This window comes from Gossypium arboreum, chromosome 5, assembly GCF_025698485.1.
Source record: "Gossypium arboreum isolate Shixiya-1 chromosome 5, ASM2569848v2, whole genome shotgun sequence".
NCBI classification, from domain to species: Eukaryota; Viridiplantae; Streptophyta; class Magnoliopsida; order Malvales; family Malvaceae; genus Gossypium; species Gossypium arboreum.
In genome coordinates this window covers 4959757-5103349 of record NC_069074.1, presented here as the reverse complement: position 1 = coordinate 5103349, position 143593 = coordinate 4959757, and the positions used below count along the sequence as shown (strand labels likewise).

The window sequence follows — 143593 nt, the reverse complement described above, 5'->3', positions numbered from 1 at the left end:
AATTCAACGAGATAAATATGGAAAAATAACAAGGAAATGGAAATCATGGTATTGACGAGCTCATCAATCATAATATATATTATTGGTACATGGAAATTATTGTACTAACTTGAATGTTGAGTTTGTACATATTAGGGTAATAATGCATTGAATGGATATATGGATGTTTATTGTATTGTATTGAAAATATTAGGTAAGTATAATTCTTGTTACATGAGCTTACTAAGCACAAAGTGCTTACCCCATTTCCTTTTTCCCTGTTTTGGTGTTCAGAGCTCGGAGGTCGGATTTGGTCGGAGACACATCACACTGTCAACCTCAGGATTTCGGTATATAAAGAAACTTTATTTTGGAAATCAATGGCATGTATAAGCTAACAAAGTAAATGTTAACGTGAAATGAATGTAAAGTTAGCCATTAGTATGGTTAACAAACTTGGTTATAGATATGTGATGACGTTATCTTATATAAATGCATGAATCTATCATAAAAATATGTTGAATTGATTTGGTTGATGTGGATTGGTCTCGATTTAATATTGTAGGGAAGGTTAGATATTTATAAAGGGGCTATATTGAATAAAAAAAAATATTTAATTTGTAAACTCCGGTAATGCCTCGTACCCTATACGGGTAGGGGTATTACAATGTGCCCTAAATTTTCCCAAAATGAGAATCTATACAAATTTGATGTGGTTGTGGTTGTAGGGTTGGATTTTTTACTTGGCCGAACCAGAATGCAACCTATCAACTTCCTTCTTGCTCTCTCTTTCTGACTCGTATGCAGTCAACTATGTTAAAATTTCTTAATGTATATAACATAAATACAGAAAACAACTTTACCCTAACCCATACCCCTCCCAATTAACACAAATATGTTTGCAGCAGCAGTAGCAGTAGAAGTTTTTTTAGGTGATTTCGTAGGCATTTTTCAGTTATACTTGGTGTGAGACATGTATATGCCAACTTTTCATCACACTTGCACTACCAACATTAAATTAATTCTTAGAAAATTCATCATCAACTCACATATTTTCCACTTAAGCAAAGGGTTATCTTTAATTTGTCTACTCTCCTTTGGGTATCCCAAATTTTAATTACAATGCTCTTAGAATAAATAACTCACATGACTTTGTTCATAAATAATAACTCAAAACTTGTGTAAGTTAAAAGCCCAATTAGAAGAAGTCGGTGGATCTGTTTGAAAGCCCATACTCTGTAATAAAAGTGCGGCAGAAATGAGAAACTTAAATGAAAGAGAGAAGCAGTAGAGCTGACCAAAGAATGGTTAATTGGTTTGTTTCTCTCTTCACCTAACTGTACAACCCAATCTACTTGAATTTTTCAAAAAAAAAAAAATTGAAGGGAGCAAGCATGAGTGAGGAATTTTTCCCATTTGCTAGTCCACCATCCATTTAATAAATTTCATTCTGAAATTTTGATGTTGGAGTTGTTGAATTTAACGAGTAATAAACGTGAAAATGAAACAAAAATAAATTATTCTTCCGAAAAGAGTATTCATGGTGCCGGCATTACTCAACCCTGCCTTGTCGCTGAATGCCGAAATTATGTCTCACTCGCTTTTTAAATATTTGGATCCAAATTCAAAAAAATAATTTGGAGCTTATGTTGTTTGTTTTCCCATTCTTAAATATTTGGGCTAAAACAAATAAATTCGTTGTTGCTGCCTTTTTTCTCTTCCATTTCAATCATGGATTTATCTTATTTTTCAACATTTTGGCATGGCACTATGGAGACATTTCTTCTTTTAATGTCTTCCCAAATATCATTCATGAAACCATCCTTCAACCAGTCAAGTATTTGACATTCTTTTGTTATATATTATGAAATCACCTTTTTTTATATTGAAATTTACATATTTAAGTTAATGATTTTTCATTTTTAATATTTGAATTTATTTTAATTAAATAATTTTCCAATATTTATTTTTTATATGTATTTTATTAATCATAATAAATTTTATTTAATTCAATTTAAAAATTGAATAAAATAAATAGGTAACTTGGCAAATAGAAAAAAATTGTAAAATTAAAATTTAATGAGTTAATAACAACCTTAAAAATATCTTTTTTCTTTTTATACGTGTGCTTGATAGAAAATATAAAAATGAAAGAAAAACATTATTGTCTTTTGCTGTTCCAATATGAAATGATTTGTTTTATGTGTTACAACAAGGAATGGTTATCTTTTCTATTTTCTCTCCTTCTACTTTTCTTTCTTACCAAACAATTTATTTTTCTTTCATTTTTCCATTTTCTCCTTCTATCTTTCCACTTTTCTACTTAACCGAACGCATTATTAGGTTTTACTTGGTAAAGTGAAAAAAATTAAAATGATGGAAAATATAAATTTTCTTTTCATAGGTGTGTTTGGTAAGAAATATGAAAATTTTAAATTAAAAAATATTTTTCTTTTTATCTATTGCTTAATAGAGTTGAAGAATGAGAAGAAATAAAATGAAACTTTCAAAAAATGCATACTTCTGAACTAAAATACAACTTTTTTATATAGGATGACAAAACTCGCATTGCTCAATAGATTCTGAACCGATCCACTCTAAATAGAGTAGATTTAAAAAAAAAAGTGGATGTGAAGCGGGGTAGGGTTGAATTTTTTTTTCTTTTGCATAGTAGATATGGAGCAATTATGATAATTGTTTGCACCTCTATTTAAAATTACCATTTTATCTTTGTATACATGTAACTATTAAAAGAGTAGGAATGTAACAGTGTATTATAGAAAAAATCCATATATTTTATATTTAAATATTTTTTTCTGAAAAACTATGTTTAAATATTTACTTAACTTTAAAAATATTAAAGATGCGTAGCAAAAATTAAATCGAAGTAAAATAGGGTGGGACGAGGATGGATGCATTCAACATTCATGAAGGTAGTAGTGAATTTCAAGATTATACATTTATATTGGAGCAGGAGTGGTGGAGTAGAGTATGTCAAGCGTGGAGTGGTGGCAAATTTAACAACATCCACTTCTAACCCGCTCCTTTGTCATCCATACTTTCAGATTTTCTCTCATGTTATTATTATAATTTTGAAGGATTGGTTTTTATGCAATAAGATGAAAATTTCTTCCCTATCAATCACATTCAATATTTATTTTCTTTCCACTTTTTACTCCATTCTATCATTCCACTTTTCCACTCGGACCAAGTATACCCTTAGGCTAGGCTCAGCCTCCAAAATAGAAAATTGACTTAACCCAAAGTGTTTAGATTGTTTATGGAATACAAGTTTAAAAATCACGATTACTTGAAACCGAACAAAATTCTATTTTTATTTAATATACAATGATTTTTAATTATTTATTATATAAAAATATTTCATATTTAAAAAGTGGAATTGATTTATGAAAAAATTTAAATTGTCAAATTATATTGAAAAGCCATGAAATAAAATTTATTTTGTCAAAATAAGTCTAAAAATATAAAAAAAAATTAATATGGAAACACAAAAAATCAAACAACGTCGAACTAAATTATGATTGTCGGTTTAAAAAATCCAAAAATCTCGATTTAACTAAACAAATATCATCCCTACCGTTTATTGTTCGGTAGAGTGGAAAGAAAATTAAAAATATGGGAAATTGAAGGGTTGAAAAAATAGAAATATAGGAAATGAGAGGAAAGAAAATGAAACTTTTAAAAATATATAATTTTCAATTATATATCATCTTCTCTCATTTTCTCTTCTTATTATTTTAATTTGAAAAGATTAATTTTTGTGGATTATAAAACACACTCTTTAAATTGAAAATATCAAGTTGATTTTATTTTTAAAAATACATTATTTACTTTTATTAAAAAATGAAATAATCAAATTATAATTTTTATTTTTATTTAAAATTAATATTAATAAGATTGAAATTATGAAATAAGTAATTAAAAATAAAATATATTATAATAAAACAATATAATTATAGTTGATATTTAATTTTTAATTATACAAAAACAGAAATTTTTTTAATTTAATTTTAACCTAGAGGAAAAGGGAATAGAGTGGGATATGTCAAAGCAAATAGCTAAGAGGAAGGGGGCGAAGTGGGACCTCCATTTTCCAAAGTGGAGCAAATTTAGTCATAGGAAGTGGAAGCTGTATTGTCAAGCAAAGCAATCCTTCTCCCAAAATCACTATCATCCACCCACCCCATAAAAAAGGGCATTTAATTATTCTTTTATTTTGCTTGGAATTGATTTTAAAAAGAAACTTTTTATTCTTTAATTATTATACATATAAGAAAAAACTGTAGAAGCGTATGCATGAAAAAAAACAAGCATAAGTAACATCATCGTCTTCATCAACAGCAATTTTTGATTTTCTCATCTTCCCTGTTGATTTCCACCTACTACCATACCCACCCTACTCAATCTCTTCTCCTCACTGCTCTTCTCTCTTACCTTTTCTCCTATCCTATGCTTCTCCTGGAATTCACGTCTTCCTTTGCTAAAATTCCTCACCAACCATTCAACCTAACATGATATACAACCACAAACTGTAGCTTCCAATGCCCTGCTCTTAATCAGGTTCATCTCTCAAGTTCATTTTTTTTTTCTTTTCATTTTCATCTCTGAATTTTCTTTCTGCTCTCCAGGCTTTTTTTTTTCACTTCAATCATGCATTTTTTGTTCTTCTAAACCTTCTAAAGAATTTCAAGTTCAAAGGGAATATAGAGTTTAGGTTGTATTAAGTTTTCATCTAATGCATCGTTTTTGACCCTTTTTTTTTTCTCTGCATCAACCTCTGTTTTGGTTCTGTGGTTTCTTAATTGCCGGATCTTTGCTGGCAATCAGATTGAAATTGTAAAGAGCAAATCCTATTTCGAGTCATGGATTCTTTCAGAACATCATCTGGTTTCCGTTTTAACCCGAATTCAAATACCATAGATGATGCAGACCGAGATTCCGAGTTCTCGGGCATTCTTGAGATCTATGTTCACCATGCTAGGAATATTCATAACATATGTATCTACGACAACCAAGATGTTTATGCCAAGTTCTCGCTCACCTATAACCCTGATGATACCCACTCTACTAGAATCATCAATGGAGGTGGAAAGAATCCTGAATTCAACGAGAACTTGATGATGAAAGTCACTCAGATAGATGCTGTCCTCAAATGTGAGATTTGGATGCTTAGTAGGGCCAGAAACTACATGGAAGACCAGCTTTTGGGCTTTGCTTTAGTTCCAATTTCACAAGTTATTGGCAAAGGTAAAATCACTCAAGATTATAGCCTCTCTTCCACTGATCTTTTTCATTCTCCTGCCGGAACTGTCAAATTGAGTCTATCTTTGAACACTTCAATGGCTCTCAATCCTCAGACCAGTCCCTTCCCTGAAACCACAAAAACCAATTCTTCGATATCAGCAGAAGTGGTATTGCTTGACCGGAAAATCTCCGAATCCCAAGTTATTCTAGACCCTGTTGAGTATTCCAGGATAGAATTTCCTGATATCAATGTTGTTAGGGAGAATCAACAAATGGTTTCGGAGTACTTCGACGGTTTGAATCCGAGGCCAGGAATTGCTTCCTTCCTTCAACTGGGTGCCTCTCATCAGCATCTTCAAGATTACGAAATGACAGCAAATTCACCGGAAGAAACCCATGGAGGATCCGTTTCTCCCAATGGGAGCATTCAGAATTCTGGGTTTTTGAGTTCTACAACTACAAGCCTAAGCGATGATCGCAACTCGGCTGACTCTTCAGAGAAGAAGAGTCGTGTGGGTGGGGAGCCATCGAATACATCGGTCACCACCGAGACTAATCCAAGCCAAGGCGGTTGTCCCGATACCCCAACTTCAAAGAAAGGCAGCGAAGCTCGAGAGGAGAAAGAGTCGAAATATTCGAGCAAACAAGTGTTTTCAGCTCCATTGGGGAACATGAATTTGGAGGCAGAACAGTCGGCAATGCAACAACAAATAGTAGACATGTACATGAGGAGCATGCAACAGTTTACAGAGTCATTGGCTAAGATGAAACTCCCAATGGATCTTGACAAACCCGAACACGAAGATCGTGGTGATCTGATTCAAAACAATAGCAAGAAAATAGAACACGAGAAAAAGAAGGATGGGTCCAGGGTTTTTTATGGTAGCCGGGCTTTCTTTTGAAGTTTGTGGTGGAGCAGGGATGGCTGCAAATGTTATCTGAAATTGAGGGAGTTGACAAGTAGTGCTTTTGACATTGATTTTACTACTCTTTTGTCTTAACAACAATAGCTTTCGCCTTGTTTTCTCTGCAATTCAGTTGTTAAAATCCTTTATATTGACTTAAATGTTGAGATTGCAATTTATAATTTGTAACATCCCCATCTTAATAACTCATCCATTTCTCAGCTGTTTATCCTTGTATTTTCAATTTGGAGAGAGACAAAATGAAATGATTTTTATGGATTTTGAGCTTCATCTCCAATCATTCGGACGAAAATTTTCCAGATATTGTAGAATTAACACGAAAACACAAATCGAATATTTTTATAAAACAAAAAAACAAAGGGGTCACAATCCTTCTTATCCACTCTCCAACATTCGCTTTTTGCAGTAGTAAATTTATTAAAAAAATTATGTCCAAAATGTAAATAAAATAATGATAGAAGCAAGCAATCTCTTCTGCAGAAGGTGATGATTTTGTTTTGCTTTTATTCGGTAGAAACAATGATTACATTTGATTTTAGTGGCATTTTTGTTTATTGCTTTTGGGTTAGGATAAAATTAAACTGGTGAGGAGCACCGACATTCCTTTTCCTTACATGTATTCATTTTCCTTGATCTGCCAAAATAACAAACTAAGGACTTCCAATTCTGTAAATTTTCTGAATAACTTTTTTTTTTATTATTGTTGGGTGGGAAGAATGCTCGACTACTCAATTTATTTAAATTAAACCAATTTTACTATTCCTCTTCTCTTGTTTCCATCTATATAATTTTTTTTTGTCTTTTATGTTATTTTCGGGGAAAAACTAAAATGAGAAGATAATTTTTCCAATAATAGAGTGAAAATTATGTTAAAATAAAAAATTTATGCATGCAAATAAAATATCTTGATATTTGTGAAAAATGTTCCCTAAGTCATGATCAAAATGTTGAAAATCGCAGTCCAAAAATATATTTGTTGAACCCCACTAAAATCCTTCTGCTGCACTGACCATATGTGGTGGTTGTGGGACACTGGAATTCAGCCAGTGTTTTAACTCTCACTGATGCAACCATCTTTGAATATATAAAATTATTCATAAATAGATTCCCTGATTTTGATGTAATTGAATAAATAAAAATTAATGTTTTAATACATATTTTGTTTTAGCTTTATCACATTTAATATAAATGATCAGATCTAAGGATAACACCCCTCTTCCTACACATTTCACTTTGTTTTATTTCTTTATTTAAAGAAATTGGAATCCAATGCAGCACTTGAAAACATCAAGTGTTTATTGCCAATGATGTTTTAACACTTCATTCTCTTTTTACTTTTAAATTGATGAGGTGACGAGAAAATCGTTCATACATACCAACTATGGTGGGGGGCAGCTTATGCTTACAATTTTGTTGCCAGTTTATTGGCTGACACTGTATGTTGGCAGGTTTTTTTTGACACACCCATTTATTCTGCCTACCAAACTTCATCTTCAATCTTCAACCATTATGCTTTCCCCTTTTACTATTTTTTTCACTACTCAAATACGATATGATATTTTTTTCACTATTTTTTAATAACCAGATTTGAAATTTAACCATTTATATTTATAATGAAAAAGGAAAAAAGAAAAGAAAACCTTGGACAAGTTTTGGGAAGGCATTAGAACTTTCCTTTTATATATAAAGTAGAATAGATTGTTATTATTATAGAACAACATTTAATAGATTGTCGGTCCATAAATCTTATATGTTATTACTGAGTAATAACATGATGTTTTATTATTAAATTAAACAAAATATATGAAAGATCTAAAATAAATATTAATAAATTTATTTAAATATAATTAAATATTATTTGTAATTGTTATAAATAAATACTAATAACGATCTTATTTAACATCTTAGGTTCGAGTTTTAAAATCTTATTTAATAGCATTTATTTATAATAATTTATTATTTAATTAGGTCCAAATAAAATTATTACAATTTCCTTCAATATATATTAATTGATTTAATGATGAAGTATAATATTATTATTTATTGATGGTATATAAAATTTATGCACCGACAATCTATCAAATATTCTTCCTATTGTTATTATTATTTTTGAAAGTGATAGTATTAGTATTATTATTATCATTACCATTATTATATAAAAGGAAGGTTTTGGTCCTTTATTGACTTGTGAGCACTCATGTTTTTTTTTTTTTACAAGTCAGTAAAAATGGTTAAATTTTAGTTTTAATCTATCTATTATATCTAAAATTAATATTTAATTTTAACATAATTTAGTTTTAATATTTTTATAATATTGTTAATTAGTCTAAATAGTTAGTATTGTTAACTTTTCGTTTACAAAATTGTGGTTATATATAATTTGATTACCCTACGAGTCATAAAGACTGTCATGTGGGTTTATATCTCTTTTAAGTTTGCATTGTTTTTTTTTTTCTTGATATTATAAGATAATAGTTAAATTCTAATTTTGGACCTTAGACTATACTAAAACTTGAGCTTAATTCTTTTTAATTTTTAACATAACTTGGTCTCTCTACTTTTATGATGTCATTGTTGACATCAAATTTTCTTAAGCAACTATTTCAATAGAAATTTTTAATCATGACGAGTTCAAATTAGTGGTTTTAAGAAAAATTTCTTAATCAATATTTTTAATGTCATCTTCTTGTTACATTACCAAGCGGGTTATTATTATTATTTCAAATTGTCTCACCAAATAATTGAATGGTGGTAACAATTGAACTTAGATTTTAAATCCGAAAAATAAAAAGACTAAATTCTTAAAAGTAAAAATATAATAAATAAATTCTAAAATTTATATGTACTTAGAACCTATTTTAACATTCAATTTTTATTATATAATTTAACACAAACAAATAATTTGACCTTATTATTATTAGGTAGATTGAAAGGTAAGGGTTTGAAAGTCGGACTTAAATGCTAGTTTTGAATAATAACTTATGGATGGTATTAAAACTTTTAGTAGTAAATCTCCTTAAAAGAAAAGCTTTTACTAATAAATAAAAAGTAGAATTATGTTTGAATGAGCCCTGTCCCTTGTCCATTTTGTAAAATCACAGCTAGGTCCAACCTTTCTTCAAATCTAAAGCTCAAAGATACTATTGGGTTTAATATTTCAGGCTAAAGCCCAGGTTTTTTTCAGTGACTACTGTAGTTAATCTCAAAAAAAAATTTATCACAGAGCTAAATATTATAATTAAATTAAAAATTCCCCATGTACTAAAAATGTAAATAAAAGACAATTTTAAAAAAAAAATTTAACCTACTGCCAATGAGGTGTTATTAATAGTAAGGTTAGTGTCTGAATTTTTATGATAGCAGATTCCAATATCATTTTATATGTATAAAATATGTTGATTTTCAATTTATATTTATTTTTATAATTTAATGTTGGTAACTATTATTTACAATTTTCTAGCAACAAATAATAATTATAGTAAAGTTTCAACAGAATTAGTGTTTTAAGAATTGAGAAGTAAAATTTCGACATAAATTGTCTTACAAAAGAAGCCAGAGGTAAAATAGAGTAGTTGATTATTCATGAGGAACCATCGGCGAATATGAGGAGTTTATTAAACAACGATAACTATTGCACTTTATATCTTTTGTTTGAGGGTGTATAGTTCTAATGTAATCCTAGTTTAATGCTTTTTCTTTTTCGCAAATATATTTATTTATTTTAGTTTATGTCTCACTATATGTCAACATTGTATAAAATTATATTGGTATAAGTTTGATAACCAATTTGATTTTCCTTTATAATTATAATTATAACTGTGTATAATTTGGAAAAAACGCTTACTTATACTAATTGAAATATATATTAATTTAACAATATGATTATTTTAGCATATAATATAATCTATATTTTATTTTAATAATAAATAAAACATTATTATTTTTAATAAAAACTATGGAATAAAAAGATTCATAGTAAAAATATATTAATTTATTTCCTAAAATATTCCAAATTTGAGGTTTTGAATAAATTTTTTCATAATTAAAGTATCTGCCGTTAATAATACTGATTAATCTGAGTGGTGGACTGACTATACAATATGTTGTATTAGTATGAATAATGATCAAAACCTTAATATAATTACGAGGCGTAACTTGTTAGTTGTTCCGTCGAAGCAACCAAATACGCAAAGCTTTTGACTACTCAGTAACATTTGGGATTTTGATTAACAAGATTCTCCTTTGGTGCCAAAAAAGAACAATAAAAATCTGTCACCCTAGCCAACGTATAGGCCCCTACCCTAGCTGCCACTTCCTCCGAAGCTAGATCCCAATCTAGCATTAGCTTCTGGAATAGCTACTTGCTTTTCACGCTTTCTCTGATCTTCAACTCATTAATTCTTTCTTCTGTAAGGTAAGGTAAAACGTATCCCACAAAACAAATACCCACCCACAGCAATTCTCTGCTTGACATAAGCTCACTCAACCCATCAACATATAGATTATATATATTATTATTATTCCAGTTCCCAATGAAAGAGTTATGAATTTCTAACACTGCATGCATGCTCCCCTTTCACATTGGCAAACTAGTTAAGCTCCCTAGCCTTTAACATACCTTTGGAATTTAAAGCCACTCGGGACTCTCTACCTACCTACCTGCAGGGCTTCCCATATGCTTTGTTCAACAAAGTCTTTTGGAGTGACCAATGGGAAGCCTAAGTTCCATGTTACCCACATATTCAACTACTTCTACCCTTTGAAGCACCAAGTATGAGCATTGAGCAACACCCACTCCTTTCTCTGTTTTACTTTCCCCTCAAAACCAAAAATAACCAAAGTCAAAGCAGCTTTTACTTTTTACTGTTAGATTAGATTGGTCGTGAAAATGACACGTTGGGATAAAACCCAACATTGTTTCTGACCTCGCGTGCCTCTTCTTCCTCAACTCTCTACTCACTGCAGTGACGTCCATCACCTTAAACAGGACCCACTCCCATCCCATCCCATTCCACACTCCTGCTCCTTTTCACCCCCTCTTATTCTCATTATTTTCACGAGGCACATAAAGTTACCCCCCCTCTCTCCCTCATTTGATATTGACTGAATTTTGTTCTCTTCTTCTCTTGTGATTGAAAATGAAAGATTATCTTCATCCAGTTCCATGTCCATCATTGACAGCGGGGAACTAGGGGACAAGTATCATGCACTATTTGTATACAAGCAACAGCTAAAAGCCAAGCAAAACCCATGCGCTGTTTCTTACAGTAACTTAGAATTTCACTCATGTATAAACACTACATATTCATATGTATGATCATAAATCTAATTATGTATATAGCTATATATAATATATGAATCGATATTTTACTATTTTACACAGTATTATTCGATATCTTTATCATATTATTAATATATCTGGATGCATATTGCTTTGCATTGCATATTAATGTAATAAAAGAAGGTACCTAAATTCTGTTATTAGCTTACAAGATGAAAACCTAACAATACGAACTTAAAAATTAAATATATATTATTTATTTGATTCATTGATAGTGCATGGATAATTAATAATAAATTATTAATTTATAATTTAAATATATGTTCCATATCCTTTATCCAGTTTACATTGGATTTATATGTACTTGTGATTAATCGTAACATTATTAAGCAAGGAATTGAGGGACAAGAAGGTTGACAATAAAAAAAAGAACAAAATTTAAGACAACTCATACAGTATTTGGTCAAGAGTTAAGTAAAATGAAAATAAATATGATATAAACACAAAAGCACCTTGATCAATGCCTGTATGAGGGGACAAGAAATAAAAGACAGAGCTCAGTAACGAGTTGAAAGTTACCCAGAAACTGGTTAAAAAAAAAAGTTACCCAAAAACAGTATAGAAGAGTCAAGTTGCTCAAGTACACTGTATGTAAGCCTGTGTATGTCACTCTGGCTTATTCTCTGAGGCCTTCTTTCTTGAGATGTCAAAAGAAATGGGTCCTTCCCCAGGGAAAGAGGTTGGGCTTAGAGACCCTAGCTTTCAACCCTTAACAAGTGACATTTCAGTTGTTCTGTAGCAACACTAAACTATGGGAACTACTACCCCGAAAGACACGTCGCATGTCATACTTGTCTTCTTTTTTTGATTATTTATTTACGACATGTGAAAAGTAGATAGCCTTTTTCTTGTGAATTATGATCCGTAAATACAATTTTTAAAACTGTAGACAGTGATAGAAGGAACACAAGTTCCAAAATGATCAAGATAAGAGAACGATGGTAGTGATTTTTATATGGTTTAACAATTAACAGGTATGAAGGTAATTATATTATAAAGTGCATATATATATATATATATAAAGCTAGTTATCATTCAAATTATATCAAGGAAAGATAAATAAATACAAGCTCAAAACCCCCAGAATAGTTCTCATACTCAGCTTGAGATGATGTTAAAACTAAAATCTGACTAATGTATATATGTAGAGAATATCACAAGTCCTTCATTTACTCAAAAGGGACGTGAGGGTGGACCCCAAGGCATAACATCGGGCGAGATCTGGCAATTAAGTGGAGTGGGACATGGTGCACTGTAAACAGCCGTGGACATGCCAGTTGAAGAGCATGACTCGGTTGCACCAGAAGCTCCACCACCAACGTTACCGTGAATACAATGCTTGGTTTCCTGATGAGTACCTTCATTATCACCTTTACAAGGCAGCCTATGAAACGCAGGATTTACAAAAGTAGCAGCCACCACAATCACCTGCGTTGCTGCTATTACTTTCCCTCCTATCATCCCTCCAAACACTTGCCCTTGTGCACCTGCAAGAGTTATACCAAAAGAGCAAGACAGATTGGAAGACAAGGAACTAGGCGAGGGTGAGCTTGATGGCTGAGAAGATTGGGACGTTTCAGTAGAAGAAGATAGGGTAGTAGATGCAATGTATGAGCCAGACAAAGAGAGCAACCCGAAGGGTCCATGAAGAGAGAGTGCCGGCGCTTGAGAAACAGGATGGCGGAGGGTGACGTTTGATACAGAGCCAATAACATTGATAATACAAATACCAACATGGTTAGAACGGGCAAAGGTGATAATAGCATCAATAATATCAGAACCAGCGGAGATGTCAAGAATGACAGGCTTCATAGCAGAGTCAGTGTCTCTAGTTATAACAATGGGGGGTTTAGGCTTGTTTTTGGATCCAGGAGGCCTACCTCTAGGCTTCCTCTGGTGATGGTGATGATCAAGGGTGACAATCATGTTGGTAGGAGTTTTAGACTTGGAAGAAAATGCAGGGGAAGTTGGGACACACCTAGGGCTGTGCTCCGATGAGTCATCGTCGGAGACTTGCGCTTGAGAAAGTGAGATAGCTCCGCTATAATCCGCCATTATGCGCAGAGCCGTGGGACTAAAAAGCGAGAAAAGTTAATAAAAAAAAATAGCAATTTACGCTTTTTTAGGGTTTTTATAGGCATCGTTTATATTAAGTACAATAAGTGGGACCTCCCGTTGAAAGTTTGGTAGGGTCCTATCCAATGATGGGTTACGATTTTTTTTTCCAAAAAGTTTTGGGCTAATCCATATTAATTCTAATTTTATGGGTTTTTTTACTCTAATTAAATAATTATTATTTTCAAGATATTCATATGAGTGAGTTAGATAATTAATTAATTTTTTACATTGGATAGGTTAATTAAAAATGTAGATTTAGTCACGAGTTTTAAAATTATTCTATATTCAACTCAAGATAAAAATTGAAATTCTAATAGTAAAAAAAATATATCATCTCACTTAACAATTATGATCAGCAAATACAATTATCTTTTGTCTTATTAAATCTGTTTAGATAAATTAAAAATCTTATACATATTTATGATTTTGAAATTTATGTTTATTTTTGACCTTTCAAATATATAATCACGTGTAAATTTAAATAGTTTATATATAAAATATGCATTTCATGTAAAACCGAAATATAAAAATTTGAATTCTTATACTGCAAATAAGAATCCAACATAGGTTTGGACTCATCCTGAAGTAAGCCTAAAAAATCATGGGCTTATGACGCTTCTTCTTCTTGTTATACCTACTCTAACTTCTATTTCAAGCCATCCCAGCCTGGTTCAAAGTAGTATTCATTAATGTTTTTGTTTTTATTTTTATTTTTATTTAAATTTAATTATATAATAGTAACATATATTTTCTTTATCACAATGATAGGAGCTTTTGTTTTGGATTTAGTAAAATTAAAAGAAAATTTCTAAATGTTAATAATTCATTAATTAATCACTGAGATAGCGTGGTATTTGTATTTGGTATGATAAGAAGTGATCATTTTTTTAGAAATTTAATAAGTTGGAAAATGGTTCTAACATTTGGTAGTTACTTTCCTACGAATATGACAATGTGATTCCCATAATAATTTAAAAAAAATAAGAAAACTACTTTTCAATGTAGATTGGAAAATTTAAAAAATATTAAGACAAAACCTCATATGATGGTTTGATGGTCAGGTTGTTTACCCTCCTAGGTTTGGTCTGGGTTCAAGTCACGCCAGTCGTGTTTGTTGTTCAGGGTTTACCTTGTTATTGTAATTCATCAAAAAAATATTAAGACAAAATTTTTCGCATGTAAATTTTTTCTCTAATTTTATTTTTATATGCATATTTAATCATCTATATGGTATATCGTTTACATGTTATCTTTATTTTCTATTGTTTTCTCTCTTTTCTTTTCGATGTATTAATTGAAATTCAATTTTATTATAGTTTTTATGAATATTTATGACCAAAAGGAAAAAAAATTAAGATTAGGTTTAGCTCTCTTATTTAATCATAACCTTTTGCATGATTGAGCTTTAAATTATTTATAATTTTTTTAGAGTAATACCTAAAATGAACTTTTTTACATTACTATGGGTTAGCCTTTAGCTAAAATGAAACATGATTTTAATTTTTAAAAATTTATTCCAAAACAAACTTATATATACTTAATTTTATATATGCAATATTATATTTAAAAATATATGTGTAAGACAAATTTGAAACATATTTATTTTTAATTAAAATTAAAAATAAAAAAGTTCAAAACTATCGATTAAAATTTATTATTAATTATTTAACCCAAATATTTGTTAAGAATAAATTTTATTATAAAAATTAAATACTTGAATATTATCTTTCATTTAATAAGGATAAATTCTTAAATTATCGTTATATTTTTAGGAAAGTACTTAGTGAACCAAACGTTACAATGTAATTGTCCTGAAATTTTAATCAATACATTTTGATGTATACTAAACGTTGTAAAACAATATTCCCGATCATTATATTCCCAACAATCACGTTTCATTGGAATCTTAACATAAAAAACACCAAATACTACCTAAAATAAATACCAATTTATAATTTATTATTATAAGTCATTAATTGAATAGTGGAACTGTGAAAATGTGGAATAAAATAACATCACATTTTTATTTTGAAAGTAAATGCACTTGACGAGAAATAACAAAAGGAGGTTTTCCTTTAATTAATTCCTACCTTTAAATGCATTAATTAAATTAGAGAAAACATCAAATACTACTTAAGACTAAGTTTCAATTGAAATTTGTTATTTATTATTGTAGGTAATTAATTGAGTAGTTGAATTATGAAAATGTCAAATAAAGTAACATCAAAATTTTATTTTAATACTAAATGCACTTGACGAAAAGTATAAAAAAGTTTATATTTATTTAACTTATTATCTTTAAATGTTTTAATTAAGTTTATGATATTTAAATTGACATATAATTTTGGATTCAAGTCACTCTTTCTCTCGTCACTTACGAAAATATAATTTTTTTTTTTTTTAGAATTGGAGGAGGAGAATGTGGTTGTTTGAGATTGAACTTAAACTCTAGTACTTACAATAAAATGTTATTGTCGCTAGACTAAGAGATCACTAATTAAAATTAATTAAAATAACATGGCGAAAAATCAAAATTAAAATACTCTAAAGATATTCTCTAATATGCTAACTTCACTATCTTTTAATTATAAAGTGTGTGATTAGGGTCGTTATTATAACTTAATGGTTAATAGTATGAAAAAAAAAAACTAGATAAAAATGAACCCAAAAATAAATAAAATTATAAAAACTAAAAGGAGATATTCATGTATTCAATGCATTGTCTTAATTAAAGTTATCCGAATTTTTTTTCTTAAATCAGCTCAAATTTAAAAAAAAAAAATCATTTACTCTTGGCATGAAATAGAAAAACCTGCAATGCGCAAAAATAGAAGAAAAAAGATCCTATTGAGAAAAGGTTATTGCACTTGTAAATAGAGTGAGAAAGAGGCAGAGAAGTATTGCAGATTCAAGAAGCTAAATAAGCAACACCTGGCACAACGTACATCAAACATCAAGCTTTTTCAGCTTACCAACACAAATTATACAGATGAAAGAAGAAGAAAAAAAGAAGACTAGGATAAGCCTTCAACATTGCTACAAAGAAAAGTAGTAGTAATAAGAAGCAGGGGTTTAATTAATTTCAAGAAGGTTTGGTGGTTGTAGAAGGGTTGTTTTGAGGAGACTGCAGGGAATGGTCTCCGGAAGAGTAATGTTGAAGAATGGTTGTGGATGGATTTGAAGAGGTGTCTGTGGATGTAGCTTTAGAGCCGTAGGGAGTGGCAGTGGCAATTGATTGGACGGAGGAGTGGGTGGATTTGGGTGGCTGCTCGTCTCCTTCCCATGTTAGACTTAGGTCCGGTGGGAGCACTCGAGAGGCTTGGCGTCTGTGCCGAGACATTGCTCTTTCTGTTTTTGCGTCTGTGCGTTGTGCAGCTGTTTGGTGAGCATTATATATAGGACTATAGGAGTTTGTGGTGTAAGTTTTGCTGAGCATTAAGTTTTTACTCAAAACAATCAAAGATATTTGCTATTGAAACTATGGATATTAAATCTAATATTTAAAAATATTATTATTAAGATAAAAGTGTGTTTGAGCTTAGTATATTTATTGGAGTTATTTAAATGGATTTTAAAATTGACAGTTTACTTAATTATTCAGATATTAAATATGGTATAAATGTAAGTATCGAGTATAGTTGTAATTTTTTTTAAAAAAGGATAGACAAATATTTAGAGTGAAGTGTGAGGGGAAAGATATTTGGGAGGTTAGTGGGTGGTGGAGCTTGAATCATTGATTGCCTGCTCAATCCACGACAACCCTCCCACAAATTTGATTGAAATGTCACCATCCATCTCCAACCAATAATTCCTGCCATAACAGTTCCTTTTTATCCTTAATTATTTCTACTTTTATTTATTTTATCATCAATATTCAATGATGCAATGAGAGTATAACTAATAACTTCTTTCTGCTGTTTTTTTTTTTTTTTTTTGGTTCCATCAACCCTGGTATTTTCACATCTATAATCTGTAACTAAAATTAAGTAAATACATGAATTCATTGTGGATGTTGGAGTTTGAGGTTTTGACCAATCACTTTATTTTTCTTTTATTATTACCCGAAAGTGAGAGGAGGGATGAAGAAGAAAAATTAGGAGAATGGGAAGAAAAGAATATTTAACTATTAGGTGATTAAAATAATTTTTTAAAAAATTAGTGATAAATTTGTAAATATTTTACTTTAGATCATATGCCTTGAAAATTAGGTAACTAACTAAATAGTTTATCTTTATAAAAATTAAAGAAAAGAGGCTAGAAAACCTGTGCTTTAAGTAAGTTGAAAATAATATAAAACACAATTAAAGAGTATTAATACATATATTTAATTAATTTATTATTTTGGTATTGAAGATCATATACTTAAAAGAAATATAATATGTTTTACACAAAAAAAAAAAAAAAAAGAGCGAAAATGTTGAACTCTTTTAATTAACTTTTGTTCCATTGATCTTTAATTGTGATGTACTTGGCAATTAAGGATTTTTGGTAAAAATAAAGATGTTGAATTTTTAAGAAATTAGAATTAACATCTATCGTACACAATTACATGTAAATGGCATTAGGTTTTAGTTTGAGTAGTAATGTTCTAATTTCTTATATGTTTAGACAATAATAATTTTGTAGTTGTGGAATATATATATATATATCTGTATATATTAATTGTAATACAACGTAAAGTAACACTTTATAAAGAGTCATGAAGAAAGATGCAAAAGATAAAGGCAAAGGTAGATGCATGCATTTTAACTGAAGACAAAACATGGTATGCATTTATGAAAACGTGAAAAAGAACTACTACTTGTTACTGAAACATTAAGTTTGGAGGTCAGCACCAATTAGCATGCCTCCCATCCCTTTTCTCATTATTAACAAAATAAGATAAAAAGAAAACAATAATTGGTATAGATTTATCGTATTAAATTATTAAAAATTTGTATTGTTTTTTTACGTGGATCTTGTTTTTCTTATAATTGATTATTATTTTAAAAGTAATAAATTTAGAGATTTATTGTGTGTGAATGATCACATAATAGTGTAACTTTGTCTTTAAAAAATAATTAAGTGTCATAATTTTATTAGTATTTAAAAATTTTAATTATTAGAATCATCGACTTACAAACTTATAAATTCAATCTATCAAGTTTTGATGTTTAATTTTGTTTTGAAGGCTCATGTTTAATTTTTATGCAAAGAAGCATAATGATTTCAAATGCGAACGAGTTCTTTGACTTAACCAATTCAAGGAATCTAGGTTTGGGGTTAGCATTAGTAGCAGCAATGATGAGAGATTGTCATGGCATTTGATTTGATGGAGTCGAGAGGAACATTGAAAAATGTAACGTTGAGCAAGTTAAATTTTGGATAATATATGATGGCCTCATATTGGATTGGAATGCAAAGAGGAAGAAGATTATAGTTGAAACGGATTGTGCTCTAGTTGTTGGGGTCATTTTGGATATGTCTAGTGTAGTTTTATATAAAGATTTAACCCTACGAATTCAAAATCTGTGTAGACAATATTAGCAGGTGGTCATCCAACAGATTTCAAGGGAGGCTAATGTGGTCAAGCATGAATTGACTACTTTGATGAGGAATCTTCTTTATGATTCTATAGTGTTCTAGAAGACTATCTATTGGTGGAAAAGTTACATATAGATGCTCAATATACTATTTGTAGTATTACAATAGTTAATTTACTTGTTATCTTGGTTTGATTATTTAGTGAATTAATATAAAGAAAAAATGACTTGTTACCTAAATATTATAAAATGATCATAATATAAATAATAACTAGTAAAAAGAAAGAGTAATACTGTAATAAAAAGAAGTAAAATTTATTTGGGAAGGAAAAAAATGATGTGAATGAGTAAAAGTTATCCAAAGGTGGTAAAAGGAGAGCTGAGAGGGGATGTGAACCAAACAACAAAATGCCTCAGTCATAATAAAACAAAAAAGTTGGTTTCCCTTGATTGATAATATGTAACATCAAACATTTATTCGTAATATATTATATGTGGCACCAAATATTTATTGCATGTGATATGGAACCAATCTTTGCTTTTAAAAAATTAACGATTGAAATTAAATAGAATGCAAGGTGGGGTCAATGCGCATGTGCAGAATCACGTGGCAATCTTGTTAGAAATGAGAAACAACCATGTGCAGGCAACTGCCAAACGCACTCCTTTTTAGTTATGACTTATGAGCCTTGTCTCATTGGAACAACGTACGACCTCATTTCTTCATTTCAACCATTTTAATTATTGATATTTACAACACCACATAAATATCTTTATACATAAAACAACACTCAAAATCTATTTAAATAAATTAATATTGTATGAAAAGGTAAATTTGTATTTGGTTTTGAATGGTAGTAGCTGTTGGAATGAAATTCTGATTTTACATTAGCTTTGAAGAGTAGATTTATTTATTTATTTTTATATTAGGTGAGTATTTGAATTGGTGGAGGCAAATAATTTAATAGCCACGAATTCATGAGTTGAATAGTAGCGCACATTCTTTGATGAATTGACGTGAACATAATATATATATAGTATGTGGATTGGTTATCATCTTATTACTCCAACGTGGATGGAACTCCAAATCTGATTGTCAGATTTGGATTTTCTTTTTCTATTGGAGCTTGAAGATAAATGGATATTTACACATGTATCTGGATTTTTTATTTAAAATTGATTTTGTTTATTACTTTAGTCTCATCCCTCTCAATCCTAAAAAGCAAAATTCCTCATCCATATCCTGTCTCTGTGCTTTATATTTATATTTACAAATTGAAACCATATAAGGTTTTATAAAAATTATAACGTGTAAAGAAAAATATTTTTGTGAATATTTTGAAGCAACATGGATTTGCCTCAAATCATGCAAGTTTTAATATAATTGAAAATTTAGTTGAAATAAATCTTGCCCAAATTATTCTTTTTCTGTTCTAAAGAAATGGCTCTGTCCTAGTCCTTGGAGGCTTAGTTGTTTGTATTTGATTTTAAAGGATCAAGATTGGAGAGCTGATACTTCAAAATGAAGAAAAAGAAAATGGTCCTATGAGGAGAGGTACTAATTATGATGTTAGGGCACCAAAAGTAAAAGTGACTACATTTACTAATTGTTGGGCTTGTAATGGAATTACGGAAAATTGAACTATACTGTTCAACTAGAGTCATTTCCTGAGAGTACCACTGGCGACTGTAAGGGTTAGGAAAAGAAATTCTGATACGAGAACCTCTGCTAGGTTACAAGACTTCATTTCTACCAAAATGAAAAACCCTATTGTCATTAAACAGTGACACCACAGGCTTGTTGAAGTTGAAAGATGTTTGTACTTTTATGTTCCTAACAATAAATACAGTAGAAAAACATACTTTATGATCCACATTAAATAATTAGTGCAAAATCTATTTGAGTTTGAAATTGGCAGCAACTCAGTAGTATTACAGTAACCAAACAAGCAGAAACAAATAAATTATCCAAAGCATTCATTAATTTATTTATGTATTTCATAATAGAGGTAGTTTCGACTGATCCCCCAATTTCAACAAATCACTAAAATCTATAACAAAATGAAGTCTTTATTCAATACTCACCACCATATATGGAGAGATGTTAGAAGTACACATTCCGAGTATTTCCAATCCCTCCCACCGTTCATTCATTGATACGTTGCTCTTATACCTCTCAACTAGAGTTCTCAAAGCAGTATCGGCAGAGAATTGGGCCACCATATCATTTATATCTTATCATCTGCTGCTTGCAGAATTTTATAAGCAGCAATCTATAGGCAGACATTTGGAAAGTTATATAGCATACTAAACCAAGTTTATTTCACCAAAACTCCTCAAGATAGATAGCCTCAAAAATCAACAGATCATCTTTATTTAGGCCTTCTATCTCCATCCCAAAGTGACTGGTTAAGGCATTTACTCCCTTGCAAATTCCGCATCTCATAAGATTGATTGATTTCCTCAATCTTCCTCTACAAATCTGGCTAAATCTGCAAAATTAACAATACGCCCCACTTTGGTTGAGATAAACAGGAAACTATATATTCATGACAAGAGTGGATGAAATACAGAGTGGCTTCCATTAGCTAGAGTTACTAGGAAATGATCTACAATAAGATAACCAAGTGCATACAAACAAGCACACAGAGAAAGTAATCATGAAATGAATAAGGAAAATAATAGTGCATATACTCACTTGTCTAGCAGCAAGTGCCTGCTGGAAGCCAATGCTTCCCATGCTCCATCAAAAACTCAACACTGACAGTGCCTCAAAGTTGGACTTGAACTTGGCAGGCAAATGGAAGCAATACATTCACAGTAACCATTCTCAAGAACCTTGAGAACAAAAACAAATCTAGATGAACAGGTTATGTGAAAAGGAGTTTAGAAAGCATTACAATCAAATTACAAAACCAAGAGGTGGAAAATGAGTGAAGTTCCTACTCACCAGCTACACTTGCATATTGATTTCACACAAAATAAGGACCTGTCCAGGCTGATTGTCCTGGATACTGCCCAGGCAGTAAGCTAAACTGCTGGTTCCCATTCACAAGTTGCTGTTGATGCAATTTCTGTTCATGATGATGCTCAAAAGTATTGTAGTCCTGCCAGCCTTTATCCTTTTCCATATGAAACTGCACTGCAGGAGCTTGCTTTCCAGGGAAAGGAAAGCTTACCGTTCCAGTGAAGCCATTGCTTCTGTTATTTACATGTTGGGGATCAGCATGAGATACATAATAGAGAGAACTCTCACGCGTAGAGCCTTCTAATGATGATGCCAACTGATGTCCATCCAACCAACTATAATCATCCATCAGAGGGTTCCTCAATTCTACAGCAGAAACAGATTCATTCAGCGCCTTTAGAGGAACAGGGCTAAAACCTGGTGGCGGACCAAGATGCCTGACCGGGCGGCTAATAGGATTCTTCTGCATTCCAACTAGTGAAGATGAGGTAGTTCTAGCAGCCAAATCATCACCAGTAACTTCAGATGACACAATAGCATTAATTCTGGATGGCATCACAGTTTCTGAAATTTTTGTCCGACTGCAGTACATACCACTAGCATGAACATTGATGGGCTGTTGGATAGCAACTGAATGAGCAGCAGGATGAGAAAAGCCTAAATTATCTTCCATCTGACTCTTAGTTAAATGCCCATTCTCCAATATTTTCAAACTTTTTAAGCTATTAGCCAGAGAAGTAGCTTCTTCTACTGACCACCTAGATCCATGCATCTGAACAGGCTGCAGATGCTGAGGGAGAAAATTACCAACAGATGCAGGCAGTGGATGACTAGCATCAAATGTGTCATGCTGGTGAAGACTATCATAAGGAGCAGGCATAGTGCTGCCATAAAATTTGAGATCACCAGCAGAACTACTTTGATCAAGCTTCAAAATATCAGAGGGGGGATGATTGTGATCCATCACCTCAGTTCTCTTCTCACTCATAGCCGGCTGGAAAACAATCACTTCATCATCATCGTCATCTTCTTCACCAACCGTTCTAGGTTGTGGGATTGGCTGAACATTTCCAATATTAGTTATATTCTCAGAGGGGGTTTCATGCACCTCACTATTCGTTACCACAGGGGTAGCGGCGCTCACTGTGACATCTGCAAATGGCTCAACACCAATAAGAAATTTCTTAGCTTTTGAATCAAAACAAACAGTTTTCTGATCAACCCTTATGACATTAGCTAGAGCCTTCCCAGCGGCCAAAATTCTCTTGACACGGGCTTTCCTTTCCTTATTGCCATCGCTTACAAAGGAACATTTCCTTGAGAAGTCCAAAATGGAGTGTGCAGGAGCAAGAGGCAAGAACCCTCGCAACTCAAAGTCCTCCCACAATGCAAGACGGTTTTCAGTCTCTCCTTCATACCTACTCATATTGAAAAAGCAGGCCTCCTCTTCATCATCATCCATGCACCTTGGCCTAATTGACAAAATCTTATTCAGCAATGACACACAATGTTTCCAGAAAAGAGATCTAGTAATTGACTGTTTCTCATCAACATCACTACCAGCAGCTGCAATATCAGGGCAACAAGCTAGCCATTCTAAAAAAACCAAAATAGAAGGTAAAGTGTAGCTTGAAGAAACATCCCGGAGCTGTGAACATCTCTCTACTACAAGTCCTATCAACTCAAAAACAGCAGCGAATGCATTCTGAAGCAGGGCAGCACGCTGTACAATTTCAGCATATGTTTGACCTTCACTCTCCCTCTTCAGATTGTGAACTGTAAATATGAGAATGGCAACCAGCCTAACAAGGAGAAGTGCATTCTCAGCAGCACCTGTGCCAAAATTCAGTTCCTCTTCTGGCCCAGAAGAGAGAAGTTCACATAAATCACGGCTAACCCGAGTAAGAACATCTGCAAAAGTCTCCAGGCTGCACAAAGTAAGCACTGATAAGGACACAACCCCCCAAAAAGACTAGGTCAATAACAAAAGTGAGAGGCCTACTGAAAAAATATACCTTGTGCGTGTAAAAAGAATGCCATTAAGACGCACAAATCGAATGCAAAAGGACTTAAAAATATCCCGGAAACCAGATACTTTCTCCTTAGAAGGGTTTGGTTCCATGTTGGCATCTTTAGATGCAAGCTTCGCTTCCAATTTCCCCCTGCCTTTTCCCGATAGCCGCACAGCAGGCTCCTTGAAGGGGGTCTTAACATCCCCATGGAGCTGCGAGTAATTATGGCGATTCTGCAAACGCTAATGCATATATTTAATACAATTTCCTAATCATATGCATGTTTCAATACTAGCATATAAATAATAAACCCACTTGGAATCAGCTTTCAAGTCAGTAAAATTTAATATTAAATAATTACACTCTCTTAACAATTATATAAAACTGGAAAACCCTAAAAGTTGAACTGCCATGTTAGCAGCATGCTCAAAGAAAAAAAGATAAAAACTGTCATTGAACACAATTAAGAATTCTCACAGAACTCCATAATGGAAAGAATAAGATAACAGTTTATCATTATGACAAGTTGTAGCTTCTGCTAATCTATGGATATCAATGGGTAACACAATATCTTCTACTACAGGCAACATTTTGTGTCAGCAACCTACAAAACCCCATTTCTAATCTTCATAAGAAACGTAATTAACTACAAAAGGAGGGATAAATAATTTCTTCCCATTAGACTGAAAGGTCTAGGCATCTATTCTACAAAGAATCAGCACCTTCGCGGAATACCACCCAAGACATGGTTAAAGTTTACTTTACAATTATCCTCATTTTTCAAAAAAACCACAAGTACATATGAAAATGCACATAACAAAATGTTCATGCAAATCAACGTAGTCTAGATGTAACAAAAGCACAAATTAAATGTCATCCATAATACATCCAAAAGGCCACCATGTCATTAATGTCCAAAACCCTAAGCCCGAATAGAAACTAAACTTTGCACTCATACCTTCTCAAATGCTACAATCAAGTTATCCCTTGCAGTTGAAAAAGGGTTATCAACAGCTAAACTCCGGAAATACCAATAAATGGCCACCAGCTCATCTCCTGAATATGAAGCTAATATAGCAAGCTGAAATAAGGAGATAATTGACCATGTAAAAAATCAGAATCTTGTTGAACAGAAGAAATACAAAACAAGTGCAAAAAGATTATAAGGGCATAAAAGTTAAGAATACTCTATTAACCAGGAAAAGGTAAAAACCTGATGATGCGGATTCCCACTTGATGGCCAAATTGATGCAGCTTGCAAGTAGTAACTCGAAGCAGCTGCATACTCACGTGATTTAGAATCTCCATCTCCATATAGTCCTTTGTACCGCGCTAAGTCTCCCAAGTATATCAAACAACGGTGACAAGACACTAAACCCTTTTTTATATCGGCAGATTTCTTCCCATCTTTGCCCATAATAATTTGGCTTTCTGAATCATCAGAAAAATACCCAAATGGGAGTCCATACTTTGCTCTGATTTTCAAAATCAGATCATGGTAAAATCCTGTTGCTTCCGAAAGGAAAGTCTTAAACTGCAGTCTTATTTTTGTAAGCCTGTCAGGTCGAGGAGGAACTTGCACACCCTGAGATGTGTTCGATCCTGAAGATGCTAAAGCAGCACTATGATGTGCCCTTAATTCCTCAATCCGCTTGTAATGTAACTGCCATAAAGCATATTCAATATTGTGCTGCTCAGAAAAAGCACGGTCCTCAAGAATTATTGCCTCATAGTTCTCACGCATCTGCTGCCAGGCACTGGGATCTGAAGGTACCCGTGCCTGAGCTGATCTCCTACGATTAGCTTCCAACTCTACATTCTGCAGAAAGTACCAAATATTACTTCATAAGTTCAGAACCTCCAAAGGAACCTTATTTCCTAAAGGAAAAAAAAAAAAGAATACCCTTTCATAAAGACGCTGTGCATGCTCCCTGGATGGAGCAGACATTTTATCAATCTGCACTATCATCATCCATCTAAAATACTTGTCAAAATGAAATAAACCTACAGAACTTACACACCATTAGCAACAAAAAATAAGCCATGTATCATTTGCTAAAGTGAATTCAAACAATTACAACGAAGCTGTAAGAAATAATGGAGGGAATACTCTGATCATCCCAAAAGTGAGTCTCTATGTTAATCAAACTGCAAAGAACTCCAATTAATAGAACCCCTAGAGTCAGATAACTAGATGCTTGTAGTTAAAAATTCTAACACTCGAGATATAAATAAGAAAACAATCACAGTGCCAATCTAAATGTAAAAAATATCTATACAACCATTAAGTGAAAACATATTACCAAGATAGCCCAAAATAATCAGAGACGCTGGAGTCAACTCTGGCTAAATGCAAAAATGCTCTAAAAAGTACAATTATAAACTCTAATCCAGTATGACTTCCCTCATATTTCAGCTCTCAAATGGAAGTTTCATTCAGTCCCAAAACATACGAAAAGTTAAAATCCTTCCCAAACCATGTCTTAGATATCCTCACCTAATTATTTGAACAATAATAGAAAATTGTTGTAGAATCGCTGGAAAAGATAATTTCAGAGCTGATCAATCCACCCTTACCTTAACATCCTAAAACTAATATTTATCTCATACTCGTATAGCAACAAACAAACAAACAAACACATACATTGTTTCTGTTCTTGCAAATAGTTAGCAGACCCAAAAAAATTTAAAATTAATATCTGCAGATTTTTAATTACATTAAATAAAACAAAAATTTAAAGAAGAGACTCAAAAAGCGAAGAGAAAGCGAATGAAAATCAACCCCTCTCTTATTAGCCCATCAACTTCTTACGGATAATATAGTGAAAATCAAACAAAAGAAAGGAAAAAGAAAAAACAAAGCTTTATTTTGTGTTACATTTACACCATCAGGTTTTTTCCCCCTTTTTTTCCTTTCAATTCTTCCCAAGAAAAAAAAAAAGAAAAATTAGATTAATTACACATAATTTTTTTATTTCATACCCCAAAAAGAAAACCATCGGACCAGAAGATAATAAGGAGATGAATGCAATAATATCAACCAATGCCCCCCAAGCCACCACAAAAGTATATCAAATCAGGAAAAAAAATTAAAACTGAAATTTAAAAGGAAAAAAAAAAGAACTGACCTGATGTGGAACAGATCTGAAGAGAAGCCTCGGATTAAAGCAACCGGAAAAGAATTTTGAGATGAATAAATAGGAATGGATTAGGGTTTGGTCGTTGGGAGAGAGAGAGAGAGAGAGGTGGTTTGTTTTGGGTCTAATTGGGGGATGAGATGAGCTTAGAATTTCAATATTTCCATGTGTTTTTCTTTTCTCTTCTTTTCCCTTTAATATTTTTCATTTATTTATTTATTTATCCTTTCTAATTACATAGCTTAAAGGCGAAGACTAAAGTCACCTGTCCAAAACGGCACCTTTTTACTAGCTACTGCTTATTTCTCAAAGCCAAATTAAGCCCATAGAATATGTTTTAACAATTTCATCTAATTAAATAATATGAAAATGAATTTATGATAATTTCTTATTTGCATATTGTACTAGAAGATATGTTCAAAAATATAAATTAATGCTATTAAAATGAAATCTTTATTATGTAGTTTTTCATTCATGAATGTGTGATAATTTAATATAATTAAACAGTTTAAATTATATTAGTATTATCTTTAAAAAACATATTTTTAGGCATCCATTAATACATAAATGCCCCATCCTGTACTTTTAAAATATCATACATCTTTTTATCACAATATTAATTCTCCTTAATTAAATTTTAAACTTAATTATTTTAAATTGTGTATTAAACAATTAAGTAAAAAATTATCTGTCAAATGATTTTTTAATTTTTGAGTTAGGTTATAAATTTAAGGTTCAAACTTTAAGATCAAAATTTAACATTTATGATTAAGAATTAGAGTTTTAGGTTCATGATTTAGGATAGAAGTTTAAGGTTAAAGTTAAATTTTAAATTTAAATATCTTTTATTTTTAATTATTTTTATTTTAAGATAAATTAATTAGAATTAGAAAAAAAAGTAGAAATTGAATAGGATTGGATGAGTGCAGGATAACAACTACAGTTTATGGTCTTAAAAAATTATTATTCATTTCTAACGACTTAAAAGCAATTTTTAGTTTCGCATTACCTTAATATAAGTTAATCTCACAATTAAAATAAAAACTATATTAAAATTTATCATTAAAAATTAGAACAAATACGGTAAAAGTAATAAATTATTTTTAGTGAAAAGTTAAATCTTAATCAACAACTTTAATTTAATTTGGTTTATACACAAATTAATCAGACACCAATTAAATTAAAAATAATTAAAAAACAATCTATTTAAAAAGTAATAAATATCATTATGGGATATTTTTATTTTTTTGTTTTATATAAAATTCATAAAAATAATTTAAACTCAATAATAAATCATCAAATAATGAGATTTGACTCTAAAATACAAATATCTTTAACGTCTCAAATTTATTATTTCAATTAAAATCTCGCTTATTCTTTTCATAAGATTTTAAATATACTTTTACATTTTTTCACCCACGAATATGCTATAATGAATTGTGAGAGAAATTTGTTACCCTGAATTGAGATTTTTTTTAACTTATTTGTCTATTTATTCTTGTTCCTCTATTGTAAAATGTGAAAATTTAACTACTTTTTATATATGAACCAAACAAGATTCCTTTATAATAAAAATGTAAAAGACTACTAATTTTATATTTCTATTATTAGTATTTTTTATTTATTAATCAAATTTGATATTTGATTCACTTTAAGGCACCAATGTTACATAGAATAAATTATTAAAAATGTGTATAAATATTATCTTTAAAAAGTACAAGAAAATACTATATACAAGAGTTATTAGTTAAAAATATAATAAAAATATGTAATAATTTAATAATTTTAGGTGAACTGAATTTATTTTTTTATGTTAAATGAGTGGTCATTCGATTAATTTCACTTTATACTTGATTAGATGTCGGTAAATAATCAAATTTTTACTTTAAGATATGTATTATAAGAAAATTCATATTAATATCTTAAGATATTACGAGGAATATGTCTTAAGATCTTTAGAGTAAAAGTAACCACTTCAAATATTTTTAAGTACAAATCTTTAGATTTATCACTGTTCGGAGGTAAGCAATGGATACAAAGAGAAAGCAATTGGATGCGCTTTGTTTGCAATTTATTGGCTACAAAAGATAGACTAGACAGTGTTTTGTGGTGCAATTGATGATGCAACCAAGTGCAGATGTATCCAAATACATCACTTGCACTAGTGATCATGCAGCTTGCCATTACTTATTAAAATTACCAAATGTGTGACACACTTTTAAAGATTTGTATGATGAATATAAAGTTAAAAATATTATTTTTAAAGATCAAAATAGGTTAAATTATAATTTTATTATTGTATCCACGTAAAAAATTATAAACGATCAAAAATAGGTTTTAAGTTTTAAAGGATTTTAAAAAATAATCATTAGATTAATTTGAGATTTTATAAATTTGGAATGGAAAACAATTTCTCATTTTGGGGTCAAGGCTACTATTTGTTCTCTCTAGTGCTGCCTCTGAAAACTTAAGTCTTACCACCTCTCCTACTCTGTTGAAGAAAATAAGAAGTAATATAACTTAGGAAAATTATAATAAAAATGTAGAAAACTTGGAAAGGTAACACATATTCGTTTCGGGTGTTAAACTTATCAAAGTACAATTTTATTTTTATTAACTTAAAATTTTTAAAAATTTAAAAGATTAAAGGTTGGTGCCAGCCCCTTAAATCTACTTCTGCAAGTGATAAAATTGAATTGAAGTTATTAAAATAATAATTTATCATATATTAGTTAGTAAGAAGCTAAGTTTAACTGTATTTCTGGTTTTCGTTAGTAACATACTTGCATTCTTAAATTGCTTATGGATGATAATACTGCAAAGACGTATACCCCCCTTCAATTATTTTTCTGGTCGGAACATTGCTATTTTAGAAAATTGGAGGATGAAATTTATAGTTAACTGCTGCTACATCTTCTCACCTATTTTTTAACCCTAAATCGTTCTCAAACATCACAACTTACATCTTAATTCTGATTTTTGCTTAACAACTTGCAATTTGTTAGCAATAATTTTGCATTTCATATAGATTGGTGCCTTTTGTTTTTACTTATGTCACACTATCTTCAGAGGCAAACATGATTTAGATTAGAATATTTATGGAAAAAAAAAAAAGGAAAAAGGAAATTTTCTAAGTTTCACTGATAGGATCGGCAAAATTAATGATAATTGCTACTTAAAAAAAATAATTAGGGAAGCAAGTCATTTTTATTGATATTTAGGAAAAAACTGAAAATCATTTTATACTAAGCACGTTTGTGCTTTTCACTCCTTTAACTTAAGTTCGAGTTTTCTCTCATGTTTGTTTTATTTTATTTCTAAAGTATGCTGTTTTAAGTTTTTTTTTAATTTTTAATTAATAGTTTTTATTATAAATAAACATGTTATTCTCATGTTTTTAACTAACAGACATGTTTTCAAATTTTTATTTTTTATTTTAAATTAATAACTTTTTTGTTTAGAAACAAAATAATAAATATGTAATTATATATTATTATGTTAAATATATTTTGTTTTTAAAAATAATATATTTATTTTCTTTATAAACATTTAAAAGTGCTTAAGATTGACTATTAAATCCTAATTGATTGGCATTGACATCCTTATTGATTTTGCAGAAGCAACGTCAAAATGTAAGGGGATAAAAGAAAAACACAAGGGATGTGTGGTAATGGTTACTATAGTGAAGGGTGTAATTGAGACAGAGCATTTTATCACGTTATCTCTTGGCATTGCTTTCTCTACCTCATGATTCCCCATCTCACTTTCACCCCTTTTCCTTGCTTCGTTTCGGTCCTTCAATTTTTGCTACGTTTCTCACACTCCCACTCTCATTTTCCATTTTTCTTAGCTACGCCCTCCTTTTCCTTCCATTTCTGGTTTTCAGATTTAGGATAATCATCTCATATACAAATATGTTTTATGTAAATACCTTCACTTTTTGATAGAAAAAAAAAAAAAAAAGAGAGAAAAGAACAAATATATTGATATTCGTTTTTCGTCTTTTGTTGGTATGTTCTCTAAACTGAATTATAATTATCAAAAGAGACTCATCATTTTAATTTCCAAATTTAATTATTTTGATAAAATTACTTGTACTTATAGTAATATTTATAAGAGTAGAAGATGATATGTATAACTATAAAAATAAATCAGATAAATTAATTGACCAAATTGAAATGATAAAACTATTGATATGTGTAAAAATGCATAAGATTAAGCTTTTGTGGGGTGGGAAGAAAATTGCCCCGAAAATAGAGGACCGTATATACAAAAAGAGTAAATAAAAAAAATAAAAGAGACAATTGTGTGGAAACGGAAGGCAAGAGGTGGATGCATTCCAAGTCAGTAAGATAGACAGGCGCAAGATTCCAAGTACCTTCTCTCTTATCTGCCACTTAGGAGCCACGCCTACGTTGAGTGCTTCTCCCGCTCTCTTATAAAACTCCAAATATATTTTCTAAGGCAATCAGCAGCCTGCAACTCTTCTCTTCATCCTTTTTCATTGGAAGCTTCTCTTCCAAAGGTATGGCTATGGTTTTTATTATTAGTTTCAGTTCTCGTTTTTGCTCACATATCATGACGATTACGTTTCAGTTAAGTTTTGGAAGCAATAAATTTATGAGCAAAGATCTCTTCATAAAAGGGTTGGTGTTTCTATACTTAGAAATCGAGAAAGTTATGGGAAATATTATCACCGTTTGTTTACCAATCAACTACTCAACTTTGCTTTTTTATATTATCTATTTGATTGAAACAGAAATAATCAGTTCTCGAAGGAAGTCGTTTCCTTTAATCAGGTCTCGAAGGAATAAGTGTATAGGAATTTTGATTCTATTATAACTTGTAAATCGTACTAAACTAAGAATATATCTACAATGCAATTTAAGTCCCTGTAAGCCTTAAAATTTAAAATAATGGTAAAAGATATAATAAGGGGCCCGTCTTTTTGGTATCCTAATAGATGTTTAGTTATTTGGTTTTTCCCTTCCCACGTATTTCCTTAATAGCCAGAGTAATGAAATCGAGAGTGGTAGAGTGCTGTTAGTAACCAATAATGTACATTACAGTCTAATGTATTTATAGGGTTTGAAGCTTAGAGAGTATGGAATTGCAGAGTAATTTATTATTTGTGATTTTGTTTTTAATGTTGCAAGCTTATTAGAGTGATCAGTGATATTTGTTGGACGGAGAAAAGATGGACTATGTGTACGGACCAGGAAAGAACCATCTCTTTGTTCCAGGGCCGGTTAACATCCCGGAACCAGTTCTTCGAGCCATGAACAGGAACAATGAGGATTACCGTTCCCCTGCCATTCCTGCCATGACAAAAACTCTTCTTGAAGATGTCAAGAAAATTTTCAAGACTACTACTGGAACTCCCTTTTTGATTCCAACTACAGGTGATCCATGTTTTAACAAGTTTTCATTTATCCATCTCAGGTTAAGATTAGCCGACCTGAAAACTAAAACATATGAAAAGTGTTGTTTGCCAATGATGTCCTTTTTGAATCATATCATTAATCACAAGTAGTATCTTACTTGTTTGGTATTGGTTTATGAATATAATGTTGCTGTTTGAAGTCAGGAACTGGTGCATGGGAGAGTGCACTCACTAATACCCTGTCCCCTGGAGATCGAACTGTAACTTTTCTAATTGGACAATTCAGTCTGCTGTGGATTGATCAACAACAACGCCTCAACTTCAACGTCGACGTTGTTGAAAGTGAGTGGGGTCAAGGTGCTAACCTTGACATTCTGGCAGAAAAACTTGCAGCTGATCACTCCCACACAATCAAGGCCATTTGCATTGTTCACAATGAGACTGCAACCGGAATCACCAACAACCTGGCTACTGTGAGAAAATTACTTGGTAAGCGGTGGATGTGTATTCAACTGGTGTTGGAGCTGTTGTCTTTTATTGTAGTGAAAGCTGATACAAAGCTCAAATGAATGAAAAAAAAAATGATTGTCAAATACTTATGATCGAAGCTATGTGTATTCAACTTCTAAACATAGTTATTGTTTCTTCTCAGATCATTATAGGCACCCAGCATTACTTCTTGTTGATGGAGTTTCCTCTATTTGTGCCCTTGATTTTCGTATGGATGAGTGGGGAGTAGACGTCGCACTAACCGGTTCTCAGAAGGCACTTTCGCTTCCCACAGGACTGGGTATTGTTTGTGCTAGCCCCAAAGCTTTGGAGGCATCCAAAAGTGCAAAATCAGTTAGAGTTTTCTTCGACTGGAATGACTACCTCAAGTTCTACAAACTGGGAACATTTTGGCCATACACCCCTTCAATCCAGCTATTGTATGGGCTAAGAGCCGCTCTTGATCTTATATTCGAGGAAGGACTCGACAGTGTGATTGCAAGGCATAACCGTATGGGCAAAGCAACAAGGTGAGCCATTCTTTTCTTTCCTCTATGTTTCAAGTGCACGAGGTCATAGCCATAACCGACGTTGATTTTTTTTGGGTGCACATTATAAAAAACAGGCTTGCTGTGGAGGCATGGGGCTTGAAGAACTGCACACAAAAGGAGGAATGGTACAGTGACACTGTGACTGCTGTCCTTGTTCCCCCTTATATTGATAGTGCAGAAATAGTAAAAAGGGCATGGAAGAGATACAATATGAGCTTAGGTCTGGGCCTCAACAAAGTGGCCGGAAAGGTATTCAGAATTGGACATCTTGGAAACCTAAATGAGGTAATTCCTGAATCAAGTAGTGGTCCTTTCCTTTTAATCTCTTGATTACCATATATTTTGACTTGATAAAATTAAATAGCAACTTGTTAGAAGCAATTACTAAAGCAAATGTTCCGTATTTTTTTGCTTTGATCTATTTCAGTTGCAATTGTTGGGTTGTCTAGCTGGTGTGGAGATGATACTCAAAGATGTCGGATATCCGGTTAAGCTGGGCAGTGGAGTTGCTGCCGCCTGCGCTTACCTGCAGAACAACATCCCTATGATCCCTTCCCGGATCTAATCAATCTGTTATGCATGTAATTATGTTTCTTCTACCTCCTGCTTCAAGGTACTCTGTAAAAGAAAAATGCTTCCTTTCTATTGAAGCTTTCCAAATCCAGTACTTGACATGTTACTTATTGTAGTATGCTATATTTCATATATGTTTAGTTTTGGTACATCAAATTTGCTTTCGGATTCATTGTATGGTAAAAGTAGAAAATTTTAAATAATAATAAAAATAGAAGAGAAAAATATATTTTTTAAAATTATAAACTATAGTATCTTATTAGTTTCGCACTTCATGAAAGATTTGATATCGTCTAATAACTTTTGTTATAAACTTCTATATGAATTACTTTATAGTAGAAGTTTATATTAAAATATTTGAAGGATTTAGAATGCTGAAAGCAAATAGAAATTCCTGATAAATTATTCAATATAGTTGTATAAATATTTATTTGAATTGATTTGAATTAATCGAGATTTTTAATATAGTTTTTAATGAGACAATATGTTATACATATATTATAACTATGTGTACTCTTCTTCTTTCATTAAAAATTTTTTCCACAATGAACATCTAAAGAATAATGTTATGATTATTTTTTATTAAGTTGATATCTATCAAAATCAAGATAAAAATACGAAATCAATAATACAGATGCAAACCTGCTAGCAAAACGGCCGCTTAGTTTGGTCAGTATTGCTATGTCTATGTGTTTAGTCGCTGTGGTGACACAATAATTTATCTCATGGTAACTTTGGGGCTTTCATTCATTAATAAACGTTTATCCTTGTCCTTGCAAAGATAAAAATGAACGCAGCCAATTCAATTCTTGTAAAACCGAATCCAAAAAACTTACGAGCTTCATATGTCTAGTTGATCGCCTCTGTTCACTCTAAAGCCGAGATGCAGGGACAGCATTAAAGAGAGTGATCTTACGCCATTTTATGATCTAACCTTTCTGCTTTCAACGGGAATGCCTGCAGGAAGCAAATAAACTGTCTGTATCGACAGCATTTTCCACTAAACTTCGACCAAATCCGCAACTAAAAGCTACAACCAAAACCCCCCAAAACCAACTCTTTTGAACTCAATTATAGACGATCCATTAGATACCCAAAATAACAAAATTTTGGTTCTGCTGAACTGCAACCACTCCCCTTTTTGTTCGACTGAAGAAACTTTTATAATATTTGTGGTTTTTGACCAAGTAGAGAAAGGGAATCCAGCACATAATGTTAAAATCAAAGGAGAGACCAATAACAAATGGATGGAATGCAGTGTGAATGTATCTAGCAGATGGAAGACCAACAATTGCCAGTCAATCTCTCAAGCCTCCGAAGATACGAAAGCCCCGAAGCTTCATCCATGGCAACTATGGCCACCACCTTATAACTGTCAGCTCCCTGACTTTCAAAGATCAATGGGTTCTGTCCGGTCCTGCTCTGCTAGCGCTTCTGAAACTTTTGCAAGAGATTTGAGATTGCACTTGATCAAAGCTTCAACAAAGTAGCATGTCTCACCCTTTGTGTTTCCCTCGGGCACATCCACCACGAAGGATTCAATGACTAGAGTCCCAGGTCTGCCATCTATGATCTCTGGATGGAGTGAGATGATTGACCAGCATGTTATATGTGGATGATAAGTTTGATATATTTTAAGACTAGGGTTTTATTTCATTTATACTTGAATAAATATATGTTGTTTCTCTTGTGTTCTCCTATTTCTTGTAGTTTGTATTACTGATTTCATAACATTAATCATATTATTTTTAAAATGTGATAAAAAATTTTAAAATTTTAAAAATAAATAAAAGCAATTTAATTAAAATATACAACAAATCCATCCATCCTATAATAAAATCTAATTTCCCATGTATCTTATAGTAAACACCCAAATTTAATCAATAATAAAATATATTATTATATATAAATTTATTCAAAAATATTTAATAATATTAATTTTTAAAATAATTCTTTTATTTTTAGGAATGATAAATATGATTATCAGACTAGCTTAGATTTAGAACTTGGGTTTAATAATAATAATTTTTAAATTAAGCTAATAAAAGCTTTGCATAATTGGTAAAGACAAAAACTTTTGATCTTGAGTATCTAGGTTTGAAATTGACCATGATTGATTGTCATACATGAGTTTTAGTTTAGTTAGTCAATTTAGTTCAAACTATTTCACCTTTTAATTTATTTATATGCTTACGCAGTAATAATTTAATTTTACATTTTATGGTTGCTTGAACTTATATTGTATTTATATTTTAATTAATTGTGAACTTTTAAAAAAAATCAAAAAACATAATATAACACCTCTAACTCGTATATGTCGCCAGAACAGGGTTACAGAGCATTGCTAGAGTTTACAGAACAAATAACAGACATTTCATATCTTATAGTGTTCACATTAGAAACTAATCTAAATCCGTCATATTATCCCTTATGTAAGCCCTCGAGGCCTAAAATACATATTAGACATAAGTCGGGACTAAACCGGGTACTCAGAAAAATTTTCAGGAAACATTACAAATTTTTAAAGGAGCAAGGGACACACGCCTGTGTGGCCAGACCGTGTGTCTCACACGGTCAAAAGACATGCTCGTGTCCCAAGCCGTGTGGGCATTAAAATTAGGGACACACGGCCATGTCTCTGCCCATGTCTAAACTTGGGAGCTCTCTGACTTGGGTCACACGGCCAATCCACACGCCCATATGCTAGGCCATGTGAGCATACTGACTTGCATTAATAAGGTGCAAAGGTCACACGGCAAGCCACACGCCCGTGTGCTAGGCCGTGTGAACAATTTGAGTATTCTGTTTTGAAATTTAAAAGATGCAGGGGACACACGGCCAAACCACACGCCTGTGTGTTATGTGAACAATACTGAGTATACTGACTTATGCAAATTTTGAAAATACAGGGGAGACATGGCCGTGTCACCTGGCCATGTGTCACACAAGGTTGAGACACATGCCCGTGTCTTTGCTCGTGTAGACAAAAATAGGTCATTTCCAAGCCACATTTCTCGCCCCAAATTTGCCATCAACTAATCAAACATTTTTGGACATCAATATACCATAATAAGGCACCTAAGTCAAGCCTAAATCAAGTTTTATTCATAACATATCTCTACTTATACCTTATTATCCAACTTACCAAACTGATCAAAATCACATATATGCTTATTTATATCAACATACTAGCTCAACCCAATCATCAACATATCTACAAATTATCCATCATTCAACCATATTAAAACACACATTAATCATGATAAGGCCATATACTTACATATCAAAATATATCAAGCACAAGTCATTCAAATGGCTAACCACAACAAGACAATTGCATGCCAACATTTGGCTAAATTAACCTATACATGCCATTATAACCAAAATTAGTTTGCTACATATATACCGAAAAGGCCAATGGATAGTGTGATGTGGCTCCGACCAGCTTCCAACCTTAACGAGCTTCTGAGTTACTATAAAACATGAGAAATAAACCAGAGTAAGCATTTAATGCTTAGTAAGTTCGTATAACATAGAAATTAACTTGCCATTTAATAACATTTAAGGTAAGCATACAAGAAATATCCAAATCAACTTGGCCAAAAGCCTAAACACATATCCTCATCATGTTAGCCATGTAAACACATGTAATAACCCATAAACATGGTTGAAAAATAGTCACTAAGCAAGTTCCATACTTGTATCATCCATCTAATTTTTCAACATATCATGTAATCTCATTTCCAAGTAATTTCATGTATATATTGATAACAGTTCGTACCGAATTCACATTTTTTTATAACAGAATATTACCCGTTAAAAAATTTAAATATCGTTGGATACACGGGTAGTACATACGAAGTGTACAAATCTGTAATCCGTCAATTCATATTCAGGTATGCCCATGCGAGCATGTAATCGGGAAGCTCTTTCGAGCTATATAACGGGAAGCTCATGTAAGCCATGTAACGGGAAGCTTTTGTGAGCCAATTATCGGGAAGCTCATACGAGCCATAATGGGGAAGCTCAAGAGAGCCAAATTTGGAAAGCTCATGCGAGCCAATATCGGGAAGCTCCGTAGAGCCATTAATCGGAAAGCTCATTAGAGCCATATATCAGGATGCTCATAAGAGCTAAATAACGGGAAGCTCATGAGAGGCAAGTGTCGAGACGCTCATAAGAGTGGTGGTGTGTCCGCAACACATGCAGGACCACAACCAATTCGAGAACCCTTAATGACAATGTCATTTGTATCCATTGAATTTCTTAGGTTCAAACGAGACTTAGTACTTGTCAGATATTTTTCGAATATGTGATCAATGTTTATACATGGAAATCATACATTTCACAATCATAACATTCAATTTAAAAATATAAACATACAATTTAGTTACACAAACTTACCTCGACAAGTGTTCGTGGATTGTAAGCTACTAATCCGATACTTTTTCTTTTCCTCTATCCAATTCCGTACCAGGTATATCCAGATCTATACGAAGGAATTTAGCTCAATTTAATACAATTCACATTCAATTCAGTCCAATACACATCTTTGAAAAATTACTATTTTGCCCCTATACTTTTAATTAATTATAATTTTGTCCATAGGCTTAAAAAAATAAAATTCGTACAATTTAATCCTTATTCCAAGCCTAGCCAATTTTCATAGATTACAATATCAGCTCATTTATTTAAAAAAAAATTAGAAATTTTTCATGAATTTTTCATCTTTACAATTTAGTCCCTAAATCATAATTTCATCAAAATTCTTTTCACAAAAGTTGTTTATCTATCAACAACCTTTCATTTTCTACCATAAAACCTCATAATTCAATTATATTCATCGATGGAAAAACCCTAAAACTTCAATATTTTGGCAAATTAATCCTCGAGATAGCTAGATTAAGCTATTACGATCTCGAAAACATAAAAATCATTAAAAACGGGACAAGAATACTCACCTAATTAAGCAAAATAACCTTGCTAACTTTAAGCTCTCATAGCTAGGATTTCCATATTTTATTTTTAGGAAAGATGATGAAAATGATGATATTTTATTATTTAATTCATTTATCATCTTTTATTTTATCATCTTTCCAATTTAACCCTTTTCTTTATTAAATTTTCCAATGATGAATAATCATCCTTATCTACTAACTCCTCTTAATGTTCTATTTGTCATATAAGGACCTCAAATTTTGAATTCCATAGCTATTTGGTACCTTTAGGTACTAGAATTCAACTTTTACACTTTGTGCAATTTGATCCTTTTCATCAAATAAAACATGTAATTGGTAAAATTTCTTATCGAAATTTTTATACGATATTTCCATCATATTGTAGACCATAAAATAATATTAAAATAAATTTTCTTCCGGCCTCGAATTTGTGGTCCCAAAATCACTATTCTGATTTCACTGAAAATGAACTGTTAGACCTAATTACTCCTAATTATCTCTACCTCAAATTTAAAATATTTTTGGTTTTATTACAATCATAAAAACCAAGCACACCTTTTTGAAAAAAATCAATCACACACGGTAGTACAAAACCCCACTCAGGCAATACCATATAATAATAGAGAGTAGAATCATAGTTTAAAAAGAAAAAACAAGAAAATACGGAGGATAGAATAAAGATATCCGTTTGTATAATATTATATATATTAATAGTAGATGATTAAAACAGTATTGGCCAAAAAAACAAGTGGGATACGTACGAAAATCTAAATGATTGGCAATGTCAGTTCAATTTCTCACAACTCGCCTGATACCAATACAGGGGAGGATAAATGTAATGACCCGAATTTTACCGATACTGAAAAAGTGTAATTTCGGATCTCTGTTTATGAAAAATGGATTCGTAAATATTTATTAAAAATATTTACGAAGTAAAATGAGTGGTTAATTAGAGTTTAATTTGTAATAACCCGAATTTTATGGTTATCGGAAAAGTGTATTTTCAAGTCTCCGTTACTAAAAAAAATGGATACGTAGATATTTATCAAAATATTTAAAAGTTAATTGAGTGGTTAATTAGAGTTTAATTAAGTGAATTTAGCTTAATTAAGGATAATTGGATAAAAGGATTAAATTGAATAAAGTGTAAAAGTTTAATTATAGATTAAAAGAAAATAAAAAGTACCAAAATGGCAATTATGCTATTTAGCATAAGTGAGGTGACATATAAAGTAAAAATCTAAGATTTTTACTTAGATTTTAATTATAATATATATTTATTAGTAATAAATGATATTAAATTAATTTATTATAATTATAGTATAAGATATTTATATGATAAATAAATTAGTATAAAGACAAATGTATAGTAAATAAAATATACAAGTGTATGGATAAAATACATACATTTATAATACATGTATTAGATATTAAATAAATATTTATTATTTTATAAAAGATATTTATTAATTAAATAATTATATTATAAGATTTTATATGATAAATATATATTAAATAATGCCAAATGTATGGTTGTAAATAAATATAAATGTGCTAATAATATGCACATGAATAAATAAATAATACTTATTATTTAAGTATAAATACATATGTATATATATAAAAGGGGGAAATAAAGAAAAAAAAAGGATAGAATGAAGAAACAAAGCAAACGAAACAGAGAGCAGGGAAGGAAAGAAAGAAAAAGAGAAAAGAAAGAAGAAAAGGGAAAATTCAAGGTGTGAAGCTTGGAAGTTTAATAGGTAAGTCAATTTAGCCCTTTTTACTTAATTTTGATGTTTTAGAAGCTTTGGAATAAGATTTTGATGAAACTAAGTTGATATTTTGAAAGTTATTAGATTTCTAGATAATGTTCATGTTGAGTAAAATGATGAAATAAGGGTTAAATTGATAGAAATTCAAGTTAGAAATGAAATAAGGATTGAATTGTAAAGTAATTCATAAGTTTTATGTTGAAGGGCTAATTTGAGGAAATTTCGAAACTAGTTAAATAAGCTGAAAATTTAATAGTTAAATTTGAGTTGGGATGGAACTTGAATAGAAATAAAGTATGATTTAAGTTAGTGAAGTGAATGAATTAGTTAGGACCTAATTTTGAAAATGTTTGGAATTAAAGTCTAGTGCTGAAATTATGATTTCCAAAAGTTGTAAAGTAGTTTAAAGTGATAGAATAAAGTGTTAATTGAGAAAAATCAGCTCAATTGAGAGGCTAATTGAGTAGGGATGAAATTGTTATTTATTAAAGCTTAAGGGAATAATGTCCTTTTACAAACTAATACCTATTACAAGCCCAAACTAATATTAAAACTCAAATCAGAGCAAGCCCAATAGACCCATTTCCCCAACAGTTTTAGAAACCCTAGGTCACCCCCTTTTCTCCTGCGCCGCAACAGCAGCCTCCATGCGCCTTCGGCCCCGTACGACCGCCACGCACACCTCCGTACGCCTCACGCCAAGCGCCAGTGCGACCCCCGTACACACGCCTTGCACCCGTGCCTGCAAAGAAAACAAACGAGCAACAACAGCATATACCCAATGCGAAAGCAAAGAAAGAATTTTGTATTTTCTACTTATTTATTTCTATTATTTTCGGCTATAAAAGAAAGGCATTCGATCATTGTATTTTTTTGGAAACACACAATAGGCAATAAAAAAAGGCAACCAATATCGGAAGGTGATTTTCCGATCTAAATCTCCAGGCTTTCTTTTTGTGATTATTCTCTTGTTTTGTATTATTTTTTTATTTTATTTTATTTCAAAAGCAAATAAAGTGAAAGAGGAAAGGACCTTACCGTGCGAGCAAGCCATGGATTTCTTCTCCCTTCTTCGTCGAAATCGGAGTTGATGAGGGATTTCGGGCTAAGATTTCTTCAGGCTTGAAGAGTCTCACATGGTGAAGATGAATCGACATTTAGCAGAGGGGATTAGGGATTTGAAAACAAGCAGAATTGGTGTTTGTTGATTCGGTTGGCTTAGTCCATATAAAAGACTGGGAACGGCACCATTTTGACCAATTTTAATGGTCTTGATATGACGTCGTGTGGTGGCTTTCACCCAATGACTCGACCCACTCCTGGTTAAGACCCGCGTGCTAGGTCAGAGAGGGATATTTGCACCTTAAGTCCTTTCGTTCGGTGTTGCGTTGTGATTGAGTTCTATCAGCCTTTTCTTTTGTTTTTAATTTATCCCTTTAGTTTACAAGCGAAGTCAATTCGATCCACGCTTAAACGCAGCACTTTGGGATCTGACATATTGCCAGTTTTAGTCCCTTTGCATCCGCGCGCGTTAGGCTTTAGTCCTTCCTCTAATTTCAGCAATTTATTGTATTTATTAATTATCCTTTTAGTTTTATTTTTGCTTCAATTGAGTTTCTTTTATTTATTCATTATTTTCAGCATGTTTTTATTCTTTGAGACCCTTTTATTTTTAAAATTTACTTATTATTCACCATCTAATAGATTATCTTGGAGTATTTTATTAAGTTTTACATGGTTTTAGTTTGTTATTCATACTTTCATTTATATATGTAAATATATCTATACATGTAACTATATATATCTATTTATTTATTTTCTTTTAAATTTATTTGTTTAAAATGTTCTTTTATATACACATATATATACACTTTATAATAAGGTTAATTCTTTTTATGCATTTTATTAATCTTATATTATTTTACATATATAATTCCTTTTAAATTTATTCTTATATGTTGTTACATGATCCTATATAATATGTTTTTAGGTTATTATTACGTAAGTACATATATTTATCGATATCTATATTTGATATATATATTATTATTAAATCTTTGTGTTTTATACATATAGTTTTCTTATATATATATATATATATATATATATATATATATATAAGCATGTTCTTAAATCCATTATATAGTTTATTATAAAATTAACTTGATCTCATATGTATTTCTATGTTTTTTACAAATGATTATTTTCAAAGCTATTTATGCATATATTTTGTAAATCTATTTTGTGTATTACATCTCATCATGTATTTTACTATCCTTTTCATAATATATATTATTTAAATTATCATATATTTTGTAAACCCTTAAATGAATTTGTGTTTAAAATATTTTACGTGCAATTTGATTCAAACTTTTATTCTATAATATTTATTTCAATAATTAAATATTCTTAGCTTCTACGCAATTTTGTCAACTTATATATTACGTGTTTTAAAAAAATATTCATTCTACAATATATATTTTAATGATTGCATGTGTATATTAAGCTTGTCTTTACAAATGTTTTTTAATTCGTCAATCCATCAATTCCCAGGCTGTTGTGTAAAAACTATAGTACTTGGTTCAAAACTCCCAGGAAAAGATATTGTAGTAGGTTTTTGACCTCTACATAAAAGCTCAACAATTGAAAATACTCCTAGATGGAGTAAGATTCAAAAATCTTTTCCAACCCTTTGTAAAAATACTGAAACTTTTTTCTATCCAGTCAGAGAAGATCCTCCAAATCATTTAGGAATTAAAAACTCAATCATGTGCAGATTCTCACTCAGAATTCCTGAAAAAATGCCCAAATCCTTTGTGGAAAAACTTAGAATTTTTCATTCATCTTCCCTTCAAGAAAAATGAAACATTAATTCAACAAAGGCCGGTCATCAAGGAATGAATCCAGATCATTTGTTGTTAGCAGAACAAGAATGCAAAGAACTACAACAACAAGATCTGATTGAACCCTCAAACTCTCAATGGGCATATGAAACTTTTTATGTCAATAAAAGATCTGAACAGATTAGAGGAAAGTTAAGATTGGTAATTTATTATCAACCTCTTAACCATTTCCTCCAAGATGACAAGTTCCCTCTACCAAACAAGAATATACTTTTTTCAAGTTTGGCCAAAGCAAGAGTTTTCTCCAAGTTTGATCTCAAAGCGGGATTTTGGCAATTAGGGATACATCCTGACGACAGACCAAAAACAGGATTTTGTATTCCTAATAGACACTTTCAGTGGAAGGTAATGCCGTTTGGATTAAAAACTGCTCCCTCACTTTTCTAGAAAGCAATGATAAAGATTTTCCATCCTTTAATGGAAAATGTTTTAGTCTACATTGATGATATTCTACTCTATAGCAGAGATGAAGAATCTCATGTTCAACTCCTTGAAGATTTCAAATCCCTTATTTTTAAATATGGGATAATGCTTTCAGGAAAAAAATATGCAGATCAACAAACCAGAAATTGAATTTCTGGAAATAAAGATAAAAGATGGAAGATACTCTCCAAGACCTCATATTGCTCAAGAACTTCTCAAGTTCCCATCTAGAAACCTATCTTTTAAACAAGTACAGTAATTCTTAGGGATAGTTAATTATATTAAAGACTTTATTCCTAAGGTTTCTAAATATATTAACCCCCTAACAAAGATGCTCACAAAAGAACCTCCCTTATGGTCCTATTCTCAAACTAGAGCTGTTTAAAGATTGAAAGAACTTTTCCAGAATGTGCCTCCACTCCAAATTCCTTCTGATGGGAAAAGAATCTTACAAACAGATGCAAGTGATAAATATTGGGGAGCAATCCTACTTGAAGAAAGAGATAGAAAAAGACATCTGTGCGGATATAAAAGTGGAATATTTTCAGATGCAGAAATTCATTATCATTCCACTTTCAAAGAAATCCTTGCAGTCAAAAGAGGTATAGAAAAATTTAAATTCCATCTTGCGGGATACTATTTTCTTGTTGAAATGGACATGTCATCCTTCCTACAAATGCTCAAATTCAAGCAGAAAATAGTTCGTCACCCTCAGCTTCTCAGGTGGGTTGAATGGTTTTCTCAATTTAAGTTTGACACCAGATATATAAAAGGAAAGCAAAATGTCTTTGCTGATTTGCTTTTTAGGCCAAAAGCTTAAATTATTGCTTATAGAAGAATCTTCCAGCCCAAACCCATTATGATGTATAGGCCGTCCTCTTCATCCTCTTCATTTCCTACTCTTTACCCCCATTGCTCCAAATCTTAATCCAGAATTTCCACCAAAAGTCATGACCTTAATTGAGAAAGGAAATTTTCACTCAAAAACTAGAGACATGATGTTTGAATACCAGATTCAAGCCTTTAAAAATTTTGGGGGACTTATCCTAAGACCATGGGGTGTGCATCCTGATTATCCTTTCATTCATCCTATCAAGTTTGAATTTGTGGAACAACCAGATGAAGTAAAATGGTTCTTGTGGAACCTAACTCATCTTCATCATATTGCCATTCAATTCCTCATCCCTGATCTCTGTTATTTTCTGATAAAAGCCATCAGAGGAAATGTTGAACCTCAACATCAAAACTTTTTCACTTTTTTATGTTGGTTCCATCCTCTAACACAATGGTTGAACATGATTGATCAATACTCTCAAGAAAATAAGGGAAATTATATGGTCATTATCTTTTACAAGCCACAATATCTGGTCCAACGAGGAAGAGCAACTCAGTTAGGATCCTTTCCTATTGCATGGATTTATAAAGTTCTTAATGAGGATATTAGAACATCTGACCTCTATTACAAAACCATACAGAAGTTCCTTTGCCAACTCAATAGGGTTATTCCATTTGAGATATGGCCCCCTCCAGACATTGATACTCCTTGGGACACATGACCAATAAGATATAAACCTTATCACAAGGGAATTTTAAAAGCCATTCAAGATTATTATGAAAGCATCCTGAACCCCTCAGAATGGTCTCAAGAATACACGTGGTATTGCAGTCAAATCAATCTCTCAAAGTTACATCAAGAACAAGACAATAATGATAATGGTGAGGATATGGATGAAGATAGTAAAGATTTTGAAGAACCAGATATGACAGCAAATAGTGAAGATTCCATGGACAGTGCCCAATATCCCCACTCAAACGCCAACAGCTAAAAGATGTCAGTAATACTCAGCTACTTTATGTCTATAGTACTATTATCTTTATATCATAATGTTTGTTGTACTGCTTGATTTATGTCATAAGCAACTACTATTTGCTACTGTTTACTATTTTGTTGTATTATCCCTCATTCAGCTATAAAAGGAGATGATATCAGTATGTGAAGGGCATTGAGCCTTCTATCAATAAAATACTAGTGTGTTTAATATATCCATGGCCTTCTAAATTCTCTCTGTTTCTTTAAATCCTCTTCTTCTCAGAAAACTTTAAATGAGTTAACAAAGAATTACAATAAAGTATGCTCTGTGCTTGCCATATAATGGATCCTGCATATCAGAAGTATTGAAATTTTGATCAATGATAGCAATATCGCTGAGGATAACATATGTCTCTTGAATTAAGGGTTTGAAGCTAAAAGACAGTGCCTGTTTGAATGACCTAAGAAAAGTGGTCTGTGTTTTGGCATAGCATACTTGCTTCAAATCCTTCTTTCTTGCAGTCCCTGTGTTTATCCTCCCCGTATTGGTATATTCATAATATCAAATGCTGAAACCAATCTCAACTGTGTTTATATTTTTTAAAAATCATTAAAAAAATCAAAACAATATAACATAGGTAGATAAAATATTTTATTATCATTGAATTAAAATTCTAAAATTTAGAAATATCTCCCCCCCTTTTTCTTTTCTTAAATAGGATAATTATGCTTACAAACTGACTATATAAAGGACGATAGATCACTTCGGTGCTTCACAAATCACAACTGAAGACCCAAAAACCTAGCTACAATAGAATGGTTCTAGATTAGACCCAAAATCAGACACTAACAATCACAGAACTGTGGCCACCCATTATTGAGGCATTTTTTACAGTTTTTCTTTCTAAATAAATATTATATATGAGATTTGTCAAAATTACTGCAAACAATTATTGGAGCAAAATATCATGATGCGGCCGCCAGTCCTTCAAATTTTATCTCAAGCTGAACAAATGGAATCTTGAAACTGGGATAATGGACCACATAGACGTGGACGTGATACTGTATGTCCTGCTAGTGCCATGAAGAAGATGTACCACCAAAGTGGCTTTCATCCATTTAATTTTCGGCTAATTTTTGCCCATTGTCGGCCTCACCCTCGACAAGGACAACACTAACAGTAAAAAGATGAATAATACATTGCAATCCAAAACGACGGCGTCTAAGGGCAACATCAACATTCTTAGCTGTCCACCATGTCTACCATGAAATATTATGAGAGTCGACGTTGAAATTACTGCACTGCAAACAATTATTGGACCAAAATATCCCCATACAGCTGAACAAATAAATGGTACGAAACTTGAAAATGGACACGTGGTTTTGTTTTGATTTCTGTCTCTTGTAGTTTGGGGTTTTTTTTACGACACAATATCATAATTTTTATGTTTGCAATAAGTATTAACAATATTACTTGATTGGTTTTTTTTTATGGTAGTTGTTGAAATAATTTATTTCATGACACAAATTGAAATAAGAGAGTACAATTAACAAATTCAAAAAAGAGTGTAGTAAAGAGAAAAACAATTTACAATATTTATTGATATAGTTGATATTTGTTAATTCTATAGATCCTTATTTAACAAATGATTTTATTCAACAATTTATTTAAATCAATTATTAGCTAAATTCAATTTAATTTTATAACAATGAACCTATTATTACAATCACTTACCCAAAGTCTATAATTACGATTAAAGTTTATGCTATAAAAAAATACCAAATGATGTTGAAATATGTAATGCAACAGTTACAACATAGGCAGTTAAAATCCCAATAATACTACTTTAACCTTTGCTCACAAGTGCATTTACGCATTCCACTATAAGTATACATAAACACCCGGTGCTGCTGTTTTACAAGTATAAATAAAGCAGCTGCCTAAATACCTAAACAGCATCCCCAACTCTAAGTTTTTATTGCATTCCTTTTTTCTTTTTTCTAGCTTTTCTATCAATGGAATTTCGTTATGTTCCAATCTTCGCTATGGCGCTTGTTGTGAGTACTAACTTCTGTATAAATATTTAGAGCTTAATAATTTTATTTTGGATACAAGGCAAATGGGTATTTAATTAATTAATTTCGATGCAGCTTGCTGTTGGAGCAACGAGACATGTTGCTCTACCAGCAGAGATGTACTGGACGTCTGTGTTCCCAAACACTCCAATGCCCAAAGCCTTGCAAAATCTTTTAATCCCCCCTGCTGCTGCTGGTTTGTTTTCAATTTTCTTTTCTTTTCCTCAATGATTGAGTAAACATATATAATTCAGGTAAGTCTTCTAATGCTCTAGATATCTCTCTGCAAATGAAATATATGTAGGAAATTACATGAAAAATGCTTTGGCTAATATGATCAAAAGGTACAAAGGAAATATGGCAGAGGGTAATAGGAATTATGAAAACGCAGCAGGCAATTCAAAACAAGAGTTTGGAGATGGAAATATGGCAACCAATAAGGACATTTTCTTTTTTGAGAGTAAGCTTCGACCTGGTACTAAGATGAACTTAAAGGTGCTAACCAGTAAAGCCAGCAAAACTGTTTTCTTACCGCGTCCAGTTGCGGACTCACTCCCCTTTTCAACTAAAAAGTTTGCGCAAGTCTTGAACTATTTCTCGGTGCAACCAAAATCTGCAGAATCCAAAATACTCAAAAAAAACAATCGAGGATTGTGAAACACCAACCATTGAAGGAGAAGATAAGTTTTACGCTACATCATTGGAGTCTTTCGTGGATTTCGGTGTTTCTAAGCTAGGGAAAAACATCCAGCTTTTGTCAGCTGAGTTGGAGAAAGAAACGCAAAACCCAGAGTTTAGTATTGGTGATCAGGGGGTGAAATTGATGGGAAAAAAGGAGATAGTTTGTCACAAAATGGATTATGCATATGCTGTGTTCTTCTGCCACTCAATTGCTAAAACAGACGTGTATAGGGTTCCATTAGTTGGGGCAGATGGGACAAGGGCTACAATATTGGCTATTTGTCATGAAGATACTTTAGCTTGGAGCCCCGGACACTGTTGGGAAGAAACCGAACAACCGAAACAAAGCGAAAGCACAACCGGTATTCTTTCTCTCCTTATAACTCCTGTCAAAAATTATGGCAAGCACAATAGCACAAGATATGTTCTCTAGCAACCTTAATCAACACAAATTAACTAATGCAACCACAACAAAAATAAATAGAGACACCGGTATTTTTACGTGGAAAACCCCTTTGAATCAAGGGTAAAAACCACGGGACTTTAGAGTCCGATCAAGAATTCCACTATCATCAAATGTTCAACTGCAAGATCACAATATCAAGCCTACAACAAGCATTCAACTCCAACAAGGCTAACAATATATAATCTTTAGCAAAAGAGAGAAAAATGAGAGAATATCACCAAAAACGCAGCTGCTGAAAAATGGGTATTTTCGATGCTATAAGACTCAGATGAAAAATCCGACCGTACAAAGTCAAGAACACCTTATCGCCTAGCTGCTGTCCAAAAATCAGCTCAATCGAACCACGGATGAACCTTCGATCGAAGAGTTGATCACTACTGCACCAAACTTGAAAAACTGAAATTTTTTTCTCTCTTTCTCTCTGTTTTAATTTGAGATTTTTTTTTTTGTTTTAGCTCTGCAAAAATTTCTGCCCACATCACCCGTTAAAAGCCCCCCAAAAATGGCTTTTGACAAAACCAAAAGAGACAATAAAATGTGGCGAAATTATGGGTTTCCACATAGTGGGACCCACACCTAACAAATCTCCCCTCCAACTATGTGGGAATTCCTCCATCTGGGAGGTCAAATAACATGCTTCAAACTTTCCTCTTGGTAAGGCCTTCACAACATATCAAGACCGTTATCATTAGTGTGTATCTTCTCAAGCTCTAACGACTTAGCTTCAAGAACATCTCGTATCCAATGGTACCTCACATCAATATGCTTAGATCTAGCATGAAAAGTTGAGTTCTTACCAAGATGAATAGCACTCTCGCTATCACAAGACAGGACATACTTCTCCGAGTAAAACCAAGCTCATGCACAAACTTCTTCATCCAAAGCATCTCCTTACACGCCGGTTCTTTCGCAATGAACTCGATTCATGGTGGACAATGCAACACACTTTTGCGTCTCGATTGCCATGCCACAGCTCCCCTGCATAAGTGATTAAGTAACTCAAGTAGATCTCCTCGAGTCAATGTCTCGGCCATGTCTCGAATCAGATACCCAACAAGAACGGGTTTCTCATTGCGAAACAAAGTTTCATGTTGGAAGTGCCACAAAGATATCTCATAATCCACTTCACTGCATTCCAATGCTCTCTGCCTAGATTAGAAAGAAACCGACTAACTGTACCAACAGCATAAGCTAAGTCTGGTCTCGTGCAAACTATTGCGTACATCAAACTACCCACTATGAAGAGTAAGGAATTTTCGCATCTCTTCCTTCTCCTTTTCTGTGGAAGGACTATGCTTAACACTCAATCTAAAGTGCATAGCAAAGGGAGTATTCACCGCTTTAGCTTTGTCCATACTAAACCTTTGAAGTACTTTCTTAATGTACCTCTCTTGTGATAACCATAATTTCTTGGCCTTTCTATCACGTGTCGGTCTTATGCCAAGAATTTGCTTTTTGGCCCCAAATCCTTCATTGCAAAGGATTTACTCAACTCTTGTTTCAACTTCTCAATTCTAGAAGCATTCGACCAACAATAAGCATATCATCAACATAGAGTAAAAGAATAATAAAATCATCACCGAGAATCTCTTAACAAACACATAATGATCAAGTAGTATTCTTGTAGCCTTGCTCCCCATACAGACTCAAACTTCTTGTACCATTGCCTTGGAGCTTGCTTCAAACCATACAAGCTCTTCTTCAATCTGCACACATAGTCCTCTTTCCTTGTGCAACAAAACCCTCTGGTCTGCTCCATGTAAAGCTCTTCTTCCAAGTCACCATGAAGAAAGCGGTTTTCACATCCATTTGTTCAACCTCTAGGTCATAACAAGCTGCCAAACTCAGTATAGTTCTAATAGAGGACATCTTCACAACCGGAGAAAATATTTCTTCAAAATCAACCCCATTTTTCTGAGTATAACCCTTGACGACCAATCTAGCTTTGTATCGTGGAGATGAATACTTCTCTTCTTGCTTCAACCTATAAACCCACCGATTATTCAAAGCTCTTTTGCCCTTGGGCAGTTTCACCAATTCAAAAATATGGTTCTCATACAAGGATTGAAGTTCGTCTTTCATCGTTTTAACCCACTGATCTTTACATTCACTCTCCATAGCCTCTTCATAACATTCAGGTTCTCCCCCATCAGTCAAAAGAACATATTCATCAGGAGAATACCTGACAGAAGATCGTCGATCTCTGGAAGACCTTCGAAGTGGAACTGCTGGTGGAGCTATAGGTGCTTGTTGTTGATTATTCACAACATCATCCATGGGAGTATCAAAGTCACCTATAGTCTGATGGTCACCACTAACATCACCATGCACATCATCCTAGATAGGATTTGGTAAAGAGTCTAGGGGAACCGGATTCACATCGATCAAGTCACCACTACCTTGTGAATCCACTTTCTCCATCTTATCAATGTCATCAATGGTCTGATCCTCAATGAAGACATCATCTCTGCTTCTCACGAGTTTCTTCTGAACTGGATCATTGAATCTATAACCAAACTCACCATCTAGACCATAACCAATAAAAATGCATTGTCGAGCCTTGGCATCCAACTTGGATATTTCATCCTTTGGAACATGAACAAATGCTTTACAACCGAACACACGTAGGTGATCATATGACACGTCTTTACCAAACCAAACTCTATCTGGCACATCACCTTTTAAAGGAACACTAGGAGACAGATTTATCACATGTGTCACTGTATTCAAAGCTTCAGCCCAAAATGATCTTGGTAACTTTGCATCTGACAACAAACATCTGACTCTCTCAATCAATGTTCGGTTCATTCTTTCAGCTAACCCATTTAACTGTGGAGTCTTTGGTGGTGTTCTCTGATGTCTGATTCCCTGTCGCAGACAATACTCATGAAACGACCCTGTGTACTCGCCACCATTATCAGTACGAATGCACTTTAACTTCTTCCCAGTTTCCCTTTCAACTGATGCTTGAAACTGTTTAAACACCTCAAAGACTTGATTTTTAGACTTCAAAGTGTAAACCCATAGCTTTCTTGAACAATCATCAATGAAAGTCACAAAGTAAAGTGCACCACCATGTGATCTTACTTTTATCGGACCACAAACATCTGAATGGACCAACTCTAGCAACTCTGATTTCCTATGAGGAGGATGGCTTCTAAATGAAACTCTTCTCTGCTTTCCTGCTAGACAATGAGCACAATTCTTCAGTATAGCATTCTTTAAACCCGAAAGTTGATTCTTCTTTGCTAAACAGCTAAGCCCCTTCTCACTCATGTGACTGAGTTGTTTATGCCACAACTCAGTTGAGCTGTCATTCAGTGTCACATTCACCGTCTCTCGAGAAGACAAAGCTTGCATCAAGTAAAAATTTGAGCTCTTCTTTCCTCGAGCCACAACCAAGGAGCCTTTAGTCAGCTTCCACTGCCCTTCACTGAAGGTGTAACAGAATCCCTCATCATCAAGCTTTCCTGCAGAAATTGTAACGCCCCTTACCCGAGACCGTTTCCGGAGTCGAGCACAAGGCACTACTAAACTTATTTGAGCACTTAACCAAATTTAGATAATTTATATAATACTTTTCAGACAAGCTGTCCAACTGTGTCATAGTTGCTAAATAATTCATATCTCGAGTTATAAAACTCGAAATCCAAATCCGTAAATTTTTTCTGAATTTATACTCATATATCTACTTACCAATTTTTTTCTAGAATTTTCTGTCAAGCCAATTAGTACAGTTTATTATTTAAAATCTCCTCTGTTTCAGGGTTTGACTACTCTGACCTTTGTGTATTACGAATCAGATATCTCTCTGTACAGAGCTTCAATAACTATGCCGTTTGTCTCTAATAAAACTAGACTCAATAAGGAATCTGTACATATAAAGTATGACTTCTAATTATCTTTGTAAAATTTATGGTGAATTTCCAAAGTCAGAACAGGGGATCCAGAAATCGCTCTGGCCCTGTTTCACAAAAATTTAAACATCTCATAAAATATAGCTCATATACCTGTTTTGCTTCTTCCATATGAAAATAGACTCATCAAGATTCGATTCCATAATTTATTCATTATTTAATTCCATTTTTACTATTTTTAGTGATTTTTCAAAGTCAAACTACTGCTACTTACCGAAAACTGTTTTAGTACAAATATTGTTATCTAGTTTATAACATCTTTACTTCAATTCATTCAAACTCTATACATGCCATATAAATCTTTAAACATAAAACAAAAACTACGGAATTGATCTGAATAGTGTGCCCTGTTGTGTTGATCCGATCTACCCACTTCACTTCAAGTCAATCTACATAAAAATATTAAACACACACAAGTAAGCTTATTGAAGCTTAGTAAGCTCATAGGCATATAAACACAAATCATATCAAATATCGTACACAATCATATATCTATTAGTTTAACTATTTCATCCTCCAAATCACAATTTCATTAATAACTCATTGGAATAATTTCCATATGGCAACTCACAATTTAACTCCCTTAGGCCCATTTCTCATTTACTTCATTGTCAAATTAGGGAACAATAAGGAATTGAGTGCTTCATTATCACATTGCCATAGTAAACCATGGACTTTCACATTGATACGCATCACACACCAAGCCATAGCCTTGCCATGGTCTTACACGGTTCACATATCATACCGAAGCCATATCCTGACATGGTCTTATACGGAATCACATTATCACATTATACCGATGCCATAGCCCACTATGGTCTTATCTGAGTCACATTATCACATTGCACCGATGCCATAGCCCAGCTATGGTCTTAAACGGGCACACTTGTCACATATGTTTCGTCAACTCATCAGGGTCACAGAATAGAAGCACTCAAATCCATTGTTCCTACTAATTTGTACTGGACTAATTTGTAAAAGTCGTAGAAATTCAGGGACTATTCTTGAATTTTTCCTTTCCACGATTCAGTTCATTTTCTTGATATGATGTAAAATATGAAAACCAGCTTTCTCCAGACCTTCTATGGCGTTTTAGCTGAGAAAATATGAAGAAAATGTCTAGATTTTTCAATTACATCATTATTTAACTATTAACTTTTATGCTATTTCCAATTTTGCCCTTGTTCACATTGTTTTCTTGCTTATTTCATACCCAAACCGTCCAGCCATTAACCTTTGGGTCTAATTGCTCTTTAAATCCATCTTTTAAATACTTAAGCTATTTACTCACAATTTAACAAATTTTGCGCTATTTTCAATTTAGTCCTTTTAATTAATTAGCCATCCAAACGTTAAAATTTTCTAACGAAACTTTAATACTAACTCAATGACACTCCATAAATATTTATAAAAATATTTATAGCTCGATTTTCAACTTTGAGGTCTCGATACCTCATTTTTGACCCGTTTGACCTAATAAATTCTTTTAATTCACTAATTTCACCATTTCACAAATTCTTCTAAATTCTTACTTGACTCATAAATATTAAATTAATATCTTGTTCAATCTTATTTGTCGAATTTAGTGATCTCAAATCACCATTTCCGACACCTTTGAAAATTAGGTAGTTACAACTCTCCCCTTTAAAAATTTCGTCCTCGAAATTTGTTACACAACAGATTTGGATATTGTGATCTCATTGACTCTCTGTTTCCTGTGTTGCCTCCTCCAATCCATGTCGATGCCATAACACTTTTACTAACGGTTTTCGTTTATTCCGTAGTTCTTTAACTTCCCGAGCTAATACTTTCTTGGTTCCTCCGAATAAGTCATATCGATTGTAGCTCTATCTCAAGTATGAGGAATCACATGTGAAGGGTCCGATCTATATCGTCTCAACATAGATACATGAAATACATTATGGATCTTCTCAAGTTCGGAGGCAAGGCCAATCTATAAGCTCGGACCGATCCTCTCAATGATTTCGTATGGTCTGATAAATCGTGGACTAAGCTTTCCTTTTCTACTAAACCGTAAAACTTTCTTCCACGGAGAAACTTTCAAGAACACACGATCACCCACATTGAGCTCTATATCTCTTCTTTTCAAATCTGCATACGACTTTTGACGATCGGAAGCAGCTTTCAAACTTTCCCGAATAATCTGAACTTTCTCTTTAGTTTCCCGAATTAAATCCACTCCGACTAATTTCGATTCACTTAATTCTGACCAATACAACGGGTTTCGCACTTCCTTCCATCTGAGCTTCAAACGGTGCCATTTTGATACTAGCTTGATAAGCTGTTATTATAAGCAAATTCATTTAAAGGTAAGTACCTTTCCCAGCTGCCACTGAACTCGAGTATACAACACCTTAACATATCTTCCAAAATCTGAATCACTCGCTCTGATTGTCCATCTGTCTGAGGGTGAAAAGCTGTACTAAATTTTAACTTAGTACCTAAAGCTTCACAGTAGTTTATTCCAAAATCTCAAGTAAACCTCGGATCTCGATCGAAATAATTGATGTCGGCACCCATGTAATCTCACAATTTCGACACATATAATTCCGCTTAACTTATCAAGTGAAAAATCATTCGACCGGAATAAAATGCGCCGATTTAGTTAATCATCTACTATCACCCAAATCGAATCTTTTTCTTTGAGTCACCGGCAATCCAGATACAAAATCCATCGTCACATGTTCCCACTTCCATTCGGAATCATTACGGGTTGTAACAAACCTATAGGCACTTGATGTTCACTTTTACTGTTGATGATTAAACATTTTGCCACAAATTCACAAATTTCCGTTTCATACCAGCCACCAATACATTTTTTCAAATCACAATACATCTTCGTACTACCCGGATGAATCGAGTACATACTACTATGAGCCTCGATAAGATATCCTTCTTCAATTCTAGATTATTCGGGACACAAATTCTATTACGATGGTATAACATACCACTATTATCAATAGAGTAATCTAAGTTCAAATTATCCCGAACCATTTGTCGTTTCAACACCAACTTCGGATCTTCATCTTGCAATTCGAATTCGTTGAAAGAATCTGGTTTTGTCTTTAATTCAACTAATATAGAACTATTTTCATTAATGCACAAATGAGCATTTAACGCTCAAGAGCAAATAATGATGATTTCGACTAAGTGCATCCGCCACTACATTTGCCTTACCGGATGATAATCAATGATAAGATCGTAATCTTTCAACAACTCTAACCATCGCCTCTGTCTCAAATTCACTCTTTCTGCGACATTAAATATTTCAAACTTTTATGGTGCAGTATACACATAACATTTCTCTCCATATAGGTAGTGTCTCCAAATTTTTAAAGCAAATACTATGGCACTAACTCAAGATCATGTGTAGGTAGTTCCTCTCATGTGGTTTCAACTGTCGAGAAGCATATGCTACAACTTTTCTGACTGCATCAATACACAACCTAAACCATTCGAGACGATCACTATATACTACATATGGCACACGATTCAGTGAGTTAACACCGAGCCTCTGTCAACATTTTCTTTAATTGATCAAAACTTTGTTGGCACTCATCATACCATACAAACTCAACATTCTTCCGTAATAATTTAGTTATCGGTGAAGCAATCGGTGAAAAATCTTTCACAAATCGACGATAGTAACCACTAATCCAAGGAAACTTCGCACTTAGTAACATTCTTTGGAGTTTTCCAATTAATCACCGTGACACCTTACTCGGATCTACCCGTATACCATCAACTCGACACAATGTGACCCAAGAATCCCACTTCATGAAGCCAAAATTCACATTTACTAAATTTTGCATATAACTGTTTTTCCTTAATATCGTAGTACAATTCTCAAATCGAGCATGCTCGGATTCGTCTTTGAATAGATCAAGATATCGTCAATAAACACAACCACAAATCTATCTAGGTAAGATCGGAAAATTCGATTCATTAAATCCATAAAAGCGGCAGGAGCATTTGTCAAACCGAATGGCATAACTAAGAACTCATAATGACCATACCGAGTTCTAAAAGTCATTTTGTACATCACATTCCTTTACCTTTAATCGATAATACCCAGATCTGAGATCTATTTTTGAAAACATCTTGTAGCATCCTTAAGTCGATCGAATAAATCATCAATACGAGGCAAATGATATTTATTTTAATTGTTACCTTATTCACCGCTCGTAATCTATGCATGACCTCAATGAACCATCTTTCTTTTTCACAAATAAGACAGTGCAACCCACGGCGACATACTCGATTCGATAAACCCTTTGTCTAACCGCTCTTGCAAGCTGCGTTTTAACTCTCTTAATTCTGCTGGAGCCATTCTATACGGTGTCACCGATATGGGAGCTGTTCGGAAGCACATCTATCACGAACTCAACTTCTCTATCGGTGGTAACCGGTAATTCTTCAGAAATACATCCATGAATTCATTTACAATAGATAGTTGCTCTAACTTTGATTCAGAACTTCGAGTATCAAGAATATAGGCTAAATAAGCCTCATTTCCTTTACGCAACAATTTCTGAGCAGACATAAAGGAAATCATTCTAACCATGTCATCCAAATTTCCAGACTCAACCAAAATAATGTCTCCTGTTTGACATTTCAAACTAATTTGTTTTTCTCGACAATTCACTATTGCGTTATGTTTCATTAACCAGTCCATGCCCAAGATAACATCAAATTCCCGAAAGGGTAGTAGCATCAAATCAGCGGGGAAATCACAGCCCTTAACTTTCAGTGGACAGTTATGACATATTAAATTAACTACCACACTTTGACCTAACGGATTTGTAACTTGTACATCATAATCAAGAGGCTCAACAAATAAGTTCTTTTCAGATGCTAACATAGTGCAAATATATGAATGAGTAGACCGTGGTCTATTAAAGCATACACAGGAACATCATAAAGATAGAAAGTACCAGCAATTACATCTGGAGCTGTTGCTTCTTCTCTCGCTCGAATGGCATAAGTACAAGCAGGAGCCCTAACTTCTGATCGGCTAGCAGTATCTTTCATACCCGAACGAGTAGCCCTCAGTAATCGCTTTCGACGGGCGTCTTCCTTTTTGAGGAAGAATTTTCGGTTTCTCCCTCTGTTCCACTTCTTCTACTTGTAATTGGGGACAATCACGAATAAAGTGATCAGTGGCCCCACATTTATAACAAGCCCCTAATTTACTTCTACATTCACCGGGGTGACTTCTTCCACAATGTTGACACTTGGGCCTTTGGGTATTTTGTACACTACCCACACTAACAAAGAAGTCTGTCAGATGCTTTGTAATCAGATTGTCTTGGCCTACTTTTTCTTGATCTTTCTGGTACTGAAGTGGCTCGATTGAATTCCTCTTTAAATTTCTTCACTGGTAAAGCCGAAAATGACTTAGATGCACTTCTTTTGAAAGATTCTTTACTTCTTCTATCTCGTTGCATCTTTTTATTATATACTTCTTCAAGCTTCTGAGCACGATCTGATAGAACAACAAATTCTCGTATCTCAATGCCCCCTATCATCATTTTAATCTCATCATTAAGCCCTTCTTCAAATCGATACACATTTCTTCTTCATTGGGTACTATATCTCGAGCATATTTGCTCGGATAAACAAATTCTCTTTCATATTCAGCCAACGACTTGTTTCCGTCGTAAGTCGAGAAATTCTCTTTTCTTCTTATCCGGATATCTTCTACCGACATATTTCTTCTTAAATTCATTTTGAAAAATTCCCAAGTGATCTTCTCAAATTTGCATACAATGACTTCTATTGTTTCCCACCGTTATAAGCTTCTTCTTTCAATAATGACACGGCACATATTAAGTAATCATCCGGTGAGCACGCCATTTGCTTAAAACCCTCATTATACTTTGTAACCAATATTCACTTTAACGGGGTCATCGTCTGTTCTTCCCAAATTCTTCACCCCATGTTTTCGAGCTTTTCAAATAGAGAACGTTTGCGATTCGGTTGTCGGAGGAGGTGGAGGAGCAACCGGGGTACTACTGAGATGTTGAGATAGGGGAGGAGGTTGCGAGTCGATTTCTTTCTCGCACATTCTCATTATACCACCGATTCATGAATCCATAAATCATATTTTTGAGTTCTTGTTCTCGCATCAATGAAATCGAGCTTCACTACTTGTTCCTTGTTCGAGATTTGTACTCGCTATTAACTTCTTCTTGCTCGGTTTGTTCGGTCTATCGACATCTTTTCAAATCGAAGATAATCTATAATAAAAACAAGGATTAGATCGGATCATACACAACACACTATCATGATTTATATGGCATGTAATTCTAGACACTTTTCACATCATACATATTCGAGAATCGGCTAAACCAAGCTCGATACCAATAAATGTAACGCCCTTACCCGAGACCGTTGCCGGAGTCGAGCACAAGGCACTACTAAACTTATTTGAGCACTTAATCAAATTTAGATAATTTATATAATACTTTTCAGACAAGCTGTCCAACTGTGTCATAGTTGCTAAATAATTCATATCTCGAGTTATAAAACTCAAAATCCAAATCCGTAAATTTTTTCTGAATTTATACTCATATATATACTTACCAATTTTTTTCTAGAATTTTTGGTCAAGCTAATTAGTACAGTTTATTATTTAAAATCTCCCCTGTTTCAGGGTTTGACTACTCTGACCTTTGTGTATTACGAATCAGATATCTCTCTGTACAGAGCTTCAATGACTATGCCGTTTGTCTCTAATAAAACTAGACTCAATAAGGAATCTGTACATATAAAGTATGACTTCTAATTATCTTTTTAAAATTTATGGTGAATTTCCAAAGTCAGAATAGGGGATCCAGAAATCGCTCTGGCCCTATTTCACAAAAATTTAAACATCTCATAAAATATAGCTCATATACCTGTTTTGCTTCTTCCATATGAAAATAGACTCATCAAGATTCGATTCCATAATTTATTCATTATTTAATTCCATTTCTACTATTTTTAGTGATTTTTCAAAGTCAAACTACTGCTACTTACCGAAAACTATTTTAGTACAAATATTGTTATCTAGTTTATAACATCTTTACTTCAATTCATTCAAACTCTATACATGCCATATAAATCTTTAAACATAAAACAAAAACTAACGGAATTGATCTGAATAGTGTGCCCTGTTGTGTTGATCCGATCTACCCACTTCACTTCAAGTCAATCTACATAAAAATATTAAACACACACAAGTAAGCTTATTGAAGCTTAGTAAGCTCATAGGCATATAAACACAAATCATATCAAATATCGTACACAATCATATATCTATTAGTTTAACTATTTCATCCTCCAAATCACAATTTCATTAATAACTCATTGGAATAATTTCCATATGGCAACTCACAATTTAACTCCCTTAGGCCCATTTCTCATTTACTTCATTGTCAAATTAGGGAACAATAAGGAATTGAGTGCTTCATTATCACATTGCCATAGTAAACCATGGACTTTCACATTGATACGCATCACACACCAAGCCATAGCCTTGCCATGGTCTTACACGGTTCACATATCATACCGAAGCCATATCCTGGACATGGTCTTATACGGAATCACATTATCACATTATACCAATGCCATAGCCCACTATGGTCTTATCTGAGTCACATTATCACATTTCACCGATGCCATAGCCCACTATGGTCTTAAACGGGCACACTTGTCACATATGTTTCGTCAACTCATCAGGGTCACAGAATAGAAGCACTCAAATCCATTGTTCCTACTAATTTGTACTGGACTAATTTGTAAAAGTCGTAGAAATTTAGGGACTATTCTTGAATTTTCTCCTTTCCACGATTCAGTTCATTTTCTTGATATGATGTAAAATATGAAAAACCAGCTTTCTCCAGACCTTCTATGGCGTTTTAGCTGAGAAAATATGAAGAAAATGTCTAGATTTTTCAATTACATCATTATTTAACTATTAACTTTTATGCTATTTCCAATTTTGCCCCTTGTTCACATTGTTTTCTTGCTTATTTCATACCCAAACCGTCCAGCCATTAACCTTTGGGTCTAATTGCTCTTTAAATCCATCTTTTTAAATACTTAAGCTATTTACTCACAATTTAACAAATTTTGCGCTATTTTCAATTTAGTCCTTTTTAATTAATTAGCCATCCAAACGTTAAAATTTTCTAACGAAACTTTAATACTAACTCAATGACACTCCATAAATATTTATAAAAATATTTATAGCTCGATTTTCAACTTTGAGGTCTCGATACCTCATTTTTGACCCGTTTGACCTAATAAATTCTTTTAATTCACTAATTTCACCATTTCACAAATTCTTCTAAATTCTTACTTGACTCATAAATATTAAATTAATATCTTGTTCAATCTTATTTGTCGAATTTAGTGATCTCAAATCACCATTTCCGACACCACTGAAAATTAGGCCGTTACAGAAATCAAATTCAAACGGACATCCGGTGCATGTCTGACATCCTAGAGAGTTAACTTTGTTCCATTGTTACTCACTAAGCTAACATCTCCCATACCAATAACCGAAACCAAACCATCATTACCCATCTTCAATACCCCAAAATCACCAGGAGTATAAGATGTGAAGAATTCCTTCCTCGACGTGACATGAAGTGATGCACCAGTATCAATCACCCAACTAGTCTCGTCGCATGTTAGGTTGACCAAATTCTCATCACAAATAACTAACAGATCTTCACGAGTAACAGTAGCAACACGCTCGGATTTTTCATCGTCATTCCGATCGTATTTTTCACCACCACCTTTGTTCTCTTTCTTCCACTTGAAGCAATATTTCTTGATATGACCTTTCTTACCACAATGATGACACTCAAGATTCTTGTATCTCGATCTTGACTTGCTTCGGCTTTTATCTCCACCCTTTCCATCTTTGTCTCTGCTTTCCCCCCTTCTCGATAACCAACACCTCTGACCGTGATGTAGAACCACGAGATCTTCTTTTAACCTCTTCATTCAACACACCACTCTTAGCCAAATCCAAAGTAATAATACCCTGTGGGGCAGAATTAATGAGTGAGACTCGAAAGGTCTCCCAAGAGTCTAGTAGAGTAGCAAGCAACCAAAGTCCTAAAATCTCGTCATCAAATTTGACACCCATACCAAGCAACTGATTCATCACACTCTGAAATTCACTAACATGGTCACTATAGACATTCCTTCTTTATATTTCAACGCCATCATTTTCTTCAGCAAAAACAACTTGTTATTGCCCGACCTCGAAGCATAAAAGCTTTCAAGCTTCTCCCACAATGTTCGAGCATGTGTCTCCTGATCAATGTGGTTGTAAACATTTTCTTCAACAAATTGCCGAATAAAGCCACACACTTGTTGATGCTCAAATTCCCATTCTTCATCACTTTTGAATCGGGTTTTGAGTAGTAAAGACCGGAAGATGCAAAGCCTTCACAAACAACAAGTCCTTCATTTTATTCCGCCAAAGTTGATAATTTGTGCCATTCAACATAATCATCTTGCTCGTATTAATTTCCATAATTATCGACACAATAACCAAGCTCGGTACCGGTTTGTTGGGAAGAAACCGAACAATCAAACAAAGCGAAAGTACAACCGTGTTCTTTCTCTCCTTATAACTCCTGTCAAAAATTATGGCAAGCACAATAGCACAAGATATGTTCTCTAGCAACCTTAATCAACCACAAATCAACTAATGCAACCACAACAAAAATAAATAGAGACACCGGTATTTTTACGTGGAAAACCCCTTTAAATCAAGGGTAAAAACCACGGGACTTTAGAGTCCGATCAAGAGTTCCACTATCATCAAATGTTCAACTACAAGATCACAATATCAAGCCTACAACAAGCATTCAACTCCAACAAGGCTAACAATATATAATCTTTAGCAAAAGAGAGAAAAATGAGAGAATATCACCAAAAATGCAGTTGCTGAAAAATGGGTTTTTTCGATACTACAAGACTCGGATGAAAAATTCGACCGTACAAAGTCAAGAACACCTTATCGCCTAGCTGCTGTCCAAAAATCAGCTCAATCGAACCACGGATGAACCTTCGATCGAAGAGTTGATCACTGCTGCACCAAACTTGAAAAACTGAAATTTTCTTCTCTCTTTCTCTCTGTTTTAATTTGAGATTTTTTTTTTTGTTTTAGCTCTGCAAAAATTTCTGCCCACATCACCCATTAAAAGCCCCCCAAAAATGGCTTTTGACAAAATAAAAAAGAGACAATAAAATGTGGCAGAAATTATGGGTTTCCCACATAGTGAGACCCACACCTAATAGACACTTGGCTTTTCAGACTCTCAAAGTTAAGCCAGGAACTGTTCCCATCTGCCATGTTCTATCAATAGACGCCCTTGTTTGGATTCCCAACTAAAATTCCTAATTATCACCAAAACAAGTTTTCATGAAGGTTATGTTAAATAGGTTTGAACTCATCAACTAGGAACCTGCGGGCCTTATAAAATAAGCCTAGTTGAAGAGTGTGTGTATGTATATATAAAGCATGTATTGGATATTTCATCTCTGCTTGGATATTTGATGAAGGAAGGATTGAATAAAAAACAAAAGCAGATAAAAAATTGAGTGAAAGCAGGATTAACTACTGTTTCATTAACATGAAAGGTTGATACTAAGATTATATAAATCATAAACCTTAAATAAGCTGAAATATTGATAAAATAAATACAACTTGGCTTAATTCAGTTAGATTCATATAACTTTCTTTTTCATTGGTTGGTTTGTGTGTAATCACATGCCAAAATGTTTAATTAAAATTTATCACAGTTTTAATACAAGTTGACAACTTGCAAAGTGAAGAGTTCACAGGTTTAATGAGCTGACAGTTTTGTAGAGCTTGCAATAGTGAGCTCATGGTTCTGATGAGCTCGCAGTTTGTATGGGTAGTCATTTCGCAACATTTATTTTATAATAATTTGTCAAGTGTCTATGCACTTAATGATTTTGATATAATTATTCATAATTCATAGAAAAACACATAAATCAGCATAGATGAAGCAATATTAGCATTGCAAACAAATCAAGTACAAATTAATTTATGATGAGTATATGTAGAAGGTAAATTAACCTAAAATATATAACAAATACACTACCTAATTATTTTTATTTTAAAATTATGATTTTAAAGTTTACTGCAACATTTAAAAAGTAAAACCATCAACCAAATCTAGTTTACATAAATAATAATAAATGATTCATAGGATCTGAAAACATATCATGATCAGCAAAAACAAACCACAAATAATTCTCTCCAAATATTGATCTCTAGTATTGTGAACACAATACCAATACAAAGACACAAATATTAGCACCTCCCTACTACCCTACTTTTCATACAGTTGCCAATCCCTACGTTAGTCTCATATATGAATTTTACCTATAGAAATTATTTAGATTATTGTGGAATTTTAATTAGGTATAATGGTAAGTCGCATTACATTCTTAAAAATAAAATGTAAGTTGAATTTTGAAGATAACATTGTTAAAAAGGCAACCATAAATCATGAAAATAGATTATAAAATGGACTTGCATAATATAAAAAACATTATATTTAAAAAATAATGAAAATTCTCCTTCTTTAATTTTGTTTTCTTCTCCTTACCTTAATTCAAATCCAAAAAAAAAAAAAAAGAGTTATACTATATAAACTTTTTGTAGTCTATCATAGTTTTTTTATACATACTTTTCACATTGGTTGTCCACAAAGCCACAATTATGGCCGTTGCAAATTGTCAAAAAAAATCAAGATCCAAATCTTGATATACCCATCCCTTCCCAAATTTATAATCATATTGAGAAATGTTAAATTGTTAATAGAATATTGTTTTAAACGATTAAAATATAATTTTAAATGCAGTTAAAACATATTAAATGTAGATAAAATAATCTTACATTAATTATTAGATGTTTATACATAAATACTTTAGCAAACCTATAATTTACTTATAACCTCTTCCACCATGATTTTTTTTTTTTTTTGGTTGTTGTTAGTCCACCAATATAATAAACAAGCTACTTGTTAGGGTTATATATGCTATAAAATTTATAGTTATTTTTTAAAATGCGTTTGCTAAAAAGTTATGTTTAGAATAGCTTTGCTATTTTAGTTAAATATTTTAAACTCGAGGTTTGAAATGAATTTTTCTTCTATGTAGTAATTTAACATCACTTTAAATTTCGTGGATGTCAAAATACAAAATCACTTACATTATATTATAAAAAAAGTCAACACCTTGTTTTGAGCCGCAGCATTAATTGCAACGTAATAATCTTGCCTAAGACAAAACATGAAAACCAAGGAGCAGTTGGATATTAGCTTATCAAATACGTAAAAAAAACTTGCTTTGTTTGCATCGAATGCCAAGTCAAAGGATCGGCAACCTGAAAACCATAACTTAAAAATTAAAACAAAACTTAAATAGTAAAATTGTTGAAGTCAGATCCATCAGATTCTTGGTGGCTTACACATATTAATAATATCTACATATAAATACATGGGAAGAATGGGAGGTAACTCCAATGATTGTTAACTATATATGATGATGATCATCCCAAGCTTGCATATGCAGTTGGATCCATGCTTTCATTTCATTTCATGGCAATTCTTCATTTCCTTCTCATTTTCTCTTTACTTAACGTAAGTCGTAAAATAACATCCTTTGCTAATTAATTGCTCCAAGATTAATTGAACCCTTAATTATCGCGGCTTTATCTATAGCTATAATCATTTGCATGTTAGCACATGTAAGTGATATATAGGTAAGTGAAGGGTGATGGTTTTTGTTCATTAATTAAACATTGTTGCTTCCATATTCCAGCTTGCATTTGCAGGAAAGCATGGTACGTTGCCAGAGGAAGATCACTGGATATCTGTGTTTCCAAACACTCCCATGCCCAAAGCTTTGAAAGACCTTTTAGCTCCACCTGCCGGTTTGTTTTCGATTCCCTTTCCTCTTAATTAATTACTTCCCGATAATGATTATGGTAAATGTTTCAACAACTCCTATCTATTTCCACTTGCAAAATATTGTTTATTTTTACTTACTCAATCTGACAATTTCGTCTTAAAAAAAATTTCTCATACAAGTTCAAATAATGTAAAATTCATAACTACTCTCACAAAACATGTAAAACCTAATAAAATGTTAATAAGTTTATACTAGATTATGACACACCCACGATATTGAAAAAAAACGTAACAAGTTTAGAGAAAATTATATAAAATGACTGTAATTGAAATTGTAAAGTCGAGATAGTGAATATTATTATATCTTAAGCTCAAATTTTATTATGTGTATATATTTTTAAGATTTATATAAAATAAAAATTTAAAACTAATATTTATTGATTTATAAAATAAATTCTTTTAATAATTTCAAAATTTATTGGGTATAAAATTTCAGGGTTTTTTTAATGAAAATGAATCCTTCATTTTTTCCCTTTACCTAATTTTTCTTTTGTTTTAAATTCTTACTATTTTTTTTATTTTTAATGAATTGAAATCTATTTCACTTACCATTTATATATACATTATTAACGCATCAAATATAAAATATATGTAGATGTTTATTGTATTTAAGAAGAAAATTTTTATATTATTTTTTAAAGCAAATATGCATAAATACATTATGAGATATACATTTAATTAAGTTGTTTCATGTGAGTAGGAGATTCAAGCAAGGAGTCCAAAGATAAAGATGCGCCTATCAACCCTTTCATAATTTACGAGAACACTAATACAAAAAGACAACCTAAAGGTGTGAATGCTCCTATCAATTCTTTCATAATTTACGGAAAAAAATCAAAAGGTATAGATTTTAAAAAAGTATATTTTTATGAAAATAGTTTAAAGTTATGACACATCATTTAAAAGCTTAATGATAATTTTGGTTGCTTTGTTTTCACTATTCCATTACTTAGTGAGAAGAAAAATAAAATTGAAAAATTAATACTACCTATACTTCAATTTTTTCACTTTGTATTATTTTCGCTTAAAAGTTTACAGATCTAGTTAGATAAAATATAATGTATAAAAATTGTTTTGATGAAAATAATTAATTTAAGTTGTTTTATGTGAACAGAAGCTTTGAGAAAAGAACTCAAAAACAAGGATGGCACAAATAAAAAATCAAAAGGCGTGAATGCTCCTATTAATCCCTTTATAATTTATGGAAAAGAATCAAAAGGTATAAACTCTTTAAAATATTTTCTTTATGAAAAGTTTAGAGGATATGATTCACTTAGATTGAAAAATTGACTATGTTTCAATTTTATCACTTTTTTTTTTTCACATATAAACTTTATATAAGACTAAGTTAGATACAATACAATATATAAATTATTTTGTTGGAAAAAAATAAATCAAGTTGTTTCAAGTGAATAATAGGTTTAAGCAAGGAGCTCAAAACAAAGGATCACATAAACAAAAAATCCAAAGGTGTGAATGCCCCTATCAGTCCCTTCATAATTTATGGGGAGAAATCAAAAGGTATAAACTCTTTAAAATGTTTATATTTATGAAAAGGGTTTGAAGCCAATAGTTTGTAATCCATGGCATATATTATATTCATGTGTTATTCATCATCTTCTTCTTAATAAATCATCACCATAAATTATGGTTTAAGCCAACAGTTTTAGAAGTTAATTCAGTATCTCTAAACTAGTTAGTAATTTAATGCAACGTCTGAATGAATCCAACATGATTTTCACCTCTTTGCAAACCAAATGTAGGAAACAAGAAACATGGGAGCGCTGCAATAAATGGAACAATGTACTTCTTCCAAGAGGATCTGCACCCTGGTAAGTGGGTGAATTTACCACTACTCGCCAAGACGAGGGACTTGGCTACCTTCTTGCCTCAACAAGTTGCTCGGTCAATACCCTTTTCGAGTAACGAGTTTCCTCAAATTCTAAATCTCTTCTCTCTGGATCCCGAATCAATGGAAGCCAATGATATGGAACAAACAATTAATGTTTGTGAGAGAGAAGGGATGCGTGGAGAAGAAATATTTTGTGCCACTTCGTTTGAGTCGTTTGTTGATTCCAGTGTTTCAAAGCTTGGGAAAAATATCCAGTTACTAGCCAACGAGCTTGCGAAAGAAACTAATAACCCAGTGTTTACCATCGGAAGGGGAATACAAAATATGGGGGAAGAGGAGCTTGTTTGCCACAAAATGAGCTATCCATATGCTGTGTTCTTATGCCATTCAATCGACAGTACAATGGTGTATAAAGTTCCATTGGTGGGCATGGATGGGACAAAAGCTAAAGCTTTAGTTATTTGCCACAAAGATACATCCGCTTGGAGCCCCAGTCACCCTGTCTTTGAGATTCTTAAAGTTAAGCCAGGAACTGTCCCCATTTGCCATTTTGCTGTTAGAGATACCCTCGCTTGGGTTCGCAAATGAACTATGCGCAGCTTTGTAACCAAAATGTCACCTTAAAGTGCTGCATAAGCGCCAAATAAATTTTGTTCTAAGAAAAATATAAAAAGCATCAAATAAATTGTTTTTTAAAATTTATATCCTACAATACTTTGAAATAAAAATATATTAAGGAAAGACATTCCATGTTACATATGTGTTGCAAACTTGTACTCTCTTTTATCCTATTGACAAATAACAATGGATTTCACATGGTGAAAATATATCATTGTCTACAAGAAATTAATTTTATTAGAAAGTTGGATGAATGAACATTGGCAAAAAGTACTTGAACCTTGATATATATATGCGTAACAGATCCATTGGAGCCATCAATAGTCCAATGAGAGCAACCCATTTAACGATTAGGTAAAAAAAATGGCCACTCTACAGGATTCAAAATCTGAATTTTTTAAATTCTAATTGATCCAGTGATCGTAAACAATAAATGAATTAAAATGCTGTCATATTACTAGATCTTTTTTTAATGATAAATGAAATGGTGTTATTATAAAACTTGTGCCACAAGAAAAGTTGTAACTTGCCGACAGTGTTGACTTTTGCTATGGACAAAAGTAAATTAATTAATGATTTAACAGGATTGAATGGCGTGTAGTGGACAATGGGAATTAAAATCGGCAGTAGGTCAACCTATTTTCAATTCAATCTACTGACTTAATATATATTTTTCAAAACGTTAATTTAATGTAAAATTAATATTAAAAAAATTCATAAATAAAATTAATGATACTGTTTATAGGTTTAAATATCACTAAATTTACAATAATTTAAAAACAATTTTTATTCAATCAAAATTGAATTTAAAGTGAGAATGCATTGATGCAATGAAACAAACAACAATTGACTTTATATAGGATTGGAAGGGATCCAAACCTCCACTTTGGGAATTTCACAAACTTTGGTTTCATCACAAAGTCAGCCCGCTTCCTTTATAAAGTTTTCATTACATTATCACTGTTATCATTTCTCCTTAACATATTATTAATAAGTTAGGATGGAGTTCAATTTCTTTTTCATCATCATTTTACTCATAGTAAGTAGAGAAAATTTACTAGTATAGTTTTTGCTAGCTCTTCATTTCTCAATGCTTTTTGCTTTTGTTTTATTTTATATACTTAGTTTGAACTAATGGCAATTCTTCTAACACGTTGGCAGCTTGCTTTATGTGGGGTTAGCCATGCTTCAGCTGATCTACCAGCTGAGGTTCACTGGAAATCAGTGTTCCCTCACACCTCAATGCCAAAAGCCTTGAAACATCGTCTTTTACAGCCAGCAGCAGGTTCATTAATTCAATTGCATTTGAATTCATCGGTAATAAATACATCAAATATATTAGCTTGAAATAAAAATTATATCATATCCCATGTAGGAAACAAACCTTGGGTTGTTACAAGGAAGGAAGATTCAATCAATGATGGCGACTATGGAAACGCTGATCCAAGCATGGGATTTGGACGTGGGAGTATTATTTCCCGAACCAACATAACTATGTATTTCTTCGAAAATGATTTATACCCTGGTAAGAAGGTGAAACTAGAATATTTCAGTAAGGCTAAGGCAAGGAATGAGGTTCCGTTCTTGTCTCGTCGAGTTGCAGAGTCAATACCCTTTTCGAGTGACGAGTTTCCGGGGATTTTGAAGCTCTTTTCGCTGAAACCTGAATCAAGGGAAGCTAAGGCAATGAATCGAACGATTGCGATGTGCGAGAGACGGGTCATTGAAGGGGAAGATATGTACTGTGCGACGTCGTTAGAGTCGTTGGTGGATTTAAGTGTTAGGAAATTCGGGAACGACATTCAAGTGCTGTCAAGTGAGGTGGAAAAAGAAACTGAAAACCAGGATTTTAGTGTTGCTAACGAGGGAACGATACTGATGGGAGAAAAGGATATAGTTTGCCATAAGATGAAATATCCCTATGCCGTGTTCCTATGTCATTCACTTGATAAAACAGCCGTGTATAGGGTTCCTTTGGTTGGCAAACATGGGACAAAAGCTAATGCTTTAGCTGTTTGCCATAGAGATACATCAGCTTGGAACCCAAACCACATCGCTTTTCTGCTTCTTAAAGTAAAACCAGGAACAGTCCCCATTTGTCATTTCCTCATGAGAGAGAGCCTAGTGTGGGTTCCAAATGGATTTGCTCATTAACGCTTTTAATTTATTTCTTGCATGCATTACCACTTACCAGTGGAGATCAAGGAAGGGGTTATATGTAACATCTTTAATATGTTTTATGTTGCTAAACTCTAGGTTCACATCTTGAATAACAGTGTATAAAATTATTATTATACTCTTAAAGCCAGTTCTGGTGATAGAAACTTATGTACTTCCTCCGGAATCGAATCAGTATTTGTAATGTTTTCTATTCCAGCAGTGAAAATGGGAGATCTTATATTTAGTTGTTATATAATGAAAAAAAGTCCAATCACTAATCAGAATCCCAATGTTGCTACATTATCTGAAACAAATTAAATTACAGTTTCTTCAATCATTCGATTACACGATTAAGGAGCAAGAAAAAGGTAAGGCACACATTACAGTGAGATCAAAGGCGGGAAGTTAGTTTAGGAAAGTTTAAAAGTACAAAACAATAAGAACTTAACAAACAATGAGACAAAAGGATAAAAAAGACGAGAAAATCAATAGTTTTACCTATCTGGATTTTGGAGTTGAGTTTTTCTTGTGTTGCCCTTGCCTGTCTTTTAATTTCTCATTCTTTCTACTTTCAGTATTCTGGTTGCTAATAGAACCCTCCTGAGCACTGCACATTCGAGACTTCAATTTGAATCCAAATCTCTTCGAGACATTTCCCCAAGTGAAGCTCTTTACCCGACCTAGCCTTTCGATTTCTTGTTTCATGTTCGAGCATTCCTTCTCAAGCTCAGAAACCCGTGTTCTCATGTTATCCATGCCTACTTTCAAAACCTGATTTTCTCTCGCGGTTGAGGCCCAGCCTCTTTCCGTGGGCCCTGTGACCCCGCTTTGTCGAGATCCATCAAGATTATCGGAAACCAAAAGGCAACCTGTGATTGAAGTCCTAAGCTGAAGCTGCTCAAAGAACAGGATTTGGACAACTATTCTTAGTGGCAGTCTCTCATTCTGTGCAGCATGGGTGCATGCTTCCAAGGAGAGCTTCTGGCAGTCCATCAGCCGGCATAGTTGTTCTTTCTCAGATTCAGACAACCATGGGTGTGACTGCAAGTTTGATTAGCATAGGAAAGTTAACAAGTTTGAACAAAAATTATGGTGTTAGCCTTCTCATCAAACTTCTTCCTATAACCCATGCATATAAGATTTGGCTTTTTGGGCCCATTAACTTTGTTTCAAGCAGATGAGAGAAGCGACTTAGGTAATCATGTTAAAATGCCAGATATCCAGACAATGAACCAAGGACATAAACATCCTGCATTGACAACTTATGTCTCTTTAACAATGCATGAATCCTAATCTAAGGTCAACATGAATTGAGGTTAAAGCATAGGAATGATGCATTTGGGCAGAGTTGTGACAAGGTTCCTGGATTAGTGACCCAGTTGCAGCTATATTTACAGCATATCAAACTGAAGAAACAACATAAGTAGCAAATGTGTGCAGTAGGGACGCTACCTTGAGATAAATGTCTACTGCACGATACAGACCATCATCCAAGGGCCTGGAGTAGTCAGGAACAGAAGCAGCAAGAGCCTGAAACTTGGGGAGCTTCAAATTAACATCAGAGGCAACCTCTGCAAGGTACCCATCAATTAGCTTGGCTACCAGTGTAACTGGTGTTAATGAAGGCGAGGCGGTAATCTGACCATCATCAACCAAAGATGGAGAGGCTCCACCAGTGATCTGGTCCATTGCAAGAAAATGTTCAAGAATTTGCTGCACACAGTCAACATTATATAGTGTTTCCATAGAACAGGAGAAATTAGGTATCAGGAGATCTTCCAGTGTTGCTTGATCAAGCTGCATTCCAATCCTTTTCTCAAAGTTAGATATATAGGAGGGGCTTACTCGAAGAATTAAGGCTGTTTGAAGCAGTCCAAAGAGAAAGTTGGTGGGGACAAGGCCTTTCTGAATAGGAAGCAACCTATCAATCTCCTCCAGCAACAGTTTCTGATCTTCTTCTGACGGAGGAGCCTCTAAGGCCACGGGTGCCACACAGGTACTAGAATTAGTATCAGTAGCACCCAGGCACCTGTTCAAACCAGGTAGATACTTTTTTGCATAAAAAGTAAGAGACCCAGCAATGATCTCCTGTCTGATACCACGAGATTCCATGACTGCAATCAATCTCTTATAGCGAGGAAAACTTAAAGTTGATGCATCCTCATACCACCAATCTGAACTTGTATTTTTTACTCTAGCCCCTGTACTTATCCCATTCCACAACACACTTCCACCAGGACTCTGCATAGGACCACTATATTCCATTATGGGCCACCCAGAAAGGTTTGGGTCAGTAGATGCCTTAATGGCTAATGATTCGATGCACCTTTTTGTAACATTCAGTTCCTCGTCATAAGAGATAATATCATCACAGGTTTGAAGTGCTCTCAGGGAGTCTTTCCAATTTCGGAGGACTACTTGATTAAGGAAGGTTTCAGTCTTGGTAATAAGATTGCCTTCCCCATATTCCTCGGTCATTTCTAAATGCTCAGCAGCACATCGAAGGTACACAACATTTGAGGCAGTGAGTTCAAGTTTCACACCATAGCAGAACTTGGCCACAAGTTCAAAAGTTTTGGCCCCTCCAGGAATGTCAGGGAGGCATATGGAACACTTTTCTTCACCTTCTTCAGATGCTTCTGCAATTAATCTTTCCATAACCCCACTTCTAGAGAGTAAAGGGAACTGCACCAAAGGAAAGTTAAGACAATTAGGAACTTAAAGATCAATAGTTATTTGACAATAGACACTTCATTTTAACATGCATGTGACAACAGGTACAAGTTCATTTAAAGGACTTGCATTATTGATCCTTAAAAGGAAAAGCATGAAAACATAGGAGAAGTACCATCTCAACTCATGAGAAACTGATATATGAGGTCTCAGAAAGATGGTGTGGGACATGGCAAGGATTTCCTATCTTTATTTTTGCATAAGCTGATAAAATATGCATCAAGATTTGATAAACATATTAAATTCAGTGAATTTCAACAAGTACAAGAGGGTCATTACTCCTCAGGCACATCAATCAAAAAGTAGTATATATGATGAGGGAAAATTACCTTGTGAAGATGAAAGGACATTTCTCCAACTTCAACAACAATATCACTAGGAAGTCCAGTCGTGCAGAACCTATAAGCATCACATACATATTAAGCTCAATATAAAGAGAAATACAATAAGACTCACATAAGCACAGAGAGATGCAGGAAGTTTAGTCCCATATTATAAAATATTCTTATTTGAGAAGAGTCATTAATCGTTCATCCTTAACAAAAATGTTCAGCAATATGAAATGATTTCCTCTGTTATACACCTGAGAGTATGAGATAATAATAAGAATAATTATTGGGCATTATTGCGCTAATTTTTCAAAAATTTCCTTTCCATCCAAATGCTTAGAATTGATAAGAAATAAATGCCATATTCTCATTTTTCTTGATTCCAATGTAGTTAACAAATATTGATAAAAAAAATGTCAGATTTGTAACTTCTGAAAAGGAACATGGTCTTTTGGGAAGGAAAACAAAAAGGTGCAATTATATTTTCTATCCTTAGTACTATTAACCTAAACCTGATATTAATCTGTCCCCTATGTCACTCAGACTCTGGTGTGAATGTCTGATCTGAATATGTATCTGGCATGGGTATCTGAATAGCTTGTCCATGTATTTAAAGGATCATTAGAGGTCATATCCTTATATCCATGTGTCAGGTATGGATAATGAAGAATCCAAGAGTTATTCCAAGTCACTTATTCTATCATAGTTCACTAAATGCATAATGTAAGCATAGGGAACAAGGAGGATAGGATCAATGGTACCCCAACTGGAAGCGGGTATGTCTTACACGGATATGCTCAACCTTTTCAGAATCAGAATTTTTTCATAAATTTGGAGTATCATACCTCCTTATCTATATTCGAATATGCGTGGGACATGGGTACTAGAGGCCGTGTACCATAGGAAATGGATATGATAATGGTTAAATGTATCTCTTACAACAAAAAGTAACTCGGTCGCTTAAATCAAGAACCAAAATATGCATATACGAGTATTTCTATTGATCCATATGCATGATGCAAATTTAAACATGGAAGTATCTCTAACAACTTAAACTAAATGCTAAAATAACAGGGGAAAAAAAAGCACATTTGACACATCCACGTGGACATTAAAACTTAGTGAAGCAAAACAAGAAAATAAATAATAATAATCTTACAATAGTCAAAGACAGAAGATATGTAGGCAGAGAGGGATGGAGATGAAGTTGAATTGCAGAGATCAGGCACATACCAAGCCTGCCCTTGCCTTTTAAATGCATCAGTTTTGGATCCAAGTTTCATGCATGCCATTTTCTCGCAGAACTCCGACGACAAAGGCTTTAAACCCTATACCAAAATTGAAGCTCAAGAACACCTAATACACAAGTAAGTGGCCTTAAAACTGGGCTCTTTCAAAATATAAAACGAAAACCCAGTTTTGCTTTAACTGTTTAAAGCCTAAAACCACAACCCCTCACACCAAAAACACCACCAGTGTAAGGTCAAAACTTGAAAAGTAACCAAAATGTAGCTTCTTCTTCAACATGTGAATCACAGAAAACCCTATGAATCTTTCAAAAAAGCCGCAACCCCACTTCAAAAACTCCTTCAAATCCCCGTCTAGAACCAGAGCATCCCCAAATCAGATGCCAACTTGAGATAGCCGTTTCAGGTCAACTCTCCAATTCTTAGCCTCCCAATCCCAAAACAAACACCCATCAGCGGGAAATGAATAAAACTATCAACTTACTAATTTTCCAGCAGCCCCTAACAACCTTCAGCAAGAATATTCCAAAGCTACTTAATACCCTTTAAATTAAAGAGAAAACAAACCACCTCAATGGGGTACTTTTTTTCCGGAGCGTGTTCGTTCCTTTTTTTGGCCCCATAGAAATGATAATAATTCAGTGCTTTTCCAGCGAAGCTTTTTAAAGGCATGATAATGATGATGTTCACCATTTAGAAAAGCCAAAAAGATGATCAAAGCCTATTTATTGGGTGTCAATGGCAGCTCCTAAACCAAACCCTTGCACGTGTATCTCTGTGGGACCCGTCGGCCCAAACACGCTCATTGGGGTTTCTAGAACTTAGTATATAGAATCTTTGGAGACATTCCTTCCATGTAACTATCTATATTATATTTATAAAAAAATTTAATGTCGAGAAAAGTTTGATTTTTATTATAAAAAATATGTAACTACTATCTAATATTAATTTAATTAGATTTAAAAATAAATCAAGCTGGTGTTAAAGCTCAATTAGTATATAAATTTACAAGAATGTGTTTCATAGCTCATTGATTCCCATTCCCATACTATAATTTTCAGACCCTTTCATGCCCTTGTTGCTACAAGAACATCTCGTGATTATGAGAATTCAAGGTGGATCGGGAAAATGATAGTAGGAAATAAGAATATTATTCTTAAAATGTTGAAATTTAGAATGAAATGTTAATAGAAAACGGGTAATATCTTTATTTTATACAATATTTTTTGATAATTCAATCTTTTACATTATTATAAATATTGCATAATACTTACTTTTAAATTATTATTATAATTTACAGAGAATATATTCTTTAATTACAATATTTTTACAAGAAATCTCATTATTCATTTTTGTTTTTGCTTGGTAGGAACCTTATTGTTTATTTTTAATTGGTTTTGGTAGGAAATTACTTCTACCCTGTTCATCTTTTGTTTTTGCCTTCATGCATCTCGTCTTTGCAAAATTATCATCATTTTTTTATGTTCTGGTGATAGTTAATGAGGTGGTATCTTCTACAAGATCTACTGTTTTGATTGAAAATATCGAAGATTTCTCGTCTTCTGATCCAAAATCCATTAAGTTGAATATTTCAGCCATTAGTTTTTTATATTCCTTATTGGTCTTGACTTGAACTAACATTGCATTAGTAATTAATTTTGTTTAGAGGAATTTTGCTATAGTTTAATATGGGATTGCGGACTTACATAATTTTTTATTTTTATTGAAGAAATTATTCAAACACTTGAAATTATATTTTTCAACATCAAATTTGTCTCACTATTTCGTTCTGAAATTTTGAACTAATAGTGAAATTTCAACATATGAATCCTGTTAGAAACAATCCAAGAAATACACAATTTTGATAAAAAATAATTGTTGGGTTTGATTCATTAATTAATAATTTTTTAATATCTATGGCGTTAAATAACAAGTACTTTTATTATTTAATTTTATGGGTGGGTCTAAGTTAGCTTTCATCCAGCCAAGCCCAAGGCCAAGCCTCCACAGGCTTGCTCATTCCAAGCCTGGGAATTAGAGAATCAGTGCCAGTGCCACACAAGTAAACGCCAGCGTTGCATTTTCTTTACCGTCATTTTCACTTTGACTTGAAATTCCATTTTCCCTCCTTTAAATTTTCATCAACTTTGTTATATTATCTTCATCATTTAATCCGTGAATTATCAGGTCAGTTCCTGATTTCTGCTTCTTTTTTAACTTCCTTTTGCTTTGTTTCCTTCTCCCATAAACGTGGGTTTATTTAATCACTTCCAAAATTATGGATTTCAACAATTATTTTCATCTTAATTTTGCATAAATAAATATGTCTATACGAATAAACTGGATTTTTTATTTGTTTCGCAGATGGAGCCTTTATATGCAAAGCTTTACGACAAATATGACAAGCTTAAGGTCTCAGCTCTTTTTTACCCTAAATTTTTCTTCTTCTTTTTTTTTTTTAATTATACTTTTAGATTTGCACTTCTGTTCCCTACTTTATAGATCTATCATACCATTTCTTTGTTTATAAGTTCGGTTGCCAGTAGGACTGAAGAAAAAAAGCGAAATGTTTAAAAGTTTTATTCTTCTTTTTTTTGGCATTAGGCACTTGTATCGAATGATAATTCAGTTGCAAGGTGCATACAATGTTATCTTAGTTCGGTTAAAATGGAACTGGCGATTTTTCCCCATCTGTTTGATTATGAAACGTGGTTTTTATCTTTCCATAAATGTTTTTTTCTCTTCGTTTCTTTTTTTTTTTTCAGAAGAGAAAACTTTCCGAAATGGATGACATAAATCGAGATCAAGAAGAGAAATTTGTGAATTATGTGCGTGGTAAGTGTAGCTTCATGTTATTGTTAAATCCCTATTTTCATATTTTATGTGAATTGCAAAGTTTTGTTCATATTTTATGTGAATTGCAAAGTTTTACTCTTACCATAGTTTTTCTTTTCCTCTTCTATGTTTGTTAGACATATTATATCTTGTATATATATCATAGAAAAATAACTAATATCAATTCTCTTTGGCTCTTTCGTTAAACATAAGTTTGTGTTTTGACCTTTCTAATGAAAGGAAGTTAAACAAATAATGAATTATCTAATTCAAAACCATTTTGTCTTGTTGGTCAGTGTTAATGGTTTGTCTGATTTCATTTACTAATTATTTTATAGGTAGGTAGTGAGATGGTGGTACAGTGTGATGAAAAGCTTTGAAAATAGAAACAGGATGTACTGACATATGTTACTTGGATTTACAAGTGACTGTTCATCATGGTATACTCAATGTTTTCTATATATTTGGAGGGTCATACGCTTATACCCATGTCTAAATATATGTCACACACAAGTACTGGGTTTTGTTGTTTGTCACCCTTCCTTATGTGTGGTTGTCATGCCATCTCTTATTTGTTGGAAGGTATATTGTGGTTTTAGCATTTTGACATTTAATTTGCTGATGATGGTAAAAACAACAACTACTAGATAGTGATACATAAGCTTGTTCTGATTGTTGAACCAATATTTAAGGTCCAAGCTCTATATGTGAAGAACAAATAACATTCAATCTTGTGTATTGAAGCAATAATTTGATTATAACCATGAATGTGAGTAGGCTAGAATGAACAAAACAGCTTGCAAAGAGTTCAAGTTTGTTTTGGTGAAATGCTTGTTTGAACTGGTCACTAATTAAATGAACAAAACTTGAACAGAAGTTCTTTGTTACCTTGAAAATTTTGATAGTAGTTTCATCAGTAGTTGAAAAAAATTGAGCAATCATATAAATCCCTCTAAAATTCTTAATGGACTGTATTCTTCTGTTGCAGCTGCAGAGGAATTGATTCAGCATCTGAAGAGTGAAAATGACAAGCTGTATGCAGAAGTTAATGAATTGAGAAGTGAAGTGGCCTCTAAAATGCATGCAATTTTAAGTTTCTCATTTGGCCTTTATGGTAAGATATAAGTTTTTCTCTCTTGGATTTTAAAATGTAAGTATCATTGTAGGTCCAGCATGGATAAACAATCTGCAGACTACCAAAACCTTTTGATTGAAGAGAATCAGAAGTGTAAGAAGCTATTGATTATATGATGATTATTGTTTTATATCTCTTTCTTCCAGTGTTGAATATAATGTATGGTATCAACATCCTTGACTTACTTGGTGTTGTTTCTGCTTCATCTTTGTTGAATATCAGAATATAGGAACTCAGTCATGCTATTGCCAGAAAACTGGCATTAATTGATGCTGAGGGTATTAAGTCTTCTGGGCAAGAACTAGAAAAAAAAAAAATTTCTTATCACTTTAAATGACTACAGGAAATAAAACTATAGTTTTGGTTGGATATGGTTTTCTATGCACTAGTTTTTACCTGAGTAGAAAATGAATTGAGGTGGTTAAGTCTATGTATATAACACTGGTCTTTTGGATCACATCCTGCTAATAAAGGCATCTTAATAATTTACATAATGCTTGTAAAATAATCAGAATATGGTAATTATCAGCTGAAAAGTTGCAAAATTTTGATTTAACTGGATTTGTATGAATTTGATTGAAACTGTACCTTTTGGGTAAAAAAAAGGTCTTAATTTGAAGCTTCTCCGGTTGAGGTTCATATGTCCTTTAGGGTCAGTAATCCATCTTATAGCCGCCTCTAGTGTATGGCAAGATTTAAGTGATTTGTGCACCAGACTACTAATGTGTTGCCTTTATTAAACCTTTTAACTTTCTTGTGCTTCCTATCAAGCATTTGTTTAGGTCTTTCTTACTGAAGTCTAAAATTTATGGCAGATAAAGCACTTTCTCTAGAAGTTAGCAGGCTGCAAAATCTGCACCATGAGGGACAAAATAAAGATGGCAAACTTGATATTGTACCAACAGTTTCTCCTAGAATTGCACAAGTTTCATCTGAAAAGGTTTCTGGAAGGTCCATTGGAATGATGACGAGAAAGTGTAGCAGGGAATCTGCTGCTGAGACAAATGACAATACTATTACTTCTGTTTCAACTAACTGCAATGTTGCCATGACTAATGCATTGGCGGAAGACTTGTCTGAGAAAGCTTTGTCTCATGCGGATCTTACACATTTTCAGCTGGTATCATCTCAATCTATTATCTTTTTTCTCAAAAGCTGTTAGCTTCTACATGTGTGTTCTGTACTGATTGTTTTGGATGGCTATGCCAGCTAGAATGCTGTAAAGGCAGTCCAGATGCAAGTGCCACAGCCACTGCTAGAGCTACTTGTCTTTTTCAAGCTCTTACTGAGTGCTTACTGGACATGAAAATATCCACTAATAATCAACCTGGCGGACTATGCATTTCAGCTCTGCATCAATCAAGTGGTAATTCTTTACTTAAGCATCATACTGAATCCATAAAATTTCGAGTATCAGATTTGTGATAGCTATTGAAGAATCATTTCAAAACTAATTGGTTATTATTTATATTGTGGATAAATAAAACAGGTTACTCATTCAGTCTAACATGGATAAACAAAGCTGGCGGAGAAGAAGCAGAGTTGGTGTACCGGGTATCGTCATTAGGGACATTTGAGAGAGTGGCGCCGGAGTGGATGAGGGATGTGATTAAGTTCAGCACCGGCATGTGCCCTCTTTTCTTCCAGAGGGTAGCTCATGTAATCAAGTTGCACTGCTAAGCGTTTGTCTTTTCACGTTTGTTGCCTTTGTAAATTGAAACTGTTAATGGATGGAGGGTTGGTTGGTAGGTAGATAAACTAACTAAACTGCCTTCTCTCTGTTTCGTTGTGAGCGCAGATATGAAATAGAGTTTGTATAAACAGTGGTGATAACATGTGGGTTATCAAATCATTACTGACTAATTATTTGCTAAGTAAAAAGACAGTAACTTTTTGTATGTTATGCTTGTTTGTCTTGTCAATAGTAAATGACGTTTTGTATTTTATGTTTACTAGTTTGATTTTAATGAATTAGATCACCTAACCTTGCGAGAAATATAATGGCCAATAATGAGACCCTACACTATGGCCCTGCAACTAACCGATAAGTGCTGAAAGTTTTATTCGATAAGTGACTAATAAGTTTTGTCGATGGACTCCATTTCTAAGTAGACGTTCACCTTTTTTTTACTTGTATGTTGAGTTATTGGTTCTAATTTGTCTTCACCTTTATACTTTTAGTCCAAATACAAATTGATTAATCATTCATTTAGCTTGTATCTTATAGGCCAAGTTGAAATTTAAATATATTAGTTTAATAATTCCTTAAAAGCAGTTTCAATTTCTTTGGCAATAATTCATCCAATCACTTTCTTCAATTGAATGTCTTGTGACAAAATTAATATATATATATATTCTTTTGAACCATTCTACAAAAATTGGACATTCAATTAATATGTAGATGAATTTCAAAAGCACTTTCTCTTTTCATGTTTCTTGGTTATCAATTGTTTTTTATTTTCTTTATTTCTTTGGTTTTCAAGGTTGGGGAGGAATAAAACTCAGTAGAGATGCAGGGAATGCTTTTTTCTTATTATGTTCTTAGTTCCTTGTTCTCTAAGCAATGCATCTACATATACAATGTAATCCTCGTTCATGCTGAATTTTCTTAATATTTTTCCTTTCATTTATTGGTTTAATTTATAATGTTTGATTTCATTTTTGTTCATCAAAGAAGTATTGGCTTAATGGTAAAGAGAAAACCCTAGAAACTTCAAGATTCTAGAGTCTAGAAATTAATTTATTCGAATTCATGACTAATTGACTATTCTTTCCAACAAGTATTAAGTGTAATATATCTCGGATTTATATATATATATATATTAATCATGTAAATATGGATTATTGAATATATTGAAATCTGAAATCTGAAAATATATTTAAACAGGCCATACTAATGGTGTTCAAAGTGTTTAAACAATTTCTTTACATCATGTTGAAAATTTTCAATTCCATAAATGATGCAATATACTAAAAATAATTTAGCCTTCCACCAAGGTGAAACTGAAAGCTAGTCCCCCAAAACCTTATTGAAGCATCAAAATCAGCAAAAGGAAAAGAAAGAAAAGAAAAGCATAGTAATAGAAGGTCAAATGTCTAGGCATTTAAGCTGCTCTTCAAATATCTGTACAATCAAACATCTTTGATCGTGTTACAGAAACATTTCAAAGCACAAGAAATCAAAACTGGAAAGGAGGGGAAAGGGTAGCAAAAAAATTATAAGAATTTTCAGAGTCTTCAACAAATTAAAGAGCAAACTGTTCTTAGCCGAATGTCAGCCGGAGAAGTAGAAAACTGCAAAAATGTTCTTTGTAATGTCTGTACATTTACTCGACTTTCTTTATTAACAATTGATTTCCTCGAACCCAAAGGCCTTACAGGCTTAAAACATGGACTTCATTATTTCAAGTTTATATAGACCATTCACAAACTGCTAGAGAAACTCAGGAGAAAAGAAAAAGATCATTAGGTACTGGCATGACCCAGAACTTGCACAGATGCTTTCAACCATCTGGTATTACCTCCTAGAAGTTCAAATCTTGTTCTAGGAGTGGTTGGACTAAATTCCCTTCTGGAGAGTCCCTACACAAATCTGAATCTGCTAAACCTCATCATATAACCAGATCAGATATCTCGAGATTAACAAACACGAGGCTCACAATAGTCAATAGAATCTATTTGATCTAGTGGCTTTTGAACCTTTGAAGCTTGACGGGCCAAATGCTCTTCTAGCCTCTCTCCATGACCGCATACCACTGCTTTTATCAAATGAATAACTTTGAGCATCTGCTGTTGCAACTCTGGATGTACGTCCAGTATGTTTCTTTTGCACATTCCTTGTCTCTTCTTCAGAATCATACCTCGAGCGCTGCACAAATACATTGTTGCAAGATAAAACACCATATTTTCCCAGAACCCAAAAGAAAAAAGTTAAAAAAATAAAGGGATTATAATGCTCATATACCTTAGTAGGGTCTGAAAGTACTGCATATGCCTCTCCAATTATCTTAAATAGTTTGTCAGCATCCTTGTAGGCTTCTTCTCTTATCTCCTTCCAAAGCTTGTCATCTCCATTTTCGGTTCTTACGAGGAATTGAACAGCCTACATAAGTAGAATACCAGTCAGATCACCACGAAATTTCTAAAACCAAAAGTAATATATAATAGCAGCAGATGTAAGAAACCTTGTCAGGATGATGTCTAAGAGCAGCTTTCCGATAAGCCTTCTTGATTTCTGCTGTTGAAACAGATGGTTCAACACCCCTGCCGTTACAATACACATAAAAAATATGGTTAATCTATATATGGTTCCAGAATCCATAGACAGGGCACTGAGAAAGACAAATAAACGAAATATCAGAAAACTTCCTATTTGAAAGTTATTCTCCTCTTATATTTCCAACCAAGATGAATGGTAACTTTTAAGCCCCTTCCATGAAATCTAAAATTTACCACACACACAATAATATTAGGCTTAAGATAAAAGCTAACAAATTCTTTAATATTAAGCCAAAGAAGAAAGTAGCATCAAGATCCAAGTTCATAAGAACCTAATAAATGCCAGACGCCACCTATAATCACAAATGAATAAGAAACTTACAAAATCAGATAGAAATCCAAAGGCACTTCCTTTTTGCCTTCTTCCTCAACTTCAGAAAGCCATGATTGAGCTTGTCTCAAGTCGTTTGCCAAGTTCATAGATCTTTCAGAAATTCCAGTTTGATTGGTCTTTACCTCCTTTTGCTTCAAGAGAAGAGAAAGAAGTCTTTCAAGGTCACTAGTTGCTTTCCCATAGTTTCTAATCTTCTCATATAATGTAGCACGTCTAGAAATTGCCTGCAAAAGGGTGCATAAACAAGTAAGTTACCAAGAAAGTTATTTTTATATTAAAGAACAAAATTTCCCAAAGTGAGTACATTTTTTCCCAAAGACAATGGACTAATTCAATCTCTCTACTCAAATTATTCCCACCACTTCTTCCTCTAGCAAATCATATGCACAAGAAAGAGAACCCAAGATAACATCAGTTTGCAAAAAAACCTTCAAATAATTGCCATCAAGTGCTATGGCAAGGCTGCAATCAGCAATAGCATCAGTGATTTGGCCCAGTGCTTTGTTTGCAGCAGCACGATTGCAAAAACAAATAGCTGCAAAAGGCCGTGACTCCACACTGAAAGATAAAGCCGCTGTATAATGTTCAACAGCTTCCAAGTGTCTTCCTGATTGAAATGCTTCATTCCCTGCAGCCTGTAGAAGAAAGAAATAATTGCATTGATAACTGTGTTTTTATCTATGCCCCACCAAAGCATATCAGACTTCTGACAGAAAGAAGTTTATAGTTCTAAGGTAATAGATGACACATTGATACTAGTTTCTACACATCACTTAGATGTTATTGTTACAACTTCTCAGTGCCTAGACCAACTTTTTAATTTAAAACCTGATTCAGTCCTTTGATAAAAAAATTGATTCAACCCAGCCTACTCCATTATTACCGGACAAAAAGGAAACCCACCCACAATGAGTCAGATCTGGTCAGAACCTGTCAGATTTAGGTTTATTTTGGCCATCTCTACTTCTTCCTCAAAAGTTGCTAAATGGCACAAAGATTTTACCCAAAGGGGAAAAAATGGCTTAAAGTAGAATCATAATTGATTAAAAAAGCAATTTCCCGAAGACATCTTACTCAATGCAAATCCCACCAATTCAGGTAGCAAAATATTTTTGAAATCTCCTATAAGCATGCAAAGGAATCATGTTTCTTTACATGTACCTAAGAGGTGCAGCACTAAAAAGTTGATCCCATTTCTATAAAGGGAAAAAAATGCATACCAATAAAAGCACAATCTTGTGCATAAATCCACATAAACACGAAACTGTTTCTTAAAGTCAAAAGCATATCAAGTAAATACCTTATGACTTAAGAGCTCACGCACAGTAGCAGCCAACGGAATTGATGATTCCAAACTGTCACTTTCATCCCTGGACAGACTCAAAATGTGCAATCATCATTGTACTTCATTGCGTAAATTAGAATATTGTGAATGACAATGGCGTGAATTTTACCTATTTCCAGTGGAATGCAATTCCTCGTGCTTCTCCAGAAAAGCAATAGCCTCTTCAAGCTTTCCTAGATGAAAGTAAGATTTGAAGATCAGGTGACAGCGCCAAATTCTAAAGGTAGAGTCCTTTGAGATGCCAGGACTATCCAGATTAGCCAGCTGCCCATTGATATCCAATGAAGGAGAATTCTTTTCAGCAGAATCAAATGTCAGCTCACACAGCTGAATTGCATCTTCATATTTTCCCATCTGCAAGATTGAAAAAAAAATTATTACAACTCCAACGATCTTCCTATGATTAAGATATGCTTAAATAACAGTAAACCATCTACTTTCAGAACTTCCCTATTTAGACAAGTATATATCAACAAAATTACACTTACAATTAGAAGAGCCTCTGCTTTCATTTCAAGTAATTCTTCTGAGTATGAGCTCATTTGCAAGGCCTCAGCAATTACTTCCAAAGCAGTCTCTGCATCGTCAGATGTTTTGCTTTGCAATAGTACAGCAGACTGATGTATGCATTCAGACAATTTCTGCCAGATAAGAAACCACTAATCAGCCAAATTACCATCACGCAAATAAACCAGCATACTAAAGCTGAAAAATGAATAAATTCAGAAATGCTATGAACATGTTATCTAGGATAGGAATCAAATTAAAGAAAGGAGGATGAACACATAAAAGAAAAACAAAAAACAAAAAACATTAAATATCAATGCTAAAATTCAATATGCGATGCAGGCAATAGTGGCTATCAAGACAATTATACACCTTCCACTAGCTAATGCATAATTCATTGATCTTAATGGAGCTATATTACAAATAATAAATATTAACTAACGATACAATTAACACAAACTGGTATCATTATCAAATGAACTTGAATAAAAGAAGACCAATAATATACTATCTCCTTGCTGATAATAACAAGCACCTGTGCCTTTTGTAGGCCATCGGAGGCTTCTACTGCAACTTTTCGGTCCACACAAACATCAGTTCCAGATTGTAAGCACTTCCTGAAATATCGCATTGCATCCTCAACTTCCCCAAGGGCAAGGTGGCAACTGAAATAAAGCAGCAGCAAGTTAGGAGAGCCAAGAGAAAGCCAATAACAAAAGAGAATGAAACTAGTACCAAAGCACTGACGTGAAAATTGATACCAAAACCAATAGCCTAACAACTGGGTAAGAATGAAAAGCAATATTAACTCCAAAAGAGAACAGATACATGAAAAGTGGAAAACATGGTTGGCAATTTAACCGATAGAAATAACATCTATTAATCACTTCAAAAGGCCATCAAATGGAAGTGTGTTAAGATTCAAAATTGGCATCACAGCAGCAACTGCGAACAATTTGAAACAGATAATTATAAATCCTCATGTATGATGCAACAAATCTTCAAAAAGAAAAAATCTCAATCTTCAATAAATTTGGTATATAAACGAATTTATACAGTTCTAGCATAAACACATACAACTTTGGAATCAAGGTGGCTCAAACAAGTTAAATGAAACAAATGTAGAGCCTTACTTCGCTGCTCGAAGTTGAACTCTCAAAAAGTGAGGATCTATTGAGATGGACATCATACAATCTCCTAGTGCATCTCTCATTCTTCCAAGAGACATACGAGTAGCTGCAAGGTTGCTATAACACAGCATCAATGCCCGAAGACAGCCTCTAGATTTCTCACCTGCGGGAATACAACTTATCCCTTGCATATAATATTCCTCGGCTTTGGATGGATCTCCATTGGCATAGGCTTGGTTTCCCCTGATATATATCAGTGAAACAAAATGTATTCATAGTTGAAGAGAAGTCAAGCACAAATATAGGTCACATCATCTAATTACAAGATGACAAAATAAGAGCTATAAGAAAAAAGAAAAATTAATCTACTTAGAAAGTATATGTTTTAAAAGAATGAAGTTCAATTATCAAACACTTATAATAACCTTAACCGCCACTTTTCGCATGATTCCTGAGCTAAAGTGCTTGAACTGGTCGGATTAGGCTTGCCCTTGACATCAGGTCCTTTCTCCACCACAAAATTCTCTCCAACCTTGCTTTGCTTAGTAGATACATCTGTTTTCAGGTCATGCCTAGGGGATGAATGCAATGAAGAAGTTTTAGATGAATTCTTCTTTTTGTGGTGGCGACTTGGTGATGATTGGTGACTTTGAGCAGACGAAGATGCAGCAAAGGTAAAGCCAAACCCACTTAAATGTTCTGATTTAGAAGGGGAAGAAAAAAACATCAGGCCATCACTATCTTGTCTCTCAATGCTTGTTCTTGATCTGGTTTCATTTTCAGCTGAACTAAGACCAATATCGTTGTTATGATCAATATTCTCGGCTGCAATTGAAGAGTTTTCAGTTTCCGACCCATACACAGAATCTTCTTGAGGAGCATCAGAAGCAACACCTGTGTCGAAAATATTTCCAGAACCCTCCTCATTTAGTTCATCATCTTTCACCTTACCTTCTTTTATATCCATATACTGTGTTGCAGCAACCAAATCCCCATCTATTGCATTACGTGAAACTGCTAGTTGTGAATCACTGGATTGATCTTTGTAATCAAGGTTGAAAGACTCTTCAGAAGTTGCAGAAGGTTCTCTTGAATATTGAAAACCAGTTTTACTTGAAACCAAATCCGGTCCATACCACAGCTGGACAGGTTTAGGCTGCTTCAACTTTCCCTTCCTTTTCTTTACTTTTGTGCTTGTACCAGCTTCTCTTTTTGCACCGAATTCCAATTTTTTATTTAAGCCAACGAATATATTTTTCTGTGAATTTGGAGTTCTAAATTCTACAAAGGTTGTTTCTATAGCATCTTGTTTAGCTGTAAAACAAAACTCATCCTTCTTTCCTGGTTTATCAGAAATCTTACCAAAGGTATTTTTACCAGACTGGAAAGGCAAGGCGCTAGATGAAGATGAAAACAAAGTTGTTGAAGCAGCAGCTCCACCAGGCCTAATATCAGTTTTTGGTTGATCCGTATGAACTTTAGTTGTAGCCGCCTGGAAAGTAAAATCGTGGTGAATGGATTTACCAAACTCATGGAGCTGATCACCCATCTTTGCGGTTTGGCCATCCTTCCCAAATGAAAATCCCCTGCCTGTTTGAGCAGTAGAATCTCCCATTACACTCCCTAGATTCAGCTTCCCCTCCATTTCAGCTGACAATGCCTTTTCTGTTTTCCCACCAAGATGACCAGAGATTTCACAACTCTGGGATATAAAACCGTCTCTCTGCTTGGTGTTACTACCACCAAACCCTTTTATGTTCAAATTCTTAATCCCATCATGAAGAGCATCTGAGGAGCTTCGAGCCAAAGAATCGCTACCTTTTCCTGCCTTAAATACAAAATCCTTCTTAGCTCCATCATCAACATCCTCACTGCCTTTTATATTCGATTTGCTCCACAAATCATTGTGAAGCTTTTCGGTTTCCACACCTCTTCCAACACAGCTACCTACATTGTCATCATTCCTATTGCTCCGATCACCCTTTGAGCCATTCTCAATGCTCAACTTTCTTGTATCATTTGAGGGCATGGAAAATAAACTATGATCGATTAAACCACAAGTCTTCCCATTTCTCAAATTCCTAGTGTCCTCAACAACTCCTCCTTCCAAATTCCCACCCAAGTCACTCATATCAGAAGGGCTAGGCTGTCGAAACCGACGAAAACCGCGGCCTGCCCGGTTTTCAAAATTGCTTGAAGATTTCGAATTATGGGAATTCAATTGCTTTTTATTTTTGACAAGCCTTGGCTTAGGAAGGCCCCATGATGGTCGTTGTAAAGAAGGCGCATTGAAACTAAAATCGGCATCATTAAGGGTAGAGTTGGAAAATCCAGAACTAAAATCACCTCCAAAACCAAAACTAGATGATCGGTTCATTTTCTCTTGTAAAAAATTATATTGAAAAAACAGAGAAAAATCCAAATGTATTCACTGTAAATGGAACAAACGAAGCTTGACCAATCGGAGTTGAGGAAGAAGAAGAGGAAAAGAAGCTCCTCTCGGCTCTAGTAATGCCGGCTACATGTCAACGCTGGAGTCATCAAATACAACCGGACGTTATTGGATTGAAATCCGATACCTTGATTGATCAAAAGGTGGTAGATGGTGCGGTTCTTCTTTCTTCTTTTTCCCCCCTTTTAATTACTGAATGAACAAAATGAAATGCCAATTAATAATTTGGTTTTAAGGATGATGATGATGATGAAGATGGTGATAATAAAACAGAGATTAATAATGCAATTTCAAGAGAAAAAGAAGCTTTTTTCACAGTTTTTGAAGGTGGTTTCGTTTCTTTTTTTTTTTTTTATCCTCTAATGTTGCTTTTAAAAAAAGCTTCCTTTTTTCTGTTTATTTTTAAATTTTTAATTTTTATTTTGAGCTTTCATCGTCTTAAAATAGACAATTTAGAACTGCCATTATTTAAAATAAATTTGCAAACACTTGACATTTCTCTATCTTATATTTTTATTTTGCATAAAATTTATGTTGTTTAAATTTAGTCAGATCTAATCATTTGACACACAGTTATGGGAATATTCTGTTATAATCTTTTGCTTTTTGTAAATGAATATTTTTATAAAAGTTGTTTTTTTTAACTTTTACTGCTTTCATCTTTTCCTTTTATTAAAATTTAAAATATGAATAATTTTTTTTTATTTATACACTGTACACTATATATTATTTTTATATGATTTAAATTACATAATTACCCTTCCTGTAAAAATAATAATTACTTTTAGAATTTAATGGAAGTTCAGTGGGCTTTTATTAAAAATTAATATATAAAAATTTAAAACATAATTATCTCTTATGTATACTTCATTTTAGGAAGTTTTTAGAGATCTGAAAGTTTTGGTAAAATTAAATGATTTAGTTTATATCACTGATGACATTAAACTTATATATATGACTAAAAATAATTATTTATTTCAAAATTATTTTCTTTTAAAATATAATTACTTTTAGTATATAATATTGATTAAAATTTTATTTTCATTTTGATAAGGTAATGCTTAAAGATTTTATTAAACACTCATTTGATATGAGTTCAAATCGTGTGACTCCATCTCCTACTACAAATATTATATAAAAATATTATTTTGACAGAATTGATATAACTCATCAATCAAGTCTCAATTTAATTAATAAATTTCCACATTATTGAGTGCATCTTTATCATTTTATATTTTATGTAAAATCTAAAAATGAATATAATGAGATTTGAACCAAAAACATTATAATCTTTAATATTTTAATTTTGCATTCTCAATGGAAACTTTATTTATTTGTTATATTATTTATTTTATAAACATATTTATTATACTAATTTTTCAGTCATTTCTTAAACGTGTCATAATCTACTTAATATTTAAATAATTTTGGTTATTTTAATAATTTTATTATATTCACTTTCTCGTGAATTTTTATTTTTCACCAAAGCGAATGTGCCATTTTATAGTATTTCAAATTTTCCTTCTAAAAATATTTAAATTTAAAAATAACGTAATATATATGTGATAATCTTTTAATTCATTGTCTAAGACCAACTATTGTAATCCATGAAGATATTGGTTGAAGATTTAAAAAGAAGTGGGTAATATGTTGTTGAAAAATCACACCTACTTCTTTTCATATTTTGTATAAAGTCAGAGAAAAATTTTTTTTCTTCTAACTTGCTTACCATCTATTCGAGAATTGAATAATTGATTACATCGATCAATTTTCTATTAAATCGTTCAAAATCAACTTATTTTCTATGTTGAGACTCGAGAGGGAAGAAGGAACCAAAAGACTCTATCACTTGAGAGAGATGATATAGGCAAGGAGAAAGAAAATCCTTAAATGCTTTACACTTTTTTTTTATTATTAAAAGTGATAAAGAGAAAGAAAAAGAAAATGTTTAAGGGTAAAAAAATAAAAATCATTTAAGCTCTTAAAAATGGATTTTATTGATCTCTTAATATAAAAAAATCTAATTAATTACACCCTTTCCTCAATGAAAATTATATAATGCCCTAAAATTATTATATTGTAATTTGTACCATATCAAGAATTTAAATTAATTAAAATTTCAGAGTTTTATTTATTAATTAAATATGAAATAGGAAAATCTTCAGAAAATGAAACCGCGGTACAAATTATTGAAATGATTTATGGACTAATGTGTAAATAGTACAAGATAGTAAGTTCAATTTGGAAGAAATGATTAATTGAGATTTAAATGAGGGATGATTAGATTACGTTAGTGGCGAGAATTATTAATTCCCATGGATTTCCACTCAAAAATCATCAAAATTATGCCAACCTTAGGATGCTCCAATTTTTACTAAAATGATTTGATTAAAATAAATAATTATAAGAGAGAGAGTGGAGGAAGATCTAATCCTTTTTCTTCTTCATTGGCTATAGGCAAGGAAAGAAAGAAAAAGAAAATTCCCCATGGCTTCTTCCCATAGCCAAAATTGAAAGAAATACAAGTAGTTTTAATGAAGTTTTAAGTCTAGAATTAAGAGTGAGAACCCATCCCATGGAAAGTAAAGAGGCTCAAGGGAAAGTTAGAGAAGAGTAAGATATGGATGTCTAAATTAAATAATTAGAAGTGAAGTGTTAATTATGATTTGTGCTTTTGAAGTATATAAATTCTTGAACTGAAACTAGGTAAAGTGGTAAAACATCAAAGCAGTTGAGAAAGTGTAGTTTGGATAGCTATATAAAGGTGTTTAATTCTTTGGATTTCCACATTATTGTCTTAATTAAGATGAAAACGAGTTATATAATTTTAATTGATGACTTGAGAAAGAAAAATTAAAATAAATTGACATTAAGATCGAATTAGTGGTAACTTATGAGATACACTAATAAAAGATAGTCTAAGCTATTGAGATGGGCTACTTGCTAAATTATCTCTGGTACATAATGCATGGAAATGGTTACCATTTATAATATAAATATATTAAGTTATGTGTGACTTGCTTGTGAAGAATGATACTCGTAGATATTCGATTTTGGTTATTAACAATTAATCTCTTTTTTGAAATATTGAGATAAAAAATATTATGTTTCAAGAATTTGTACTCCCAAACATATCTTTTTTAGAGCAACAACTCTTATTTAAAATAATTATTGTTCAAAACAATTGTTGTTTGAGAATAGCTATGCTCAGAATAAGGTTTTAGTTAGAACAATTGTCATTCAATGTAATTGTTATTTTAGAACAATTGAAGTTTGGGATAACTCTTGTTTAAAATAATGACATTTCAGGAATAGCTATATTTAAAACAATCATGGTTTGCAACAACTTATATTTAGAACAATTATGTTTTTCCAGGAAAATCATTATTCAAAACAAGTTTTACCATGAAAATTTTAACTTCAAAACAACTGTTTTTTTGGAATAACTTCTACATTGAGAACAACTCATATTTAAAACAAGTCAAAATAACTATTATTCAAGAACAACTCTCGTTCAAGAAAAACCGTCATCTTGTGTTTCAATAGATCTTCTGTGAAAGATGTTTCACATTGTACCGTTTCACCAAAGTAGAAGAAGTGGAAGTAACCTTGGAATATGACAGGGTTCTTGGGTTATCTTCACTTTAGGAAAGAGAGCTTGGCTTGATGGATAAGATATGGAGCTAATTAAGAGGTTTCCTCTTAATATTTTAAGGTAATGTTGAGTGATTTTCCTTCTTTTAAAAAATATAGTAAATTCTTTTTCACTATTCACCATTACCGTCACCAACAAAAACTTTTCATCATCCCATCATAAGCATTAATGTTATTGCAATTGAAATTTATTCCATTATTCCTATTAATTGTCGACTTTGTAACTTTCATAGGAGTCCTTCACAACTGATGAAAGGACTTTTGGCACTTTGACATTTTAACTCTCAAAATTTTCTCTAAAATTCTCTTTAACTTGTTTTCTTTGTTAAACTTATCATCATTTGCATTTTCCTTTCTTCACCTTACCAACTACCACTTGCCGCTATGCTTAGTTTTACCGGATCTGCTCTAGTTTTCCTCCCTACCTTCCTTCAATATATCTCATTCACTTGTTTGCAACATTACCTTTCTCCATCAAAGAACCCCTTACAATAATAAATGTTTGGAAATGTTTATTGTTAAGTAGAGTATTTAACAAATTTCAATAGAAACTTGAGATAAGTCCAAGGTAAGCCTTTGTTATCCATATTGATGGTTAATTGTTTGATTGAGAATTGAGGTGCGGGAATTTCATGCAACAGCCTAATTTTCAGTGGTGTCGGAACAGTGATTCGAGATCACTAAATCCGACAAATGAGTAGAAAATATTATTAATTTAGTGAGTATAAGTTAAATGTGAAGTTAGGAAAAATTTTGAAATAGTGAATAGTGTACTAAAAATATATATTAAAATAATTAGAATCGAAAACGAGGTATCGAGACCTCGAGAATTTTAAATCGAGCCATAAATATTTTTATAAATATTTATGGAGTGTTAATAAGTTAGTATTAAAGTTTTGTCAAGAAATTTTAAAGTACTGATAGCTAATTGAACAAAAAGGACTAAAATGTATCAAATGCAAAATTGTAGGAAATGATTAAATAGCTTAAATGATAAAACAAAGAGGGTTTAAAAGGGAAATAGACCCAAGGTATATTTGGACTGGACGGCAAGAGCATGAAATCAGCAAGAAAATAAGGAGAATTAAGGGCAAAATTGGAAAATTGCAAAAATTACTCAATAAAGCTAGGACTAAAGTGGAATTATCTAGATTTCTCTTTATTTTTCTGCATTCTCATCAGCAAAAACAGCATGGAAGAGTTCCCTTAAGCTGTTTTTTTATATTTTTACTGCAATTAAGTTCAATTCTTGATTATTTCTTGAAATTTTTGTATTTTTGTGACTTTTACAACTAGGTCTACTTGTTGAATTCATTAGTTCTTGATTCTATGAAAGAAATTGAAAGTTTCTATGAATATGTGCTGGAAGTATATGATGATTTGACATGGAACTAGAGCTTTAAATTGTTTATATGCTGATTTTATTGAAAGAATTGAATAGAAAGTGAATGTTTGGGACCTAAATTGTAAAAGAGTTTGAAGTTAGAGTTTTATGTGGAAATTATGAATTTCAATAGTTATGAAATAACTTATAATGTCTGGGAAAATTATTAATTGATAAAATTAGTTTAATTGAGGGGTTAATTAAGTAAGGACTGAATTGTATGAATTGTGAAATTTGGGGCAAAATGAAAATCAACATTTTGCACTAAAACAGTTTTGGACAGCAGCAATAGTCTAACTTTTAAAAATCACCAAAAATTGTATAAATATAATTAGAGGATGAATAAAATATAGAATTAAAGCTTATTGAGTCTAGTTTCTTATAGAAGAAACGGTGTAAGCAATGGAATTGTAAATCATGAGATATAATAAGTTTTGTGAGACAATGTCAGAATGATTTCGGGTTCCTCTGTTCTGACTTTGAAAAATCATAAAAATTGGATAAAAATAATTAAGGGATTAAATTTATATGTTTAAAATTATTAAAGAGTCTATTTTCAAGAAAAATAAGTGGGAACATCATCCGAATCTCATACGATGAGATAATTAATTCTCAGTGAAGAAGGGTCGGAACTGTCAGACAGCAGAAGAGGGGTAAATTTAAAGAATAACCTGTACTTATTGGCTAAACCAAAAATTCTGAAAATTTTATGGTAATAAGATAAGTAAGTCTAGTTTTAGATAAAATTATCGGATCTTAATTTAGAGTTCTGTAGCTTAAGATATAAATAATTTAGTGACTATGACGCAAATGGACAGTTTTGAATATACATAAGTAAATAGTGAAATTATTGATAATGTTACTTGTTGCATGTTATATAAATTAAGGATGTGGAATGGAGAGGAGGAGGAGGAAAATATGTATGAATATTCAGCTAGCATGGCTAATTTGCATGTTTTAGGCTCATGGACTAAATTGAATAAAAGTAAAATTTTAAGGGCAATTTTGTAAAAAAAATGTTAGAAATGACCAATTTGCATGAAATGGATTATTTTATTATTTAAAATTACAAAATTGAATGAAATTATTAATTTAGCTCGAGATCAGGGAAAAACATGTTTTAAGGATTAAATTGAAAAGTGTTGAAATTATGGAAAATTCTGATATTTTATAGAATTCATAGGTTGTTATCAATTTGTATGAGAATAACGGCTGGAAATAAGGATTAAATTGCAAGAATTTTATTTTATTTTAACCTAAGGATGAAATCGTCATTAATTAAAAGTTTAGGGGTAAAATGGTAATTTTGTTTAGAGCATGAGTTGAATGTATTATAACATGAAATAAATGAAAACGATGATCAAATTTCTTTATAAATATTCGGATGACTTGAATACGAGACTTGAACGTAGAAAAGAAAAATGAAATATTTGATAAATGAATCGGTAACTCCGGTAATGCTCCGTAACTCTATTCCGGTGACGGATTCGGGCCAGGGGCATTACATTTCATGTTTCTATTCATTAATATCCTTATAGAACATTGAATTATGAGAAATAAATAAAATTAAATTTACTACTTGTAAATCATAATATGAATTTTGTCAGATATAATTAGCATGCAATAAAGTAATAGTATTGTATCTTTATTGGTTGTGTTTTTAGACTACTTTATGCACTTGGGAGTTACTATTAGCACTTTACGTTCAAGAGTGTGGTTGATTATCATTCATTTTGCACTTTCCGCACTCCAAAATTATTGTTTTTGTTATCACTCACGCTTTATATATATTGATGTGTCGGTTGAATTCGTGTATCCGACTTTAATTGTAACGGCCCAAATTTCAGTGATATCGGAATAGTGATTTGAGACCACTAAATCTGACACGTGAGTTTAGATATTAGTAAGTAAAAGTTAAATGTGGTTTTAGAAATATTTTTGAATTAGTGAAATTATGATTTAAAGGAAATTTATAGATTAAATGAGATAAAAACAATGTATCGAGACCTCAAATTTATAAACCTATCCATAAATATTTCTAAAAATATTTATGGAGTGTTAATAAGTTACTATTAAAATTTCGTTAAGAAATTTTACCATTTTGATAGTTAATTGAAGAAAAAGGACTAAATTGAATAAAGTACAAAATTATAAAATATGATTAAATAGCTTAAGAGATTATCAAAGAAGGATTTAAAAGGTAAATAGACCCAAATTAGATGGGTTGACAGCATGAGCTTTCAGGAAAAATAAAAATCAAGTGTGAACAAGGGGCAAATTGGAAATAGGGTAAAAATTTAATTGTAAAATATGATATATTAGGTAAATCTAGAGTTTTCTTCATTTTTCTTCATCCTCTCCAGAAAAAACACCATTGAAGGGTTCTTTTAAGCTGGTCTCTCATATTTTTACAACATGTAAGCTCAATTCTTGATTATTTCTTGTAATTTTTGTTTTTTTGAGACTTTTACAACTAGGTCCACTTGTTTAATTCATTAGTTTTTTATTTCATGGATAATTTTAAAAGTTTCCATGAATAAGTTCTGAAATTTTATGATGATTTATCATGGAATTGAGGTTTTAATTTTATTATATGATGGTTTTATGAAGAGATTTTTATAGAAATTAATTTTTGGGATTTAATTGTGAAAGTTGTTGGAATTAGGGTTTTGTGATGAAATTTTGAGTGTTAAGGCTTTGAAGTAATTTATAATGTCTTGATAAAATGTTATTTGAGAGGAATTAGCTCAATCGATGAATAAATTGATTAGGGACTAAATTGTAAAAACTAAAAAGTTTGGGGTAATAGTGTAATTTTGAAAATTAAAGGGCATAAATTGTGAAGTAGAATAGAATTGAAATAGATGCTAATGAAGGAATGATTTTATAATTATAGATCAAGAAAACAAAGTGAATCGTGGAAATGAGAAATTACAAGAATAGTCCCTGAATTTCTACGACTTTTGCAAACTAGCCCAAGTAAGTTCACATGGCAAAGTTTATTATGAAAATTTTATGATTGCTAAGGTATCTTATTGTAGATGAATATTATCAAATTGTATTAATTATTAAATAATGTTTAACTAAAATTGCAAATTAGTTGGAACAATGGTTTTGAGTGCTTTCATTTTATGACCATGATGAATTGACGTAAAAGATGTGATATGTGCTCCCGTATAAGACCATAGCTGGGCTATGGCATCTGTGCAACGTGATACGTGTTCTCGTATAAGACCATAACTGGGCTATGGTTTCGGTGTGATGTGATAATGTGATTCCGTATAGGACCATATCTGGGATATGGCTCGGTATGATATGTGATCCGTGTAAGACCATGGCGGGGCTATGGCTTCGGTGTGTGATATGTGACTATGTGCAAGTCCATGGTTTACCATGGCAATGTGATAATGAAGCACTCAATTCCATTATTGTTCCCTAATTTAACTATGGAAGTAAATGAGAAATGGCCCAAAAGGAGTTAAATTCGTGAATAGCAACATGGAAATTATTCAAATGAACTTATTAATGATTTTGTGATTTACAGGAAGAATTAGTTAAATTAAAAGATATATGATTGTGTACAATGTTCAGTAAGTTTATGTTTTTATGCCTATGAGCTTACTAAGCTTCTATAAGCTTACTTGTATATGTTATTTGTTTATATACATACGGAGGATCGGATCTACATCAAGGATCACATTATCCAGATTTATTCTTGTAGATTTTGTTAAACAACTTTTTGATTTATATGGCATGTATAGGGGTTGATTTGATAAAATGATTGTAGGAACGATTAAGTATGCAAAGTAAGTTAAATGTGATGTTTTGTGTTTGAGAATGAAATACACATGTTTTGGCTTGAAATAATTGATTGGTTGGATTTTATTAGTGTATAATTGTGTTTAAGTGCAGGAAATGGATGAAAAGGTGAGAAAAGTGGCCTAAAACGGCTATTTTCGTCCACACGGGTAAATGCACGGGCGTGTGTCTAGGCCGTGTGTGACCATTGGTAAGCCCACGGGCGTGTGATATGACCGTGTGTCCCCTGCATCCTTAAATATGAAGTCAGGATAGTACACGAGCAAAAGACACGGCCGTGTGTCTTGGTCGTGTGAAGGACACGGGTTTTAAGCATGGGCATGTGTCAAAATTGTGTGAAAATAGCTTAAAAATGGTGAAAAATCAGTTTACCACACGGCCTAGCCACATGGGCGTGTGCCCAGGCCGTGTGCCCCTCTGATACTTAAGATATTGTAAGTCAGAATTCCACATGGGCTGGCCACACGGCCATGTCCCACGTCACACGGGCGTGTGCCCCTATCTTCAAGGAAAAATTTTCAAAGTTGCCAGTTTAGTTTCGAACCACTTCTAAAACATGTATTGGGCCTCGTAGGCCCATATTAGGAACTTTATGGTGAAATTTTAAAAGAATTGAATTTGGAATGAATTTTTTTATGACTCGATTTTGTATAAATGATAGTGTATAAGTCCAGTAATGCCTCGTAACCCTATTCCAGTGACGGATACGGGTTAGGGGCGTTACATTAATTTCTACTAATGTTTACATTTTGAGCAAGACTAGATTAAAATTTATTAAATAATTATTGTTATTGAATCAAATTATTGGTAAAGATTATTGAACTGAATCATGAATTATGCTTGTCACTTCATGTGATTATTGTTTGTGTACCGAATTATTAAATGTATTATGGACCATATTTATTTAACTGAATATTGTTTACGAATCATGAAACGTTTCTTGCATTGTAAAACGTGCAAGTGCACCTGTTCTTACTTAATTAACAGTTAAATTTTAGTAATGAAAATAATCCTAATGTGCTCAATAGAATAATTGAGAATTATTGTCGAATAAGAGTTTAAAGTTTAAGAAGTCCGACAATACAAGGACTAAAGAGTTTAATAAGATTTGTAAGTGGATAGAGGGTGTCAAATAATGCACGTCCACACCCACATGGGCGCTCCAACTACTGGGACAAGGTCTCCCATTTTCCCAATTAATTAACAAGCAACTTCTACTATAATTTATGCTTGATTTTCTACCATATATATTGGCAAGTTCTTAGAACATATAAATTTATTTATTAGTTTGGCTGGTCCCTGCACAAGTTGATACACATCCGTGACATGTATAAATACCTTAACTTTGCACAACTCCTTCAACGGATGTGTGCCCTTGCAACAAGGGAAACTACATCAGCATTATTCAAAACCCAATCTTTTGCAACAATGACAGCCTTCATTACTACAGTTAATCAGTCCTCATAGCTCTTGTTTTCCTCCGACATAAGAAATTAATTTTTATTTTTTAAAAAATTATTACATTTAATGCATATTCAGACATAGATAAAGATATGATTATATAAAAAAAAAATTACAGAAAAAGATTAAATATATTCATATCAGAATCATGGTAACATAAATGTCCCTTTTGACAGCCTCCAAGCCCTTTTTATGCTTCTAACTTCAGCTACAACAGTGACCTAATTAAATATCAAGCCTTCACTTTGCCTTTTCCAGTGCCCCTGGAGTTGCTGGATGGTTGAATAGAGCTACCATAAATGCTTTTATGTATATTACTATCGGAACCTGATAATCATGTGAAAGAAGAGAGAAGGAAACATATCTGTCTATCTGTCATCTTTGATGAAAATCGGCTAACCCTAATCCAATTATTTCATATGCATTTATTTAAAAGATAGTATTAATAGTTGCAATCTTTTTTATCCGTGCATTAAAAGAATGCAAATCTGCCTACAAAAACTTGTATGTCCATATCAAATTATAATTCACATGAGTATACATAAATGGATGGGTTGAAATAGAAATTGTGATAGCATGATTGAAGATTTGATTACCTTGGGTTTTATCTTTATCATTTCTTATTGCCTTGAAGTCCTTTATTAACTCCCTTTATTGCTGGAACTGAATTTATTACCTACATTCAATTTTCATAGTAGACGTGACATAGCAAATCTGTTGAGTAATTCAATTTCCATCACACTCACAATCTTATCATAGATAATCTTCATATTAATTACTCCATTCGTAATTACCAGAAATATCAGTAACTCTCTCCCTTTATTTCTGTGTATATATATATGTGTGTGTGTGTGAGTGTATATAGAGAGAGAAATGATCATATTGTTAGAGTGATTCCGTAAGAAAGTACTTGACCCGGCCCATGGATTTCCTAAGTGTTAACAGAACTTCGATGATTGCAACATATTTATTCCTGGGATTTTTTATAGCCAACCATACGATAACAGGTTCGATTCCTCTCCTTTCTCATCATCTACTTCCTTGTTGCTTCTACATCTGTGTTATGCAATAAAAGTTTTGAGAAAACTTTCCTTTGTGTTCGCTCGTTCTCAGCATGACAGAAGCGACTAAAATTCATCAACTATATATGCACCGTTATATTGTCTTCTAGTTGCAAAAATTTATATATAAACGAATTAAGTTCACATTGTTTGAATCTTGATTTTTCTCCGTTAATTCATACATAACATCCGTAAACTAATTATAATATCATAAGTGAACGAAGTTGAAGTAATAAAATGATAGCTGGAAAAAGGAAATTGTTGCAGAGAACATATAACAAGTAAATCGTTTATATTTGAATGTGGTTTAGGGGCTACAAAACCAATTGGTGTATGTAATGGAAGAATTGCCGATAATTTGCCCTCCGAGCAAGACGTTGTCAGTTTCTATACAATGAACGGCATTGGAAAAATGAGAATCTACGATCCAAACCAAGCAACTCTCCAGGCTCTCAGAGGAACAAACATAGAACTAATCCTTGGTGTTCCCAACGGAGACCTTCAATCCCTTACCACTCCCTCAACTGCAAACAATTGGGTCCAAAACAACATAGTAGCCTTCTCACCTTCAGTCAATTTCCGATACATTGCAGTTGGGAACGAAGTAGAACCAAGCGATCCAGCAAGTCAATATGTTCTCCCTGCGATGCAAAACATTTACAATGCTTTGGTATCTACAAATTTAGGTGGTGAAATCAAGGTTTCCACATCAGTGTCGGCAAGTTTGTTGGCCCAATCATACCCTCCCTCAGCAGGTTCATTTGGTGCAACATCATCCACTTACATGACACCAATTGTCTCATTCTTAGCAACCACAGGAGCACCTCTTCTCGTCAACGTGTACCCTTACTTTGCCTACATTGGTGATCCCCAAAACATACGTCTCGACTTTGCCTTGTTTACAGCTCAGGGATCTGTATTTCAAGATGGCGCACTGGCTTACCAAAACCTGTTCGATGCAATAGTGGATGCCTTTTATTCAGCGTTGGAAGCTGCTGGGGGTGCCAATGTGGAGATTGTCGTATCGGAGACTGGTTGGCCATCTACCGGAGAAGCAGCGGCAACTGTTGATAATGCAAGCACTTACTACAAGAATTTGATCAATCATGTCAACGATGGAACTCCCAAGAAGCCTGGAAAAGCTATGGAAACCTATCTTTTCGCAATTTTTGACGAAGACCAGAAGGGTCCAGCTGAAACTGAGCGCCATTTCGGCCTCTTCTCCCCTGATAAGCAGCCCAAGTATAATAATATTAGTTTCAGTTGATTAGATAAGGAAAGGGATACCGGGATAGTGACCACGAGCGGGTTTTTGGGTTTAGTGCGAAATTTGTTGCTACCCAATTTCTCATCATAGTGACTAAAACTAGTTTTACTCATCAGTACATGTACGGTTTGATTCTTTATATTAAATAAAATAAATTAGTTTTTTTAACCAGGTTGTTTATATTAAATAAAATATATTGTTTTAATTCTTTTTGTAATTTTATGAATAATATTAAGAAATTTTTTAAAATATTCATTTTCCTTATATTGCTATGACTATTTAATGATAATATAGGGATTTTAAAAAATGTAAAATAATAATCACACAAATTAAAAATGGTGTACAGGTATGAAAAATAAAAGATAATTAAATATTAGTAATATTATGAAAATCATAGTTTTGGAATGTTAAATTAATTGAAATTTTCATAGTAATGGCTGAAATATAAAAAATAAAAATTCCTTTAGGATCTAAAAACAGAATAGTTTGAAATAATTTTTAAAAACAATATATTTAAAATGAAATTAATCCATATTTTATTTAAATATTACATTTTAAAACCCTTAATAAAAAATTAGGGTTTCTAAAACATGCCATAGAATCTACTACAATAAAGTTATATGGTTAATTGTATTTGAATTTGCACTTGACAACCTAATTTTCAAATATGTTTGATTAAAACTTAATTAAAAGGTGTTTTCATGAGAAAAATTTGTTAATATACAAAATTTACAAAATTCTTATTCTAAATATTTGTACTTCGTGTTTTTTAGTTTAAATTAAAAATTTGTAGACGAATAATTAAATGCCATGGATTATTTATTTTAAAACTTTCATACTACTAACACACTATATAAATTTAAATATATATTAATTAAATGTCATGGATTATTTAAATATTATAAGAAGATAAGTATGATTGTTTAAATATTAAAATTTTGATAGAAACGAAATAATAATATTATTTAAAAAGATAAAAGGCCAAGTACACCAGACAAGAAATATAGCAAAAGCCAGGCCTAGGCACCTCCTACAAAGACAATAAATGCCGTGGAACTTCCTCCATCCAAACTCGCTCAGATGCCTCAACTCTTCCCATTTGAGCCAATTCATGGGCTCTTACCTGTCTTCCCAACATGAGTGAAAATTTGCTAAGCAGTCTTTCGCATCCGCGATGACAGGGGAGATTGCAGATCGGTCAGACAACGTACTCCAAACCTTCTTCAAGACGGTAAGAAAATCACCTTCGAGAATAATATGTTGCAAACCCACATAGTGCTCGCAGGCTTGCCGAAGCTTCCACAACAAAAAGGGATGCTGCATGCAAAACCGGGCTGGCCGCCAATACAAGAACCTCGTCAAACTCAATGCGCGCAACAACACCCAACCCATATCATCAAAATTTAATCTAACGATCCCAGAAGGTGGTGGATACCATTAGCAGATAGAATGGGACCGTCAAGTGTGACGCGGCAGAGTAATCCAACAGGTAAGTATCAATAAAACGTGTTTGAAAATCCACACCGAGTTTAAGACCCTCATGTTTTCCCTTCTTGCGCGTGCCCCAAATATACCAGATAGTTACAAAAAGTCCCTGCAATAACTGGGAATTCATTTGAAATATGCAGTGCAGGAACCACCCCTGGATAGAGAGTAGAAGGTGAAAACATTAGTGAACTAAGGGATTATTACAAGGAAAGGAACTGCAAAATGCAAATATAATCTAATCTAATTTTACCTCTGGTATTTGCTTTTATTAAAATTTAAAAATATAAAATTCTGTATGACACACACGATGTAATGAAATCAAATGGGTAGTGAACTACAAGAAAGAATAGAAGATGAAAACATTAGTGAATTAAGGGATTATTACAAGGAAAGGGACTGCTAAAAATCCCATCTAATTTTACCTCTGCTATTTCCGTTTATTGAAATTCGTGATTCCAAACTTGATTTGAACTCCATTGAATTTTATTATCAATTTTTTTTATCCAAGTTAGAAGGAAGCTTTATTCAAAATTAAAACTTAATTCGAGATGAAGTTAAAACTATTTGAGTTACGTAATTAAATTTGTTTACCTAGCTAATAAAAAAAAAAGTCAAGATTTCATAATCAAATTCAATCATTTATATTCAATTTTAAATTAAATAGTTATTAGTAAAACATATATTAAAAATGAAAAAGAAATGAACCCAAAGTCCCTGCAAATCCAACTCGAATAATTTGCTAACACCTCATTTCAATTCTGAAGTTATATACAAACAACAAGACCAAGGCGGGGAGGGGAGGGGAGGGGGGAGAAAAGAAAAAGAGAAGTTGAATAACTGGTATGTATCGTCAGAAATCAGCATTAAGAAGCAACCACCTCAGGTTTGCTCTAATTTCCAAATATCATTTTCTGGAAATTGTTGGTTGGTTCCACAAATGTCATGCATGCTTGAATAATTTCATGCTAAGCCAATGGAAATATACAGCAATCACAAGTATGGGAAGCGTTAAGGGCACCAAATAGCAGTAATACCTGTTAAAATAAAATCAACATTGGACCTCATTAATCACTGAAAAAAGTGGCGAAAGAAAAAATTTTCTAGTCTTAGAAAGAAAAGGCAATCATTCAAAGGCTAATGGTTTGGCGTTGGTAATGGTAGGCAAGTGATGAAATTTCAGCGCTCTCTGCATCTGCAACACTATATATTACTAGGAAACCCTAACATTGAAAAAAAGAAAAAGGAGAAAGAAAATGACCTGTCGTTTCGAATGGCTGCAATCAGAGGGTAATTGGAGGGCGGAAGAAGCTTCGACATAAACGCGGTGAAGAGAAATCCAGGCAAGATAAGGGTTCCAATTCCGACCAACAACAACCCCCAAAACGTCGACGTTCTTGACCTACAATCCCCGTAAACCACCATTGTTTCCATTATCACCCAAGAAACGATCAGATCAGATATTGAAACGGTCTGTCATTTTTCAGTAAAAATTTAGGTAAAAATAATATTGCTCGGTAAAAGAAACCGGGTCGCTACCCGAATTGGTCGAAAAGGCCGAAACCCAACTTTTATCTATGAAAAATATATTATTTCTGCTAAAAATGTACAAATAGTTAAAAAAATCAATCAAGTTAGGAAATCTATCCAAATTTCAATTTTAGGTAAATTTATTCTTATTTTTAAATTAAACGATAATTTGATCTATATTTTTTTGTAAAAAGAAATTATTGTTTAATGTACACGAGAACCTAAAGTTAATCATAATCTGATAGAAGTTGAAAAACTGATACAAATTTAATTGATATGGCTCTGAAAAACTTCTTCACTGTATGGAGCTTGTGAAACTGTTTATACGTTGAAATCTTTGTCTTTTGGAACCAAAAAGGAAATATATATATATATATTTTCTCTCTTAGTTTTACTGATATACAATACGTGTAAATTTCTGTAGTTTGCTTAATCTATATTAAGTTTATATTTAAATTCTAATGTTGCTGCGGTATAACTATAATAATTGTAAGAATAATACAGAAGAAATGGGAAAAAGCCTTCATTTTATGGGAGTTCTGATTAATTATTTTTTTATGACGCCAAAGCTGTCAAATAACTTCCCTTGCATGAGCTTGTTGGAGTGCCAATTATCCGCTGCCAAACCCATTTCGAGTCCTGAACTTTCTGAATTTCTGCCAACTGCACACCAATTAATAACTTTCATTAGATTCTTATTCATTTCTCCATCCTAACAAAATCTTTAGTAAGGTTGTTTATATGTTTTTCTTCGATTCGCCAATGAAAATAACGTGTACATATTTAAAGTTTTTCATTTGTCTTGGATCCCAGAAAATTTTTGCGGGGAAACTTGAGGAAAACGATGTCATGTTTGCGGGGAGATTTATAATTTGTTATGAGATTTATGTTTGAATTTGTTTCTTTGCATGTCATGTTTATGAAGTTTACTATATACTTTGTATGGTTATGTTTTGGTTATTTTAAATAATTAAAAAGATGTTAGAAATTAGACACATGGATGAATTATTGTTTTGATTGCTTACTCTGCCATCTCTTAGCTCGAATATTACTGAATCTTCAGAAAATGGAATTGGTCTTGTAGGAGCAACCTGTATGTATTCGTAGAGATTTTAAAAGTCAGATTGATATCACTCTGTCCAGTAAGCTTTGTGGAAGAAGCGTATGCATGTGGATAGCTAGATACAAACCTTTGGGTCACATTTTCTGTTCTGATCATTTGGGTTCTTCAAATTGATATCTAAATTAGCTGTGGGATCGTTATCCATGCAAACTTCTTGCATTCTATCATTTGCTCCCATTTCTGTTTGATCTCTTGTATCTCCGTCTCCATTCTGTGGGAAACCACAGTTTTTCCATCTCCAGATCAATTGGTCCATGTACCTTAGGTATATGTTTCCATCTGAACCTATTAAAAACAATTGATTGCCCTTGATACATGGGCTAGGGGGAGCAACCAAGGTGACATCTTTGCTGGGAGTTCCGTGTTCCACCCAGTTCCAACCATTCCATGCATTCCAGTGATATTCAACTAGTCCACCATCTTCTGAAAGCATGAAAAGTGAACCTGTTAGTGAAAAGAATGAAGGCCTCATAGCAGTTCCTGGCAGCCTGGATAGAACCAAATGTTGAGATTGGTGATGCTCATGCCACAGCTCAGTCACTTTGTTATACTGGTAGAGGCGGCCATTTCTTCCAACAACAAACACTATATTTTCCCTAAAAACTTCTTGGTCTATTATGCATGCAAGTTTTGTTTCTGGAGGGCTGCGACAATCTTTCCATTTGAACTTCCTTAGGGCAACCTACATGACATTTAAGAATGTTGGTCAGTGCAATACCTTGAGAACATTTAAAAGAATCTGAATCACTAGTTTTAGTAGTCTAGATACTGGAAATGTTAAAGTTTACATTTTCTACTTTTAAATTTAAGTTTTTTATTTCTTTAGGAAGAACAGAATGAAAAGTGAAAACTAAACAAAACATTATGTGCTGAACCTGTTTGGTTTTCTCATTTTATTTGATTTCTGCAACTTACACTGAACTGCAGTAGTCGCCCACTTTTGCTGACAAAGAAGAGTGCATCTTCTGCTGTGACTTTCAGTTTACCTGACATACCATCCCAAGGAGGACCTCCAATAACTTGCCTTCCTTTTCTCATTGCTGTGCAATTAATCCATGCTAGCTCATTGTTGCTCCTTTCTCTGATAAGCAAGGTTCCATACACGTCAACAAAAAATACACTTCCATTGTAGTTTCCTAGGGCACCTCTCATAGGTGTTGAATGATCATGTCTTAACCACAGCCATACACTTTCTGTGTAAAGGTATTCAAAGATCAAACCAGCTTCTGTTATAATAAAAAATGATACGCCTGCTTGCACCAGTCTCAGTCGGAAGCTAGTGTTGATCCAGTTATCTGGGAACCTATACTCTTCTGATGCTTTCACTAATCTACTCCTGGATGTACCTAGAGATAAATAATCCTGTTGTGCTTTTGTACCCTTTCTCCTTCTTGTCAGCGATCTTATGTTTCCTGAATCATTTGGTTCATCTTTTATACCTGCTATGCAGTTCATTGGTCCACGTTCTTCTGTACAATACTCTCCATTCCATCCTTCTGATTCAGGGGCATCTAAAATTGACCAGATGTACTTTGATGATAATTTTTTTCGGTTAAATTGATTTGTTGGCCCTGAATTTTGACCACCTAGGCCAGGTAGATGTAACTCTGCAAGTCTCCCATCATCCAATGCAAACAGTATCCTGCCAAGTTGAAACTTTAGTCCTGGAATACCTCTTGCAGCTTTTGCGTTCGGTGGATGCATATGATTCTGCCATGCTTCTGAAATTTGGTCCTCTTGAGCTGTGCCTGTCTTCACATGCAAAGGCTACATCAAGCATGTAAAATGGTTGCTAAATTATCTAGAAGTGAGTATGCAAATGCATCATCATTTTAAGACTAATAATTTCATGCATTTATACTTTATTGCTTGGAGGTCTCGTATAACAAAAGCCTTGAATTCCCATAATTACAGGTACTTAAGAAAAGCACAAGCTCATTTGTCTTCCTTGATTGATTTTAGGATTTGACTTCAATAACTATGTCTGTTAGATATATGTTAGACACATGTACTTCAAGGAAATTGGAGAGATCAGCACAGTGAGAAAAGAATAGCATGAATATCTGCAAACCGTACAGTTTATCTTCATAAAAAACTAACATGTCTTTAAGATATCATTTTAAGAAGAATTCCTCTCAAACTTTTTTTTCTTCTTTAAAAGTAAAATGGAATAAGAGAAAGAGTTTGTTGCTTTACAACACTACTTGACTTACCCAAATGTTGTGGTATTTGATACTCAAAAACTGATCCAGTGGATGTTGTGAGAAACAATGAGAAGAACCTTTCTTTCAGCTCATCTTCCAGGAAGGGAGTAATAGATGTCAGGTGATGATCTTCTGGACTTCCATGGGTTATCCATTTCCATTTCCTTTGATGTAGCCGTCTCTCTACCAGTTTACCTCCCTGTATATTAAGGTAGTTTGTCAGACATCACATTAAATTAAGTATAATAGGATACACTTTTTGTGGTACTCTAAAGGTGTAATTAGTTTGTAAGTATTAGTGATATGTGAGTGTATGAATTGTTTATTAAGAGTACCTTGGTTAGGAGAAACAAGGATACAGAGTGGTCTCCACTCAAGCCATATATCATGCACCCCTGTAATGGTACTAGAGAACCATCCTTATCTGTTTCTTCACTCTGTAGATGCTTCTTCCATGATGGCCTTGAGCTCTTATCATATTCATAGAGATCACCTGTAGGACTATTGCATCATTTCATGTTTAGCTCACTTTTGTACTCTTGAAATGGGAAATAAACAACAGATAGTAAATTTATACTCTGGTAACAACATACACATAAATTCATGACATTTGCTCACAACCCTTTCCTTCAGATCTTAGGGCTTGTTTTAGAACCATTTTTTTATTGTGCAGTGATTTCTCCATTTGACAATACTTCTCATCTAGCAAACTTTTTTGATTGTGTATTTGTTAATAAAGAATGGGATAGGGTCTAAATTTACTACTATATTTAAGGTGATGGATCATATTTTCCTCTCATCTTTGAACATATGCAATTTTACCCTCGTACAGCTTAATTTGGTTAAAAATAAAACCAATGGTTATTTATATACTTTGAGCAATAAAGGAATCTTTGAAAATATATTAAAATTTTGACCTTCTTTGAATATCAATATAAAGTATAATGCTAAAACTACTTATCTTTCAAGATGAGTGGTAAATTTGACCCATCATCCTAATTAGAGTGATATATTTGAATCTTATGTAGACCGAGGATGTCAATTCCTCTTTACTGAAGGGCAGGGGAGGGAAAAAAAACAAAACAGAAGACCTGAAAGGATTTTGGATGTGTCTGTACTCATGGAGAAAAAGGAGAGATCACCTTATTGTATATACTACATCTGTTCTAATTCTAGCCATATCAGCTATTGCTGCAACATCTGCTCCTGGTGGTCGGCCATGATTCTCCCACCTGTTCTATGTTTACAGCTCATAAGCTCAGCTGGATATTAGACTCTCCTACTGTAATCTAAATCTCAATTGTGGAGATTGCATGAGACTTGAGGAATCAATGTAGCAATGAATGAAGGTCTCTGTTTGCATTAAGAAATTGACAGTAAAAAGGTGCTACCTTGGAGGCTCAACCTCACTAAGCTCTAACAACAAGCCAGTCTTTGTACAGAAATAAACTCTCCTGCGTCAAGGTCAGAAAAATAAACTATAAGTAGAGAAACATTGTGTTTATATTGAAGTGAAATTTGACCATGCCCTTGAATTATGTATTATTCTCGGAAGCAAAATTCTTAATGGTCAATAAACGTACTTACAGTCCATCATATGAAACAGTGCCGGACTTCATCTGAATCACTGAACTCTGTTCTGCTTCTTTGTTTATACTTTGATTGAATGCAGGTTTCAACTCCACCCAATCACTGAGTTTCATCTGAAAGGGAAAAAAAGATTATATATCAGACGATCATAGCAGCAAGGAACCCTTGTGATCACAATCTAAGTAAGTTTCTTGTGCAAGATGTTATATGTTATATAATTGTGGCCATGAATTCAAAAAGTTGAGAATGGGGTTATGAAAAACTTGCTGCAATTTTGCCTTATTTGGAGAGGAGAGGAGAGTATAGTTTAACTAGCAAGTTAGTGCTCAATTACAACTATAACTTGAATTAAAATAATCACTGAATTGATTTCATTTTGTAGGCTAAGAAGGAGATCACAAGTAGAAATAATCAAAGTGGAATCTTCACCTCCAAACAGGTTAGAGCAAACCTTTCGCTTCTTTCTGCTTTACACTCTCCTAACACTTCTCCATCCAAACTTGCTGTAAACAAAAGTGCTTTTCACCGATATTGATCTCATTTTCTTTAACCTGTGATTGGAGTTTATTATGATAGTGATGCAGTGGTGCCTGAGATACTGCAATAATGGTGTATGTATTTGGAAAACACCATTAGATTCTTTCCCTACCAGCATGCAGTTTAGGATAATTGGTATTTGACTTCATAGTGCGCTATACATGCATGATGCTGTAAGTTATTTTATGTGCCTGCAGTTTACCTGCTCTATAATGTTATATTAACATGACTTGTGACTCTAATCTAGTGCCTGTTAAATTAGGCCCTCAAAGTACTTGCAGAAAATTGTGGAAACCTTTTAATATCAGACAGACACAAACTTTGTTTACTTACCACAAGAAGAAATTCACCGCATCCAATTTGCAATCGTTACCCCACCCAACTTGTAAAACAAAATTAAATGGAGCAACCAAACATTGAGTAGGGTATTTGATTCTACTGTGTTTCTTTAGTTATATAACAATACTTGATTGTTCTGAATTTATAAGTAATCAAATGTTGGACTGTAGAATCTTATATAGTTCATCATCTTTCATCTAATGTAGATTTGAAAGCTATGGTGCTTAGTGGTTACCTGATAAAGATTTCCTTCCTCAGAAATAGTAAAAATTGTCTGGTTGACTATCAAAACAGAAACCGCACGACCTGCTGATATCTGCAAGTCATGTGGTGCTATCACCCATTGAACTCCATTCCAGAACCTTTCATAGATAGACCCACTTTCACCGGTAACCCAAATGGATGTATCCGACATTTTAGTCAAAGACATTCTTCTTCTTAGAGGTAGAACAGTATAAGAATTCTCCTCCAGTCCTGTCAAATCACCTTCCCTCATTTTTAAGCTCTTCGTTTTGTTAGAAACATCTTTTCCATTTGCTAGGTGCTCTTCTTCAGTCTTTGATGTTTGATCAATCAAACCCACTTTAGTACAGTTGTCATTAACACAAGATACAAGATCAAAAGGAAGTTTCACTTCAACCCAGCTGTTGGATTCCTCTTGAAACTCCCAGAAACGGTCTGTTCTCTGTTCAAATTGTCGAGTTGTCTGTTGAGGAAAGGCTAAGGGTGGGCACCATGATGCAGAAGTAAGAAAGACAAGGTAGCTTATTGACAAAAGGAAACAGATGAAAATTATTAAGTGGAATATAGACATGGTAGCTGAAGAACCTGAAAAAAAAGGAAGATGAAACCTAATACAACAGAAATCTTCCAAACTAAGATACGCTGATTATGTCATAAGCAAGTTAGGTTGCGGTGCCCCATATGGACTGTAGGCAAAAAGTCTACCATGAAGTATTAAAAGAACTAACCATCATTTGTGGAAGGACAGCTGCTCCTTTCATGGCTACTCTACTGCCACTAGAACAAAAGAAGAAAATTGTGGGCGTGGGGTCTATTAAATAAAAAGGAGAGAAGTAATCGCATAATAAAGGTTTTTTAGATTGTCACTACCTTATATTGCAGGGCGTCTGTATTTTCCAACACTCTTGTGTTAACAACGGCTAACAACCACAAAATCAGGTTTAATGAGCTACTTTTATTCAACTTTTTTTTTTTTACTCTGCATGTGTTGTTGCAGCTATGATGCTTTTTCAGTTTTTCTCACCTAATTATAAGGACATTTTGTCCGTCTTGAATTAATTAGTAGCTAGATTTAAAGATTATCCAATAGAAACCTGATGCTGGACAACATCCTTTGCCTACTTTTTTATTGAAATCCATCTATTGAGATTCCTCTATTGTCCAGAGCAAGGGATAGATTCTTTATATTTGGCGTTGCATTTTGGTGAGATCATGCGGCTCAGTGATCAAATGACTTTACGACCATTGCCTCTTGATCAATACCCGTGGGGTCTGTAATGGCCAATTTTTGTCCTAAGTAAACAAGCAGAAAATAAAATCCAAATAACTCAAATAAATATCCATTTTACAAACCAAATCAACCCAATAATACAATACCCAAACCCAATTTACAAACCCTAACAACCCAAGCCCACTATCTAAAAAAATTTCAGCAGCAAACCCTAGCCACCAAAGTTTTTAGCCGCTCTCCCCTCTTCAGTCTCCTCCACTCCTCTGACACCAGCACCATCCTTGGTCACCCCCATACCTAGCCATCGCCCATGCTTCTGCCAACACCATCCCCGCATGCCTGGCACCTCCATACCCTGCAAGCAGCAATGAAGAGATAGAAACTAATAGAAAATGAAAGTGTAAAGGTTATAAAAGTCATGAAAACAAGTGTAAAAGGGGTCTTTTTTTTTTTTTCGTTGGCAGTTTCAAAAAACACAAAATAAGAAAAGATTCAATCTCATAACAGCAGTCTAATCAGTATTCAAACTCAAGCATAGCATACAAGCAAATCGGATACCAAGATCAAAGAATCAGAAGCTAAGAAAAACTAAAGGTTATTTCTTTATTTCATTATTTCATTTTCGTTTTAAAACCCATTTTATCGCACATACATATAAGAATAGAACAAAAATAATAAGATAAACAAGCGAAATAAAAAAAAATTGAAATTTTACCCTTTCCGGCCACCGTGTACTATGGTAAAGACCTGCCGGTGAAGGTCCGGTGACGGACCAAGTGCCCCCCCCCAGGAAATCGCTCACCCTCTCCTCTCTCCTTTTTTCCTTTCCGGCTCCCAAATGATTTTTTTTCTGATTTTTAGGCTATTTATAGCCTCTAAAAACGGCACCGTTTTGGCCTTAAAACTCAAGGCATAAAACGACGTCGTTTTGCCCTAGGTCGGGTCGACCCGACCCGCTCCGACTAGGATCCGCGTGTTTTTTTAAGGAAGGGGCTATTTGCGCAATCGGCCCCTCCGCTTTTTCAGGCATTTACAATTAAGTTTTTATATTCTAATTTGGCCCCATAATTCTTCATAGTTTTCAATTTTGTCCCTCCGTGCTACGCTGCGTTTTTGACAACAGGGAATACTGCGTTTTTGGTCCCCACTGTTTTCTCGCATGTTCAAATAGGCCCTTTCTCTTTATTTTCTTTTTAAATCGGCCCCACAACTTTGTTTTTAGTTTAATTTTAATCCTTTCTTCGTTTATTTTCATTTCTTTATTAAATATTCTTGTTATTTTTACATTGTTATTATTATATATACATGTTTTAGTATATATGTATATGTATATATTTTACCTATCGGCTTATTTTTATTATTTTATTTCAATATCTTTATTATATTTCTTTTTGGTATTTTAATAATATTATTATATTTATTATTATAATAGTATATTTTTTACGTACATAGATTTATATGTATAGTATTTTTATTATGTTATATTGTTTTTTTTTTGTATTTTAATACCATCACTATTATCATTGTTAATATAGTATATGTTTTGTTATATACATATATATTATGTGTATTTTGTATATATTATGTATATTATTATTTTTATTATACATATTACGTATATATTAAATATCGTATTATTCATGTATTTTATTATATATGTATATATCTTTAATATATATTTATATAAGTATATCTTCATGTAAAATTAGTACTATTATTAATGTTAATACACCTTTAACATCGTAATTATGTGTGTACATATTATGTAAATGTTTTAATATTATATTATATGCATTTTATATATTATGAGCATGTATTTTCAATATTATTAGTTATATTTTATATATATTACTCTATGTACATATTTCCATATTTCCCCATGTATATATATATTTTAAATTCTATTATATGTATATGTTTATTTTTATCATATTGTATATATATTATTATTGCATTTGTTTTATTCCTACTACATTTATCATTAATATTTGCACATATATTTTATTCTTGTATACACATTTTACATATAGTATTATTTTCAGTATATCATTATATTTATTACTATACCTTTGATTTTCACTATTATCACTTATCTTAATATTATTATGTTTATATTTCTCACATATGCGGTATATACATTTTTCAATGTACATTTTATTCATGTATATATTATGTATATATTTTAACATTGCAAGTTATATTTTATTATAGTATATACTTCTAACACTATTTTATTCGTGTATATATATATTATTTTACGTACGAGTTCTTAATACTATTATTATGAATATACATTCATAGTTTTTATTTCGTGTTTGATACTATTATTATGTTTAATATATTGCATGCATTGTCATTATTCTTAATTGTCGTGTTATTTATATACCTTGATGTATTTCTAACTTTTATTTTTCTGTTGCTCGCCCATTTCGTATCATGTCGCTATTCACTATTTTAAAAATATTTTATTCACATTTTTTATTTTATTTATTCTAATAAATAAGGTAACATACCGATTTAACATTAAACCACCGATTTCATCGCTATGTTGGGTGAATATCAGTCGACTCGTGTTAAAACGGTATGTCCTTCTCGAAAATCAAAAATTAAAAGTTCTCGTCTTTTTAATCGGATCACGATCAAATCTTATATTGAACTCATATTTTTGAAAATCAAGACAACATATGTTTATAAGATACCAATTTTGGGCATCGCGAGGGTGCTAATACCTTCCTCGCGCGTAACCGACTCCCGAATCCTAATTCTTCTTTGACTTTTAACGTAGACCTAAACTCGGCCTTCTTTTTGTTTTAAAAAGGAATCTAATAGGTGTCCGATCACACTTAGGAAAAAGGATCGGTGGCGACTCCCTGTTTATTTTAAAATCAAATTTCAGTTTTCAAGTTTTCAATAGATCGCCACAATTAGCGACCTAAAGCTAAATTTTTTACGTCGCTACAGGGTCCATTAAAGGTCCTTGGTTACTTGGTTCTAAGCTGAGGTATGAGGTTACTGATGCATACATACATACATGATGAGTCTGAGAGTTGTCATCATCTATGCATGATCCACATATGATGGGCATGGCACATACCATTGAATGAATTCTAAATAGCCAGATCATCAACTGGATTCCATTAGAGGAATCTAAATGCATTTATTCATTTGTCCAAGGACTTGATTGGATGGGGCGTCAAAAAGTGGGGTCTCCAGGAGTTATTGTGCCCTTGAATTTGCTGCTGAACTTGTGCCATCTTGGAATCTTGGGTCGGCCACTTAAAAGAAGCTATGAAGAATCTAATCTCTTTATTAATAAATGGTTGTTTTCTAAGTGTAACAAACAACTTGGATTATAACGTTGCATTTGCCAAATTACATTACAAAGTCCGACTGAAATTTAATTAAAATTCTTGTTTTTGGATGATGATGATGCTAGAGTGGTTAGTCTACTCAAAAGTTGGTTATTAGAACTTTAGAAATTAAAAGTTACATGATTGTAATGGTTACTATAGGGAAGTCCTAATCATTAATTAATTTTAGTGGTTTTTCTTTTACATCAGTTTAGTTTTTAGTGGTGGGCAACTTATATTTAAAATTTTTATAATAACTATGGGAATCAAATAATTTCAGCACTTAGAATAAAGTGAGATATATCGTTAAATAACAAGAGTTAATTCTTTTTGTATTTTATTGTAAAAAAAAATAACGAGAGTCGACTTTCCCTTCTTTTTTTTTTTTTCGTTTTACTTTGAAACAAACAATAAAATGTAATATGTTTTTAATATATAAATAGTAAAACATGTTGTTGGGCCAAATCAAAATAACCCATCTCTTTTTGGGTTCTCTTCTTGCCTAGAGTGGTGGGCTTACGTTTCTGGTATATTTAGCCGTGAGAGATAGAACCTGGATTTGGGCTCAAGCTAGGAAAACTAGGATGCAACTGTTTTTGAAGGCATCAATATGAGCCCAGGTTAGATTGGGAGCTATGATTTTGAATTCATCCATCCCTGAGCTGAGAGATAATAGACCAAGCAATTGCATGGCATGGAGTGCCCCTCCCACTAACCTCATCAAAATCAACACTGATGCACCCATTGCTTGAGAGTCGTTTGAATTTTGGACAATTACCAACGCAGCCAATCCACTAGAGTCCTGCTTTACGGTGGTTGAAGCCTATGCTTTAAGGCTCCGTTAAGAGCTAATAATTAATCGAGAGTCAAAAATGGCAAAGTATGTAGTTATTGAATCTGAAAACTAAGAGCAATGTTTGCCCAGCAATTTGGATTGTATCAACCCTGATGAACTTAAAGCTTTGCTCTAATCTCTTTCATTAATAAAATGATTTTTGACCCAGAAAAAACAAATGTCACAGGCAATAAAACCAAAAGAAAGAAGTCATAGGTTGCCGAGTCATGAGCAACAACCGTCAAAATGTGTAAATGAGTCAGAAAGTCGTAAAGCTCTATTAGATCACCTATATAAGACGATTCCTTGTTCAGAAATATACGGCCCGTCATGAAAATTTTTTTCCCCCACTTGTTTCATTTTCGAAGCCGTGTACATGTAACGGCCTCGTCTGTGGCCCCGATCATGTGATTTATGAAGGGCTCGTGTTTCCACGGATCTCCATGTTAGCTTTTTTTCCTTATCCCACAGGTAAAACTAAAACCTTCCATTTTGGGCTCTCTGTTAAAAAATAAATTAATTAATTTTTATATATTTTGAATCGTGTTTGTTAAAATTTTTTATTAAATAATGTTATGAAATGTTAAATTAGTGCTGAAATTTATTTTTTATAGTTTAATTGTGCCTTTCATTCTATTTTGATCGCCCAATTATTATTTTTTCCATTTAATTACTAAAATTTTTAAATTAAATATTTTAATCACTCTAGAGTAATGTGGGCTTTTTATTGGTTTTGTAATAAAATTAGCTCTCTAATATTTACACATTCTATTAATTTGATCCTAAATATTAAAAAATTAACAAAATTGACGCTCAATGTTTACAAAATTTGTCATTTTAGTTCTAATTCTAAAAGTTAAATAATTAGCCATCAACATTTACAAAATCTATCAATTTAGTACTAAATCTAAAAATTAAAAATATATATTTATCCCTTTGTAACCCATGGACTAACCCATGTGAGTTTTAAAATAAGAAAAATAATTCCCTCTTTCAAGTTACTTGTAACAATTTCTTTTGTTATAATTTAGGCTTCACATTAGACCAAACCAATTAATTTAGAACTTATATGAAATAATTGGATGCATTACTACCTGAACAAATAATGTTTTTAATTCCTTTTTTTTCTTTCGGACCTTAATATTTTTTTATGTTTTATCCCAACTTTTTAAAGTTCTTTTGCAGTGACTTGAAAAATGATACTTTTTTTTTCTTATTTTAATATCTCACATGGGTTAGTTGAGGGGTAGCAAAGAGCTAATAATATTTTTTTTAAAAATATATTTTTATTTTTAGAGTTAGAACTAAATTGGTAGATTTTAGAAATGATGAGGACCAAGTTTATTGATTTTTTTAGAATTAAAACTAAAACGACAAATGGTAAACACTAAGGACTAAATTTTTTGATTTTGTTATATTTAGGATCAATTTGATAGAATACATAAATATTAAAGGGCTAATTATTTTTTGACTAGACCAATAAAAAAGCCCATGTAAGCTTAGAGTAACTAAAATATTTTCAAAAAATTTAGTGACTAAATCGAAAAAACTAAAAGTTGAGTGATTAGAATAGAACAAGAGACATAGTTGATTGACCATTTTTATAGTTTATCTATGAAATCATATTTTTAAAATGGATCTAACCTTTCACATCATCAAGAATTTTAAACATTTCAAAATATATAAGAATTAATCTATTTATTTTTAATAGAAAATGAGAAATGTAGTCTGCCCTAAACATAGGAGATTACTTGATACTTTGACTCTGCAAACTCTAAATATAGAATGTACATGAAAGATAAAAAGGAAAAATTATAATTTCAGTTTCTTTTTAAATAATAGGACTGCCGCAGCTAAGGTGTAAATAGCAAATGTAATACAAAGCATGTTATTTGACATTTATTTTAAAATTTAATAAATAAAACGATGAAACAAATTATAGAAGTATAAGAAGTAAGAATTTTATTTTATTTTTTTAAAAATAAAACATTTGTTCTTAAAATTTTTACTTGTGAAAATAAAAACGCAGTTGTTAATGTTTTAGTTTAGAATATTATTGTGAGAGGCGGTGTTTTTGAATGTTGTAAAATCAAATTTAGTTTTCTAATACCAAATATCATCAACAGTGTTGAACATGCGCCCGGAGATTAAAGTAATCAATTTTATGAAGATTAAAGCTTTAAGTTGGCGTGAATATGATCAGTCAATTTTTATGTATTTTTCATTATTTTATTTTATTTTATTTTGTTAAAGTCAACATAGGAAAAGTTTGAATTTAGATACGTGTTCCTTAATTTACATCTTTTATTTTATTTTATTATAATTACCTTAAATTTAATATGTCCTAACCTTGGCATGAGTTGTCTATAAGTTAGGATATTTGCTTATTTCAATATGATTAAATTCCAAAAAATGAATAATATATTTTTATTTAATGGAGAAAACACTATTTCTAATTTAACTTAAGTATTAGCTACTTCAGCAAGAGAGTTATAAAATATATATACTGTCAGAAACATTATTGTAATCCCCGTACAGAAAATCAAGTTTCTTCCTTTACAATCTGTTATTCGTTATTCTCTATAATAATAATATTCTCGTCCCTCTTCTCAAAAAAATAGTAATATTCTTGTCCCTATGACGTTTTCTTCTGTATTTCTCTCGGTTGCATTAGATATATAGTAAGGCATCGGTCTTCGGTTTTATTATATCGAATTCTTTGCTTTCTGATGGAGTTTTCAACGGAAAACCACAATAAGGATCGGGAGCATGATGAAGAGAGCTTCTCATATGCGGCCCAGATCGTGAACTCTTATGTGTTGCCCATGTCTATGAATGCAGCAATTCAGCTTGATGTGTTCGAGATTATGGCCAAAGCTGGTCCAGATGCCAAGCTCTCCCCCAACGAGATAGTAGCCCAGTTACCAACCAAGAATCCAGAGGCCCCTTCCATGCTAGACCGCTTACTTAGAGTTATAGCCTGCCATATTATCATTAGTTGCTCCATGGCTTATGATGAAGAGGGTAATCCTCACAGACTCTACGCTTTGACGCCTGTCTCCAGATTCTTTGTTCGAAACGAAGACGGAGTTTCTTTAGCCCCCATGATGACCTTGGTTCAAGATAAAGTTTTCCTTGATAGTTGGTCCGTGTTTTCATCCCTCTTTCCTAATGCTTTTTAAATATGATTCTATCTATATCAAGGCCGGGCCACCAGCCCTGGCCGGAAAGACGAGAGAATTTAGAAAATATAGGTTCTAATAATGAATTTAAACAAAAAGAATAATGCCTATTTGGAAAACGACCCAGGTCTTGGACATGACTTTTTTCACTCGGGTCCAATTTAAATTTGACAAAAAATTTATTATTTTTTTGTTGTATTATTACAATTTTGTTATTATATTATTACTATTTTTTATTATTATTTGGATAGTGTATAATTTTATTCTATTATTAATTTTATTATTATTTTAAAGGCATCTATTTGTTAAGTTATAATTATGTTAATGTTATATAAAAAATTTATATTTATTTTTAATTTGTTGGGAAACATTTAAATTAATATTTTTGTAGTCTATTTGATATATTATATTTTTAAAATTTATTTTATATAAAAATATTCTAAAAAATTAAAATGAGTAATTTGGACTCAAATTTAATATTTTTACTCAAATCGGACTTGAACAAAATTCTAGACTCATTTTTGACAGATTAAGCCTAAACCTAAAAAACAAATCTAATTTTTTATATTGACCCGACCATGATAACTTTAATTCTAACGATATTTTAAGCTGTTGGAATGGATAGGTTACAGCTGAAGGATACGTTTATTGAGGGAGGAATTCCATTTAACAGGGTGCATGGAATGCACGCATTCGAATACCCAGGGAAGAACCCGAGGTTCAACCATGTTTTCAACACCGCAATGATGAACCACATCACTTTGGTAAATTGGTAATGAACAACATCCTGGACGCCTACAAGGGATTCGTCCAACACCTCAACCAAGTCATTGTGGATATCGGCGGTGGTCTAGGGGTCTCCCTTAGATTCATTACTTCCAAGTATCCCTCAATCAAGGGAATTAATTTTGACTTGCCTCATGTTATCCAACATGCCCCGCCCATCCCTGGTAACATCATCTTGCCTTAACCGTTTGATATCCTTTTTTTTTTTTATATATATATATAATCACAATCCGAAGCCAAAAAATTCCAACAACTGATATTGTTTCAACAGGTGTTGAACATGTGGCTGGAGACATGTTTCAAAATGTTCCCAAAGGAGATGCAATTTTTATGAAGGTAACAACGTATTAGTTACAGGCAGCGTTAGATGTTTGGTTTTTTGTTTTGTTTTTGTTTATTGAAGAATATTATGTAAGAAACTAATGAGCAAACTTGCAAAATTGATAGTTTATTCTTCATGATTGGAGCGATGATGATTGTTTGAAGTTATTGAAGAATTGTTGTTATAGGCCAATTTTGGGCTGTTTATGAGACTCAGGCCCAAATACATTACAATAGGACTTAGCTAACCCCCAACAACTAGACCCTAAGCCCATTAAACCTAACTAAACCCATTCAATAACCCCCAAACCCTTACAAACCCAAAACCCAATACACAGAAACCCAATAACCCCAGCTAACCTAAACCCATAACACCAGCCCAAACCCGAATGGCCCACTGAACCTAACCCTAGCCCCCACTTGCCCACTTGCGCCGAACCCCACTCACCCACCACGCCCCATGCCGTCTGACCGGCGACGAACCCCACTAGCACGCCCGACCTCGGCCATCACGCCCCATACCCTGCAAAAACAACAGAAGCAAAGCAGAAGCATAGAATAGCAAAATGATAATAAAGTATGTAAGAAATATAGGCTATAAATAGCCATCAGAACAACAATGTAAGGGCTCGGATTTTGGCATTTTGAAAACACAAGAAAAGAGAATCATTTCCCATCCAGAGCAATAATAATAACATCATTAGTGTTTAGATACAAAAATAACAGCGAAGCAAGTAGATAAAAGACCGAAGAATCAGAAACTAACAAAGCCTAAAGGTTTTTTTTTTTATTTGCATTTTCATTTCGTTTTTAAGCTCATTTTTATCATTCTTACATATTAAAAATATAACACAATATTAAAATAAACAGCAAAAAAAAACTAACCTTTTCGATCGCCGGTGCCGGCGAAGCTCCGGCGGCCGTCCGACGACCGGACCCCTGACCGGAGTCCCACCGGAGCTCCCTCTCCCTCTCCCCTTTCTTTTCTCTCCCTCTTCTCTCTGTTTTTTTTTTCCTTTCCCCTTCTCAAATGATTTTTCACAAAATTTTTGGCTTTTATAGGGGACCAAAACGCACCGTTTTGGTCCCCCCCTGTTTATAAACGAAACGACGTCGTTTTGGACGCGGGTCGGGTCGACCCGACTCGCACTAGGGCAGGATCCGCGTGCTTTTAAGCTGAGGGGCTAATTGCGCTTTCAGCCCCTCCGCTTTCTCCTGATTTTGCAATCAGGTTTTTAATATTTTAATTTGGCCCCAGAATTTTGCCCGTTCATCAATCTAGTCTCTCTGTGCTGCGCTGCGTTTTGGGTAATAGAGAATATTGCGCTTTTGGTCCCCATTGTTTTCACGCGTGTTCGTTTTGGTCCTTTATTTCTTTATTTCTTTTAAATTAGCCCAAATTTCATTCTTAGGTGATTTAGTCCTTTTCGTTTATTTTCATTTTTTACATATTATTAATATTATTACTAGTATTTTTATTAATATATTAATTATTTTCAAAGTATTATTACTACTAATGATTATTATTTCTAGTTTTAGCATCATTATTAATATTAATATATGTATATTATATATGTATATATTCGTACATTTATATATAGTACTATTTTAATTACTTTATTTTAATATTACTATTATATTATATTCGTTTTATACTTCATTATATTTCTAATGTTATTATTATTAGTTGTTATTTATTTCTAATATGTATATATCATGTAAATGTTGTAATATTATATGCATTTTTACATACGTGATGTATATAAGTTCTTAATATTATATTTTATATATATTATTATATATATTTAAATATCATTAGTCATATTCTTCTTTTATACTATTATATATATATATATATATATATATCTAATATTATAAGGTATGTTTCTAATACTATTATTTATATATATATTTATGTATGTGTGTATGTATTGGTGTAATGTACAAAATAATTTTATTATCATTTCTAAGGAACGTACGTATTGTATAACGTTCTATATATGTTATGTATATATCTTTAATATTACTAGTTATATGTATATTTCTTATACATTTCCACATACATATTTTCTTTTATATACTATGTATATATTATATTTTATTATATATTAGTACATATATTTTATTATACGTATGTATATATACTTTTATATTAATATTATTTTCAGTATATCATATTATTCATTATTATACTTATTATTTTCACTATTGCCACTTATTATATTATTTCAATATTATGTACTATTTGGTGTACATACATCCTTTATTATGATTATTAGAGTATAAATACATGTTTTTTCCTAATACATATCGTATCGTTCATCTGTACTATGTATATACATATACATATTTAACATTACTACACATTGTATTTATTCATGATTTGTCTTTATTTCTTTCGCAAATGTCATTGTTATTGTTATTCGAATGTTCTAGTATCCCATGTTAATATTTTTTATTCATAATGTCATTATTCATATCATTTATTTATTTTTTTTAAATTCTTACTTTTGGAATCTTTTTCTAATTAATTTAAATACATAAGGCAACATGTCGGTTTAGCACAAAGTCGCTGATTTCATCGCTATGTTGGATGAACATCAATCGACTCGTATTAAAACGGTATGTCCTTCTCTTAACAATCAAAATTTCAAACTTCGTCTTTTTATCGGATCATGGCTAAATTTTAATATTGAACTCGTATTTTGAGAATCAAGACAACTCGTGTTTATGAGATACCAATCTTTGGGCGTCGAGGTGCTAATACCTTCCTGGCAGAATCGACTCGAACCCTAATTTTTCTCTAGACTTTAAAGTAAACCTAAACTCGGTCATTTATTTATTTTAATTGGAGATCTAATAGGTGTCCGATCACACCTAGGAAAAAAGGATCGGTGGCGACTCCTGTTTATTTTAAAATCAAAATTTAATATTTCAAGTTTTCAATAGATCGCCACAATTAGCGACCCGAAACCAAAATTTTACGTCGCTACAGCTGGCGACTCCACTGGGGATGAATTTTTGAGAGTCGTGTCTGGAATTAAACACGTTTTGTCAAATTTTCAAATTTCCTTGTTTAAAGTAAACATTTGGTCGTGATCCGAAAATCTCATTTTCAAAATTCATGCATTTGTATCGTGTTGTAAATATTTCTTCTAACTTACTTATTTGGTTGTTTTTTAGTTTTCAATTTTTATGGTTTTTATTTCGGTTTAGTTTTTTTAAGTAAAACGCAACGGTTTATGAAGTTTTTCCCCACATACCGTGCACTTGCATTTTCGCATAACATGAGCTCTTTACCCGGGCTCCGTCCGTATAGGTCAAAGTAAACGCTACGCCTTCGTGAGTTAACTCGTCCCTCCGCACAGGCTAGTGAATACTTTCGGGTTACATATGACTTATGCTTTCGTGAGTTAACTTGTCCCTCCGCATAGGCATAAGTAAATGTAGTCCCTCGAATTGAACTCGTGAGCCTGTGATAGGTTATGACCGAGGCTTCGTGCTGATCTTAGAAAATGATAGTACGAGCAATTTGAGTACCTGTCTAGAACCGAGACTACATATAATGAACCATACGAGCTATCCAATTAGAGCCATGCCGAACCTCTGTCCGCTTATAGTCACCAAAATAAGTACACGGGGAAAATGCCTTTCATTTACACTATTTATGCAAAATAATTGGATCGGGTAGTTTAGTTTATTTTTCAAATTATGTTTGTTGTGTTTACTAACCAAGTTTGTTTGTTTTTATTTTTATCATGCATCATAGGCATCATATTAGGAAGGTGTTGATTAAAGGTTGGTTGCCAAAAAACGGGTTTCGATGGAGGAGTCAATTACACAAATAACCGAGAAGAATGCCGTGGTTCGGATCGGTCTCTAAAAACTCGAGAGGACAAGGGGATAGTCTTGTGGAAAGGTGTCTGCTAATTTGCCCGAACAAATAACTGCGAATGTTCGCCAAAATAACCTCAAGATTTGGTTCAAATTTGGAATCGGTGGGTTCGACACTAGAGACATTTTCACCGAGAGGTATGGAGATATAGCTCACCGATCACCATCGTGTAGACGAACAGTTGATTCAAGCCATGGTTCGGTTCGGGACCCAACTTATCGGTGTTTCACCTTCAATCAAGAAGATATGACTCAACCATAGAAGAGTATCTTTGCTTTACTCGCATCGACAATGTACAATTCGACAAAATATATGTGAAGGAGCCTAAGCCGATGACCTTCAAGAAAAAGTTAGTAAGACCGATAGACATGACCGATGCATGGGCTGAAAAAGCAGATGAAGAAGAAGAACGAAACCATTTGCATTCCATGGTCCTCCTACGAGATTTGACTCGAACCATCCCGACATCTTTGAAAAGGGTAAATCTATTCGCTTTGGCCATTTATGGTCCGGTTATTTTCCCAAAGGTTCTCGGACATCTCGAAGTGGCGTAGTTGATTTCTTGAAAGGTTAAAACAAGGAATCAACCTGTCCCAACCATCCTAGCCGAGACCTTCGGTCCCCGAGTAGTTGTCGGAGAAAAGGAGAGGACGATTTATCGGATCTGTAGATTGCTCAATGTTTGGATTTTGAGTCACTTACGGAAGGTAGAGCGACTCCATTCCATATGTTTTCTAAAACATTCTCCCGCTAGAAGCTTTCCTCAAGAAAGAATGGTAGAAGGAAGCCACCGAGCAACATTGGGTATCGGTCTTTCGAATCTTCGCACGAGGATATAACATGGAGAGCACCACGGATCCGTCCTTCGTTACGCTATACAAATGTGGAAGCCAAGATTGGGTACCTTTACTTGGGTTATGGGGATGAGTTGGATATGCTCCGCTATTGGTCCAAAGGCAATTTTCTTGCGACAATTCCTCCCCATAGCCGGAGGATTAGCACAGATTCGAGTTAAGCTTTCGGGTGAAGGATATATGAAGAGAGTCCGTGACACTGCAAAGTCTTAGAAGGAAATTCATTTCATGGAATTAGCCTTGTATGCTGATACCCTTACCCAAGATTACAATGTATGGAGGAAGCAACGGGTAAATAGTCAGCAAATCTCGACAACAAACCACCCCATCCAGAATCCTTTCTCGAAGGAAATACCGTCTGAGCTAGAAATGGCAAGATAAGAATTCGAGCGAGAAAAGGCCAAGATGTCTCGAGACCTTAGTGCCCTTCAAGAAGAAAACTATCAACTGAAGATTGAAATTCAAGTTGAAAGATCCAGAACTGAAAAGGTACAAAGAGAAGCCGAGATTGTGAGAAACGACTTAAGGGACCTTCATTTGGAAAACAAGAAATTAAGAAACACTATAAAGAATAGCGGGTTGGGCAAGTCGACAGCAGAATGGAAGGAAGAAATTAGCAATATCAAGGGAGGAATGGAGTTTTGGAAGGGAAAAGCAAAGAAAGAGGAGGAAAAGGCTGCGCGCGCTTTGATAGAGTTAAGAAGGAAGAACGCCGAGTATGAAATAGCGACTGCAGAATTGGCAAAAAGTCAGTCTGAACATCAAGAATTAAAAAGGAAAATACGAGATCTAGAAAATATGTTGCAATCTCATCAACAACAATTAGATAGCCTCCTGAAGGCTCTAGAAGAAAAGAGTGAGCAGTACGATAGGGACATCCACGCGTATGAAGGATCTCTCAAAGGAAAAGAAATGCAACTCGACTTCTTGATCAATGAAATTCGCAAAGCGGCTATGCAAGTTGTCCAATTATCAGATGAAGCCGAAGTCCTCAGCTGCCAATTCCCTCCGAGCCGAAGATCGAGTATATCAGAGTTTTTAGAACAAGTGAAGAAACAAGGCAATGTGGCTAGGAAATTTGTGTAACCGTTGAAAAATGGAAACTTTGTGTAATAGGCTATGTTGATCAATAAAATGCCTAAATATGGGGCTACCTTGAAATTAACACCAATTTTTTACATTCCTTGCATAATTAACATATTAACATTTTGACATTCGTGCATTCATTCATACATTCATCCACACATCGTATATCCCATACTCGGTCGCTGAAGACAAAATATATAATTCGCAGTTGCAATACCACAAGACTGGAACCACGTCATCAGTATAAAACGCGCCGACAAGCTAGAGTGATGGAAGCTGAATTCAATGAGAGAATTGAAAGGATGGAAAAGGCTCAAAAAGAATTACAAGAGCAACTGGCCAAATCGCAACAAGAGACGAGAGACCTAATGGTGAGATCTCGAGAGGAATCACTCGAGCAAAAAGATCAAATGGCCAAGATGATGGAGATGATGTCAGCTCTAGTTAAAGGAAAAGGACCCATGCGAGCCACGACATTGAGGAATCTCGATCAAGAATTCACCACGATCGGGATCCACTCTATCCCCAGGATTCACTCCACCGCCGCATATACAACACGAGAGGGTATACTCAAGGAACCCACGGCTTGGAACATCGACCTATGCCACCGCTCCACCCACTAATTTGGGGCAAGGAATATTTGCGTCAAATCCAGGGCTAGTCTTGTCGATCCACTAGTTCCAGATCTGGATGACCCAGCAGAGGTAGCCAAGTTGAAATCGGATAACCATGACGCAAAATATAGGAGTCTAGAGGAAAGACTCAAAGCGATAGAAGGCACTGAAGTCTTCTCCGCACTAGGTGCCAAAGAACTCAGTTTGGTACCCGATCTGATTTTGCCCCCAAAGTTTAAAGTGCCTGATTTTGAGAAGTATGATGGGACGAGATGTCCAAAGGCGCATCTGGTCATGTTTTGTCGAAAAATGACTGGTTATGTGAACGAGGATAAACTACTCATACATTGCTTCCAAGATAGTCTAACAGGGTCAGCTCTCTAGTGGTACAATCAACTTAGTAGAGAAAAGATTTGATCCTGGAAAGACTTGGCGTCAGCATTTTGCGATCAGTACAAGCATGTATCGGAGATGGTGCCAGACCGTATGATCTTGCAAATGATGGAGAAGAAACCAGCAGAATCCTTTAGACAATATGCGCAAAGATGGAGAGATATCTCGGCCCAAGTGGAGCCTCCACTGACTAAGACTGAGATAACAGTCCTTTTCATCAATACTCTAAAAGCACCGTTCTATGACAAATTGGTGGGAAGTGCTACGAAGGATTTTTCGGATATCGTAATATCTGGTGAACTCATAGAGAATGCCGTCAAGAGCGGCAGAATGGAAGGATCAAAAGGCTCAAGAAAAGCAGCACCCGTAAGGAAGAAAGAGCCAGAAGCCCACATGGTGGGAACTGGGAGTCATTACGTTCCCAATTTGTATTCTAACCAACCCCGACCTCGAAATTATCCGCCCCCGAATTTCCATTACCCTCCTCAAACACCTTACTACCAAGCATCACATCCGTCCTACCCTGTATACGCCATGAATAACCAAAGGCCCGTCACCACATTTCCACAAAACATTCTGCCCACTCAAAGCCAACCCAGAAATGAACCAAGACCAACAAGGCCTAATCCTGAGAGATAGCAATTCACCCCTATCCCTGTATCATATGGGGAACTGTACCCAAAACTTCTGGAGAAACAATTGATATCTCCCTATTACATGGCCCCCCTTAAACCTCCATACCCAAAATGGTACGATCCAAATACTAGTTGCGCATACCGTGCGGGGAACCAGGGGCATTCTACTGAGAATTGTCTTGCTTTCAAAAGGAGAGTTCAAGGGCTCATCGATGCGGGCATTTTGCGATTCGATGGTCTTGGCAAGAAGACAGGAATCCATTCCCAAACCACACCGAAGGGAATGTGAGCTTGAGGGAGAGGAGGATAAACAACAAAATAGAAGATGGGTTTCACGATACGAACACCTCTGCAGAGAATCTGGGAGATACTAAGTGAGAAAGGGTTGCTTTGTCGTTTTAACGGAGTATCCAAAGGAGAAGATGCAAAAGGTCACAGTTTTTGCAAGCTCCATGGTATTGGAGAGCATAACATTCGATCTGTAAGGAATTCAGAAGTTTCTTGCAAAGTATGATGGACAATAAGGAGATTGTGATTTTTGTAAAGCCAAAGAGCCGACGGTGGAGAAATATGTGCCTCGACAATCAATCATCGAGTTTCCCATATAGCGCCGACCAACCGTTAATAATCTATTATGACGCGAAGAAGGGCCGGTGAAACCAAAATGATAATTGAAGTACCATCTCCTTTCCTTATAAGGACAATAAAACAAGATCGTGGAAGTACGATGTCAACATCGTTACACGAAGGTGAAAAGCTTGAAGCCTGGCGAAGACATTGGGGAAGTAGGTCATTTTACCCGCGATGGGACGGTGCTATTCTAAAGAAGTTGAACTGATAAAGAAAAGTAGCGACTTGAAACAAAAAGGAAAGCGAGTGATGCACGAAGTCGAGGTCGAGCAAGAAATTCCACCGTACAAGAAACTAAAAAGCACGTGAATGAGGAAGAAGCTCAAGAATTCTTGAAATTTATTAAGCACAATGAGTATAGTGTGGTGGAACAATTGAGCAAGCAACCAAAGACGAATCTCGATTCTATCTCTACTATTAAATTGAGCCACATCGAATGCTTTATTGAAGGTGTTAAATCAAGCTTATGTGGCCAACAACATATCTGTCGAAAAGCTTGATAGATGGGTAAACAATCGAATGCGGACAATTTCATCTCTTTTAGTGATGATGAGATACCACCAAATGGTAGAGGCTCGGTGAAAGCGCGCATATCACGACTACATTGCAAGGGCTACATAATACCGAACGTACTCATCGATAATGGGTCAAGATTAAATGTTATGCCATTGGCCACGCTTTCCGAATACCGATGGATTTGTCCTACTTAAGGCCTGTCATTCCATGGTAAGGGCATTCGACGGACGAGGTAGCCAAGTCATGGGAAAGATCGAAATCCCTTTGGAAGTGGGCCCTTACATCTATGAGGTCGAGTTCCAAGTCATGGACATTACACCCTCTTATAAGCGCCTTTTGGGAAGACCTTGGATCCATTCTGCTGGAGCGGTTCCATCATCCCTCCATCAAAAGTTGAAATTTATCATGGATGGTCTGTTTGGTCACGGTCGAGGTGAAGAAGACATTGTCGCATCTATCTCTGCTGATGCGCCATACCGGAAGTAAGCAAGGACGCGATGGAATGTTCCTTCGATCCTCAAATTCGTCAATGCCACTTTCATCATTGAAGGAAACAAAATTCCAATGCCAAAGCGTCGAAAAATACCGAATGGGTGTCAAGTTGATGTAGGAAGAGGAGCTCGTGCGAGAAGAGGTTTAGGAGACATCTACAAGGAATAGTTAGGGCTTTAAAGCCGATGTACCACAAGGCCCGATCACGGTTTGGGGTTCCGGCTGACATGCGTCAAAGAAGAAGACAGTGGAAGAAGGATCAAGAGAAGAATTGCAAGAACTTTAGGCCGAGAACCGAATGGGAACCGATAGAGTACCCTCATTTGTCAAAAACATTTACATCTGCATGGAATGTTGTACCTGGACAAGATGATCTACGAAACATCTTTGGGGTTAATTGAAAGGGTTTTCGAATGTCGATTATAAGTGTCATCGACAAAGAAGTGGTGCAAGTAAAGATGTCTCGAGGATACGCCTTTGCCCTCCTGGTTTTATGTTGAACAATTGGACTCTTGAGGAGCTTCTTGTAGTTTATAAGTCTTCAGAGTAATGCTAAACATTAACCTTCTATTGTGTCATTAGATATAATAGAATTCTTTTGTAAGAGCTTTCATTCGCTCTTTATCATTTAAATGAATATCGATGAAGATGCATTTTGTCACGATTTTTCGCGTTATCACTAATTTCATGATCATTTTCTCATTTCATAGCCTATCTTTACATTTGCCTCATTACCATGACATAACATTTTGTTTGTTGTTTCCGATACTTGGATGTCCCCCTATAGCTTCCTTTTCCATTTCAACTTTCAGGTGCTCAGATATTGACGACATGAATAAGCCCGTTACGAATCTTGAAATCGATTTTGAGAAGGTTGTTTGCTTAGGAGAATTTGAAGCCAAAGAAAATGCTGAAGATTATGTCTCGTCTCCTGAATTGTTAAGAATGGTGGAGCAAGAGGATAAACAGATTCTGCCTCATGAAGAATCTGTGGAAACAGTAAATTTGGGCACTGAAGAGAGGAAACAAGAAGTGAAGATTGAGACTTCTATTTTAGAGAGTACCAGGCATAGTTTAATCACTTTACTCATGAATACAAAGATGTTTTCGCATGGTCATACCAGGACATGCCGGGCTAGATGAAGATTTAGTGGTCCATAAGCTCCCATTAAAGCGAATGCAAGCCCATCCAAAGAAAATTTAAGACAGATGAGACCGAAATCTTTGTTGAAGATAAAGAGGAAGTCAAAAGCGGTTTGGCTGGCTTCCTACAATCCTCCAAATATCCGAATGGGTGGCTAACATAGTCCGGTACCAAAGAAAGATGGAAAAGTACGAATGTGCGTGGATTATGCATGACTGAATCGAGCAAGCCCAAAAGATAATTTTCCTTGCCACATATTGACACGTTGGTGGACAACACACAAAATATTCATTGTTTTCTTTCATGGACGGATTCTCGGGGTATAATCGGATCAAGATGGCCCCGAGGATATGGAGAAAACTACCTTCATAACAATGTGGGGAGCGTTACGCTACAAGGTGATGCCATTCGGGTTAAAGAATCTTTGGGGCAACATATCGAGGGCTATGGTAACGTTATTCCATGACATGATGCACAAAGAAATAGAGGTCTATGTTGACGACATGATTGCTAAATCCCGAGGGAAAGAAGAGCATGTGGTGAACCTCAAGAAGTTGTTCGAGAGGTCGAGAAAGTTTCACTAAAGCTTAATCCACCAAATGTACATTCGGGCTACCTCGGGAAAGTTGCTAGGCTTCATTGTCGATAAAAGAGGTATTGAGGTTGATCCGGATAAAATAAAAGCCATCCAAGAATTACCACCTCCAGCGACGCAAAAGGAAGTTAGAGGATTTTAGGAGATTAAACTACATTGCCCGATTTATCGCTCAACTTACCAACCAATGCGACCCAATCTTTCGGCTTCTTCGAAAACATAACTCGGAGAATGGAACGAGGAATGCCGGTGGCCTTTGATAAGATAAAACAATATTTGTCTAGTCCTCCGGTGCTAGTACCGCCAACCCTGAAGACCTTTGATATTGTATTTGATGTGTTCGAAAGTTCAATGGGTTGCATCTTGGGGCAACACGACGAGTCGGAAAGAAAGAAAAGCGATCTACTACCTCGGCAAAAAGTTCACCGATTATGAGGCAAAGTATTAAATCCATTGAGAAATATTGTTGCGCCCTGGTTTGGGTAGCTCGGAGACTTAGACAATACATGTTGTACCATACGATATGGTTGATTTCAAAGTTGGACCCGATAAAATACATGATGGAATCGCCGGCACTATCAGGAAGAATGGCGCGATGGCAGATTCTCCTCTCAGAATATGACATTGCTTATGTAAGTCAGAAGTCGATAAAAGGTAGCGCAATAGCTGATTTTCTAGCAACTCGAACAACAGAAGAATACGAGCCTTTAAGATTCGATTTCCCAGATGAAGACTTAATGTGCATCTCAGAAATAGAATCCGAGTCATCAAAAGAGAGGTCATGGAAGATGTGCTTTGATGGTGCGTCGAATGCGTTAGGGAATGGAATTGGAGTAATCCTGGTATCACCAGACGGGAATCATTATCCGTTCACCGCAAGACTGAACTTCTTCTGTACCAATAATATCGCAGAATATGAGGCCTGTATCATGGGGCTTCATGCAGCTATCGAGCGAAACATCGAGATCTTGGAGGTATACGGAGACTCAGCCCTAGTGATTTACCAAATCCGTGGAGAATGGAAAGTGAGGGACTCAAAATTGATTAAGTACATCAATTTAGTGGCTGGATTAATCAAGGAATTCAAAGAAATAACTTTTCATTACTTCCCACGAGAAGAGAACCAACTGGCGGATGCCTTGGCCACTTTGGCTTCAATGTTCAAAGCAAGTAAAGAAGCAGAAATAATGCCCCTCAAAATGAGCATATACGAGGTCCCTGCACACTGTTGTAGCATTGAGAAAGAGGCAGACGGACGACCATGGTTCTACGATATCTTAGAATATATCAAGAATCAAAGCTATCCCGAACAAGCAAATGAGAACGACAAAAGAACAATCAGAAGAATGGCAGCAGGATTCGTTCTTGATGGGGATATCCTATATAAAAGGAGAAAGGATCAAATACTTTTGAGATGCGTGGATGATGTCGAAGCCAGAAAGATACTTGAAGATGTCCATGAAGGAATCTGTGGGACACATGCCAATGGTTTCAGTATGGCTAGAAAGATTATGAGACTCGGTTACTACTGGTTGACGATGGAAAGCGACTGTATTAGTTTTGCCAGAAAATGCCACAAATGTCAAATCTATGGCGATAAAATTCATGTAGCCCCTTCACGTCATGACTTCTCCGTGGCCTTTTTCTATGTGGGGCATGGATGTTATAGGGCCAATTTCTCCAAAAGCATCAAATGGACATCGATTCATTTTTGTGGTTATCGATTACTTCACAAAATGGATAGAAGTCGCTTGCTTGCCAATGTAACGAAGACTGCAGTTTGCAAGTTTTGAAAAGGAAATCATTTGCGGTATGGTTTGCTGAAAGAATCATTTCAGATAATGCCACGAATCTGAACAATAAGATGATGAAAGAAATGTGCGAGCAATTCAAAATAAAGCATCATAATTCCTCGCCCTATCGCCCAAAGATGAGCGGGGCATTGAGGCGACTAACAAGAACATCAAGAGGATCATTGGGAAAATGGTGAGACATATAAAGATTGGCACGAGAAACTTCCATTTGCTTTGTTTGCATGTCGCACATCTGTGCGTACATCTACGGGAGCAACTCCTTTCTCTCTAGTCTATGGAATGGAAGCTGTGCTACCCATCGAGGTTGAGATCCCCTCTCTGCGAGTATTGATGGAACCAGAGTTAGAAGAAGCAGAATGGATTCGAGCTAGATATGATCAGTTGAACCTCATTGAAGAAAAACGTCTAAAGGCAATTTGTCACGGGCAAATGTACCAAAAGAGAATGATCATGACCCATGACAAGAAGGTACGACCAAGAGAATTCCACGAAGGAGAACTCGTCTTGAGAAAAATTCTCCCAATACAAAAAGATCTGCGAGGAAATGGGCACCAAAGCGGGAAGGACCGTGACGTCGTAAAAGGGCATTCTCAGGAGGAGCTTTGATCCTTACCGAGATGGACGGGAAAGAGTTGTCGAATCCAGTGAACTCAGATGCAGTGAAGAAATATTATGCTTGAGATGAAAACTCGAAAAGGGCATCTAAAAAAAAAAAAAAAGGAGGAAGGGATCAGAGCGAAAACCCGAAAAGGGCGCTTTGGTTAAACATAAAAGATTAGAATGAAAATCCAAGAGGGCATTCTAATGGAACAAATATTCGGTTTGCAAGGCAAGGCGTTCTAAACTGTACGACAAACAGCGAGACTACAGTATTTGAAGCATCTCTGAAAGCTCGAAATCTTCTGCGCAAGGAGCCAGACTCTAAAAGATTCTTGATTGAAGAACGTGAAGAGTTCATGTGTCAAATATCTAAAGCATTTGTATCCATTGAATACAATCTCTTCTTTGCACATTTGTACTATCATTAGTTAACTTTCTTTGTTTGCCACATTTGAAATAAAGGAATATGAGATATCATTTTTGTCCCTACCTGACCATTTTCATGCATATCATTAGGTGTTTATTTACATGATAAATGGTGAAATGATATGCCCTAAACAAAAGAAAGGTTAAGCATTACCTGGATGAAAATTTAATAAGCGCAAGAGTCTCAAAGTAGGAACAAAGTTCAATCGGGGACAAAAGAGTGACATCTGAGGAACGTCGATTACTCGTGAAGCTTGAAGACAGTACATGGCGTAAAGAGGAAGTAAAGAGTCAAGTAATGAATACTGAGACCATCACAAGAATAGAGACGGAAAAGACATCTGACGAACATACTTAAAGAGCGCCGCATAATCATATAGGCATAAAGGCATTTAAGACAAACATGGGCATAACATGATAACATCATGCATGGTATATACAGTACTCCATGAGCAAGCAAAACTCGGAATGAGAGTCGCATTGAATCAAATGAAAAGACACTTGAATTCTACCAAATGACAGGTTTTGATATTTTTAATGTTCAATTTCTGTCCTCCAATTTTGTTTTTTCCAAAAATCAACTCATATTGTGAGAAGTGAGTTGAGCCTCAGGGCACGCTGAGGTATTTTCAATTTCTACTTTTTAGTTCATGTTTTCCAAGAAAATCAGCTCATATTGCGAGAGATGAGTTGAGCCTCAAGACACGTTGAGGTAATTTCAATTTATGTTTCAAAAATCAACTCATATTGCGAGAAGTGAGTTGAGCCTCAGGGCACGCTGAGGTATTTTCAATTTCTGCTTTTTAATTCATGTTTTCCAAGAAAATCAGCTCATATTGCGAGAGGTGAGTTGAGCCTCAAGACGTTGAGGTAATTTTAATTTATGTTCCAAAATCAACTCATATTGCGAGAGGTGAGTTGAGCCTCGGGGCACGCTGAGGTATTTTTAGTTTATGTTTAGAAAATTGATTCATCTTGCGAAAGGTGAGTTGTACCTTTTTGTTTTTCAAAAAATCAACTCATATTGTGAGAGGTGAGTTGAGCCTCGGGGCATGCTGAGGTATTTTCAGTTTCTACTTTCCAATTCCTGTTTTTTAAAAAAATCAACTCATATTGCGAGAGGTGAGTTGTACCTTTTTGTTTTTCAAAAAATCAACCCATATTGCGAGAGGTGAGTTGAGCCTCGGGGCACGCTGAGGTACTTTCAATTTCTGCTTTTCAATTCCTACTGTTTAAAAAAATCAGCTCATATTACGAGAGTGAGTCAAGCTTTAGGTCACGCTGAGGTACTCTTAATTTTTGTTGTTTCTAAAATCAACTCATATTGCGAGAAGTGAGTTGAGCCTTGCGGCACGCTAAGGTATTTTCAAATTATATTTTCAAAAGTTAATTCATATTGCGAAAGGTGAGTTGAGTCTTTTTAATTTCTATTTTCAATTTCTGTTTTTTAATTTTTCAAATATCAACTCATATTGCGAGAGGTGAGTTGAGCCTTTAATTTTCGTTTTTCAAAATCTACTTTTCAAAGATCAACTCATATTGTGAGAGGTGAGTTGAGCCTTTAATTTTCGTTTCTCAAAATCTACTTTTCAAATTATTAACTCATGTTGCGAGAGGTGAGTTGAGCCTTTAATTTTCGTTTCTCAAAATCTACTTTTCAAATTATTAACTCATGTTGCGAGAGGTGAGTTGAGCCTTTAATTTTCATTTCTCAAAATCTACTTTTCAAATTATTAACTCATGTTGCGAGAGGTGAGTTGAGCCTTTTAATTTCTGTTTTTAATTTCTATGTTTCAAAAATCAACCTATATTGCGAGGAATGTGTTGAGCCTCTGTTCACCTGCTGAGATTTGGATACCCTGAAGTGCGGTGAAGTAGGTCAAAGTTGCAGGTCCGGTCTCCTTGAAGTTGCAGTAGAGCTGATCGAGGATATCAGATCTTGCCTCGCTAGAGTTACAGAAGAGAAGATCACGAATCTCGTCTCATGAAGTGATAAAAGAGCGATTGAAGTCGCAAATTTCATATCCTTAAAGTTACAAGACATATATCGAAAATGCGGTGGATTGAACCAAAGCTACAAGATGAGATGGACTAGAAGGAAACTATTTGAACAAGAAGAGCACCGATGAAGTCAAGATTCGGCAAGACGGAGCAAAATTGGCCTTTCTTTATGTCTTTGCTCTATTCTCGTTACACGACAATGAGCAAAGAGGGGCAGCTGTTATAGGCCAATTTTGGGCCGTTTATGAGACTCAGGCCCAAATACATTACAATAGGACTTAGCTAACCCCCAACAACTAGACCCTAAGCCCATTAAACCTAACTAAACCCATTCAATAACCCCCAAACCCTTACAAACCCAAAACCCAATACACGAAACCCAATAACCCCACTAACCTAAACCCATAACACCATTCAAACCCGAATGGCCCATCGAACCTAACCCTAGCCCCACTTGCCCACTTGCGCCGAACCCCACCCACCCACCACGCCCCATGCCGTCGACCATGACGAACCCCACTAGCACGCCTGACCTCGGCCATCACGCCCCATACCCTGCAAAAACAACAGAAGCAAAGCAGAAGCATAGAATAGCAAAATGATAATAAAGTATGTAAGAAATATAGGCTATAAATAGCCATCAGAACAACAATGTAAGGGCTCGGATTTTGGCATTTTGAAAACACAAGAAAAGAGAATCATTTCCCATCCAGAGCAATAATAATAACATCATCAGTGTTTAGATACAAAAATAACAGCGAAGCAAGTAGATAAAAGACCGAAGAATCAGAAACTAACAAAGCCTAAAGGTTTTTTTTTATTTGCATTTTCATTTCGTTTTTAAGCTCATTTTTATCATTCTTACATATTAAAAATATAACACAATATTAAAATAAACAGCAAAAAAAAACTAACCTTTTCAATTTTCCTACCATCAGTGTACGGTGGTACGGTGGCGCACGGGCTGCACGGCTGAAGCTCGTGGCCGTCCGTGACCGGACCTGGCCGGAATCCCACCGGAGCTCCCTCTCCCTCTCCCCTTTCTTTTCTCTCCCTCTTCTCTCTTTTTTTTTCCTTTCCCTTCTCAAATGATTTTTCACAAAATTTTTGGCTTTTATAGGGGACCAAAACGCACCGTTTTGGTCCCCCCTGCTTATAAACAAACGACGTCGTTTTGGACGCTGGTCGGGTCGACCGACCCACACTAGGCGGGATCCGCGTGCTTTTAAGTGAGGGCTAATTGCGCTTTCAGCCCTCCGCTTTCTCCGATTTTGCAATCAGGTTTTTAATATTTTAATTTGGCCCCAGAATTTTGCCCGTTCATCAATCTAGTCTCTCTGTGCTGCGCTGCGTTTTGGGTAATAGAGAATATTGCGCTTTTGGTCCCCATTGTTTTCACGCGTGTTCGTTTTGGTCCTTTATTTCTTTATTTCTTTTAAATTACCAAATTTCATTCTTAGGTGATTTAGTCCTTTTCGTTTATTTTCATTTTTTACATATTATTAATATTATTACTAGTATTTTTATTAATATATTAATTATTTTCAAAGTATTATTACTACTAATGATTATTATTTCTAGTTTTAGCATCATTATTAATATTAATATATGTATATTATATATGTATATATTCGTACATTTATATATAGTACTATTTTAATTACTTTATTTTAATATTACTATTATATTATATTCGCTTTTATACTTCATTATATTTCTAATGTTATTATTATTAGTTGTTATTTATTTCTAATATGTATATATCATGTAAATGTTGTAATATTATATGTATTTTTACATACGTGATGTATATAAGTTCTTAATATTATATTTTATATATATTATTATATATATTTAAATATCATTAGTCATATTCTTCTTTTATACTATATATATATATATATATATATATATCTAATATTATAAGGTATGTTTCTAATACTATTATTTATATATATTTATGTATGTGTGTATGTATTGGTGTAATGTACAAAATAGTTTTATTATCATTTCTAAGGAACGCACGTATTGTATCGTTCTATATATGTTATGTATATATCTTTAATATTACTAGTTATATATATATTTCTTATACATTTCCACATACATATTTTCTTTTATATACTATGTATATATTATATTTTATTATATATTAGTACACATATTTTATTATACGTATGTATATATACTTTTATATTAATATTATTTTCAGTATATCATATTATTCATTATTATACTTATTATTTTCACTATTGCCACTTATTATATTATTTCAATATTATGTACTATTTGGTGTACATACATCCTTTATTATGATTATTAGAGTATAAATACATGTTTTTTCCTAATACATATCGTATCGTTCATCTGTACTATGTATATACATATACATATTTAACATTACTACACATTGTATTTATTCATGATTTGTCTTTATTTCTTTCGCAAATGTCATTGTTATTGTTATTCGAATGTTCTAGTATCCCATGTTGATATTTTTTATTCATAATGTCATTATTCATATCATTTATTTATTTTTTTTAAATTCTTACTTTTGGAATCTTTTTCTAATTAATTTAAATACATAAGGCAACATGTCGGTTTAGCACAAAGTCGCTGATTTCATCGCTATGTTGGATGAACATCAATCGACTCGTGTTAAAACGGTATGTCCTTCTCTTAACAATCAAAAATTTCAAACTTCTCATCTTTTTTATCGGATCATGGCTAAATTTTAATATTGAACTCGTATTTTTGAGAATCAAGACAACTCGTGTTTATGAGATACCAATCTTTGGGCGTCGCGAGGGTGCTAATACCTTCCTCGCGCGTAACCGACTCCCGAACCCTAATTTTTCTCTAGACTTTAAAGTAAACCTAAACTCAGTCTTTTATTTATTTTAATTGGAGATCTAATAGGTGTCCAATCACACCTAGGAAAAAAGGATCGGTGGCGACTCCCTGTTTATTTTAAAAATCAAAATTTAAGATTTCAAGTTTTCAATAGATCGCCACAATTAGCGACCCGAAACCAAAATTTTACGTCGCTACAATTGTTACAAAGCGATCCCGGATGAGGGAAAAATTGTAGTGGTTGATTGCATGCTCCCGGATGTACCCGATACTAGTAGTGGGGTAAGAGCCACTTGCCAGGCGGATGTAGTAATGATGACGCAAAATCCAGGGGGAAAGGAACGAACCAAACAAGAATTAGAAGCCTTGGTTAGTAAAGCTGGATTCAGTGGCATCAGATACGAGTGTTATGTTTGTAATTTGTGGGTCATGGAGTTGTTCAACTAATTTTACGAACAGTTCCTAGTTCCTTATTTTCTAAGCATTACGATATGGAATCAGATTCAGACATTAAATAATTATTATAAGAAAATAAATAAGTAGTTTAAATAAAATAAAATTTTAAAACAATAAAACATTGCTTATTGATTAATCAACAGTTTAAATTATAGTGAAAGTGAAGGTGAATTACTTTAAAACACTTTTTATGAGTTTAAATCAAGGTTACTTTTTATTCTTTAATCATAATCTTTTTAAATATCTATAAAACGTATTTAAATAAATCAATGATATTATTAATTTATTATAATAAGGGCATTTATTAAAAAATAAATGACTAGTATATAACTATAGCACTAAGTAAAATAAGTAATTAATTAATATTCTCGATTATGTAGTTCAAACTAATAAAAATTTTATGTAAAAAATAAAAATATTGATAGGTGTGAAATCCACAAAGAAAAAGTCTTTACACCTCAAGCAAAATTTTAAGTTTGTATTTAAAGATGTAGGGTATATTCCACAAATATTGAACTAATCAAGTTTATGATTTCTCACAATCAAAATGTAAAATCAAAATAAATGCAGAATAAAGTATAAAATTTAAAATAAAAGTAGATTAAAATTAATTACAAGAATAATCCAATAATTAATTCTTATCAAACTAATAACCTTGATATTAACTCTCACAGTTTAATTCTTCAATAGCCTTGCAAATGGGAAAAACTCAACTCTAATTAATAATTTCAATTACGTGAATCATTTAAATTAAATTGATAGTTCCTCTAAATCATATCAATTTGTTTTTTTTGTAAAATAAAACGTGAATTATAGATTAAATTATTTTTACCAACAGTGCATTATTCAAAGCACCGAACAAAAATCGTATTGAAACAATAAAAAAAATATACAAAATATAATTTCGGACAATCCAAACATCAAATTTTGAAATTTAACTAAAAAGAGATAACAATGAAAAATAAAACGACTTTTATGAACTAAAACCTGGAAAAAAAAAAATGAAGGAGCACGTCTGCTCCTCTAATAATGTAATTTGAAAGCAATTTATGATTAAAAGAAGAAAGAGCCAGCCCTTTTCATGAGTATGCTTTTAAGGTTTATACTCGTGTGAGAATTTAAGCAAAAAATGTGTAATAATTCTATTCAAATTCCTAAAGATAAAAATTACTATTTATTTAATTAAATAAAAATAAATTTAATCCTAATTAAATTTTTAATAAAATATTTTTACAAATGTAAGTTTTAATAATCAACTAATTTTATATGTTACTAATATATATTTCAAATAAATAAATTATTATTTTAAAATAAAATTTTATTTTTAATATAAACTAATAATATAATAAACCATTGATATTGATCTAATAAGGACATATCATATCCTGAATTATTTGACGCCATATATTTAAAATTTTTGTTGCATTAATTTAGGATGCATTTGTTTGCATATCATGGATTCTTAGAAAAAAATATCATTTCTTACCTATATACCCTTTTTTTTAACATATTAATTTTAATTTTTTGTAAATAAGTTGATGTTATGTAAGCTTATAAAACATTTCTTTATTTGATAAGAAGTAGAAGCGTAAAATAAAAAAAATGACTTTTTATAATACAAAATCCATCCATTGCGTAGTCAAAGGTTGAAAATTGACTTTGATGCCAAATGTCAATTCACATGCCTATATTACATATCCCATGGCTTACCCATGTATGATTGAGAAACAGACATCCCAAAAATCAATCTCAAATGAATAAATTATATTATATTTTAAAAATAAAAGTAAAATGAGATATTAATAGAACTAACAAATTAAAAATATATATTTATCCAAAGTATGACACCAGTTTGCAATAATAATAATAATACGTAACGAAGCCTAATTAATGGACAGATAAATCATAAATGTGACATTTTATGAAAAACGGAACACTAATCAAAAGTTATAGGAGTGTGAGTGAATTTTACTCAAAGTTGAAACTCATAAATCTTTATTTGGGTGCAAATTAAATATTAACTATTTATTTTAATATAATAAAATTCTTACAAAAACATCACATATTTATTAAATTATCAATTTGTTTTGGTAAAACCATAAAATAAATTTACTTAATTTGTACTCAACTTTATAAGTTTTGTTCAACTTGAAATTTAACGTGGAATACTAATTTATTCAACCCCATAGTGAATATGTTCACATTTCAAATTACACAAAAATTTAGAAAAGGAAAAAGTTTTAACATTAAGTGTTATATTGATATATACAACATCTAAGAGATAAATCTCAAATCAACTTACGGGCATATAATTTTATATAAAATTTATTTTTATGTAATTTTATACATATAATTTTGATTTAATTTAATTCTCACAAATTATTAATATAATTATTAATATAATATCATTTTATATTTATATATTGCACAAACAAATAATTATATTTATCTAATATAAGAATAAATTGATATATTTATTTCTTTAAATGCGTATAAGAGAATCAAAGTTAAAGTTTTATTGTATACATTTGAAACTATAATTAAAGTTTCACATGTATAATTGCACCAAATCAAAGTTAAGTATCAAATTGCACATTAAATCAAAGTACATGTGCAACTTTAAGACTTGTCCCAACATTTTAACTGAGTTTGTTATCATTTGTATTTTGGACCCCACAGGTCATGTGCTGAAGTGTTTTTTAGGGTTTGAGTAGGCTCACTTTAGTCCTTGCATCATTGGAGCTTATGCCAGTCGGGAGGTGCTCTCATGGTTAAAAATGTTGTCCCTCGACAATGTACTCATTGAGTTGGGTTGTTTGCTTGTTATATCTGCTTTGACTCACACATTATCTGATGCATATGAATTAGGTGTGCTACTGATAATTGTTTGTTGATGAAAGATCATTTTTAGCACCTATCCTTTTGTTGGACTCATTGATGTGCCAACAAGGTAGCTCATTCGCTAGTGCGAGTGGCCTTATTACATACAAACCATACGGAATGTGATGCTTTTTCCATTTCTTCTTTTAATGTGAATGTTATGTCTATGCCTAATGTTAGTATGATTAAGGATTGCAGATGAAAGATCTTGGTGTATAAGGTGGGCCTATTGACTCGGGTTTAGTAGCCTGTATCTTCATTTTGCTCGTTGATTTTGTGACTTTCTCATTATCGAAGTTCTCTTTTTTCCTAAAAAATATTATTATAAATGTTTATATATATTAATTGACAATGTACCCTTTTATTCCACAAGCAGTCTAAAAAAATTGTCATGTGTTTCTTTTTAAAAAAATATTTAGTTTTTTTAATAATTTACTATATTTCTATAGGACACTTGTTGACCCTTTTATCTAATCTTACCCCGAAATTTTGACAATTTTTTTCTTTTCTTGGAAACACATACAAGATTCGTCACTACAAACAATATAATGGTAACTCCACGATTAATTACTTCATTTATGAATTTCACAGTAATAGAAATACATGTCCTACCGAAACAAAATTTGTAAGTTGCTATCCTCTTGCCTAGCGGGCAAAGATTTAGAAAAGATGATTTATTCGAATCCACACCAAAATGTTTATGGAGTCTAAAAACTCTACTAACAATTAATGTACCAAATATCTTTCATTTATATAATTTTTTTAAAAAAATTAAAAAAAATCACATCCTAAAAAAAAATTAAAATAACTACCCACTAACGTAAAAAAAAAAAAAAACTATTGATCATTCCCATAAAAATTATCATTCAATATTTTAAAATGTATATTTATATGTTATGAATTCAATAAAACCTTAAAACTCCATAAGTATATGAATCTTTGTAGTAAAATAGTATGATCCCAAATTCTCCTTCCAAAAATATACAAATGAGCTTATGTTTGGTCAACAAAACAGACAAAACTTGTGGTCATTGTCCTGACTCCTGAA

General features: G+C 33.3%; 12 protein-coding genes, 1 long non-coding RNA gene and 1 pseudogene across 32 annotated transcripts; 8 read left to right on the top strand and 6 right to left on the bottom strand.

Moving 5' to 3' along the window:
• The first annotated feature begins 4219 nt into the window (after positions 1-4219).
• Positions 4220-6331, top strand: LOC108450220 (uncharacterized). The gene is made up of 2 exons (XM_017747744.2): positions 4220-4560; positions 4828-6331. Exon 2 carries the CDS (start codon positions 4863-4865, stop codon positions 6144-6146), a length of 1284 nt encoding a protein of 427 aa, XP_017603233.1. The 5' UTR covers positions 4220-4560; positions 4828-4862; the 3' UTR covers positions 6147-6331.
• Positions 6332-12684: 6353 nt separating this feature from the next.
• LOC108451013 (AT-hook motif nuclear-localized protein 17-like) lies at positions 12685-13566 on the bottom strand. The gene has a single exon (XM_017748751.2). It carries the CDS (start codon positions 13564-13566, stop codon positions 12685-12687), a length of 882 nt encoding a protein of 293 aa, XP_017604240.1.
• Positions 13567-21115: 7549 nt separating this feature from the next.
• On the bottom strand, positions 21116-27503 carry LOC108453255 (nonsense-mediated mRNA decay factor SMG7-like). Of its 9 annotated transcripts, none has more exons than XM_017751259.2 (8): positions 27260-27502; positions 26035-26135; positions 25345-25950; positions 25090-25212; positions 24135-24373; positions 22102-24047; positions 21850-22008; positions 21116-21643 (listed from the first exon to the last, which is right to left on the bottom strand). In XM_017751259.2, the coding sequence occupies exons 2-6, from the start codon at positions 26101-26103 to the stop codon at positions 22124-22126; spliced, it is 2961 nt and encodes a 986-aa protein (XP_017606748.1). In that variant the 5' UTR covers positions 26104-26135; positions 27260-27502; the 3' UTR covers positions 21116-21643; positions 21850-22008; positions 22102-22123. The 9 variants fall into 9 exon arrangements, with proteins under 9 accessions (XP_017606748.1, XP_017606749.1, XP_017606750.1 ...); XM_017751260.2 differs by having other exon boundaries at positions 21850-21989; XM_017751261.2 differs by having other exon boundaries at positions 24135-24364; positions 27260-27501.
• Positions 27504-31563: 4060 nt separating this feature from the next.
• Positions 31564-34420, top strand: LOC108449982 (serine--glyoxylate aminotransferase-like). 2 transcript variants are annotated; one of them, XM_017747391.2, is made up of 6 exons: positions 31564-31793; positions 32433-32670; positions 32856-33140; positions 33304-33670; positions 33766-33976; positions 34119-34420. In XM_017747391.2, the coding sequence occupies exons 2-6, from the start codon at positions 32466-32468 to the stop codon at positions 34254-34256; spliced, it is 1206 nt and encodes a 401-aa protein (XP_017602880.1). In that variant the 5' UTR covers positions 31564-31793; positions 32433-32465; the 3' UTR covers positions 34257-34420. The 2 variants fall into 2 exon arrangements, with proteins under 2 accessions (XP_017602880.1, XP_017602879.1); XM_017747390.2 differs by having other exon boundaries at positions 32425-32670.
• Positions 34421-47986: 13566 nt separating this feature from the next.
• LOC128293070 (uncharacterized) lies at positions 47987-48877 on the bottom strand. Its single transcript, XR_008283108.1, has 2 exons — positions 48742-48877; positions 47987-48492 (listed from the first exon to the last, which is right to left on the bottom strand). It is a non-coding gene; the product is annotated as an uncharacterized LOC128293070 (long non-coding RNA).
• Positions 48057-49822, top strand: LOC108452334 (BURP domain-containing protein 7-like). The gene is made up of 3 exons (XM_017750108.2): positions 48057-48191; positions 48285-48405; positions 48514-49822. Exons 1-3 carry the CDS (start codon positions 48150-48152, stop codon positions 48864-48866), a joined length of 516 nt encoding a protein of 171 aa, XP_017605597.1. The 5' UTR covers positions 48057-48149; the 3' UTR covers positions 48867-49822.
• LOC108471521 (BURP domain protein RD22-like) lies at positions 49115-68897 on the top strand. Of its 6 annotated transcripts, XM_053028323.1 has the most exons (7): positions 65346-65974; positions 66156-66267; positions 67005-67094; positions 67419-67523; positions 67724-67825; positions 68068-68136; positions 68384-68440. In XM_053028323.1, exons 1-7 carry the CDS (start codon positions 65915-65917, stop codon positions 68416-68418), a joined length of 573 nt encoding a protein of 190 aa, XP_052884283.1. In that variant the 5' UTR covers positions 65346-65914; the 3' UTR covers positions 68419-68440. The 6 variants fall into 6 exon arrangements, with proteins under 6 accessions (XP_052884281.1, XP_052884282.1, XP_052884283.1 ...); XM_053028321.1 differs by lacking the exon at positions 65346-65974 and adding an exon at positions 49115-49252 and having other exon boundaries at positions 68068-68897; XM_053028318.1 differs by having other exon boundaries at positions 65808-65974; positions 68068-68897.
• Positions 68898-69607: 710 nt separating this feature from the next.
• On the top strand, positions 69608-71078 carry LOC108472994 (BURP domain protein RD22-like). Its single transcript, XM_017774563.2, has 3 exons — positions 69608-69813; positions 69936-70059; positions 70150-71078. The coding sequence occupies exons 1-3, from the start codon at positions 69775-69777 to the stop codon at positions 70926-70928; spliced, it is 942 nt and encodes a 313-aa protein (XP_017630052.1). The 5' UTR covers positions 69608-69774; the 3' UTR covers positions 70929-71078.
• A 91-nt stretch (positions 71079-71169) lies between these two features.
• On the bottom strand, positions 71170-76062 carry LOC108470428 (BTB/POZ domain-containing protein At1g30440-like). 2 transcript variants are annotated; one of them, XM_017771730.2, is made up of 4 exons: positions 75156-76062; positions 73997-74066; positions 72387-73619; positions 71170-71975 (listed from the first exon to the last, which is right to left on the bottom strand). In XM_017771730.2, the coding sequence occupies exons 2-4, from the start codon at positions 74015-74017 to the stop codon at positions 71433-71435; spliced, it is 1797 nt and encodes a 598-aa protein (XP_017627219.1). In that variant the 5' UTR covers positions 74018-74066; positions 75156-76062; the 3' UTR covers positions 71170-71432. The 2 variants fall into 2 exon arrangements, with proteins under 2 accessions (XP_017627219.1, XP_017627218.1); XM_017771729.2 differs by having other exon boundaries at positions 75230-76060.
• A 1141-nt stretch (positions 76063-77203) lies between these two features.
• LOC108472555 (uncharacterized) lies at positions 77204-81159 on the top strand. Its single transcript, XM_017774096.2, has 7 exons — positions 77204-77430; positions 77608-77655; positions 78009-78078; positions 79067-79192; positions 80029-80333; positions 80423-80579; positions 80703-81159. The coding sequence occupies exons 2-7, from the start codon at positions 77608-77610 to the stop codon at positions 80891-80893; spliced, it is 897 nt and encodes a 298-aa protein (XP_017629585.1). The 5' UTR covers positions 77204-77430; the 3' UTR covers positions 80894-81159.
• A 1270-nt stretch (positions 81160-82429) lies between these two features.
• Positions 82430-89753, bottom strand: LOC108471136 (uncharacterized). 2 transcript variants are annotated; one of them, XM_017772728.2, is made up of 11 exons: positions 87233-89753; positions 86811-87050; positions 86213-86342; positions 85659-85811; positions 85280-85524; positions 85126-85195; positions 84254-84460; positions 83814-84049; positions 83398-83476; positions 83178-83315; positions 82430-83081 (listed from the first exon to the last, which is right to left on the bottom strand). In XM_017772728.2, the coding sequence occupies exons 1-11, from the start codon at positions 89182-89184 to the stop codon at positions 82878-82880; spliced, it is 3654 nt and encodes a 1217-aa protein (XP_017628217.1). In that variant the 5' UTR covers positions 89185-89753; the 3' UTR covers positions 82430-82877. The 2 variants fall into 2 exon arrangements, 1 of the variants encoding a protein (XP_017628217.1); XR_008283213.1 differs by lacking the exon at positions 82430-83081 and having other exon boundaries at positions 83251-83315; positions 83398-83654.
• Positions 89754-100446: 10693 nt separating this feature from the next.
• Positions 100447-102071, top strand: LOC108472943 (glucan endo-1,3-beta-glucosidase-like). Its single transcript, XM_017774509.2, has 2 exons — positions 100447-100584; positions 100950-102071. The coding sequence occupies exons 1-2, from the start codon at positions 100500-100502 to the stop codon at positions 101903-101905; spliced, it is 1041 nt and encodes a 346-aa protein (XP_017629998.1). The 5' UTR covers positions 100447-100499; the 3' UTR covers positions 101906-102071.
• Positions 102072-104128: 2057 nt separating this feature from the next.
• Positions 104129-112020, bottom strand: LOC108470930 (uncharacterized). 4 transcript variants are annotated; one of them, XM_053028181.1, is made up of 13 exons: positions 111827-112020; positions 111685-111733; positions 110949-111477; positions 109835-109950; positions 109639-109701; positions 109390-109479; positions 108583-108748; positions 108257-108446; positions 106959-107791; positions 106111-106725; positions 105946-106011; positions 104652-105583; positions 104129-104427 (listed from the first exon to the last, which is right to left on the bottom strand). In XM_053028181.1, the coding sequence occupies exons 3-12, from the start codon at positions 111207-111209 to the stop codon at positions 105476-105478; spliced, it is 2508 nt and encodes an 835-aa protein (XP_052884141.1). In that variant the 5' UTR covers positions 111210-111477; positions 111685-111733; positions 111827-112020; the 3' UTR covers positions 104129-104427; positions 104652-105475. The 4 variants fall into 4 exon arrangements, with proteins under 4 accessions (XP_052884141.1, XP_052884139.1, XP_017627946.1 ...); XM_053028179.1 differs by having other exon boundaries at positions 110949-111419; XM_017772457.2 differs by having other exon boundaries at positions 110949-111733; positions 111827-112019.
• A 6903-nt stretch (positions 112021-118923) lies between these two features.
• On the top strand, positions 118924-120810 carry LOC108471520 (caffeic acid 3-O-methyltransferase-like; annotated as a pseudogene).
• Positions 120811-143593: the final 22783 nt, after the last annotated feature.

What these genes read in the sequence shown, in the direction of transcription:
- LOC108450220 (XM_017747744.2), top strand. Translation starts at nt 4,863, where the DNA reads ATGGATTCTTTCAGAACATCATCTGGTTTCCGTTTTAACCCGAATTCA.
- LOC108451013 (XM_017748751.2), bottom strand. Translation starts at nt 13,566, where the DNA reads ATGGCGGATTATAGCGGAGCTATCTCACTTTCTCAAGCGCAAGTCTCC.
- LOC108453255 (XM_017751259.2), bottom strand. Translation starts at nt 26,103, where the DNA reads ATGATGATAGTGCAGATTGATAAAATGTCTGCTCCATCCAGGGAGCAT. An exon ending in CACAGCGTCTTTATGAAAGG is followed by an intron (nt 25,951 to 26,034) that starts GTATTCTTTTTT and finishes TACTTTCTGCAG; the next exon opens with AATGTAGAGTTGGAAGCTAA. An exon ending in TGATTGTAGCATTTGAGAAG is followed by an intron (nt 24,374 to 25,089) that starts GTATGAGTGCAA and finishes TATATGCATTAG; the next exon opens with CGTTTGCAGAATCGCCATAA.
- LOC108449982 (XM_017747391.2), top strand. Translation starts at nt 32,466, where the DNA reads ATGGACTATGTGTACGGACCAGGAAAGAACCATCTCTTTGTTCCAGGG. An exon ending in CGTATGGGCAAAGCAACAAG is followed by an intron (nt 33,671 to 33,765) that starts GTGAGCCATTCT and finishes TATAAAAAACAG; the next exon opens with GCTTGCTGTGGAGGCATGGG. An exon ending in ATCTTGGAAACCTAAATGAG is followed by an intron (nt 33,977 to 34,118) that starts GTAATTCCTGAA and finishes GATCTATTTCAG; the next exon opens with TTGCAATTGTTGGGTTGTCT.
- LOC108452334 (XM_017750108.2), top strand. Translation starts at nt 48,150, where the DNA reads ATGGAATTTCGTTATGTTCCAATCTTCGCTATGGCGCTTGTT. An exon ending in TCTTCGCTATGGCGCTTGTT is followed by an intron (nt 48,192 to 48,284) that starts GTGAGTACTAAC and finishes ATTTCGATGCAG; the next exon opens with CTTGCTGTTGGAGCAACGAG. An exon ending in AATCCCCCCTGCTGCTGCTG is followed by an intron (nt 48,406 to 48,513) that starts GTTTGTTTTCAA and finishes AAATATATGTAG; the next exon opens with GAAATTACATGAAAAATGCT.
- LOC108471521 (XM_053028318.1), top strand. Translation starts at nt 65,915, where the DNA reads ATGCTTTCATTTCATTTCATGGCAATTCTTCATTTCCTTCTCATTTTC. An exon ending in CCTTTTAGCTCCACCTGCCG is followed by an intron (nt 66,268 to 67,004) that starts GTTTGTTTTCGA and finishes TCATGTGAGTAG; the next exon opens with GAGATTCAAGCAAGGAGTCC. An exon ending in TTATGGGGAGAAATCAAAAG is followed by an intron (nt 67,826 to 68,067) that starts GTATAAACTCTT and finishes AACCAAATGTAG; the next exon opens with GAAACAAGAAACATGGGAGC.
- LOC108472994 (XM_017774563.2), top strand. Translation starts at nt 69,775, where the DNA reads ATGGAGTTCAATTTCTTTTTCATCATCATTTTACTCATA. An exon ending in TCATCATCATTTTACTCATA is followed by an intron (nt 69,814 to 69,935) that starts GTAAGTAGAGAA and finishes ACACGTTGGCAG; the next exon opens with CTTGCTTTATGTGGGGTTAG. An exon ending in TCTTTTACAGCCAGCAGCAG is followed by an intron (nt 70,060 to 70,149) that starts GTTCATTAATTC and finishes TATCCCATGTAG; the next exon opens with GAAACAAACCTTGGGTTGTT.
- LOC108470428 (XM_017771729.2), bottom strand. Translation starts at nt 75,288, where the DNA reads ATGGCATGCATGAAACTTGGATCCAAAACTGATGCATTTAAAAGGCAA. An exon ending in TGTCCTTTCATCTTCACAAG is followed by an intron (nt 73,620 to 73,996) that starts GTAATTTTCCCT and finishes CCTTTGGTGCAG; the next exon opens with TTCCCTTTACTCTCTAGAAG. An exon ending in CAGTAGACATTTATCTCAAG is followed by an intron (nt 71,976 to 72,386) that starts GTAGCGTCCCTA and finishes TCAAACTTGCAG; the next exon opens with TCACACCCATGGTTGTCTGA.
- LOC108472555 (XM_017774096.2), top strand. Translation starts at nt 77,608, where the DNA reads ATGGAGCCTTTATATGCAAAGCTTTACGACAAATATGACAAGCTTAAG. An exon ending in ACAAATATGACAAGCTTAAG is followed by an intron (nt 77,656 to 78,008) that starts GTCTCAGCTCTT and finishes TTTTTTTTTCAG; the next exon opens with AAGAGAAAACTTTCCGAAAT. An exon ending in ATTTGTGAATTATGTGCGTG is followed by an intron (nt 78,079 to 79,066) that starts GTAAGTGTAGCT and finishes CTTCTGTTGCAG; the next exon opens with CTGCAGAGGAATTGATTCAG.
- LOC108471136 (XM_017772728.2), bottom strand. Translation starts at nt 89,184, where the DNA reads ATGAACCGATCATCTAGTTTTGGTTTTGGAGGTGATTTTAGTTCTGGA. An exon ending in GTTCAACTTCGAGCAGCGAA is followed by an intron (nt 86,343 to 86,810) that starts GTAAGGCTCTAC and finishes GCTTTATTTCAG; the next exon opens with TTGCCACCTTGCCCTTGGGG. An exon ending in ATGGCCTACAAAAGGCACAG is followed by an intron (nt 85,812 to 86,212) that starts GTGCTTGTTATT and finishes CTTATCTGGCAG; the next exon opens with AAATTGTCTGAATGCATACA.
- LOC108472943 (XM_017774509.2), top strand. Translation starts at nt 100,500, where the DNA reads ATGGATTTCCTAAGTGTTAACAGAACTTCGATGATTGCAACATATTTA. An exon ending in AGCCAACCATACGATAACAG is followed by an intron (nt 100,585 to 100,949) that starts GTTCGATTCCTC and finishes AATGTGGTTTAG; the next exon opens with GGGCTACAAAACCAATTGGT.
- LOC108470930 (XM_017772457.2), bottom strand. Translation starts at nt 111,527, where the DNA reads ATGTCTATATTCCACTTAATAATTTTCATCTGTTTCCTTTTGTCAATA. An exon ending in AGTGAGGTTGAGCCTCCAAG is followed by an intron (nt 109,480 to 109,638) that starts GTAGCACCTTTT and finishes AACATAGAACAG; the next exon opens with GTGGGAGAATCATGGCCGAC. An exon ending in CCTTGTTTCTCCTAACCAAG is followed by an intron (nt 108,447 to 108,582) that starts GTACTCTTAATA and finishes CTTAATATACAG; the next exon opens with GGAGGTAAACTGGTAGAGAG.